This window comes from Notechis scutatus, chromosome 7 (assembly GCF_049901735.1).
Source record: "Notechis scutatus isolate UNSWTSFEM ecotype Mainland chromosome 7, rNotScu1.2, whole genome shotgun sequence".
NCBI classification, from domain to species: domain Eukaryota; kingdom Metazoa; phylum Chordata; class Lepidosauria; order Squamata; family Elapidae; genus Notechis; species Notechis scutatus.
The window spans coordinates 16,423,732-16,538,821 of NC_142015.1; the positions used below are offsets into that span (position 1 = coordinate 16,423,732).

A 115,090-nucleotide genomic window follows, 5' to 3' on the forward strand; every position below is an offset into this window, starting at 1 on the left:
ACCTTAATAGCTATTCCCAACACACTCTTCCATGTATTTCTTCATAATTTGCTTTATTTGGGGCATGAGGGACTTGGTGATAGGAACTCATACCCTCGTCACCACTCAATGAGACTACTATAATGCATTCTACTTGGGTCTCCCCTTAAAGAGTATTCGGAAACTGGTCCAACATATCACAGACCTTTTGACTAGTGACATGAGAGGCATATAACACTGTTTTTGCAGAACCTGTATTGTTTCCTGATTGGCTTCTATCTCTTTCCTGAGCCGTGGTGGTGCAGTGGTTAGAGTGCAGTACTGCAACTGGCAGTTCAAATCTCAACAGGCTCAAGGTTGACTCAGCCTTCCATCCTTCCGTGGTCATTAAAATGAGGACCCAGATTGTTGGGGGCAATATGCTGACTCTGTAAACTGCTTAGAGAGGGCTGTAAAACACTGTAAAGTGATATAAGTCTAAGTGCTATTGCTATTGGTTTGCAGGTCAGTTTAAGATGCTGGTTTAGACCTAAAAAAAAAAAAGGATTTTCAAAGATTGACACCTGGAGACAGGTAGGATCACCTTCTCCGGGCAGTATCAGCCCAACTGATTAGGTTTACCATGAAAAAATACCACAAATCCCATACTCAGGGGAGGTTCCAAGGGCTATTCAGGAAGCAGTATTTTTCTGCAATTGGGGCCAATGCTGTGAAATGGCCTCCCTGAGGAAAACGGGTTGATTCCCTCATTGTTGGTTTCTGGAAAACTTTTAAAGGCTGAGCTATTTGAAAAACCCTTTCTCTGATTTGATATCACCATTTTGTTTTTATTTTATTTATTTTTTTGTGGTTTTTACTGCAATACCACTATATTACCGTATTTTGCCATTTTATGTTGAATCTTTTCTGTGTACGTTGCCAAGAGGCCTTTGATTGGATCGGCACAGAAATATGTTTAAGAAACAGATATCATACAAATGGCAAACTCCCAATTAGTTTAGAGGAGTGAGTAATTCTCATGCAGAAGAAGAAAGAAAATGGACTACTGTGACAATAAATCCCCATTTCTCTGCTCCTCCCCCACCCTCTTAGATAAAACCACTTATTTCCTTGCTGGGAATGATGGTATCAACACCATTATGGGCCATATAATAGGTGTGAGGGAGAATCTCCACCTGCAGCTAATAAGTATCACATGGCATCATTATAGCTCTTTTAGTTGATCTGGAGCCCAATCCCCATCTCTTTGATCAGGCACAAACCAGCAAGATTCTTTGGCAGACTCCATGGATGCTTGCTTCAATAAAGTGTGATTTAGATGCTGAAGTGATGACAACCCTTTGAAAACATGCATGCAGTGGGAATGTTACAGGCAAGGTCTGTCTGCAAACATTCCTTGTTGCAAATAGAGAGCAGCTACATTTTGATTTGTTTTTACTGGTTAGGTTTATTCCAGTTTTAATAATCTGATGTTATCAGTTTTGGATTATTTTAGCCACATTGATTTGGAATTACGGGAATGACCACCTGATATATCTGAAGGGAACCTGTTTGGACAAGACTACAGTAGCAATTACAATAGCACTTAGACTTACATAGTGCTTCACAGTGTTTTACAGTCCCCTCTCAATAGCTTACAGGGTCAGCCTATTGCCCCCAACAATCTGGGTCCTCATTTTACTGACCTCGGAAGGATGGAAGGCTGAGTCAACCTTGAGCTGGTGAGGATCGAACTCCTGGCAGTGAGCAGAGTCAGCCTGCAATACTGCATTCTAACCACTATGCCACCAGGTATCTTTACTCCACTCTACTTTGAAGCTTCCATCCAGAACTACTCTTTTAAACATGGTGGTGGATGCTTCCATCAGTGATCTCAGCATCTCAACTTGGCCAATATTTTTTATTCTACTCTATTGCAGCAATATATTCCTCTTATTGCTCTGTTGCTAAAAGCCAGGAAATATAGATTGAGTCTTCAGCTGGGTTTTTCAGTTAACACAATCATGTCTTCTACCCAGCCCTTCGAAGAAATCCAGACAAAAAGCACCAACCATAAATACTAACAGTACCTTTATTTTAAGTTATGGTAACAGAATCTTGCTAGCTTAAAATGAAAGAGGCAGGGCCCCCATAGAATTGAGTCTATGACAATTTGCCACAACCAGCTGGCCGTGACCAACTCACCATGGTCAACTTGCCACAGCTAACTTGCTGCAGGACAACTCACCATGGTCATCTCACCATAGGACAACTCACTGCGGGACAAGAATTACACTAATATCAAAGAAATGGTGGAATAGAATTGTTAAAGAAAGGATGCAAAAGGAGGGACAGAATGAAATGTGAACTGAAAAATTTAAATATTTTATTTATTTATGTTAAATAATTAAATAGAATTGTTAAATTGTCCCACAACAAATTGTCTTGCAATGAGTTGGCCATGGCGAGTTTCCCTGCTGCAAGTTGGCTGTGGTGAGTTGACTGTGGTGAATTGGCCATGGCGAGTTGGCCATGGCGAGTTTGCCTCAGCAAATTGGCTGTGGCGAGTTGTCCCATTCCCCATAGAATTGTCCACACAGGAGTCAGATGGTGAGACTTTAATTTCCTGCACAGAGAAGGTGACTATGTATCAGAATGGTCAAACAAATGGCAACTTCAAATCTCAACAAATAAATGCTCTGTCTTACATATTGGCAAAAAAATCAGAAAATAAAATACAAGCTGAATAGTCAAGACCTTGTTGATGACCCAAGCTCTGTAAAGGACCTTGGAATACTCACCTCTAATGATCTAAGTGCTAGAGCCACTGCAACTACATAGCCAAAAGGCATTAAAAGTTGTTAACCTAATCCTACGTAGCTTTTTCTCTGGTAATATCACACTACTAACCAGAGCATACAAAACATTTGCTAGACCAATACTCGAATACAGTTCATCAGTCTGGAACCCACATTACATATCTGATATTAGCACAATTGAGAAAGTCCAGAAATATTTCACAAGAAGAGTTCTCCACTCCTCTACTCGTTGTAGAATACCTTATGCCACCAGACTTGAAATTCTAGAACTAGAAAACCTTGAATTACGCCGTCTTCGGTCTGATTTAAGCATGGTATATAAAATCATACATTGCAATGTCCTACCTGTCAGTGAATACTTCAGCTTCAACCATAACAACACAAGAGCACACAATAGATACAAACTCAAAGTAAACCGCACCAAACTTGATTGCAGGAAATACGACTTCAGCAATAGAGTGGTCAATGTCTGGAATACTCTACCCGACTCTGTAGTTTCTTCCCCAAACCCCAAAAACTTTAACCTTAGACTGTCTACTATTGACCTCACCCTTTCCTAAGAGGTCTGTAGGGGCGTGCATAAGTGCACCAACGTGCCTACCGTCCCTGTCCTATTGTTTCTCTTATTCTTTTATTTCTCTTATATGTACCCATTTCATGTATTCACAACTATGTATACACTTATACTTATTATCTTGTAAACAATTGGCAAATCAAATAAATAAATAAATAAGGTCAAGAAGCAGGAGAATGATGAAGAAGCTGTCTCACGGTTAGATTCAGCACCAAACTAGCCCTGTCGCCAATCTACTACTGCATTCTAGCTTGGAATTTCTGAAGGTGGCTTAAGGAACAGATGGGAGCAGCATGGGAGACAAGCAGCTTAGCAGATTTACTCTGAGAGTAATGACAAAGACTAATTTACTTATAACTTGCAACATTTCATTGATGAAAGCGAAAGCCTGCTTGTAAGCCCTCAGTTCTCACAACACATTCCCCAGTCTGGTATCCTAATTCCCCCAAATCTCAGCCTACCAGAGTTGCACACCCAAAACACTAAGCTGGTCTAAATCCTTCCTTAATTCTCCTTGAGAAGGCCGAAAGTTTTGCACCACGTTCATTCATCCCATGAAGTCAATTTTAAATACTTCTTGTTTCCTTCTTAAATCCATTCCATCTTATTTCCATGAAGTATCGGCTGACAATTGTGCAGGATGGAATTCGTAATCCAATATTCCTAATGGATATCAGGACTGGGGAAACTGTTGCATTTTGGCATTTGGCATTTTTCATCTGTGAGATCTTTCCTTCCTATCAAATTTCTTTCTATATTCTGGGAAATATTAATTTTCAGTAGTCACCCACTTTTCTGAAACAACGTTTTGTCACCTTTTTAGGTAGAGATCTGAGAAGTGCTTTTGTTGACACAATGCTACTTCCCACCTTGAATGGCACAGTTTGCCACCACCAATCCATCTGATTTTCAGCTTAGGTATTATTTAAAAAACAATCAGAAGGGAATTTCTCCTTGAGGCTAAGATACAAGATGACACCTGCATGGCAGATGATGCCTGCTGCTTTTTAAATCACACCATATGTTTTTAAATAGATAGTTTTCCTTAAAAAAAAACAACATACTAAGAGCAAAGCAAAAAGAACAACAACAGTTATTGGAAAGTCTGCTCCAGTGACGGAGACAATGTGGTCAATTAAAAAAAATTGCATACCATCCTCACAATCCTAAATGTTATTTTAAGAGGTAAGCACAGATTGAACTAGGAGAGCTTAGAGCTTTGCTGATTGTAAGTGGCAAAGATGATCCCTGTTTTAAACATGTTCACATCTCATTCCAGATAGCAGCTTATGAGATGTAGCCAGAAAAGATCAGGTGGGACTGCTTGTGCTTTCTGAGCTTGGTTGTTTTCTGGTGATGTTACCTTGTTTGAGTAATGAAATGTCTGCAAGAAAACAACCAAGCTCAAGGATTACCAAGGACCCCAAAGTCCTCCTCCTCCTCCTCCCCCCCCACTCCCTTCTAGCACTGATGATGTTACCTAGTTTGAATAATGAAACTTCTGCAAGAAAACAACCAAGCTCAAGGATTACCTGTTCTGACCCAAACCTTATTCCAAGGAAACAAACACAAAACAGAGGTAAGAGCAAATCTTTTAATTATTCTTTTTGAATCCCATTCCTTCATGGTTAAAAGGCCGTTTCAAACTCATTGTCTCTGATAAGAATGAACCTTGCCAAGGTTGTGCAAGGCTGCCAAGAACACTAGATAAAGTTGCCAAGAAATATTTCAAACACAAAGGGTCGCCAAACACAAACTAAGAGAGTCCGAATGTCCACAAGGCTTGAGTGCAAAAACTTCTTTGCTTCCTGCAGAGAACTCTGGTTTCTCAGCTGGCTTTTATCTCTTAAGGGAGGGGCCATTACTTTGCAGTCTTACTCCTGAGTCGCCTGTGCTGCTGCAGCTGCTCTTTCCTTCGAGCAGCCCTGCGTGCACACACACTGGGCACAGGCTCCTCAAGGACCTCTTCATCACTGCTGCCAGCCTCCACAATCTCCAAAGGCAGCACTCCACTCCCTGATGGTCCTGGCCCCATCCCTGCAATCACACGCAGGCCCCTCATCTGAATCCTGGCTCTCCGAGACCTCAGCTGCCTGCACCTGCTGCCGGGAACCACAACATCACCAAGGACCTCACAGTTACCCTCCTCTTCCTCCTCATCCCATTCTCCTTCTCCTCCACTAAACAAAGCCCTCTCCTTTCTAGTAGTGGTGATGTTACGTAGTCTGGGCAATGAAACATCTGCAAAAAAAATCACCAAGCTCAGGGAACACCATTTCAACCCTGAGCTCCAAATATTCTCCTCTAATAGAGTGAAGGAGGGCATGTAGTGAAGACAGACGAGAAATGCTTGAGGAAATCTGAAGATGACAAAAGACAGAACATGATCCACTGTCTGAAACCAAAGCTAGAGTGGTCAAGGTTTGCCTTACATAATATGAAAGTTGAGGTTAACTAACCATTGGAATAAATTCTCTGGTGGGGAAGTTCTGTAACTGGAATATATTTAAATTCAACATATCAGCTTGCAACAGAGTATATTTTAGCACAGCTGGGAACTCTGAAAATTGAGCAGGAACTATGGCTGTTAGACATGCCTGGTGGATAGCATAGAACTTTGCCGTATTCTCCTGGTATGAAGGGAGGAACAAGAGGTGGAAAAGAGAGTTATCAGCACAGACAGAATCATCTTCACACAGTATATCTGGTTTGTAAAGATGTCAATGCCTATTGTAATTGTTGGACCAAAGCGCAGTTTACAACACAGGGGTGAGTTTTGTCCCCCAAAGCTCCTGATTTTCACCTTTTTTATTTCAGTCTTTTATTTCAGACATTTGACATTCAATTCCAGCACTTTTTTCATCCTGCAACAACTTGGAAGATGGCAAGGAAATATGGTAGCCTCAGTGGTGGGATTCAATTTTTTTTTACTACCAGTTCTTGAGGGGGGTGGCTTGGTGGGCATAGCAGGGGGAGGATACTGTAAAATCTCCATTCCCTCCCCACCTCACTAACCTGCTTTCCAGCTCTGTTCTCCTGTGCAGGGCAACAAAAGAAGACCCAGCCAATCAGCTGGGACTCAATGGGAGGCAGGGAATAGAGGGGGTGGGGCCAGTCAGAGGTGGGATTTACCGGTTCTCTGAACTACTCAAAATTTCCGCTACCGGTTCTCCAGAACTGGTCAAAACATGCTGAATACCACCTCTGGATGGCCTGTTCTGATGGCATGATCTTGGGAACTTTTTTTTGGGGGGGGCGGTATATTGGAATAGCAAGGACATCAGCCTGGCAATCAAATGTAGGTTAGGGCATCCTATTTTGTTCCCTGTAGCTTCTTATAGTTGTGAAAATTGAGCCTTAAAAAAGCAAGACAGGAAGAAAATCAATTCGTTTGAGCCGTAGTGCTGCAGAAGTCTCCTTTGAGAGCAAAGGTGACTAACAAGCAAGTACCGGAGCATAAAACACCAGACCTATCACTGGAAGGAAGACCACAGAACTGCATCTTATTTTGGCCATGTCACGCAGGGAAATTCACCGAGGAAAGCAATTATGTTTGGAAGAGTTAGTGGTAAAAGGAAACCAGGCTGCCAAAGAACACAGTGGCTGGACATCTTCAAAGTTGACACCAGCCAGAGCATAGAACAACTCAAAGAAGAAGTAGAAGATTGGAAGACATGGAGACCCATAGTCCATAGAGTTGATAAGAGTTGGACACAACTGTATGAATATCATCATCATCATTGGGAAAGGATGAGAAGATGGTGTGATTCCCATTATTGTGCATAGTGTTAGCAGACCAGAGTTGGTTGTTTTTTTTTTCATTTGGGTTATGCACTTGAAAGGGAACAACGATGAGTGATAAAGCCCTTGCATAAATGTATAAATGTAACATTACAGGCTGGAAACAGCTGCTCTGCAAGGAAAAACTGCAGCAAATGGGACGTTTTAGAACAGAGTAATAGAGAGTAATTATTGATATGATAATCTGTTGTATGGCATGGCAAGGAAGAGAAAAAGTTCTTTCTCACATGCTATAACTAAACGTGTCTATTGGAACTAAATGCAGGGAGATTCAGGACCAACGGAAGAAGATACATCACAGTCTAGTTCAATTGTGAAAATCCATGCCACTGGCAATTGTTTTCAGAGTCAATGACTGCAAGAACCAACCTGTCAGCCGATACTTATACTAATGGATATTTACTAGTGGTGGGATTCAATTTTTTTTTTACTATCGGTTCTGTGGGTGTGGCTTGGCGGGCGTGGCAGGGGAAGGTTACTGCAAAATCCCCATTCCCTCCCCATCCCATTAACCTGCTTTCCAGCTCTGTTCTCCTGTGCAGGGCAACAAAAGAAGACCCAGCCAATCAGCTGGGACTCAGCAGGGAATAGAGGGGTGGGGCCAGGTGGGATTTACCGGGAACTACTCAAAATTTCCGCACCGGTTCTCCAGAACTGGTCAAAACATACTGAATACCACCTCTGGATGGCCTGTTCTGATGGCATGATCTTGGGAACTTTTTTTTTTGGGGGGCGGTATATTGGAATAGCAAGGACATCAGCCTGGCAATCAAATGTAGGTTAGGGCAATTTGTTCCCTGTAGCTTCCTATAGTTGTGAAAGTTGAGCCTTGGAAGAAAATCAATTCGTTTGAGCCGTAGTGCTGCAGAAGTCTCCTTTGAAGGTGACTAACAAGCAAGTACCGGAGCATAAAACACTGGACCTATCACTGGAAGGAAGACCACAGAACTGCATCTTATTTTGGCCATGTCACGCAGGGAAATTCACCGAGGAAAGCAATTATGTTTGGAAGAGTTAGTGGTAAAGGAAACCAGGCTGCCAAAGAACACAGTGGCTGGACATCTTCAAAGTTGACACCAGCCAAGCATAGAACAACTCAAAGAAGAAGTAGAAGATTGGAAGACATGGAGACCCATAGTCCATAGAGTTGATAAGAGTTGGACACAATTATTAAGAGCAATTGCGTTCTCTTCGCTGATGATGTAAAGCTGTTCAATACCACAGACAATACTGCTACCCTACAAAAAGATCTTGACTATGTATCTGAATGGTCAAACAAATGGCAACTTCAAATCTCAACAAATAAATGCTCTGTCTTACATATTGGCAAAAAAAATCAGAAAATAAAATACAAGCTGAATAGTCAAGATCTTGTTGATGACCCAAGCTCTGTAAAGGACCTTGGAATACTCACCTCTAATGATCTAAGTGCTAGAGCCCACTGCAACTACATAGCCAAAAAGGCATTAAGAGTTGTTAACCTAATCCTACGTAGCTTTTTCTCTGGTAATATCACACTACTAACCAGAGCATACAAAACATTTGCTAGACCAATACTCGAATACAGTTCATCAGTCTGGAACCCTCATTACGTATCTGATATTAGCACAATTGAGAAAGTCCAGAAATATTTCACAAGAAGAGTTCTCCACTCTTCTACTCGTTGTAGAATACCTTATGCCACCAGACTTGAAATTCTAGAACTAGAAAACCTTGAATTACGCCGTCTTAGGTCTGACTTAAGCATGGTATATAAAATCATACATTGCAATGTCCTACCTGTCAATGAATACTTCAGCTTCAACCATAACAACACAAGAGCACACAATAGATACAAACTCAAAGTAAACCGTACCAAACTTGATTGCAGGAAATACGACTTCAGCAATAGAGTGGTCAATGTCTGGAATACTCTACCCGACTCTGTAGTCTCTTCCCCAAACCCCAAAAACTTTAACCTTAGACTGTCTACTATTGACCTCACCCCTTTCCTAAGAGGTCTGTAGGGGCGTGCATAAGCGCACCAACGTGCCTACCGTCCCTGTCCTATTGTTTCTCTTATTCTTTTATTTTTCTTATATGTGCCCATTTCATGTATTCACAACTATGTATACACTTATACTTATTATCTTGTAAACAATTGGCAAATCAAATAAATAAATAAATAAATAAATAAACTGTATGAATATCATCATCATCATTGGGAAAGGATGAGAAGATGGTGTGATTCCCATTATTGTGCATAGTGTTAGCAGACCAGAGTTGGTTGTTTTTTTTTTTTTCATTTGGGTTATGCACTTGAAAGGGAACAACGATGAGTGATAAAGCCCTTGCATAAATGTATAAATGTAACATTACAGGCTGGAAACAGCTGCTCTGCAAGGAAAAACTGCAGCAAATGGGACGTTTTAGAACAGAGTAATAGAGAGTAATTATTGATATGATAATCTGTTGTATGGCATGGCAAGGAAGAGAAAAAGTTCTTTCTCACATGCTATAACTAAACGTGTCTATTGGAACTAAACGCAGGGAGATTCAGGACCAACGGAAGAAGATACATCACAGTCTAGTTCAATTGTGAAAATCCATGCCACTGGCAATTGTTTTCAGAGTCAATGACTGCAAGAACCAACCTGTCAGCCGATACTTATACTAATGGATATTTACTAGTGGTGGGATTCAATTTTTTTTTTTTACTATCGGTTCTGTGGATGTGGCTTGGCGGGCGTGGCAGGGGAAGGATATTGTAAAATCTCCATTCCCTCCTCACTCCTGGGGGAAGGTTACTGCAAAATCCCCATTCCCTCCCCATCCCATTAACCTGCTTTCCAGCTCCGTTCTCCTGTGCAAGGTAACCAAAGAAGACCCAGCCAATCAGCAGAGAATAGATGGGGTGGGGCCAGTCAGAGGTGGGATTTGCCGGTTCTCCAAACTACTCAAAATTTCCCCTACTGGTTCTCCAGAACTGGTCAGAACCTGCTGAATACCACCACTGATATTTACTATCTCCAGAATCCAAGGCTGTAGAAACCTTGACTAGTCTGCCTGGCTGGGGAATTTGGGAAGCTGAAGTCCACACCTTTTCTTTTTTCTTTTTTCTTTTTTTGGATGGGGTTCAGCACCATTTATTAAGAAAAAGAATTACAAGAACAGTCAAGGGAAGGAGGGTGGGAGAAGCAAAGAGAGATGAGCAAAAAGGGTCTCCAGGCTGCCTGCTCCAATCCTGGACACGCGCACTGCCTCAAAATGCCCAGGGCAACCAGACCCACATGAGAAGTGCGGGGCCCCGACTGAAGTAGAACCAAGCATCCCCAAGGCCTGAGGTGTTTGCTGGCCCCAGTGTGTGTGAGGGTTGGCTGGCAGGAAAGGACAAGGATGCCAGCGGTCAGCAATGCCAGCAGTCAGTTAGGCAAAACATCTTTTCTCCTTGGAAAGGAGAACCTCTTCTGGTTCTGACCCATATTTAAATGCTGGAATATTGCAATAGTGAATGGTGCTAGTACCTACCAGTCCAGTCCATATTGATGCCAAAGTAGAGGGGAACTAGCAACCTCACATCTGCTCTCCCTTACATGATTTTTTGAAGGAAGTTGTCTCTGACTAGAGGGCTAAAATGACTCACTAATTATAATAGAGCATTGGAATGAGATAGCTAATTGCATGTTTACATCTGATGCCTCTCAGCCAAGCTAATGCCAAGGAATTGTACTCTTCTGTATCTGCCTTAGATGATCTTCATTCTTTTCTAGCCATTCCGCAAAGGGACAGGGAAGGGAACTTATCCAGATGTTTGCATGTCTTCCAAGAGCTCATTTCGTAGGATGTGGACCACTGCAGAGGGCAAAGAGCTTCCACTTCCAAATTTCTTCAGGCGTAGCTGTGCTTTGTCAACAGTTTGGTCATGAAGCAATTTGGATTTTAGGATCCCTGGAGGTTAAAATACAACAACAAAATTCCCTTTCCGCAAACCAATGCTTGTATGCAGGGAAAACAGAAACTTCTGCTCCTCAACTAAACCAGCAAAACCGAGCACCAAAAAATTCAGGAATTCTGCAATGCACATAAAAAAACTGATCGTTGTATGGCCAATACCTTGGGTTTTTTTTTTAACCATACTCTGAAGCAGAGGTGGTATTCAGCAGGTTCTGACCAGTTCTGGAGAACCAGTAGCGGAAATTTTGAGCAGTTTGGAGAACTGGCAAGTACCACCTCTGACTGGAGATTTTACAGTATCTTTCCCCTGCCACACCCACCAAACCACGCCCACAGAACTGGTAGTAAAAAAATTTGAATCCCACCATTGCTGTGAAGATGCCCAATAAGTTAAAAACCTGCACCCAGTATTTGCCTCCCTAATATTTTGCTATTACTTTTCAAAATAGTCATGGGATTTCAAAAATATGTGCTAAAAGTAAGAGTAAATTAAGCAAACAACAAAAGGGAGCCTCAAAGTTGCTTCTTTCAAGAGGCAACTGGACTTCCTTTGTTTTTCCTTGAAGACATTTCACTTCTCATCCAAGAAGCTTCTTCAGTTTTGACTGAATGGTGGAGAATGGAAGGATTTATATTCCTTACAGTCACCTGTTGTTAGCAGTCTTTCTGAGAGTAGTTGAGGCTATTTGGAGGTTTATCTGTGCCCTGAGGTGACCCTGAGGGCACAGATAAACCTCCAAGAAACTCTGGGAGTTGAAGTCCATACATCTTCAAGTTCTCAAGATTGAAAAACACTGTAATAACCCATCTAATACTCTAATTCAAGCCCACAGCATTCATCTCCAACTTTTAATTGCCTCAGTAAACAATCAGGAAAGAAATCATGAAGATTTGATGCTTGTTTTCCATGAGGATTTTTTTCCAGAAAATTCATAAAAAGCTATGATAGCTAAGAGTGTATCTATTCATACACATTCATTGGTTGACAAGCTTATCACTAAGTTCTAATGAGAAAAAGAAAGAAAGGAAGAAAGGAAGGAAGAAAGGAAGGAAGGAAGGAAGGAAGATCCCTTTGAGCCGAGGCCACATCACCCCTGGGAATCACCCCAATTCCATCTTCTGCTTGATAACTTCAGTGTCAGAAATGTTGACCCTTGACCCAGAAGATTAAAGAGGATAACACCTGGTCTTTTGCAAAACCATGGGATAAATATATCCTTTGTACTTGGTCTATAGCAACAATCCATTCTTGAATCCTCGGGGTAACTCAAACCATCCAGGCAGACATTGAATAGGGAAGAAGAAGGATGACCAAACAGGCATAGTATTGACTTCCAGGTTGATACAAAGCTCCTGAGAAAGGATCCCATTTGATGGACATGGCTATTGGATGTGACATTTTAGGATAGGTTGAACCATGATCTCAACCATGAGCAATCCAAATTCAAACTATTGAATAATGTAATTATAAATCATATTAGCTAGTTTGATCTAGCAGGAATGGCATGAAGATAGAAACCAAGAGACTGTAAGTTCTAGTCCTGTCTTAGGCATGAAAGCCACCTCAGGGTTGTTGTTGGAAAATTAGGAGGATGAAAGAGTATTAGGTATGTTTACTACCTTGAGTTATTTATAAAAATAAAAAAAGATAAAAATAAAGTTATTTATAAAAATAATAAAGGATAAAAAAATCTAAAAAAATAAATAGGTGCTATATAAATCAGCAAATTAGGGTTTATTTGGAATCATAAAGGGATACCACCTCTTACAATACTAGACAACACAGTATCAACAGTAGAGACCCTTCTAGGTTCTATCACAAGACCTAAAATGGACACCTAACATCAAAAACGTCATCAAAAAAGCACAACAAAGAATGTTCTTTCTGTGCCAACTCAGAAAGTTCAAACTGCCCAAGGAGCTGCTGATACAGTTCTACAGAGAAATCATTGACTCTGTCATCTGCACCGCTATAACTGTCTGGTTTGGTTCTGCAACCCAACAGGACAGACACCGACTTCAGAGGAAAATTAGGACTGCAGGAAAAAAAATTACTACCTGCCTGCCTTCAATTGAGGACCTGTATACTGCACCAGTCATAAAGAGGGCTGTGAAAATATCTAAAGACCTCTCACATCCCAGACACAAACTGTTTCAACTCCTTCCCTCAAAACGATGCTATCGAGCACTGCACACCAGAACAACTAGACACAAGGACAGTTTTTTTTCCTGAATGCCATTACTCTGCTAAACAAATAATTCCCTCAACACTGTCCAACTATTTACAAAGTACCTTATGATTCTTGACTCTTGACGAATGTATCTTTTCTTTTATGTACACTGAGAGCATGTGCACCAAGACAAATTCCTTGTGTGTCCAATCACACTTAGCCAATAAAGAATTCTATTCTATTCTATTCTATTCTATTCTATTCTATTCTATTCTATTCTATTCTATTCTATTCTATTCTATTCTATTCTATTCTATTCTATTCTAAGAGAGATTTGTGTAGGACTGACTGAAAAATTTGAGACCCAGGTTTTGGTTCTGGTTAAACTTAAAATAAAATATGGGCTCATGAGCCATACGCCTGACATTTTGGGGAAGGTAAATGTTTTCATTCAAGAGACATTATTTTTATGTGTTATAATTTACTGGCATACTTTATAATTTTTCTTTCTTTTTGTGAAGCTTTTAAAAAGTACTCTCCATCCTGAATGTAAGGGAGTGATAGTATGTGTGAAAACACATACCAAAAAAGAAAAAAGAAAAGAAGAGAAAAAGAAAAAGGCAAAAGAGATTTAAATGAGGGAGAAAGAGGGTTCCAGAAAGGGAACCATTAGTTTCAGATGAAAGCCATCAGCAGCTATAAGGAAAGGTAGATGAGTGGATCAGTCTCACCAGTTCTCTCCTGGGACAAGTTAGCTTTTATAAAGACAGATCAACTTCTGCAGGCCTCACTTACTCATAGCAAACATTTCTTTTTGATTTAACCAAGGACTTTTTTTTTTGTTTCCAAGCATCAACAGACACGTAGTCCTCCCCCACTTTTTCCTCCCCCTCCCCATCACATCTGGCAAGCAAACAAGTCAGAACATCTCTTCTGGCCGGGAGCCAAAGAGCTGATGAAAAAATTGGGGAGCCATAACTTTGCAAAACTCAAGATGCATTTCCAGCCGTCTCCTCTTAGATGCCATGAGCAATGGGCTGGATCAAAGCGGCTCACCCTCCCTGTACTCCCTGGGAAACAAGTCTGGGAAAGCCATATTCGAGCCCAAATCACAAAGCGGCCCATTGTGTAGCAGAGTAGTTACCCTAATCAGCCCAAGTCAATTACAGATATAAAGAAAACATGGGCAGGAATTCAGAAATTCATTTCTGACAGGTAAGATGGGAGAGAGGACATTTAGCAATGACACTGCAAGAGCTCTCGCTTACCTGGCCGATGCCGTGTTACATTCCGAAGGTCTTCATTAAAGGCTGCCACCACTGCCCTTGTCTTGTTCCAGCAGCCAGGCAGGTTCATTCAGACTGAGTACAGGGAGTCCTCAACTTACAACAGTTCATTTAGTGACCGTTCAGTGTTACAATGGCATTGAAAAAAGTGACTTATGGCCATTTTTTCATAGTTACGAACTTTGCAGTTTGGCCACTGTCTCATATTTATGACCTTTGCTGTGTCTCAGGGATATGTGATCCCCTTTTGCGACCTTTTGACGAGCAAAGTCAACGGGGCATCCAGACTCACTTAACAACCAGGTTACTAACTTATCAATTGCATTGATTCACTCAACAAACTGTGGCAAAAATAAGGTCGTAAAATAGGGCAAAATTCACTTAGTGAATGTCTCACTTAACAGAAATTTTGGGCTCAATTTGATTGTAAGTCGAGGACCACCTGCATAGGAATCCTCCTTAGCTTTTATGCACGCCGGACTTCCTACTGTGTTATTACCTTCGCTTCCAGAGTCCATTCCCCACTGGAATATTGACGGTAGGATCCGTAATAAGCAAAAGTATATCTCAGCTCAGAATTAGATCTACAAAGATGATCCTGGAGAGAATAAACTGTGATGAATCCCCTTTTCCAGCAATGGGTCAATCTTTTGGTAGCTGAGGACCATAGATTACTTGGGCTGTAGAAAGTGGGACCTGGAGTGCTTGCAAGAACAAAAAATAATATATAAATGAAATCCTACAATATGAAATGAAGCAAAAGTCATTGCATTTTCAATCCCCTGCCGCTTGTGACTGTATGACTGTAACTTTGTCGCTTGTATCCTTAAGATTTATATTGACTGTTTTCTAGTATTATTTGATAGCTTATTGTACCCTATGACTATCATTAAGTGTCGTACCTTATGATTCTTTTTTTTTTTTGTAAATTTTATTTGAGTTTTCACAAAGAGAAAAAAAATACAAATAAAACATCTTTTTTGAAAGCAGCACAATCCCGGGTTACATTTCTTCATACAGACACAAATTCTGGTTCATGCTCATTTTTATATTCTATTCCATATTTTATTACTATTTTACATTTTCTACATAGCTTCTCCCCTCTTTTAATTTTCTCAATTTTATTTTAATTATCTCATCTCAATTCAAATCATTGTATTTATATTTTTTGTCTGTCCTGTTTCAATTATATATTATCTTTTCTCATTAACAAAATTTCTCCTGTAGTTACTGATTGGAGTATGACGCCTTTATATCTTTTCCCTAAAGTTGTAACATTCAATATAATACATAACTTCCATTCGGATTCTGCTTGGTACATTCTTAAAATACACACTGTATTCTTAAAAAATGAAAAAAATTATAAATATATATAATTAAAACAACATTCCATTCCAATTCAATTCTATCATTAATATTAATATTCATTAAAGTCTTAACAACTTTAACATTACTTTTCAATTAAATATCATACTTCTATGGGAACAATTATAAGCTTTCCATAGTTAATTCCCCCCCCCTCTTCACTTATATTTTATAAAACATTAACTAATTAAAATGTTTCCAAGTGTCGTACCTTATGATTCTTGACTCTTGACGAACGTATCTTTTCTTTTATGTATACTGGGAGTATTTGCACCAAGACAAATTCCTTGTGTGTCCAACCACACTTGGCCAATAAAGAATTCTATTCTATTCATGTGGGAACTCCTGCATGTCATTCTGATACCCTGTTGCCCACTTCTGGGTTTTGTTCTGATTCTTGCTTGTACTTAACTTCATTGGTAAATGATTGCACTTGTGATTGGACAGGTAGAAAGCCCTGTTTCTGAGAATCCAAGCTTTCTCTCTCTTGTTGGTTAAAATCAGCAGAACAACTGGTCTCTAGCTGCTTTTCATGAAGTCCAAAGCACCCTTCGAAATAATTCCCATACTAGAAAGAAAAGATGTTTATTTAAGTCTGTTTAGAACAGAAGGGAAGAAATAAACTTACCTTCCTATTAAACTTGCAGCCAATGTCCCAGAATTTAGCAGGACTACCTGGCCTTTCCTGTTCTTTGATCTGTAAAAACAGAGTAATGTAGGCTACATCCTTGCCAAAATGTGAACCAGCAGAGGAAAATGAGCGTTGAATCATACCAAATCAATGAGAGCAAGAATACAATTGAGATGAAGCTTAAAACATGAAAAAGGAACTGTTGAACATCATCACTATGAACAGATAGGGTTCCACTGTGTGTTAAATGTACAACCTGTAACTTGGGTATCTCAGCAAGGGTGTTTTGATATTAAAAACAAGTTCCCAAGAGAAGAAGAAGAACATGTTCTCCCATTACAATGAATGATCAATAATCAGAACTTGAACAACTAGTATTATATTTAAGATGGTTGGGTTTGCACGCCATGCTAAGTTACAAAAGTTGGTTTGTAAGCTATAGTATCAAAGTTTACACATTACACAATGCCAAAACTGAGTTTATATAAATCCACTCTTTGAATTAGGGCACTTGAAGAACATATATGATTCTGTTTCCAAAAGCATTATTGAAATAAAAATATGCCCAGAAAGAGAGAATGCTACAACAAGAAGTAGTCTGTACATCTATGCTAAGGCTTCCTGCCATTGACAAATCATCTCATCTTGATTAATGGGCTTTGGATTTCACTCCCAAGTTGAATTCTGGCTAAACTACCAGCTCTATCCGCATCAGGATTAATTCCCTGGCTGGGACATAGAAGGTCCCATAAGGAACAGCTGGGACAAAGAGGGCCATTGACCTGAGTAGCAAAGCTGTCAGTATGCAAATTAAGATGTTATTTGGATATATCAGAAGGTTGTTCCTGATTTCACCTATGAAACTATGGAGGGATTCTGTGTTCTCATCTAGAGGTGAGCCAATTTACTAACATGAATTTCTTTCAATTTCTTATAGTGGTGAAAATTGGTTTGGGCTCCTCTCAGTTCTTCATTTCCTGCTTTGACCCATTCCTGTGCTGAGCATTAAAAAAATGTTTGCAGAAAAATGGCCATGCATTTTTGGTCACAGCCCCTCCAGACCTTGCATTATGATATTCAGTTGGGTCTGATGTGCATTCCTCTGTAGGTAGCTTCCCCAGTATGACTTCTGTGCCTCATGAACAATCAATCAGTGGAATGAATTGCCTCCAGGAGTTGTGGATGCTCCAACACTAGAAGTTTTTAAGAAGAGATCGGACAACCGTTTGTCTGAAATGGTAGAGGGTTTCTGGCTTGAGCAGGAAGTTGGACTGAAAGACCTCCAAGGTCTCTTCCAACTCTGTTATTCTGTTATTTGCATGAAGGGTTACGTTTCTGTGCCTTTCTTTCTCACAATGTCATTGCTTTTGCTGAACTCATCAGTGTTCTAGCAACCTCCAGAAAGAGGTGAATATAAAAAGGCAACCAAGCTTTAGTTTGTGCTTTGCTGAGGAAAAAAAAATGGACAGGACTGTGCTTAGTTGCAAAGGAAATGAAATTTCTCTTGCATCTCTCTACTCGATTGAAATCTCTTCTGAAAAGTGTGCTGCTCATCCAGAAGCCATTGTTTCCTTTCTGTGGGTTTATTTTAGTCCTGATTGAGAGAGTTTTCTTGTCAGGTCTGCACTGCTCTCCCTAACTCTTTCCCTCCCACTCCCTAACTATCCACTCAGCTAAGCAAACAAACCCAGCACTTGGCCTGTTCACAAGCTGCTCACCCGCCAATCTCGCCCATCCTCCGTCTAGTCTAGCAACACTTCTAAAACAAACACCCCTTCCCTCCGTCCTCACTGCCATGGCATGCAGTTTGTGCACACCCGTGATGGCTGCCTCCTCCCCTTGTGCCCACGTGAGGATGTGCGAGATAGTCCGCAAGGGAGGTGACTCGCTGTTCTCTTTGAATAAACACAGGCTGAAAGTATTAGCCCTGGAATAATAAGGGCAAGAGAGTCCAGCCACCTCTCTCCCCTCCTCCCTTGCAAAAAAAAAGAGAGAGAGAGATTTGGAAGGGATGCGGGAGAGGAAAGCCTCCAGCCTTCTCGAACTGACAGAAGTCTCTCCAGAGAAAGAAAGGAATAACTATTCAGCGCAGAGCTGCATTTAGTTTGGCAGCCCAGCCAAGACAGACAACATCTCAAAGTGTGTTTTCTCTTCCAAGGGAGAACATTAACTCCCAAAGACAGAATGATGGAGTGACTCAGAATTCCATTTGTTACAAGCTTGCCAGATGACATTTTTCACTTTCTAATTCAAGCAACCACGAAGCAGATCTCTGGGACAGGGAAGAGGAAAGTGGGGTGCAAACGCCATGTGAAAACAATAATCCTGTTAGAGTTCAACTGTGACCCACAGCCAGAAATTCTCCTTGGACTGTTGACCCTTAAAAGCATGGGTAGAGAAATACAGTTTGCTACATGTTTGGGATTAATATTCCCATAGAGCACAACTGGGATGATCCATATTCACAGGGAAGGGGAGCTGTAACCCTAAACATATGAACTGGTTTGTGTTCCCTGTTGCTACCTTTAAACCATCTTGAAATGTCTCTAGTGATGTTGGCTATAGCAATAGCAATAGCGCTTACTCATATACCGCCCCATAGTGCTTTATAGCAGTCTCTGAGTGGTTTACAAAGTCAGCATATTGCCCCCAACAATATGAGTTCTTATTTTACCAACCTTGGAAGAATGGAAGGCTGAATCAACCTTAAGCTGGGCAGAATTGAACTTCTGGCTGTCAGCAGGGTTAACCTGCAATACTGCACTTTAACCACTGCACCTCCGGGGCTATTATGGCAATTTAAGGTAATTCTCATCTTGTCTTCTAGATAAATATATGACATGTTTGGAGTACTCAATGGCAGGATACCATTGTGGTTCAAGAGCTCATGAGCAATAGCACTTAGACTTATACACCACTTCATATTGCTTTACAGCACCCTCTAAGCAGTTTACACATTGCCCCCAACAATCTGGGTCCTCATTTTACCAACCTCAGAAGGATGACAGGCTGAGGCAACCTTGAGCCCCATCAGGATCAAACTCTAGGGCTGTGGGCAGAGTTAGCCTGAAATGCTGCATTCTAACCATTGCGCCACCAGGGCTATGCATTATTTCTGATCTTTGAATAGGAAACATGGCCTGTTTATTACTATGCTGAGAATGGGATGTAACCTTTCTTACTTCATACCATTGAAAAAAAGCTAAGCATCACCAACATTAGTGATAAACAGACGTCTGTGCAGTGGAGGAGCATTGATAGTGTTTGCTTTGTTTTAATCTAGGATCCATCATCTTAAGTTTCCTTCAGTTCCACCATGAACTCTGAACCACTCTGAAGCACCATTTTAATCTTTCCAGATTGTTGTACAGAAAGTACCATGAGGGTGTTACGAAATGTTGAGCCCTTTGGGGAGGGAGAGTGAAGCCTTTCTGGTTCATTCCTCTGTGATTTGCTGTTCTTACCATCTGTTATTTTTCACTTGTTGTTCATTTCTCTTGTTTTAGTTGTTGTGAGCTGCCCAGAATTGTTGTGAGTTGGGTGACATACAAATTTGATAAACAAATAAACAAACTATCCAGAGCCATGTTGCCACAATGGTTAGAGTACAGTATTACAGGCTATTCTGACAACTGCAAGCAGTTCGATCCTGACTGGCTCAAAATCGACTCAGTCTTCCATCCTTCCGAGGTTAATAAAATAAGGACCCATATTGTTGGGGGCATTATGCTGACATTTGCAAACTGCTCAGGGAGCGTTGTAAAGTACTGTGGTGTGGTATCTAAGTGCCATTGCTATTGCTATGATGAAAAAAGCCACTGGCCTCCACAGAAGGTAGAAGAAAGCTTCAGAACTTTTTCTCATGAAATTCCAACTTGTTTTGGCTTTTCAAAAAGAGAATATTGGTAGGGTTGATTTTTCAGTTTGTTTTTTTTAAAAAAAACTATACATAAGGGCTAAAAAAAACAACCCTTTCATCACTATCATTAACAATATGGGCCTTCCATTATCTGTGTTGTGAAAGAGAGGAACCAGTGGTAGGATGTGATGAAATATTGGTCTTCTGAATCAATATGCTTTCTCCCAAAAGGTCTTCTCTATTGCAGATACTCGTTGACTTAGAACTGGTCACTTAAAACCATTCCAAGTTAAAGTGGACCCTGAAAAGGGGATCCTGCAGTCATGTGACCATGATTTACAACACTTTTGCTGGAAACTGGCATTTATTTTCTGTTTCAGGGTTAAAAAAACATCCTATAACAAGCAATGGCTTCATTTAATGACTGCCAATTTGCTTAATGACTGCCACAGAAAAGATTGTAAAATCGGGTGCAGTCACATGGCGACCAGAACTTGCAGGCTCAGTTAAAGCCGTCAGTCAAGGACAATCTGTTTTTTATTTTTACTCTTTCTTCTTGAAAGAGAAATCATGAAAAGCCTAGTTCTTCCACTCGTCTTCAAGACCTACTTGGAAACTGAAGCATGGAGAGAAGAAGGGTCCACAATCTGACAAGTGTTTTTCCCTCCTGTCTGATCAGAACACGCCAAAGGGGACAAGAATGGGCAGGATGGGAAGAAAACAGCATTAGGGAAGCAGATTAACTTTCCTGTTTATTTGACATTAATCTTTAATGTAAACACACTTCCCCATTCCATAAGTCACTGTTGAATGCTGAAAATGGGAAGAAGGATGTCTGAGTGTATGGAGGCTTGATTGCAACACGGAATGTAGGCAATATTTTCTTGGCAAGGGAACCCCAGTCAAGAGTTTTATTTGAAGGGTATTCATTATTTTCTTTTCCTTTTTTTTAATAGAGCATTTTGAAAGGGGAAAAAAGCAGAAGCAAAAAGAAAAAAATAGTCAACAACTTCACAATGTGTTGATTTGTAATCATCCCTGCATGCAGAAAATTAACACATCTAGGACTTTTAAGCTGGGTTCACACATCACACAACATAGGGCCACTTTGGTCTATTAGTGAAGGCACCAGGCTAGAATTTAGGAGACAGTGAGTTTTAGTCCTGCTTTAGGCATGGAAGCTGACTCGGTAATTTTGGGCTTGTCATTCTTTCTCAGCTCAACCCACTTCGCAACATTATTGTTGTGGGAAAACATAAGAGGAAGAAGTATTGTGCATGTTAGCCAACTTGGATTGTTTATAAAAATAATAAAGGTGGGATAAAAGTAAACAAAAACCTTTCTTAAGACAAAACATGCTTACTGAATAACGTACATCTGCTTGCACTGATTCCCAAGCAAAGCAAAGACAATGCAACTTCCATCAATTTGAAATTGAAAATTTGGGTGACACATCCAAAGGTATCATCTAAAATGCATGGGACCAAAAATTGTGAAATCTTCAGGAATCTAAGAGGCCTAAAGCACTTTGCACGCATTAGATTTTGTCCCTTAAGCCCTCCCTCCAAACCCTCCCCCAAAGTCAAAAGGAGGAGACTAATTTGGGGGCTCTACTAATTCTAGAGGCCACAAGGAGGATGCTGGCATGGTTCTTCATGCCCACACCATAAGCCACAGTTATAAGCTGCAGCAGCTAAGTTCATGTATGGCACTAGACCAAAGTCCAACTGTAGCCCAGGATGATTCAGCATCTGCTATAAACCAGACCACAGAGTAATGATGATGGAAACATAGAAGGAGGAAAGGAGGAGGACTGGAGAACTTCAGACAGGTTGTGGGGAGAGGTTCTTGGGGGGGAAAAAAGGAAAAATGATTTCACAAATCTTTTAAAATACCAGAGCCTGGGGCTGCAACATCAACCACTATTTCATTAAATGGGGACATTAATTTTAACAGCTGTACAGCAGATGTGGGGCCAAAAACACAATCATGGTGCCTTCCCTTAGTCTCCCCCCCAGCCCACTTAAAAGTATTAAGCACAAGGCATCTCTCTCTCTCTCATTCAGTCCTCCTACCCATGGCCTACAGCTATAATATGGTTTTTGTGAGGATCAGAAAAAATAAACAGAGCATAACCAGGACAGTCCTAATGTGCTAAATTACCAAAAAAGACATAACAGATTAGCAGGCAGGCTGAGGCGTGGTGGACAAGGGCCAACCTCTCCATTTCAGGGAGTTATTTAGTTAAGGGTTGGTTTTGCTTTCCCTGCCTCTCAGGATGGATGTCAGCCTTCATCAAACCCAGTGGGGAGGGGAGGTGAGTCAGTGAAGTGCTTATAAGAAAGGCGCAGGGGGGGCTTTCCCTGAGCTTTCCCAAGTTTCAGCTGGGATCCTTTTTTGTTGGAGGGTGGAGAAAACATTGTTTTGCTTTGCGTATCAGGGCGCTTATTCTCCTTCAAGCTAATCATGGAAAAATGATAACAAATCAAGGAGAAAAGCAGCCTGAAATGAAGGAGTAACTTCCTAAGGGTGAGAACAATTAACCAGTGGAACAGCTGGCCTCTAGAAGTTGTGGGTGCTTCGTCACTGGAAGTTTTTAAGAAGAGACTGGACAGCCACTTGTCTCAAATTGTATGGGGTCTCCTGCTTGAGCAGGAGGGGGTTGGTCCCTTCCAGCTCTGTGATTCTATTATTGACTTATAGCAGCGGTTTTCAACCTTCCTAATGCCGCGACCCTTTAATACAGTTCCTCATGTTGTGGTGTCCCCCAACCATAAAATGATGGCTCAGTTCCTAAGACCATCAAAAATATGTGTTTTCCGATGGTCTTAGGCAACCCCTGTGAAAGGGTCGTTCGACCCCCAAAGGGGTCGCGACACACGGGTTGAGAACTACTGACTTATAGCAAAAGCACTTAGACTTAATATACCACTTTGCAGTGCTTTCCAGCCCTCTCAAAGCGGTTTACAGAGTCATCAATATTGCCCCCGACAATCTGGCTCCTCATTTTACCCACCTCGGAAGGATGGAAGGCTGCATCAACCCTGAGCCTGGTGAGATTCGAACTGCCAAATTGCAGGCAGCCGGCAGTCAGCAGAAATAGCCCGCAGTACTGCATTTTAACGACTGCATCACCACAGTTCTTATTATCATCTATACAGTGGATCAGTGGTGGGATTCAAAGTTTTTTACTACCAGTTCTGTGGGTGTGGCTTGGTGGGCATGGCGTGGCATGGCTTGGCAGGCTTGGCAGGGGAAGGATACTGCAAAATCCCATTCCCACCCCACTCTATTAACCTGCTTTCCAGCTCCGTTCTCCTGTGCAGGGCAACCAAAGAAGACTCAGCTGATCAGCTGGGACTCGGGAGGCAGAGAATAGATGGGGTTGGCGGGGGCCAGTCAGAGGTGGTATTTGCCAGTTCTCCGAACTACTCAAAATTTCCGCTACCAGTTCTCCAGAACTGGTCAGAACCTGCTGAATACCAACTCTGTAGTGGATGTACATGTGTTCGGTTCTGATTGAACCTTCTGGAGAAGTGAGACCTTCAGGTTGCTTGTTTTTTTTAAATCCAAAGGAAAAGAAAGTTGGGGAGAACATTTCCTCCTGTATGGGATGTAGGATCTTTGTGCTTATTTTAGGGGTAAATTTCGCTCTAGCAATTTTATGCCTTTAAAAAAAAAAAAATCAGGGCATAAGGTTTGCAACTGCTGAGGGAATGAGTGGAGTTGTACATCCTTCTCACACTTCTTTTGTCTGCTTGTGTGAAATTGGAAAGCTCTGTGTCATCAACAACCATACCAGGTTGTGAAATTGGCCTGGTCTTTGCAGTGGAATGATTCCTGTGACTGGGGGTTATTGTGATACTCCGCCAACAACATTAACAGAGGGATAGAATCAACATCACCTGTAGTGTTAGTACCACTTTATAAGAGTTTGGTAATACTACACTTGAAATGTTGCATCTAGTTTTGGTCCCCATGATACAAAAGAGATGTTGAGACTCTGAAAAGAGTGTGAGAAGAGCAACAAAGATGATTAAAGGGATGGAAGCTACAATATATGAAGAATAGTTGCAGAAATTGGGAATGAAAAGAAGACTAGGGATGATATTGACAATCAATATCTGAAGGGCTGCCACAAACAAGAAAGGGTCAACTTATTTCCCAAAGCATCAAAAAGCAAGACAAGAAGCAACGGATGGAAACTAACCAAGGAAAGAAGCAACCTAGAACTAAGGACGAATTTCCTGACAGTGAGGACAATCCATCAGTGGAACAGAAGTTGCCTCCAGAAGTTGTGGGGGCTTCATCACTGGAGGCTTTTAAAAAGAGACTGAACTGCCTCTTCTTTGAAATGATATAGGGTCTCCTGCTTAAGCAAGAGGTTAGACTTGAAGACCTCCAAGATCTCTTCCAACTCTGATGATGTTCTATGTTCAGCATGAAAATGTCTTAATAACTGTTTGTTTTTAATGCCACATCTACATGACTTCATCACCAGCCCACAGCTGAAGTCATGCTTAGCTGTTCCAAGTTCCAAGTAATGTTTTTTTCTCTTTGCCCAATGCAAATTTTGGCACTGGAGAAGACCTGACATGCCTCATAGACAATGTGTTGGCCACTTTCAGCTCCTTTGCACATGCTTCCCACTTTCTAGGAACTGCCCCCATGCCAATTTGCCGTACAGTGTGGAAAACATCAACCCCGTCTTCCACAGAGGCATCTGCTTGCATAATACCTCATCAGTGTTTCCAAAGCACTTCTCAGGTCATATATGGCTTTTTGAAAACATGGGTTAAATGCTTGTTTTGAAAGAAAGGGGATGGATGGATAGATGGATAGATGGATAGATGGATGGATAGGCAGGCAGGCAGGCAGGCAGAAAGAAAGAATAATTTTATTGTTACTTTGAATGTACACTAATCGGCATACAATAAAACAAAATTACATTGTATACAGCTCTCAAAAAGTCAGCACCTCCAATATATACTACATAAACAAGACAAAATAAATGAATACAAAATTATGCATATACCCACATATATTATATGACACAGAGAAACAACAGAATCTACTTCGGATGTATACAAGTACATGGCGAGAAAAATGAATGGGGGACTAATTATATGCCATCATGTAACTGTTGATTCTCTAGAAAGATTTGTCGCTAACCCTGTTGTGGTTAACCGGTAGCAGGTTCAGACGGCTGAGGAGAGCGAGGACTCAGATGAGGGGCCAGGACCATTAGGGAGTAGACTGCTGCCTTCAGAGATTGTGGGGGCTGGCAGCAGCAATGAGGAGGTTCCCGAGGAGCCTGTGCCAAGTGCGCTTGTGCGCAGGGTTGTTCATAAGAAAGAGCAGCTGCAGCAGCACAGGCAACTCAGGAGTAAGGCTGCAAGGTAATGGCCCCTCCTTCAAGAAGATAAAAGCCAGTTGTGAATCAGATGTTCTTTGCAGGAAGCAAAGACGTTTTGAAACTTGAGCCTTGTGGACATTGCAGTATCTTAGTTGGTATTTGAAGACTCTTGTGTTGTAAAATATTTCTAGGTAACCTTACCTGTTATTTCTGGCAGCCTCTGTGCTTATCAAAGTTAATTAGTTTGCAGCAGCCTTTTAACCAGGGATTCGTAAGAATCATTAAAAGGTTTCTGTTCCCTTTGGTTCATGTTTGTTTTATTGGACAAGGGTTTGGGTCAGAATAAACCCAATCTTTCAGGTCTGTTGTTCACTCATCGCCACTATAATTATTATTTATTTATTAATCAAATTTATATAGCTGCCCATCTCATGAGAATCCCAAAGGTGTTTTTTCAAAAGGCAACTGGATTTCTTTGTTCTTCCTTGAAGACGTTTCACTTTTCATCCAAGACGCTTCTTCAGTTGAACTGAAGAAGCGTCTTGGATGAGAAAACATCTTCAAGGGGAAAAAAAGTAAAGAAATCCAGTTGCTTCTTGAAAAAGCACCTTCCGGATAATCATGACTACCTGGATGACTAAGAATCTCCCTAGGCATCTCACAAGAAGGAACTCTGGTGAATGAACTGTTATTTGCTGCTGATAGTCATGTCCTTCTTGTTCTTTCTACATTTCCCAGCATTACAGCTTTCTTCAGAGAGCTAGGTCTTCACATAATATGGCCAAAGTAGGACAATTTGAGCTTGGTTATTTGTGCCTCCATGAGGCACAGCCAACTTGGTTTTCTCCTCCTCCTCTTCCTCTTCCTCCTCCTCCTCTTCTTTTCCTTTCTTCTTCTTCTTCTTCTTCTTCTTCTTCTTCTTCTTCTTCTTCTTCTTCTTCTTCTTCTTCTTCTTCTTCCTCCTCCTCCTCCTCCTCCTCTCCTCCTCCTCCCTCCTCCTCCTCCTCCTCCTCTCCTCCTCCTCTTCTTTTCCTTCTTCTTCTTCTTCTTCTTCTTCTTCTTCTTCTTCTTCTTCTTCTTCTTCTTCTTCTTCTTCTTCTTCTTCTTCTCCTCCTCCTCCTCCTCCTCCTCCTCCTCCTCCTCCTCCTCCTCCTCCTCCCTCCTCCTCCTCCTCCTCTTCTTCTTCTTCTTCTTCTTCTTCTTCTTCTTCTTCTTCTTCTTCTTCTTCTTCTTCTTCTTCTTCTTCTTCTTCTTCTTCTTCTTCTTCTTCTTTAACTTCTACTTCTACTTCTACTTCTTCTTCTTCGCCATCCATGGTACTCTCAGAGTCTTCTCCAACAACATTGTCCTAGTTGCTGAAAATAAATCTGGATTGTTTGTTTCCTTCCTTGAAATTTTCTTTTAAATGATATGCCAATGGGGTTTAACTCTATGCATCTGCTGATGACTGATTTGCTCAGATTCCAAGCTTCCAGGAATTTCCTAGCATTTTTGGATTTGGCTTGGTCTAGAATATCAAGTTCCAAAAAAGAAATGGTAGTTAGGTCTGTCTCTGTGTTGAGAGATTAAGGCCTGGATCTCAAACTGTTAGATGAGCTCTCAAGCTATATCCAACCAATTTTCCTTTTGGGGGACAAACAAAATAAAAGCCTTGAAAAATGGAACATCCCAAAGGATAAATATGAACAAAAAAAGATTAACCCACTGGAAGTGCACTATTTGAAAGTGGTTATCTTTGCATTAAACTTTTTAGTGAAAACATTCATATGCATCTCTATGGATGGCTGTATTACTTACTGCACTTGAGAAAAAAATTAAAAGCCATGTATGTAAGGGAAAGCATGATGTCACTGGTGCTAACCAATAGGTCCTTGTGACCATCATAAATTAACTGTTGCAATCCTGCTAGTTATGGATAAATGCTGCTGTTGGCTCTTTCCTAGATGCTGCTTGTAGTATTACAAAAGTGTTAACACAGAGAAAGTGAACAGGTGTGCCATACAAGCAATGACAGCAATATGATATCAAATTTCTGAATAGATTTCATCTATATACAATCTTCCACATTCATAAATCCACCAATCCAGCCAGGATTGCTTCAGATACTTCCCCACCCCCCTTTTTTTTTTTGCAGCCCCAATGAGTCTCCCAGATGGTCTGCATTAAACGGAACTTCCAATATTTCCATCATGGAGCTACAAACTTTAGCCAAGAATGTTCTGGCTCTTCCCGACTGAAATTTACCCTCCTCCCAGGGCTGTCAGTTTACAAATGACCCAGGTACCTCCTGGCACATGAGATTAAAATGCATCTGTTTGCCTGATAACCTTCCCAGACTCTGGTGAAATATATCCCAGACTGCCGTTCCCAGAAGTAGGAATGGGACATGGAGGAATCATCAACGGAAATTTAAAATCCCAGATAGTTTAAAAACCCTAAAAGGAACAATAAATTGAAGGAGGGGGGAAAATACCAGCTACACTTTCTCTAGAGTAGCGGCAGTGTGGTAGAACGTATATTGAGTTTCTAAGGGTCTTAAGGACATAAAGTATATGTAGTATTTATTTGTAGCCCACCTTTATTATTTTTACAAATAACTCAAGGTGGTAAACCTATCAACATTTCTTCTTCCTAACTATTTCCCAACAACCCTGTGAGGTGGATTGGACTGAGATTGACTGGTGTAAGCTCACCTTGCTAGCTACTGAACAACTAGACACAAGAACATTTTTCCCAAATGCCATCACTCTGCTAAACAAATCCCTCAACATTGTTCAACTATTTACAAAGTCTGCACTACTTTTACTATTAACCTTCTCATCACTCCTTATCACCCATCCTCTCCCACTTGTGACTGTATGACTGTAACCTTGTTGCTTGTATCCTTACGATTTATACTGACCGTTTCCTAGTATGATTCGATTGCTTATTGTACCTTATTACTATCATTAAGTGTCGTACCTTATGATTCTTAACTCTTGATGAATGTATCTTCTCTTTTATGTACACTGAGAGTATTTGCACCAAGACAATTCCTTGTGTGTCCAATCACACTTAGCCAATAAAGAATTCTATTCTATTCTATTCTATTCTATTCTATTCTATTCTATTCTATTCTATTCTATTCTATTCTATTCTATTCTATTCTATTCTATTCTATTCCATTCCATTCCATTCCATTCCATTCCATTCCATTCCATCCACTAGAAGAACTCATGCTTTCCTGCTTTCTAGCCTGGTGCCTTTAACTGGCTTAATGTAAAAGTACTAAGTAGCCACACAGAGATACTTTGAGCTGAACAGTGTGTTGTCACTCTGGTTCCATATTGGCTCACCTGTCTGGGCATAACTTCAAAAAGGTGCAATCTCTGCTCTCTCTGTTTCTGTCTCTTTGTCTCTGTCTCTGTCTCTCTTTCTCTTTCTCTTTCTGTCTCTCCTCCTCTCTCTCATCATTATGAAGGATCTATCTCAGGAATGGACTTAAGAAGAGATTGGATAACCATTTATTTGAAATGGTATAGGGTTTCCTGCCTAAGCAGGGAGTTGGACTAGAAGACCTCCAAGGTCCCTTTCCACTCTGTTCTGATTGAAAGTCATGGCTCAGAAGCCTCAGTTCTTGGACATTAGGGATCTGTCCCTGCCTTTGATTTTGTTTTGGTGGTCAACTAAGCAATGCAATCAACTGCGCATTGAGAAGACTACACAGCTTTTACTGGTCTTACCAGTAAGAAAGCACAATCTGTTTTCTATCAGCCAGACATCTGGCAGGGCTTTAGATCTGGGAGATGAAACAAGAAAAGTAAGGCAGCCTGTTTTGCAGATTAGGTGTTACTATAGGGATCTTTCCAGCAATGTGGGTTTCAAGCCCTGTGTAGACAAGGGTCCATTCAACCCGTAGATTTCTTTTTTTCTGAGGGGAGCTTCATTTTAAAGAATTCATTTGGGTAACCTGATACATATGTGCTTATCACCAGCAAAATGTGCGTACCACCAGTAAAAGTAAAAGTCATTGGGAAGAGATCATTGTAATTGCCCTATAAATATTCTTCTGGAACTTGGTACCCTAATGACGTCAGTAATGGTCCTGGCCGAGAAGCGAATGAAGGTCTCAAGGATGTGTGAGTAAATAGCTACTGCCTTTGAATTGTGGGGCCCAGGGCAAGGGAGGCACTACTATAGCAGAGGTATAACCGAGGGTCTGTTGAATTGTTGAATTGAAGGACTGTGCTTAAGTCGGCACATGTTATACCAGATGTGAGATATGCTTCCTCCTTTGCCATTGCTATCCTGTCTTTATGTTTTAAGTCACTCCAGTCAGCTCAGTAACCTCAGGTGGCACAATTTATACATGTTGTGGTTGTCCTTGGATGGTGGTGGAAGAATGGGGAGATGCTACTGTTAAGTATGGAGAATAACGGAGACCAGACATCTGACCAGTGACTTCAACTCTTTAATAAAGTGATAGAACATAACAGAGCAATGCTATGGGCAGCAGTAACCCTTTTATAGGGTTAGCTGCTGCCCTATTAACCAATGAAAATGTGCAACAAGTTCAAACTACTAACCAATAAGAACAGTCCCAAAAGTGGCCAATCAGGGACTGGTTCTGGCCCAATCCCAAGTTGTTGTATAAGGACCAATCAAGTGTGCAGGTTTTCAACCCCTAATTTGCATTTAGGTTATTCACTTTTATTGATTCACAACAGCTACTCTAACATTAGTTCTGTTAAGGATGATTTATAATCATTTCACTTATGGGCTGTTGATCAAATGAAGGAAAGCACAATGGGGATACAGTTGGAAAAGATGCTGCCACAATATATACGAGCAATGAAAGGATCCAGAGATTATTGAGATTTCACAACTGTGAAATCAAGTGGTCAGGAAGACTGCATCATTTAGTTATGGATATTCCAGTCCCAATTGCCATTGTTAAATGAGGACTGCTTGTATTTTATTATTCCTCTATTGCAGAGGTCTCCAAACTTGGCAACTTTAAGACTTGTGGACTTCAACTCCCAGAATTCTTCAGCCAGAATTCTGGGAGTTGAAGTCCACACAATGGATCTTCTTGGCTCTTGTTCAGCACAGTATCTGTATTTAGCTTCTTTCCCTATGTGCCAATGACTCTCTGGCTGAAGATTCAACCTGCTCACCAGGATGAACCATGAGATCCTCTTGGCCAGGGAGGACCCTAAACAGTTCCTCAAACTTGTGGACAACTTTCAATAGTGGCCATGTTGGTACAAAGTACTAAGAGCTGAAGTTCACATATTTAAAAGGAGCTGAGTTGGAGAAAGTCAGATCAGATATGGATGTCAGTTTGTCTGAAATGGCATAGGCTTTCCTGCCTAAGCAGGGGGTTGGACTAGAAGACCTCCAGGGTCCCTTCCAACTCTGTTATTCTATGCTATTCTCGCTCTAGAAGCTCTTCAAATGGTTGTCCAATCTCTTCTTAAAAACTTCCAGTGTTGGAGCTTTCACAACTTCGGTAGGCAAGTTGTTCCACTGATTAATTGTTTTCACTGTTAGGAAATTTCTGCTTAGTTCTAAGTTGCTTCTCTCCTTGATTAGTTTCCACCCATTGCTTCTTGTCCTGCCTTCAAGTGCTCTGGAGGATAGTTTGATTCCCTCTTCTTGGTGGCAGCCTCTGAGATATTGGAACACTGTTATCATGTCTCTCCTAGTCCTTCTTTTCATCAAACTAGAAATACCCAATTCCAGCAACCGTTCTTTATATGTTTTAGCCTCCAGTCCCTTAATCATCTTTGTTGCTCTTTTCTGCACTCTTTCTAGAGTCTCAACATCTTTTTTACATTGTGGTGACCAAAACTGGATGCCATATTCCAAGGCATTATAAAGTGGTATTAACACTTCATGTGATCTTGATTCTATCCCTCTGTTTATGCACCCTAGAACTGTGTTGGCTTTTTTTTGGTAGTTGCAGCCAGCAGTGGCTCTTATTTAAGTGATTGTCCACTAGGACTCCAACTTCAGTGAAGTTGAGAAGAACTTCAATGTTGTGTTTGTATCCTTGCTTGGTCTTTTATCTTTCCCTATCCCTTATTCCTTGCTTCTGTTTGCTGACTCTTGGTTTATGTGCCTTGTCTTTTAAACCATATCATTGGCTGTCTTATAGTTTCTTATCATCCCCTGGTTTGATAGGTTGCAATCCACAGGCTAATGTGAGTACACCTCTAATCTAGCCTTTCCAATTTAGCATTTTCCCAATATGCTGGATGGCATGTTGCCTGGGGATGATGGAAATCAAAGACATCTAGACAGCATCAAATGAGAGGCAGAGGCCAAATGCACCAAAACGCCACTGAACAACTTTAAAATATTATGTTGTTATTCAGTGATGATTAAATAAATTATTTACATAAGCATCTAACATTTGACATCCAGACTGATTATCGTTCTGTAGCAGCTAACTTTTGATAGTCTGTGACAGCTAACTTGCAGTACTGTTCTCTAATTTTTTTTTTAATTCTCTGCATTTATTTATCTGGGAAGAAATTTCTTCTGAACCAGTGAAATATTCTTAACAATTGAATATTCCCCCAGATTTCTCATCTGCCTCTCTAGATAGCCATCATTTTTTTAAAAAGTGTGTGCATGTGTGTGTTTGTATATGTGTATATGTGCATTTAATTATGGTGCTAAATAAAATAAATATGAATAAATATGAATAGAGAGTTATTAGGAACAGATGCCCTCTGAAGATCTCTCTTCAAGGATCATAAAATTGTTAAAATATAGCAGCCGAAACTGCTGAACCACAAAAGTTGGATCATTCTCTCTAAGTATAATTAACCCCAGTAAAAGATGGTACTAATTACAAATGCCAAGTTGTTGAAACTAGCGACAACACATGGCACAATACAGATAAGACAAGTCATTGTGATGAGATTTCTCAATCTACTGTAGAAAGAAATATTTAATTCTTAGAGCTATGCTAAATGTTTACCAGTTTTCATTTTCAGGAAGAAATAAGTGAATTCAATAGAAGCCCTCTTTTCAAAGCTATTGAGATGTTGTATCCAAAGAAAGATTCGACCCATTGAGATTGACACAATGAGACTAACATATTTTAAGACTAGACAGCCTTGGATTTGACTGAGGATGGCACCCTATGAACCAGAGAGGGCAATGTGAATAAATAACAGAATAACAAAATTGGAAGGGACCTTGGAGGTCTTCTAGTCCAACCCCTTGCTCAAGCAGGAAATCCTATATCATTTCAGACAAATGGCTGTCTGATCTCTTCTTACAAGCCTCCAGTGATGGAGCTCCCACATCTTCCAGGTAAGCTGTTCCACTGATTAATTGTTCTTACTGTCAGGAAATTTCTTTATAGTTCTAGGTTGTTTCTTTCCTTAATTAGTTTCCATTCATTGTTTCTTGTCCTGCCTTCAGGTGCTTTGGAGAATAGCTTGACTCCCTCTTCTTTGGGGCAGCCCCTTAGATATCATATCACCCCAGTCCTTCTTTTCATAAATGAATACAGGTACTCCTTGACTTGCAATCATTTGTGAGCCACAGTGGTTAGCTCTTTTTTTGTCTTGATTGGCTGGCAACATTGTGTTTCCTGTATTGGAGGCGTTTAGTGTGACTTGGCTCCGAGTAAACGGATGGCTATCATTTATTAGGAAGCTAGGTTTCATCTGGGTGCCTGGTAGGAGTGTGTTTGAGCTGGAGGTATCGGGGGGAATCTGTTTGTGCCCAGGTGTTTGCCTGGCTTGTGGTGTGGAGATTTTTTTGTTTGTGAGTGCAGGCTTCCAAATAATTGACAGTCTGGTGGAGTCGTCTCTTCTATTCATGCTTTCAGGTCTTTTTTCAATCTCTATGGCTTCTCTGATAATTCTGTAGCTGGGGTTTTCTATAGTGGCTAGGGTTTTGGTGCCATTGAAGTCGATGGTATGACCTGTGGCTTTCATGTGTTGGACTAGTGAGGAAGTATGTTCCAGCTTTTTTACTGCATTTTTGTGTTCATCCAGGCGGGTACTTATTCTTCTATTGGTCTCTCCTGTGGCTTTCATGTGGAATCTCCACACCACAAGCCAGGCAAACACCTGGGCACAAACAGACCCTCCCCCTGATACTTCCAGCTCAAACACACCCCAACCAGGCACCCAGATGAAACCTAGCTTCCTAATAAATGATAGCCATCCATTTACTCGGAGCCAAGCTGCACTAAAAGCCTCCAATACAGGAAACACAATGTTGTCAGCCAATCAAGACAAAAAAAAAAAAAAGCTACAAAACAGACAGAAGATATTAGAAACACCAATCAAGCATAACACAGCAAACTCCAAGACCAATAAACACAGACCAAGACTCCCAACCAATCAGGATGAAGAAAAAACCATTCTGGCACAGCAATAGGCTAGCACCAAATTTAAAATGGAAATGGCTGTGAAAGTCTGACTCGCAGACGAACACAATATAGAAGCCTGATGATGGCAGATGAGATTCTGCCGAAACGTTGCTACGACTATAATGACGTGGGAAAATACCCGAACAAAGCTGAATACCATACATGTAAGTACCGCTGAAAACTTAAGAAATATATATATATATATATATATGTTTTCTGAGGTTCTCATGGTATTTGTATGTGGATCTTTGGTTATTCGGGTTCTCTCCCGCGTAAGATTCAAAGTATCTAGGCAGCGTTTGGCGAGGTCCCACTCGCCATCTTCAGGCTGGTGCTTTCGGCTTAGTGCCAGTGCAAGCAGTGTGTGACCGGAGCTGCCATCTCTCTCTATATACAAGTGGTGGGGGATGGTGTGCTGGGCTGGTTGGCTGTGCTGCAGCCTCTTGATTGGTTGATGGAGTTGATGTTGGTATAATGGGCTGTGTAATGGCCTTTTGTTGTGGAGATATCCTGGATCTTGTGCTGTCATCTCCTGGGTCGTTAGCCTCTTGTGTTTTAACGGCTTGGGTAATGGGTTGTGTGATGGGCTTGTGAGTTCTTTTGTTGTGGTATCCTGGGTCTTGCGTTGTAATCTCCTGGGTCGTTTGTGTTTTGATCTCTTTTCCATTAGCCTCCTGTGTAGTAACAGCTTGGGTAATGGGTTGTGTGATGACCTTGTGAGATTTATTGCTGTGGTATCCTTGGTCTTGTGCTGTGATATCCTGGGTCATTTGCTGTGTTGTGACTTCTTGAGTTCTTGAGGTGTAATTTCTTGAGTTTTCTGATGTGATGTCCTGAGCAGGTGGCTGTGATGTAGCATTTTGGGTTTTTAATATGGCTTTGAGTTTGGGGTCTGGGTCTGTGTTCGTTTGGCTTGAGTTCGAGTGGTGCGTGCCACATCTTCATGGTGGGGGTCAGTTCGCTTCATGTATGGTTCAGAGGAGTTTGAAGTGGGTAGTGATGCAGCTGCAGTGCGGCTTCTGGTCTGTGGTCGTGTCTCATCTTCTGTGTGGGTGTGAGTCTGATTTTTACGTGGAAGTGTGGTGGTGGCATCTTGTGTGGCCCTCATGGGTGTGGGTCTGGTGTCATTTATCATGTTGGGTACTCGTCTGTTCATGAGGGCGGGTTTCCAAATGGCTGGTAAGCGGGAGGTGTCATCTCTTTTATTCATAAAAGGCACTACAGACAAAATCAGCAAGATCCTCCAAAAACACAACATTAAAACAGCATTCTGCACAAACAGAAAAATATCCACCATCCTAAGAAACCCTAAAGACAAAATCGAGTTAGAAAACCAAGGAGTATATGAAATCCCCTGCACTGCCTGCCTCACCACATACATTGGACAAACTAACAGAAGAATAAGTGCACGCGTTGAAGAACATAAGAACTCAATCAAAAAAGAAGAACCAACCTCTTCCCTGGTCCAACACCTCAAAGCCACAGGACATGAGATTGACCTTAAAAATACCAGAACTATCGCCAAAACTGAACACCACAGCAGCAGAATAATCAGAGAAGCCATAGAGATAGAAAAACGCCCACACAACATGAATAAAAGAGATGACACCTCCCGCTTACCAGCCATTTGGAAACCCGCCCTCATGAACAGACGAGTACCCAACATGATAAATGACACCAGACCCACACCCATGAGGGCCACACAAGATGCCACCACCACACTTCCACGTAAAAATCAGACTCACACCCACACAGAAGATGAGACACGACCACAGACCAGAAGCCGCACTGCAGCTGCATCACTACCCACTTCAAACTCCTCTGAACCATACATGAAGCGAACTGACCCCACCATGAAGATGTGGCACGACCACGAACTCGAAGCCAAACGAACACAGACCCAGACCCCAAACTCAAAGCCATATTAAAAACCCAAAATGCTACATCACAGCCACCTGCTCAGGACATCACATCAGAAAACTCAAGAAATTACACCTCAAGAACTCAAGAAGTCACAACACAGCAAATGACCCAGGATATCACAGCACAAGACCAAGGATACCACAGCAATAAATCTCACAAGGTCATCACACAACCCATTACCCAAGCTGTTACTACACAGGAGGCTAATGGAAAAGAGATCAAAACACAAACGACCCAGGAGATTACAACGCAAGACCCAGGATACCACAACAAAAGAACTCACAAGCCCATCACACAACCCATTACCCAAGCCGTTAAAACACAAGAGGCTAACGACCCAGGAGATGACAGCACAAGATCCAGGATATCTCCACAACAAAAGGCCATTACACAGCCCATTATACCAACATCAACTCCATCAACCAATCAAGAGGCTGCAGCACAGCCAACCAGCCCAGCACACCATCCCCCACCACTTGTATATAGAGAGATGGCAGCTCCGGTCACACACTGCTTGCACTGGCACTAAGCCGAAAGCACCAGCCTGAAGATGGCGAGTGGGACCTCGCCGAAACGTTGCCTAGATACTTTGAATCTTACGCGGGAGAACCCGAATAACCAAAGATCCATATATATATATATATATATATATATATATATATATATATATATATATATATATATATATATATATATATATATATATTTCTGAGGTTCTCGGGTATTTGTATGTGGATCTTTGTTATTGGGTTTTCCCATAAGATTCAAAGTATCTGGCTTTCTGAGGCTCGCAGTGCCATGCAAGCACTGGCACTAAGCCAAGCACCAGCCTGAAGATGGCGAGTGGGACCTCGCAAACGTTGCCTAGATACTTTGAATCTTACGCGGAGAAAACCCGAATAACAAAGATCCATATATATATATATATATATATATATATATATATATATATATATATATATATATATATATATATATATATATATATATATATATATTTTTCTTAAGTTTTTGGGGTACTTACATGTATGGTGTTCGGCTTGGTTCGGGTATTTTCCCAGTGGAAAATACCCGAACCAAGCCGAACACCATACATACATACATACATACATACATACATACATACATACATACATACATACATACATATATATATATATATATATAAACTTTTTTGTGGGGAGGAAGGTTAATACATTGGGAGGGAAACTTGCTTGGCAGGGCTGAATGTGAAATGCACTTATTTGCTGATCCACAGAAGTTAAAATAAATCATGCAAACAGGGGAGAGATCCAGTGGCTTAGATAAAACTTCATGTATAAATCAGAGGAGAACAGAGAAGATAAAATAGCCCTCAAATTCATGTTAAAAATGCAAGTCTCCTGCCAAATTACAGTGAAAGGGCTTGCCTCCATGTAAGGAGTTTGGAAAGTTTAACTTGTTTTTGAAGGAATACAGAACCATTTTCTGAACCCGGCTAACCTATACTTACATTAGACTTTTAAGGAGATTTTCAGAAATCACCAGTATGGTGATCTCTGAAGAAATCTGGCTAACCAAGTTGTCTTAGAATCATTTAAATGTTGTACATCAGTGTTTCTCACCCTTGGCAATATAAGATGTGTGGACTTCAACTCCCAGAATATTGGGAGTTGAAGTCCACGCATCTTAAAGTTACCAAGGTTGAAAAACACTGTTGTACATAATTAGTTCTGAATACAGAGCACATATAAAGAGGGTGTGTATGTGTATATACCTGCTTCACACAATGCATTAAGTCATGGTGTGTTTAACAGTGATTTGGTGAATTTATCACAGTTAGCTGGGTTTCCATAATACATTAAACCATGAATTTAGTTTGCAAACTACTCTGTCTAGATTTATATAACTCACTAACCCATAATGAAAGAGGGTTTCAGTAGTTTGTGGGGTGAACCCAGCTACTGTTTCCCTGCTTTGATCTATTTTCTAGACTATTGTGACATATTTTCTAGACTATTGTGACAGGCCATTATATCCATTTGGCTTAACAAGCGAATTTAGAAGGAGGACAGATAAAACATCCCACATACGCTTCGGCATTTCATATCTGAGATGCAACAAAACATGGATTCCCACTAGATGGCAGCAAAGAGAAACACAAAACATTACTCTTTTCTGCCATCTAATTATTGCCTGGAGTTTTGCAGTCCACATATGACAGGGGTCCCCAACCACCGGGCCCCGGACTGGTACTGGTCCGTGGATCATTTTCTACCGGGCCACCGGTTTGCTGGGTGCTGCCATCTTGTTTCGATGAGAAAGTGCTTCCGGGTGAGCTTTCCGGTTGGAAAGCGGCGTTTGGGTCCTGAAGGAATCCTCGCACCTTAGTTTCATCGAAGGGGGGCAGCTTCAACGAAGAGCCGTCCCGATGGCGGAGATTAAAAAGCACAAAAAGCACAAAAAGGTACAAAGGAGGAGTTGAAGGTGGCGGGAGAAGCGGGGACGGCTAGCTGGCCGGTCGCTCGCTCGCCTTGCCTTGTCATACGTGCTGATGCGGTGCCGGGCGCGGATCATTTTGTGATGCTGGTACCAGGCCGTGGCACAAAAAAGGTTGGGGGGCACTGACATATGATATCCTTAGGCAAGATGTTGTAGGTGCTAGAATGTGAGTTTGCATGTTTTCAGCTTTACACAAAATATGGACCCAATCACAGAGTTTTTAAGCATAGTTACTCAATCAACAAATAATTATTTAATATCTGTAATAGAGTCTGCACATTGTTTAAATGTTTAAATGTTGGATTCCGCTTCATAACGCTTTCAACTCCTACTCTCAAAACAACGCTATGGAGCATTGAACACCAGAACAACTAAACACAAGGACAGTTTTTCCCCAAACGCCATCACTCTGCTAAACAAATAATTCCCTCAACTATTTACAAAGTCTGCACTACTATTACTATTAACCTCATCGCTCCTTATCACCCATCCCCTCCCACTTGTGACTGTATGACTGTAACTTTGTCACTTGTATCCTTAGGATTTATATTGACTGTTTCCTAGAGTGATTTTATTGCTTATTTGTACCCTATGACTATTATTAAGTGTTGTGATTCTTGACTTTTGACGAATGTATCTTTTCTTTTATGTATACTGAGAGCATTTGCACCAAGACAAATTCCTTGTGTGTCCAACCACACTTGGCCAATAAAGAATTCTATTCTATTCTATAAACCAGCCATAGTTCAATGTGTTCAGACAGTAGTACTAAGGCTTATTCTAGAAATCATAATTAAACTATGACTTAGTTTAAAAAATGAAGTCCATTAGCATGCATAAAGAGCCATAATCCTAAATTTCTCAAAATATTATTATAAAAATTAACAAGTGATCTTCGTATGTAGTAAATGAAGAAATTGAACAGCAGGATTAAAAATATTTTAGGAAAGTTTTATTCAGTTTTTTTTTTCCTTTTGGGCAAGGATTTCAATAGTTTGGTAAATTCAGAATACTATATCCAAGATCCCTAGACAAATATGGCTATTGTCTTACTGGATCTCTGCTTGATACTTGTTGATTGCAGTATTTTCAACAGTTCCAGAGTTCCCAGCATTTATTCATCCTGCCCACAGATGAAGGCAAAAGATATGATTACAATGGAATTCCAGTCCGGCCCAATAAGCCTTGAAGACTTTAGCAGTAGGATTGAAATTTGAGGCTAACACAAGGTTTAGATTTCACAAAAGATGGATCAAGCAAAGTCCATGGGAGCTAAAATGGAAAGAGCCCTCAGCAGCCCTCTGTTAAAAACAAACAATGTAAGGGGGGTGGATTCTGTTCAGGAAACAGCTGTGCCCAGCTGGAGGAAAGCAAGTGGAATAATCTTCTCAAGTGTCTGATAAAAAGCAAGTGGGATTTTAAGAAATCCACATGTTCAGATCTCAAGTCAGTGGTATTCCATTTCAGAAAGTTACACTTTGGTGTTCTAAATCAACACGATGAAAAGAAAGGTATTAACCAGGACTAAAGAAGATGGACCAAAAGACTCTAGTCTGGATGAAGGATGCTGAGCCAAGCTTGGGTTGCCCAGCCCTGTAAATCTGGCAGGTCGATGTCCACAGGTGAATTTCCTTACGAGGCTTCCATTCCATGCAATATTGATTTATGCATCCCCTTGAAAGAATTGCTTGCTCGTCCAATGCTCCCATACTCAAAAATATAGTTTTCATTCCATGTAGATGACTGAATTTAGATTTCATTCATGTAAAAGTCAATTGAAATAGTTGTTTCAAAGTGATTGTCTCTTAGAAACTTTTGCAGAAGCTCCTGTTATGACATGTTCTTGGAACACCTGATGAGCGGCTTTGGTCCCTGTTGATTTATAGAAGAGATATGGTATGACCATAAATAATTCTTAGTTATATGAAATGAAAATTATATGAACAACTATCAAGGTCCTGGCAGAAAGAGACAGAGCTTTTGATTTTGTTTATTTTACTGTTTTAATGGTTGTTTTATAATTATTGGTTTCAATGTTGTTGTGAGCCACTCAGTACCCAGAGTTAAGGTGGACGGCCATATAAATCTATTAAATAAACAAATAAACACTTTGTGGTGATCCAATATTCTTGAAGTCTCACAATGCATCAGCTTCAGTTTATCTTTTACAGCCAGAACTTGTCCACTGTGCCAGAAAACCCCATCCATGCTTCCTAGACAGTTGGAATGAGGTGGAGCCTTCTGTTGACAAAACTGTAAAGCTGTCATTGCTACTATAATTTGTCAGATGTAGCTGATATTAAGTCACTCAGATTCAATCTATTCTGCTTAACTAGATCTTCCTTTTCCTTTTGAGCCCCGGGGTGTGTTCCTCCTCCTGGCTCATGCAATTAAGGAGTATGTTAAATCCTTCAACGATCTATCCCAACCTTTTCATTCTACCACCCATCAGGAGATGGCATTATCTGTCCCTTAGAGGAAATTTGGCAGAGAAGGAAGCACACATGCATTGGAAGAGATTGATTAGGTTTTGTCTGCAACATAAATTTGAGATGTCACTTGATTTTACAACAGGATCTGCTTCTAAAGAGTACAACACCACTTCAGAGCCTGCCCTGATTCCATAACATGATCACCTGCAGGTGGCAATCACATTGAGGCCACCACACAGTAGAAATCTGGAAACCAATCCGCTGATATAGTGTGAAAAAAGCAGGAATCAAACAACAAATAACAGAATGACAGAGTTGGAAGAGACCTTGGAGGTCTACTAGTCCAACTCCTTGCTCAAGCAGGAGACTCTATCCAGGGGTCTCCAACCTTGGCAACTTGAAGACTTTGCTGGCTGAGGAACTCTGGGAGTTGAAGTCCACAAGTCTTAAAGTTGCCAAGTTGCCAAGGTTGGAGGCCCCTGTGAGTCTATACCATTTCAGACAAATGGCTGTTGATTCTCCAGTGATGGAGTACCCACAACTTCTAAAGGCAATCTGTTTTCATTGACAGGAAAGTTCTCTTTAGTTCCATATTGGTTCTCTCCTCGATCAGTTTCCATCCATTGCTTCTTGTTCTGCCTTCAGATGCTTTGGAGAGTAGGTTGATCCCCTTTTGTCTGTGGCAGCTCCTGAGGTATTGGAACAATCTCTTAAGATTGAAACACAGTCAGGAACTTGGATGTAGTTCTCAGAATGCAGAATCAAAACCAAAGAATGTCCTGAAACATGTCTTTTCCTAGGAATTTTTTTGCTGTTCAAGCCAGGTCCTGACACAAGCAGAAGAAAAGCTTTGATTAGCCAGCCTTATTGGAAAGGTCAAATAACTAGGCTTTTGTGGGAGGACTATACTGGAACTGGTGTGAAAAGATCACAAGCAAACAGCCTAATATAAGAACAACTGGCTATCAAAATTCCATGCAGATGGAAACTGATGCCCCAAAAGAGAGAAATTTCCACCCTGTTGCATTGCACAGCCAAGAGAAAAAGATGCCAGAAATTAAACCTTGGTTTCACTTCAAATAAGGCTCAAATATATTACCCAGAAGTCACTTCCATAATGGCTTGTTTTCATTTTCTTCAATGCATCTACCTCTGAGGTTTCTATACCCTTAAATGCCTTCTCCCTAAGTCCTTTCTCTCATATGGAAAATGATTCCTCCTCCTCCTCTTCCCTCTTCTCCCTCCTCCTCCTCCTCCTCCTCCTCCTCCTCTCCCATTTCCTAGTGTTATTCCTGCACTATGGCAGGGCATGGTATGGAAAAGGATTAATAGTTTGAATTATTTATGGCCAAATAAATATTCCAAATTCTCACATGCTTGATGCTCAAAGGTGACGTTTAACCATCTGCTTGAAAAAAAGATATTTCCCCACAGATAAGCATTACCTAAGGTTAAGAAACCAATAGTTATATAGTGTAATAAACTGTCTGTTGGATTGTTGCACTGCAGGTGACCATCCAACAAACTGGACCCAATGCACCAGAAGACTGTAAGCAATAGTGACAGAATGTTGCATGTCTGTTGTGTTTCACACTCCTGTTCTATACACGTAGTCCTTGAATAAAAGATCCTGCCTGTTAGGGTCATAAAACATAACAGTCATCACTCACATGATCTACCCAATTTTACAATGTTCCTTTGTGGTGGTCATGAAGTGAACATGGCAGTCATTAAGCAAACACAGTGGTCATTAAGCGAACCCATTTGCCATTGTGCAGTTTCATCAAAAAACAAAAGCACTGATTTTCAGCAAAACCATCATAAATGTGGTAATTGATTGCAGGATGCTGCAAACAGACCGTCAATGCAGCTGTGTCACCTTCCAGGTAGGTGATAATTCCATGACTGCTTGTACCCCACTGAGTCAGAGAGAAGCTGATCTAAGACTCTTCCTAATGCTCTCTCCTTCCCAGGGTTAAGGAATTCTTCTGCTCTTGTTTCTTTAATGGCTTTTGAACGTGATCTATGACAGGGCTCTCCAAACTTGGCAACTTTAAGACTTTTGGCCTTCAACTCCCAGAATTCTCCAGCCAGCTGGCTGGAGAATTCTGGGAATTGAAGTCCACAAGTCTTAAAGTTGCCAAGTTTGGAGACCTCTGGTCTATAACATCATCTCCATGGCTCTTTACCACAAGTTGCTGCCACCAACCACCAGCTACAGATGGGGCTGAGGAAACACAAGAAAACATTTTCTAATCTAGTAAAAACCTACAGGAGGTTAGAAAGGAAGGAGGCCTGGAGGCAGAGTCTGCTGCTTTTTGCAATGTCAATGGTTATAAAAGGTTATTCAGCTGTGCACACCCAAAGGAAGGAAAGATGCCTTCTTGGAGCTAATAAACTGAAGTGTTTTATTTATGCACTTCATAACCGTGACCGTTCAGAAAGCAATATTTTTTGGGAGGGGGAAAAGTCTGAAATGTGTCTACATTTTCAGAACTCAGAAAATTACTTTTGCGGTTATGAAGTGCATAAATAAAATACTTCAGTTTATTAGCTCCAAGAAGGCGTCTTTTCCTTCCTTTGGGTGTGTGTGCACAGCTGAATAACCTTTTATAACCAAGATGTAACAGACATTGCAAAAAGCAGCAGACTTTGCCTGCAGGCCTCCTTCCTTTCTAACCTCCTGTAGGTTTTTACTAGATTAGAAAATGTTTTCTTGTGTTTCCTCAGCCCCATCTGTAGCCGGTGGTTGATGGCAGCAGCTTGTGGTAAAGACCCACGGAGATGACGTTGTAGACCACAGGTTTCCAAACTTGGCAACTTTAAGACTTGTGGACTTCAACTCCCAGAATTCTCCAGCCAGCTGTAGGTTGTCAGCTGCCTGCTTCTAACTGAAGGTACCAAATGGTGCCTTTGGACCACTGTCAACTGAATAAACTGTTTTTAGTAAAGAAACCACTTATCCAGACTGACTCTTCTGTCTGCTTTGCTCAAGAACACTTTTTTTTTTTTTACAGATATTAAAACAAAACTTTTAAAGTGTTTGGTGCAAGCTGGCGTTTAGTGCCAAAAAATGACCTCAGTCCATATTTCAAAGATGTTACTATGTAAGAATAGGTGTTTGAGTTGTATATAGCAACCACCTGGGTTTCTCTCTTCCCGGGGAACGAAAGAAAAATGCCCCCACGTCGCATCTGATGGGATCATCATTCAGTTAGGACTCCCACAGTCCTTAAAAAATCCTTTACTACATCAAGTTAGAAATAAGCAAGGAGAAAAAGAATTTACGCACACACACACCTACCCACCCTAGGGAAGGGGGGGCATATTAAGCAATTTACATTTCTATTAAGCCATTGCCCTGCAATAGAACCAAGTCAGCAGAAATGCTTCTGGGCCTCCATAAAAAGAGAAGCGTAGAAATGGGTGGAGGTTGAAGAGGCTTGAAAAGGAATTGGCTAAGTGCTAATTTTCACTTTCAGCAGTTGCTCCTTATGGGTGGGCTTCCACTTCACCTTGGATCTTGACCAAAGAAAGCATAAGCACTCAACGTGTTGCTCGTAGAACTATAGATCATAAAAGAAAGAAAGCTCTTTGCTTGGTATGGTTTCCATGAACCTGGCGGTGTGAGAGCAGCTGGTCGGCTGGCTGGCTGGCTAGCTGGCAGGCAGGCAGGCAGGCAGGCTGGCTCTTGCATTGCTTTGCTACCTTCTTCCATTTCAGATCCCAGCAACCATGCATGGACAACACGTTCTGGTCTGGTTGCCTCAAGGGAACAAGAACGAATGTATATGATAGTCACAAATTCTGTTCAACTGGACATTAGCCAACTTTGAGCCACTGGAGTGTCTGAATAGCTATTTATTTACTTTTATAATAAATTGTGAAAGTATGAGATGGTGGGGGGGAGTAGCTTGGATAAGGGATGCGTTGGATAAGGAATCTAAGCCAGGATGTTTGATGTCACAGGAAAACCTGTTGGCAGGCAAGAATATTGCAATTGGAATACACAAGTTGTTCTCAATTGAAGTGGGTGTTCCATTCCCGTGAATCGTAGGTAGGTAAAGCCACCATATACCCTCCAACCCCATTCTACGATGAAACAGATGAGCACTCTTGTAATGATTTATACGTGTTAGTTCTTTCCATGGCTTGTTAATAGCAGGTTGAAATTGTTGATCCTGAAATATTGATGTTTTTCACTGTAGGCATTATATTCCATTACTGGCTTGAGGAGAATATTGTCCTTGACAAATATGGTATTAAGGAAGGGAGGGAGGGAGGGAGGGAGGGAGAAAAAAAGAGAGAGAGAAAGAGAGAGAGAACTGGGCCACAACTATTTGGGTGACACCAGTATAGAAAAATCGATTTAGCTCTACCTGTTTGGAGAATAAGAAAGGCGAGCATCCCACTCCATTTTGCATCATCAACCCATCCATGTCCTAAAATGGTTAAACAAGGTCTGAAAAAAGATTCTCCATCCAAATCATACTGTTCCAACTTGGAACAGTAGGAAGCAAATTAGCAATTAACAGTACAAGTCATCTGAATTCAAGATCTCTAGACAACAAACGTTGTTTCATAACTGGAGATAAGTAGATTCTTTTATTAAGAATTGGGGATTGTTGTTGAGGAGAATTGTTGCTACATTCACTTTATGACCACATTTGCTGAACAACCACCACCAAGAAAAGGTTGTAAAATTGAGTGCAGCCACATGGTGACCCATTTAATCAGTCGCATGACTTATGACCGTAATTTCATAACAATTGTAAGTCAAGGACTACCTGTAATAGATTCTCCCCAACTTTCAGGTGTGAGGACCAAAAGTTATCTAAGATCCCTACATGTCAAGAGGTCAAGGAACACTTCCAAATGCAGCTGAGTTGCTCTAACTTTTCTCAGGTCTCTGACATCTGGCTTCCAGATGAGTTGCTTTGCAGCCGAGTTAGCTCCTGCCTTCCAGATGGGAGAAAGAATGAAGTGCTGAGATATTATATAGTATGTATGTATGTATGTATGTATGTATGTATGTATGTATTAAAAACCCTTAAAGGTCAAAGTTACATGACTCATGATCACAGGAAAAGAGGCAAGGAGCGGGAATCGACACATTTTTCCATGGTTCTTTTTTTTTTGGAGGTGTTCCATATAGTCTTAAGCAATATCACGCAGTTAGTTGTGATAACTGGGAAAGAAAAGGACTAATTTCTCAGTTGTAGGCCAGGTAAGAAAGAAAGCAAAGAAAGGGTAATGGTTGAGAACAATACCAATTTAAAAACATTGTGGTTTGTTCCTCTTAACAGATCATTGTTTATATGTGGCATGAAACAAGATGGATGAAACTGTGAAAGAGGGACAGAGAGAGGGAGGGAGGGAGAGAGAGAGAAGGAGAGAGAAATATAATAATTTTGAAATCTCAGCAATGCAGTTGATGTTAAAGCAAATTTGTGGAACCTGTAATATCACGTCAATCCTTTGAGGTGGACCAACTCTTTAGAAACCAAAATTAAGAGTACAAAAACTACTTGTATTATAGGGTTATAATCTCAATGTGCCTTCCTCATCCCTGCTTTTATTCTAAAATGAACCAGGAAAAGCCAAGTATTAGTAGAGAAGACTCAAACCCTAATCCCCAATAAAAGATTAATAAAAGTTCAGCTAAGATTTCAGCTTTAGGACAAGGCATTAGTGTTTTAGCTTGCTAAACTGCAACCCCAAGAGGATTATGGGAAAAGGCATAAATAGGAAAGGTTCCAATATATTGTAGCCAAAATGTTTTTCTGGAAAGAGAAATATGTTGTTAAAATAGGAAGTTCACACTGGAAGCTACGATATGGTACTGCTGAAATGATAGGAAAATGTTGTGGTTGACCTAGGTACAAGCTTGAAGAATAGTTATTTATCATAATACAGTAAAGACATTTCCAAAAAAGGACAGGGGCAACAACCTTGAGACTCTGTGACATTAAACACATTGAAAAGTATATATTACCTGTGGGTTTTAACTCTCTAGTCATCAATGACTTTAGGAGATGATGCTCATCTCTGTTTCTTAAGCCAAAGAACCTGTATTGTCCAGGGACATTTCTCCCGTCATATGGCCAGCATGACATCGTGGCGCAGCAGAGAGTATATGGTGAAATACAGAACGCTGCTACCTTCCCGCTTATATGCAATATACAGGGGTGGGATTCTACCAGTTCGCACCTATTCGCTGGAACCGGTTGTAAACATTCTAAGCAGTTCAGAGAACCAGTTGTTAGAAGAAATTACTGGCCTAATCCTGTAAGGAAGGCAGGAAGGAAACATTCTGGTGTTGCTTACAGAAACTGCCTCTCCGTTAACCCTTACTACATTCTTGGCAGGACTAGACTTCCTGTCTCAGGAACTTCTCTGGAATTTTTTCCCCTTCTTTACTGGTACTTTGCTTGTGTGGAGTGACCAAAGTTACAATGGCACTGAAAAAAGTGACTTATGACCATTTTTCACACTTATGACTGTTGCAGCATCCCCACAGTCATGAGAGGCCAGGCGAGGAGATGTGAGTGATGTTGAGTTGGCCACACCCAGCCAGTCACATGACCACCAAGCCACACCCACCACCTAAGCCATGCCTACAGAACCAGTTGTTAAAAAAAATTGAATCCCACTCCAAATATACCTATTCATCTATTTGGGTTTGCGTGCTTTTGAACTGTTAGGTTGGCAGGAGCTGGGGCAAGTGACAGTAGCTCACTCCATCTTGTGGCACTCAGGTGTCAGGTCTCAAACTGCTCATCTATAGCCCTTTAACAGTTCTAAGACTCAGCGCCCTAACCACTGAGCCACCATGTCCCCTACAACATGTTGAATCTTGTAAATGCTGGTATTGGAGGTAGGTTACATGAGCTTTGATAGAGATCTCTCTGTGTCCTTTCTTTCTCAGAATAAAGTTTATTTTATAATACCCATCCCAGTGGATCCAATTTTGGTGAAGGGTACACCAGGCAATGGACCCACTATTGAGAACAGCTGTCTAAGATACCTTTTTCAAATTATATTCCTATTTTAGACTCAGATTTCTCTTATCTGACTGTTCCCTTGTCTATGGCTTCTCTTCCTAGTCTTCAAGGTTATTCTCACAGCCTATCACACATAGTGAGCTAAATTTAGACATCCAGGTTCCCTCTTCAGACATCATAGCCCTCTCTTTGCATTCTCTCTGGCTCTACCCTTTATCTCACACAAGGATAAAGGAAATTTGCAAAATGGAGAAAGTAAATGTCTTTTTCCTCCCATGCTTTAGTCAGTGAAGCCTCACAACTGTACTGAACCTATAATTAGGTATGGCTGCAAAAAAGACAAACAAAATTGTAGGCTCCATCTGTGCAGGCACAACTTCCAAATTACAGGAAGTCAATTGCCTCATTCTGTTCAGGGTTCATTTGACCTCATCTTGAGTACTGTGACCAGTTTGGGGGTAGCCATTCAGTTCAAGGAAGGGAAACAAATTGAAACAGATTCAAATATGAAAAAAAAGATTTTAAACCTAAGTGGATAAACCTAAGTTGACTAACAACGAATGTGGGAGACTGATACACTAGGAAAAGGGTTTGTTTTCCTTTAATTCATAATTCAGGATAGTTTTAAGTTCTAGGAAGTCAGGATCTAGCTGAATGTTAGAACTTCAACTAATAGCAGAAGATGTTTAACCATGATGTTGAGACTCTAGAAAGAGTGCAGAGAAGAGCAATCAAGGTGATTAGGAGACTGGAGGCTAAAACATATAAAGAACTGTTGTAAACTTGTTACTGCTAAGCAAATAAAATAACCCAGACAACACAATGTTTATTAAGCACTAACAAAATGTAAACAATAGAAAATTATTCAGTTTTCATTTTTTTTTAAAAAAAAAGAACAGTTGCTGAAATTGGCTATGTCTAGTTTAATGAAAAGAAGGACTAGGGATGACATGATAGCAGTGTTCCAATATCTCAGGGGCTGCCCCAAAGAAGAGGGAGTCAAGCTATTCTCCAAAGCACCTGAGGGCAGGATGAGAAGCAATGGATGGAAACTAATCAAGGAGAGAAGCAACCTAGAACTAAGGAGAAATTTCCTGTGACAGTTACAACAATTAATCAGTGGAACAACTTGCCTCCAGAACTTGTAAATGCTCCAACACTGGAATTTTTAAAGAAGAGATTGGACAACCCTTTGTTTGGAATGGTATAGGGTTTCCTCCTAAGCAGGGGGTTGACTAGAAGGCCTCCAAGGTCCCTTCCAATTCTGTTATTCTATTCTATTCTATTCTATTCTATTCTATTCTATTCTATTCTATTCTATTCTATTCTACTCTACTCTACTCTACTCTACTCTACTCTACTCTACTCTACTCTACTCTACTCTACTCCATTCCATTCCATTCCTATTCCTATTCCTATTCCTATTCCTATTCCTATTCCTATTTCCTATTTCTACCAGAGAATAAAACAAGTATGAGTTTCCTTTTTACTGGATATGTTCTATCAAAGGCTAAGTGGTCAAATTTAATGGCCACGATATGATTATATAATTCCACCAGCCCCCTTTACTCCAGCTCCCAGTATGTTTCCACAAGAGGTAAATCAATTCTTAGCAGAACAAAGGAAGCAAATCATAATACATAATATTTCCTGAATATGGATGGCAGTGACTATTGGTCCCACAGCACAATTTGGCTGAGTTCATCCTGCAATACTCAGATTGATTTGATATTACAGAAGTTACATTTCTATTGGGCTGAGAGCCTGTCAGATTAAAGTGAGGATCACCACCTCCAACTTGCATCAGAACAAATGATTTCGGAGCAGCAAAGCTTCAACTAAAATATTCTCTTGATATTGTCCAAAACCACATTCCATCTGGGCAGGGCAAAGAATAAGCCTGAGGTTCAAAGCATTCTTCAGATAATCAAAGTCAGGTTGAACTTCTGGCCAAATTGCTGACTTTTTTTTTCTTTGCTTTCTTTTTTTTATCCTTAATTTTTCGCTTAATAGGAAACTTTTAACTACTCCCCAAGATTATCATTCTCTGTCTAGTAGCCCTATCTGAGTCTCTTAAGAAAGGAGAGAAGCAGAGTACAAAATTCTATCCATGCTAACTTCTCTCCCTCTCTCTCTCTCTCCTTCTCTCTCCCCCTCCCTTCCCCCCTTTCTCCACCCTCCCCTCCAAAAATGAATCTGAAGTACAATAATAAAAACTGTAAATGGCTTCAGGATATTTAGTCAAACCATCCCCCATGTTCTGCCTTTATATTTCCAATTAGTACTCAACGTTTTGTGACATTGACAATGTAACATAACAATGAGGACAATTGACCAGTGGAATAGCTAGCCTGCAGAAATTGTGGCTACTCCATCACTGGATGCTTTTGAGTCACATATCTAAAATGGTATAGTTTCTCCTGCTTGAGCAGGGGGCTGGACTAGAAGACCTCCAAGGTCCCTTCCAGCTTATCCTATGCTATCCTATCCTATGCTATGCTATGCTATACTATCCTATCCTATATAAAAACCTTGTGGAGCATTTTACAGAGATGAGGTTGCTCACTTTCTTTTCCTTAAACTACTTTTCATTTCTGCACAGCTTGGACTTCAATCTTATCAGGTTCATGTCTGTTTCTTTTTGGTTTCCACTTTGGCGCTGATTGTATCGCCACTCAAAATCTATTTTGATTTAGAATGAAATCATTCATAGAGGCATCATTAATTGGTTAGATAGATAGACAAAAACACTAAATTAGATCAATCTGAGCAAATAATATGTTTGCAAAGCTTAGCCAGAATTGTTCAAATGTATTTTAAACTGGAAGAGCAATCTCATTCTTATTCTTTTTTTTCCCTTTTCTGGTTGTATGCTTTGTGTATTTTCTGCTGCTTTGCAAAGATTAAATGGTTCATTTTCCACTTGGAAATTTCAATGTATTTTAAAGGGATGGCCAAGTAATGAAAAATGCTTTTTATGGCACAGCACTACGGAAAATATATGCCTAAGCAAGCAAGTTTTTTTTCCATTTAAATGTAGTCATTTCGGATATATTTCCCTTGAATCAGAAGACAATTCTGATGAGTGTTGTGTTTCTGGAAAGCTAATGTGGAACAGATTAAATAAAAATAATACTCCAGAAGAAAACAAAAAAAACAAAAAAAAACAACCCTTTATCCTTCTTTGTTTAGGGGAATTTGTTAGATTTCTCATGTTTCAGTTCTGCTGTCCATTAATGGACTACGAAAGAGAAACTGAAATTCTAACAAATGTAGTAGTGATAGTAGACAAAATACTGCCAATGAAATCCCTGGGTACATTGGTATTCTCTTAGTAAGTGGTAGTTCAAGAGAAAATCCCAATGAAAACATGTAGCCTGTTTAAATGTTGACTAAAACATTCAATATGTGGCCTATTGTTATTAAGGTACTCTTAACTAAGGAGAACCAAATTATAGGCTATAAAGTACATGACAATATAAGGTGCATCCATGCTTATTGTGATTATCTTGCATGTTGTGCTGTAGTCACAATGCCTGAAGTACAGTAACATTCCATTTGGAGTTTGAGACAGTATCTGCACTCACCCACGTTTATTTATTTATTTATTTATTTATTTATTTATTTATTTATTTGATTTGCCAATTGTTTACAAGATAATAAGTATAAGTGTATACATAGTTGTGAATACATGAAATGGGTACATATAAGAAAAATAAAAGAATAAGAGAAACAATAGGACAGGGACGGTAGGCACGATGGTGCGCTTATGCACGCCCCCTACAGACCTCTTAGGAAAGGGGTGAGGTCAATAGTAGACAGTCTAAGGTTAAAGTTTTGGGGTTTGGGGAAGAGACTACAGAGTCGGGTAGAGTATTCCAGACATTGACCACTCTATTGCTGAAGTCGTATTTCCTGCAATCAAGTTTGGTGCGGTTTACTTTGAGTTTGTATCTATTGTGTGCTCTTGTGTTGTTATGGTTGAAGCTGAAGTATTCATTGACAGGTAGGACATTGCAATGTATGATTTTATATACCATGCTTAAGTCAGACCGAAGACAGCGTAATTCAAGGTTTTCTAGTTTTAGAATTTCAAGTCTGGTTGCATAAGGTGTGTGTGTGTGTGTGTGTGTGTGTGTGTGTGTGTGAGAGAGAGAGAGAGAGAGAGAGAGAGAGAGAAGAGAGAGAGAGAGAGAGAGAGAGTGATTTCTCTCATGCTTTTCTCCCTCCCCAAAGGAAGTGACTTACCTCTCCCAGTTGAGAGCCACAAAAATTAGAGACTTCCCTTTGCCAAAGGCCTCCGTTTTCTTAGAAGCATCAGAGGGCTTGCTAAGCAGCTGCACCCTTATACAAGTCTCTGGAGAGAAAGTGTGAACAATGTGCATTTTTAAAAAGTAAGTATCTTTGTCCTATTAAATTATGCCCTTGGAGTAAAACCCTTTTATTTATTTATTTCCCATAAGCTTGCAATATAACACCACAAAGACAGGGAATTGGCACTCCAACCAGCAAGCTCTTTCTGAATTAGTGCGGTTCCAGCTGCCTCCTTGTACGTTCAGGGAAGCGAATTATGACACATCTGGAGGACTGCTGTGAGAAAGAGCCAACCATTCTGTGACTGAACAGGGGTTTAACAGGCTGAACCCATTTACACAAAGAATAACAGAGGGTTTGTCTCTACGCCAGGGAGATATCTACCAAGCTTCATGGCATTAATTAACCAATGTAGCATGTCTCAGACAAACACACACAGCCCTCTAGCGGCAACGTTTGCGTTAGTCTACTGGTCCAGAAAATACCTGTCATGTTATAGAACCCAGAATTCTTAGAGGCGGGAAATTAGGTCCCCTACTATGGCAAAATGAGGTTATAGATCTTTCAAGACTCATCAAGTCTTGGCAGCACTCTTCTTTTAGAGGATGTAAGTGTGCACAGACTACATCACACCACAGAGACCAGGAAGGAGTGGAACAAATAGGCAGGTTTCTCTTTAACTTACATAGTGAAAACACACAGGTTTTTCACTGCAATTGTCCTCATGGTGTGACATGTCTGTAATCTCTCTTTAAATTTCTGCATAGGGTAACTGTTCATCCAAAAGCAGATAAATTGGTGAAATTCTCTGGAACTGAGAAATGCAGATCCTACCGTAGTTTAGCAAAGCAGGCGGTGGGGTGGTCACACAAATGTCACAGATTCAATGTCTCGTCTTCAGAGGCACTCTTCTTCAGAATGAGAGAAATAGTACCAGTCAATATAAATGAAATATTTTTCTAAGGAGAAGTGTCTGCACTGCAGGCAGGATCAAAAAATTAAAATGGCAATTGGAACAACACAATCAAAATCCTGCCCTTTAGCTCTTTTTTAAATACAAGTAACAATTTATACTACCAACTGCTTAGCAAAGTATCTCCTAAAGGAAAAAAAAAAAACAAGGGAATGTGATATTCCTGGAGTGGTTATGATTAGGGGACTGGAGACTAAAACATATGATGAACAGTTGCAGGAACTGGGCCTGGCTAGTCTAGTGAAGAGAAGGACCAGGGGAGACAGGATAGCAGTCTTCCAATATTTGAGGGGCTGCCACAGAGAGGAGGAAGGGGTCAGCTGTTTCCCAAGGCACCCCAAGGCCAGACAAGGAATAATGGATGGAAACAGAACAAAAGATTCAACCAAGAAATAAGGAGAAACTTTCTGACAGTGAGAACAATCAACCCATGAAACAGAAGTTGCCCTCGGAAGTTGTGGGAGCGCCATCACTTGAGACTTTCAAGAAGAGATTGGACTGCCATTTGTCAGAAATGGTGTAGGATCTCCCACTTGGGCAGGGGGGTTGGACTAGATGACCTACAAGGTCCCCTCCAACTCTGATTATCTGTTATCTGTTATTAGTAAACAGAGAATTTCCTTATTCCTGGTAATAAGAAGCCGTTCAAAGAGTTCAACCTAGAATTGCAAATCTCTTGTCCTTGTGGCTATTTTCCCCCTTCCATGTTTCCATTTGCCCTGGGATATTTCTGCCTCTTATCACCAGCCTGCCAGAAAGGCATGTGTTTCATCTCAGACGTGCATGAACACTGTCTCACATCACAGCCAGAGCTGATCTATTAGCATAATATTCATGCCTTTTGGCTTTTCACTGGCAGCAGAGGCAGAAAAACTCAATCAGAACTGAACCATGTCATGGGGTGAGCTGTGAGAGAACAGCTTCCAATTCCCTCACCAAATCCCACTGTAACTCCAGATTGTAAATGAACTCAGATTTAATAAACTGAACCTTTCTGCTGCAGAAGTCTAATCTCCTTTAGATCAAGACCTCTGAAGTGCTGGATTGAATTTTAAAGAGATGAAATCTCTTTGAAATGTTGCGATATGCTTAATCTAGAATTATACTAAATTAGTTTAATGTGTAAGACAGATGAGCAACGGATTAACTACCTTTGCTAAGAAAAATAAATCAGAGTCTAAGCAAGAGATTCATGCACATCCCACAGCTATCAGGCAAACAACTTCTTCACCTTTTCATACAGCCTGTTAGTAAACCTCTGAAAAGTCCCCATTTTAACTTTAAGAGATAAGTTAGGCACTACAAGGACTGCAATGCAAATTGCTGAGATTTCTGAAACTTTATTCCATTCTTTTTCAATAAATCTTGATAAACTTTTGTTTTGAGTTTTGTTTTCAGTTATAGCTAGGTGATAAGATAAGCAAATTGTAATACTTTTCCTCAAAAATGCTTGCCACAGAACCTGATTTCAAACAAGTAGTATTTTAACTAAGAGATCCAGAACACATAAGGGTTTATCATAACCTTCACCAACTTTGTGCTGTGCAGTTGAGATGAAACTTAGGTTTTCTAGCCTGAACATGGAAATGCTTCAAATTGTTAATTCTGCAGGCTGACAGTACTAGGAACTGATGGTAATAATTCTGTATATTGTGGGAGAATTCCTGCATGAAACCATTTATAGGAAGGATCTGTATCAACTTTTCTCAGTGAGTTGCTCTATATGTGTGTTTGTTGAGCTCTTGTAACACCCAACCAATACGCCCAACCAATGTGCCCTTATAAGCTCAGTGAAATGAGCAGGTTAATTCAAGGCTTTGAAGGAGATGACCAGGCTGAGCCCAAGGGAGGGGTCAAACATATCTAAGTCACACAAGAAATCTAAGTCCAGCCCAGCTGAAATGCTTTCTTATTCCTGATCATTTCCCTTGACTGTTAGTGTTCTGTACGGTCATTACCATTCTTGTAGAACCGCGCAGTGATTGGTCAAGACGCACGGCGAGCTGATTGGTCGAGCGAGCTGCACTGATTGGCCCGCCGCGAATCTCCTGCGATTGGTGGAAACTAATCGCGGGAGATTCAAAGCGGTGCCATTGGCCGCGGCCAAAGAATAAAAGCCGCCGCTTTTCTTTCGGACCCGAGCCGATCTCGGGAATCAATAAATGAGCTGAACTAAAGTCACTGGCTCCGAGTCTCCTTCCTTGCGACGGACACAACAGTTAGTAGGTCAGATTTTTGTAGAGAAATGCTTGCAATAAATCTTTATACTCATTTGAGCTGCCTGAATCTCCTGATTTCCCCAGTGCTTGACAGGCTCCAGGATATGGCCGTTCATTGTAAATAGTCACCTCATCTCACACAGCTGCAGATTTCATTGCCTAACCTTTAAGCAACTGCTAAGCATCACAGCATTGTGTTGAAAACCATTAGTTTATGAAAGGGAATCCCAGCTGCAATTGGATACAGATTGTAAACTGAAGCATCAAAAAATTTTGTGAGCAAATGTGCCATTCATCCAAAAATGTATTACAGTATGGTGATACCACTAAGGTATCTTTTCTTCTAACCCTTTAAAAATCTATAGTTGCTTTTTATTTGGATAAGCTCTAGTGAATTACATCCGATACCTGTACAATCAGCACAGCCCCTCCTCCAAAGCTGTGTGCTTTCTCCACTTCTCTTCTCCCTATATACGAATGACTGCATCTCAAACGATCCATCTGTTAAAATACTGAAGTTTGCTGATGACACAACAGTGATTGGTCTCATTTGAGACAACAACAAATCCACATAAAGACAGGAGATTATACAACTTGCCTCATGGTGTAACCAGAACAATCTGGAACTGAACACACTCAAAACTGTAGAAATGGAGGTAGAAGAAACCCTCCCATACTACCACCTCTTACAATACTAGACAACACAGTATCAGCAGTAGAGAACTTCAAATTTCTAGGTTCTACTATATCACATGACCTAAAATGGACATCTAACATCAAAAACGTCATCAAAAAAGCACAACAAAGAATGTTCTTTCTGTACCAATTCAGAAAGCTCGAACTGCCCAAGGAGCTGCTGATCCAGTTCTACAGAGGAATTATTCAGTCTGTCCTCTGCACCTCAACAACTGTCTGGTTTGGTTCTGCAACCCAACAGTACAGATGCAGACTTCAGAGGATAATTAGGACTGCAGAAAAAACAATTACTACCCACCTGCCTTCAATCGAGGACCTGTATACTGCACAAGTCAAAAAGAGGGCAGTGAAAATATTTACAGACCCCTCACATCCCAGACATAAACTATTTCAACTCCTTCCCTCAAAACGACACTATAGAGCACTGCACACCAGAACAACTCGGCACAAGGACAGTTTTTCCCCCCGAAAGCCATCACTCTGCTAAACAAATAATTCCCTCAACACTGTTCAACTATTTACAAAGTCTGCACTACTATTACTGTTAATCTGCTCATCACTCCTTATCACCCATCCCTTCCCACTTGGGATTGTAGGACTGTAACTTTGTCGCTTGTATCCTTACGATTTATATTGACTGTTTCCTAGTATGATTTGATTGTTGATTGTACCCTATGACTACCATTAAGTATGGTACGTTATGATTCTTGATTCTTAATGAATGTACCTTTTCTTTATGTATACTGAGAGTATTTACATCAAGACAAATTCCTTGTGTGTCCAATCACACTTGGCCAATAAAGAATTCTATTCTATTCTATTCTATTCTATTCTATTCTATTAACACAGCCTGGATTTATAACAGACTTTTACCACATCACTAGTAAGACTGAAGAAAGTAGGAGAAATCTCTTTAGAATTCCTTTACCTTTCTGTAATCAATGCATTTATTCGGTGATTTATATGTGGTTTGTTGATGCAATTGCACAAACCATCTGTAAATGGATTTACTTTGAACCATTTATTTTGCTCGGTAATTTAAGTGACAGGGATAGTTCGGTTTACACAGATTTTGAGCAGTTAAATCCAGAGGCCTAAATCTACACATCCTAAAACAGGGGTCTCCAACCTTGGCCACTTTAAGACTTGTGGACTTCAACTCCCAGAGTTCCTCAGCCAGCAAGCTGGCTGAGGAACTCTGGGAGTTGAAGTCCACAAGTCTTAAAGTGGCCAAGGTTGGAGACCCCTGTCCTAAAAGTCAATGAAGACACTTCAGTTTGAATTCCAAACGTAAACCACTAGTGGCAGGTGGGGGAATCTTCCTATAGAAACTTTCTCTGCATTGCACAGAAATACCAACTGGTTACCAGCAGGGAGGCGTTTACATACATTTGGTTCTCATGGAGACCTTAGATCATCACATATTTCTCAAACAAAGCTTGAGGTTAACCAGAAGTCTAGCTGTAGCAGATACTGCTGGACTAGGCAACCAAGAAATTCTGAAGATGAATGTTGCAGTGTACCTCTATTAAAGTAATCTGGCAATCCCCAAAGGGGACAAGAGTTAGGATTTTCCAATCATCTGAACCTTAGGGACAGAGTGCAGAAAAGAGTCTAGGATTTAAGAAGCAGGGTTAAGCAGCACCAGGTGATCCTGTTACTGCAAAATCTCAAGGGTCTCCTTCATACTGATGTCTAATGCAGACTTACAGACCTTAACTCATTTCCATGTGTTTTCAAAATAGATTTATTATGTATGTTCTGATATTCTCTTCTCTGTGTACCTTACTGCAGAGAGGAAGTAATGGGATCCTTAAAATGAAGGAGAGTAGGGGATTGGCTTGAGAGAAAACAGCTCTCTCCAACGCTTTGGGCATCCTGTGATTAAAAATCTTCAGTTTTTAAATAAGGCTAAATCCTGAAACTCTGATCGGCCGGGTTACCTGGCTAAAGAAGAGAATCAGGTAGAGGAAATTAAGCTGATACTTGATGATGGCAGTTGAAGAGAAGAGTACTCTACCCCAGGCTGGGCAGACATGGTGATCTGACAGCCGAGTAAACAGTGTTGGGCTGAGTTTACACAGCACCAGAACAGAAGTAGCCCTTGAGTGTGTTTATCCTTTCCTTCTCACTCTCAATTTGTAGAGAGGCATTGAACAACGAGGTGAAAGGGAGGGAATCCCCTCCCCCACTCAGAGATAGAAATGTTCAGCTTTGGCTGGACTATTTCAGCATCCAACAATAGCATCTGTGTGGGGAGCTCAGGTGGAAAAATGCCCCCCCTTGATTTCACAAACAACACAAAGAAGAAAAACAAACTGTCTTTCATTTTTGTTTTTTAACCAGCTCCCAATCTATTTCCTTCACTCAAGGTTAGGTAGAGTCCTATATTTACCTATAGGTTGGCCCAGATGTATATACAAGTGTCTTTTCTTTTTCAGTGAGTGTTTATCTTTCCAACAGACTCCACTTTCTCTAAATTTCCACACTTCCCAAGGAATTCCAGAAGAAAACATCAAGGGAGAATACATTTTTCAGCCTTTTTCAGACTGGAAAGGAAGGGAATCCGGAGAGAGATGGAAAGGGAAGAAAAGGAAAACAGCAGCACAGGCATCCTCAAGCCTTCTTAGAAACCTCAAGAGAAACTTGAGAGAAATTCTCAAGCTCCCTGAGAAAGAGCAAGAAAACCAGGAACTTTTTTTTTCCTCAGAGGGAAAATCAGTTGAGGAAAGACCCATTCTGACACGACGTTTTCTCCTTGAGCAAATTCCTCCAACGCCAACCTTCCTTGTCATCGACTTGGGTTTAATCAACTCCCCAAAACAAGGGGCGGTTCAAAGGCCCCCTTGGTCCCCCACACTGGGTTTCCCCTTCCTTCGTTTCAGAGCCAAGGGACTGGAAAGGCATGGGGACTCGGGGGCGAGCGGGGACAGTGGAGCGGGGAGGGGGGAGAGGAACCCTACTCAATGAGCAACAAGAAAAGAAAAAAAAGAAAGACGTACTGGAGGGTTTTACTATGAATTTTTGATGAACAGAAGGAGAAACTGCCCCCTTCAAGTAGAGCTGGATGCAATGTCAATAGTGTTGGTTTAAGTAATTTTGCACGGTTCAGTGCGTTTCTGAGAGCGTCTTATAAGCAGGCTGGGCCTCCCTAACAAATCTCTTTTGCTCTGGGCTCTCTCCTGCCAAATCTCTTCACAATAGCTGCTTTCAAGGGTCTCTCCTCTATGGAGCACTTGTCTTTCTGTCTCCTAATCTGACTGTCGGCCAAAGCAAGAGTTCAGTGCGCCCTAGTCCCTTTTCTTTTCCTTGGCTGCTTGGCAGTGGCAAAAACTAATGGCCCTTTTAAGAGAGGACAGGTCAAGTTTACTCCCAGACAGGGCTCTCTCGACCCTTACTACCCACCCCCTGCCTCCATTGCATTCACGCACCATGCCAGTCCTGACTTAATTATTCCTGGAAATGAATTTGCAGCCATTCTGCACCAGGGTGGCCTGAGGAGGGAGGGAGGGAGGGAGGGAGGGAGAGAGAGAGGGAGAGAGAGAGAGAGAGAGAGAGAGGAGAGAGAGAATGCATTGGCTGGCCTTGGCAATGAGTGAAAACATGGAGTACGCCTTTGCCATATTCAGGCTCTTCACATCAAAGAGGCAAATGGGATGGAATACGCCAAAGTTTACTCAGAGTCTGCCTCTTTTCCAGAGAAACACACCAAATCTTTGAAACCAGAAGCAGAAAAATATCAGGAGCCCCAATCCTTGTCCATTACTCTCAAGAGTCACCAAGAACCTTGAGTCTTACAAATAAAATCTGAATAATCTATTCCTATCAATTCCTAATACAGCTAGTCTTCGATTTATGACCCCAATTGAGCCCTAAATTTCTGTGGTTAAGTAAGTCAGTTGTTAAGTGAATTTTGTCCCACTTTAGGACTTTCTTACTACAGTAGTTAAGTGAATCACTGCAGTTGTTAAAGACAGGAACACAGTTGGGACATGAATCTGGCTTCTCCATTGACTTTGCTTGTCGGAAGGTCGTAAAAGGTGATCACAGGACCCCAGGGAAAATGCAACCGTCATAAATACAAGTCAGTTGACAAGCATCTGAATTTTGATCACGTGACCATGGGGATGCTGCAACGGTTGCAAGTGTGAAAAATGGTCATAAGTCACTTTTTCAGGGCCATTGTAACTTTGGGTGGTCACTAAACGAATGGTTGTAAGTCAAGCTGCATGTAATATTCAGAGACATGCTACCTGAACATATTAAGTAGCATAGCTAGCTACTGAGGGCTTCAAAATGACATCTGAAATGTATAATTTTTAGCACTTGAATGCATTACAGACATTAATTGAGAAGTTAATTGTAATCTGTCTCACAAGCAGCCTCGTTTATCTAAGTTATCCCCTCACCCCAGTTTAAACTGTACATCAATTTAGCTACCCTAGGCATCTGGTAGTTCATGACATCAATTTATACAGATGCCCATATCGCAGTTATGATGCTGGTGGCACACACAGAACTAAAACCAATAGAATAAAAAATAAATAAATAAACTAATATAATTACAGTGCAAAGCATTTGAAGACAATCTAACTAAAAAAACATAAGCCCAGCCACGTCAGAGAAAACCACAATGGTGGACTCACCCAACCTATGCCCAGAGCAACATCCAAGTTTCCAAAGATTTACAAATTGACAACAGAATTGGGGGGCAAACAAATCCGGGGAATATACCTTTTAATCAAATTTGCCAGTTGGAAAAAGTGTTGCCAGACTGCTTTTTGTTGTTGTTGTTGTTGCTATTGTTATTGTTGTTGTAGACCAATGTAATTGTCTTTCTACAATGCCTCCAAGGTCAAAAAAGCTGGTTTCAGTACATGAAGTTGCTTGATACAATTTAAACATTAGAGGAAGTTAGGAGGAAGAAGGTGCTTGTTGGATATGCTCACCACCTTGAGCTATCTGTAAAACCAATAAAAGGATATGGACAAATACATGGTAAGGTGGCAAAAGTCAAGATGCCAGTCTACGACGATGTGATCAAAGTCAAGATGGTGGCCATGGTGATGCGATCAAAGCTCACAGCAGCTCATGGGAAATACATAAGAAACAGCTTCAGGATCCAATCTGGGTTGCTCACTGGGATCAAAGGTTTAAGTCTTCTGAGCTTTCTGTCTCCTGCTGAGTGCATTCTCAGGGAACTTCTCTCTAGCAGCGTGTGTACATAAAATGAAGTTACTCTAACACATGCTGCTAGAGGAAGTTCCCTGAAGATGGGCTGCAGCACAAGTCTGAAAGCTTGGAAGACTAAACTTCTGGCTCCAGTGACTGACTCAGATTGGATCCTGCAACATTATCCTGGGATATGATTCACCTTCATTTGTCAAATGGAGCTTCAATTGCATCTTGTGGCCACCATTTTGACTTTCCTTTTTTGCCATTCATTGTAGAGAATTCTGACTTGTCCCAAATTGGGGTGTGTGTGTGTGAAATGGATTGGATCTTAAATGCATGAGATTGAAGGGACTGTTCCGTCTTGCATTTCTAAGCTATCAAAAATACCCTGTTTGCTCTGATTAATGCATAGCTTATCACAGATAACTTTTGGATTCTCCAATGCTACATATCATAAAGGATGGACAAGAAAGAAATTATGTTGTAAACAAATTAGCATGGAACATTTTAGAATAAGTTATTATTTGGGAAGGGGGAAATGGGCCTTTAAATTAATGAGAGATTTTCTCCCTTCTTTTGGCAGTCAGCAAGACTGCTTGGGAAGTGACCCTTTGACTCTGGGAGGTCCTGATGACCTTTCCCTTGAGATGATAAGCAATTTGGCTTGAAATCATTAGGAAAAATGTCCAACTCTGTCAAGGAACACCTGCCAACAATTATAGCCTATTTCTGTTCAATTTCTCTCCCTCTAGCTCTTTCTTCATTTTTTAAAAAGACTGGCTCTCATCCTTAAAGCTGAAAGATGTCTTGGACACCACACTCCCTTTTATTTATCAAGTAATGCTAAATCTTTTAATAATTCTATATGAAAGATTTATTATGCCACTTCTATCACCTGGATGACCTCCAGTGTATTGACTTCAGATTAGACGAATCCCAAACCAGCCCAATAATTGTTAGAACTGAGGCATATGGAGACTGCCAATGATGAGAAAGTCTGATTCACTAGCTCAGTGATAGAAGACATTCCCAGATACGTTGCGATGACTACTCCCATGGTTGAATACATGGTCAATAGCTTTGTTGGCTGGAATCTTAGGGAGGAGAAGTCCCAACGGTTCCAGAAAGCACTAGCGTGGAGATAGTAGGCTATGGATACTGGCAAAAGTCCATCTATCATATCGTATATATAACACCATGAAGTTGTACAATTTTATTGGTGCCTTCTTCTCAAAGCTAAGGTCCCATGGAATGTCTGCATGAGATGTAAGGAAGGGAGGGAGAGAGGGAGGGAGGGAAGCAGTGGTGAGATACAAATAATTTAACAACTGGTTCTCTGCCCTAATGATTTCTTCCAACAACAAGTTCATCAAACTGCTCAGAAAGTTAACAACCGGTTCTCCCGAAGTGGTGCAAGCTGGCTGAATCCCACCATTGAAGGACTCACCTCCAAATAACAATATAAATAGTTCCATTAAGCAGTAATTTGCAAATCATCAAAAGTCTGATATTTGGGTTTGTTGAGAAAAGCAGCTGGGGAACAGGTAAGAATAGAATTTATCTTCGTCAGGGAAGCCTTAATGTGAGGAGGAGAAATGCAGGAAGAGAAATTATCTGAAGAAAGTTCCTGATGTCTGGCCTGACCTTTGGAGCTTTTCAGCTCTTTCAGATACAGGTGAATATCAGAATGGCTTAATTCAAATCTTTTCTTCCCAATCTGAAAAGGATGTGGGAGGAGCTTACTTCATGAGATCATTGCCTGGGATGGAGATTGAGCTTGGAAAGCAACCAAAGCTAACACTTTTGGATTCTCCAATGCTGCATATCATAAAGCCTAGTTGAGGAAGCCATTATATTGTAAACCAGTGCTTCTCAACCGTGACCACTTGATGTTGGGTGCAAGGCTGGCTAGGGAATTCTGGGGGTTGAAGTCCACTCTTCTTCATATAGTCAAGGTTGAGAAACAATGTTGGCATGGAACAGTTTGGAATACGGTTACACAGTGAAAGTTAAACCATTTTGGAAAGGCCAGAAAAACCACACTCCTTGTCTGATATGGCACCCAAACATTCTTCTCCTTGGAAAGAAAGTTCAAAACAAAAATCTCTTTCACCAAATGGAAGGAAAACAGGCGAGGAGCAAAACATAATAATAATGCAGAATTGTTCCAGATGGGGTTTTTTAAAAAAAAAAAAAAATCTAAAAAATGTCACAGATTAAAACATAGATTTGGGGTGTTGGGGACAAGGAGTGTAGAGAAGAAGAAGGAATAGTCAAGTCCCTTGCCTCCCCTTAATAAATCAGCATCAACTAGATGAGAAAGCCTTTTGATGGGACATTGCTTAAGGAGTCTGCTACCTCCAAGGCAGATTGCATTAGCGCCAGTCTTTGTGGAGAAAAGGCCTACCCATTCCTCTGCTTTTCAAAGCTACTTCCAAAAAGAAAGTCTCCGTCTCCGTCTCCTTCCTTATCCCATTTTCCTCCACATTGGATTTAGAAGGAGCTCCCCATGGTTGGCAGCTCCTCTTAATTGAAACCAAATGTGTGTGTCTCTTTTTGTGAACAAACATGGCACAGAAGAAAAAGAAAATGTTTTCTGTTGGCTGCCAAGGATTTAAGTGCCTACAGGTGTCTAAGGAATGCTAATGGCTGGCAAAAAAAAATGGAGGAGGGGGAGGAAAAAGGGCAGGGGCGGGGGCCCACAAGTCCTCCATCTGCATTTGGTTCCCATTAAAGTCCCCTTTCACTGCTCTCCATGTGCCTCCAGCCTCTTCCTGAACCCGCCAGCAAAGGTGACTTTTATGAGCCGATCGCTTGTCCCCTCTCTTTCTGTCTCCCCCAGTGAGCCGTGGCATGGTTAACCAAGAGCAGATGTGAACGGAGCAGAGAACCACCGGCCCCCACCCTGGTCAAGGCTGATGGAACCCGATGGATTCTCACCCTCAAACCCCAGAACCCAAGAAACCATGGAGCTCGGCAACCTTGCCATGGAATTAAAAAGCGGGCATCTTGATTGAGAAGAAGTATGCTTTTGTTTTGGTTTACCTTTTTATTTGCTTGTAATATAAAATACAAAACAAATAGTAGGAAAAATGGGGGAGGGAAGAGTGCAGAAAAGAAGGGGAAAAGAGTATCTATGGAGATTCTTAGTCATCCAGGGTCATGGTTGTCCCAAAGGTGCTTTTTTTTTCAGGAGGCAACTGGACTTTCTGGTTTTTGTTTTGAAGACATTTCACTTCTCATCCAAGAAGCTTCTTCAGATCTGATTGGATGGTGGGGAATGGAAGGATTTATATTCCTGGCAGACAGCTGGTCATTTGCATCCTTTGAGAGGGTCGTTGAGGCCACTTGGAGAGGCTTATCTGTGTCCTCAGGGTCACCTGAGTGGCGCAAACAAGGGTGGAGCCTTCTTGGAAGTGCTGAAAGGACTAAAAGTCTGTAGAGATTCTCAGTCATCCAGGTCATGTTGTCCCAAAGGTGCTTTTTTCAAGAGGCAACTGGACTTTCTTGGTTTCTCTTTTGAAGATGTTTCGCTTCTCTTCAGAGGTCAAGAAGCTTCTTGGATGAGAAGCAAAACACCTTCAAAGAAAAACCAGAAAGTGCCTTGAAGAAAAAAAAAGCACCTTTGGGACAAGGGAAAAAGAAAGAAAAGAACTTGACCTCAGACCCCCTTTTGTGCAGTAAAATAAGTAACATCCAACGTCAACTTTTTACTTTTACATAGTAATATAAACTATATTAACAAATCTATCTAATTGGTAAACCCCAAAAAACCAAAGTTTCATTTTTTTCACCTCAAACACAAAGTTCAGAAGTAGAAACAAAAGTACTTATGCTTTTTCTTATCAAAACAGTCAATTTAACCCTCTCTGCTACCTCCATCAACTATTGCAGCCATTCTCCATATATATATTACTGATTTTGTCTGTAGTACCTCTTATGTAGGGCAGGATAGCTGTTCCATAGGTCTGTTCATCTTCTATGTCTCCATTATGTCTCAGTTTTTGTGGATCAAGCCGGTGATTTTGCTTTTGTGGAAGCCGTTAGCTGTCAGTACTTTAGTCAGGGTGCATAGTTCAGTCTTTATGTGTGTCTTGTCTGCCAGGCGTTTGGTTCTGGCGATTAGTGTTTTGGCCACGGAGTTTATCTGTGCTGGGTGGTGATGGGATTGGGCGTTGAGTTTGCAGTTGGTGTGTGTTTTCTTCTGGTATATGGTGTGTCCTAGTGTGCCATCTGTTTTTTTGTAGAGTAGTACATCTAGGAATGGTAGTTGTTTGTTTGTTTCCATTTCCATGGTGAATTTGGTTTGGGTGTGTTCTGTTTAGGTGTGTTAGGAAATTGTTTAGGTTCTCTTTTCCATGAGGCCAAATCACAAATGTGTCATCGATGTATCTTAACCATAGTTTAGGTTTGTGGGTGGCATTAGCTTGGGCTCTGGATTCGAATTCTTCCATGTACAGGTTTGCAATGATGGGTGACAGTGGTGATCCTATAGGGGCTCCTTCAATTTACTTGTACATAAGAGGTACTACAGACAAAATCAGTAAGATACTACACAGGCATCACATCAAGACTGCCTTCAAAACAGACAGAAAATTAGCAGCCATCCTAAGAAACCCCAAAGATAAAATTGACCTGGAAAACCAAGGCATATATGAAGTCCCCTGTGCATCATGCCCTGCCACATACATTGGACAGACCAATAGAAGAATAAGTACCCACCTAGATGAACACAAAAATGCAGTAAAAAAGCTGGAACACACTTCCTCACTAGTCCAACACATGAAAGCAACAGGTCATAGCATCGACTACAATGGCACCAAAACCCTAGCCACTATAGAAAACCCCAGCCACAGAATTATCAGAGAAGCCATAGAGATTGAAAAAAGACCTGAAAGCATGAATAGAAGAGATGATTCCACCAGGCTGTCAATTATTTGGAAGCCTGCACTCTCAAACAAAAAAAATCTCCACACCACAAGCCAGGCAAACACCTGGGCACAAACAGATCCCCCCTGATACCTCCAGCTCAAACACACCCCAACCAGGCACCCAGATGAAACCCAGCTTCCTAATAAATGATAGTTTTCTGTTTACTCGGAGCCAAGCCGCACTAAAAGCCTCCAATACAGGAAACACAATGTTGCCAGCCAATCAAGACAAAAAAAAGCTACAAAACAGACAGAAGATATTAGAAACACCAATCAAGCAGAACACAGCAAACTCCAAGACCAATAAACACAGACCAAGACTCCCAACCAATCAGGATGAAGAAAAAACCATTCTGGCACAGCAGTAGGCTAGCCCCAAATTTAAAACAGAAACGGCTGTGAAAATCTGACTCACAGACGAACACAATACAGAAGCCTGATGATGGCAGATGAGATTCTGCCGAAACGTTGCTACAACTTTAAAAGCACAACTATAATGATGTGGGAAAATACCCAAACAAAGCTGAATACCATACACACACACACACACACACACACACACACACACACACACACACACAGTATATTAATGCTTTACTGATAAACACATGATTAACAAGAAGAGATCCAGTTTAGTATAGTGCAGGGGTGTCCAACTTTAAGACTTGTGGACTTCAACTCCCAGAATTCTGACAGTTGAAGTCCACCGATCTTAATGTTGCCAAGGCTGGACACCCCCTTGTATAATGGTTGAAGGCACTGGCTTAGACACTTGGAGATGATGAATTCTAGTGCTGCCTTAGACTTGAAGTCAGGTGGATGATTTTGGGCTCTCTTAGCTCCGGAGAAAAGGCAAATGTTTATTTCTAAAAATCTTGCCAAAAATACCCCTGGTAGGGGCTAGTCCAGGCTAGGAGTCAAGACTGACTTGAAAAAAGCATTTAAAAAGCAGCACACAGACATTTTTATAAAGAAAATAAATAAACAATATCCCCATATACGTGTCTGGCATACAGCCTATTAATTACTAACGTTGAGGAGGAGGAATTGTTTATACATTGCTGGCTTTATTTTATATTAATATTAATCATGCTGTATGTTGATTGTGACTGACCTCTTCTTAATCCTAGCCTTCAACCTAGCTGTAGTCAAGGTTAAAACATCTCTGTTTAATTTATATGGCAATCCTAGATGGCTTTTGGATGTATTTTGGATGTTTATCCTAGACGTTTGTTAATTTATGTTGATTTATTGTTTTCTTTAACATTTGTTTTACTTTTGTACCTTGAGGATATTATTAAAAGAAAGTTGGCCATTTTTTTCCTCCATGATTCTCGGGGAGGAGGGGAAAGGGCTGTGTGGAGGCGGATAAAGGAACCAAATGGAGACTGCCTTGCAAAATTTTTCATTTTCCACCCCGAACTTGCAGAAAAAGGTTATTCATTTTCTTTGAACTCAACATGACATTTTTTTTTTTTAAAAAGACAACATGTGTCTTTGATAAACACATCCAGGATTAACAAACTTTCCTTTTTCCTTACCAAATCTTTGTAGGCTTCAGTAGAATGCCTACTCTTCTGGTTGATTTATGTTTCTGTCTGCTTTATTCAGTCATTTTAGTTTTAAAAAAGTTTTGTCCATAATTATTAAGAATCACAGTGGTTCCTAAGCTGCTGATGAAGGTTGAAATTTCTGTACCCTTCCTAGGATCATTCAGATACACACTGCCTGGCCTCTGGGCTCATGTAAGCACATAATTAAAACAAGACAATGGTGAATTAACCCACAGAGTTGCGCTTTAAGACCACAAAGGCGGAAAAGCGGGGGGGGAATCAGAAGACCCTTTCTAGGATTTGAAGTCATTAAAATGTAGCACCTGCCAAGGAATCTGGTTTGTGTTGATGTGAGAGTAAAGCCCTTTGCAGATGTCAGAAAAGAAGGAAGAGAGCTAATTTTAGTTCCTAAAAAGGAGAGGGAAATTGACCCAGGATTATAAATTATGGCTTTTTTTTTTTTAATGCCAGCTTTCGGCTCAAAACAAACCCCCAGATGGTGTATGAAGGTTTCTGCAAATTCAACATTAGGACAACAGGAACTGAAGGTTCGAATTTGAAACCTGCAATCTTTCAATTTGTTCTAGCCGAGAGAGAGAGAGAGAGAGAGAGAGAGAGAGAGAGAGAGAGATAGCCTTCTAAAAGCTTATTTAAAAGTCAAAGTTGGAAATAATATTCACTTTCCCAACACGTTCTCCAAACAAATCTTGTGTGGCAGGTTAAAATGACCAGCAATGTGTTACCCAATGAATTGTCCTATAGAGCAAAATTTGTTTTGCGGGAAAAATTCCTTTCTCAGCATCAATTTCAGGCCAGCATGTGGTAAACTGGGTTAGGCCCTGAAGATCCAGATAAACGAAAGCTGCAATCTTCTCAGAAATGCTCTTCATTTCATCATCGTCATAAAATTATGCTTAATTACCATGTATCTAAATTGGTTATAAATGGGGGCAATAGCTCAGTGGTGAAAGATGCTGAGCTTATCAGCTGGAGAGTTGGTAGCTTGGGTTTGAGACCCGGACACCACATAATGGGGTGAGCTCCCATTACTTACCCCAGCTCTTGCCAACCTAGCAATTTGAAAGCATTAAAATGCAAGTAGATAAATAGGTACCACTTTGGTGGGAAGGTAACTGTGTTCTTTGTGCCTTCAGCATATAGCCATGCTGCCACATGTCCACGGAAATTGTTTTCAGACAATGCTGGCTCCTTCAGCCCAGAAGCGAAAATGAGCACCATGTCCTAGAGTCAGACACAACTGATGGAGAAACCTTTACTTTTTAAAAACTGGTTATACCAACAATAGCCTAACTTTAAAATACTGTCAGTCTACTATTGGAATCTTTTCAATCCAGTTTTACACAGGGATGGGATGCTACTGGTTCTGCCCGGTTCTATAGAGCCAATAGCTCTGAAGAGCATCAGACACTGAACCAGTTCTGTGTTTGTTGCTGTTTGGCCCACCCACCTGCCTGCCTGTCCTTTATTTTCTGCTTTTTCAACCTCAGCAGTTTTGCTCAGTACAGCTGAGATTGAAAAAGCAGGGAAAAAGAGGCTTTTCAAATGCTGTGTACCTGCACGCAGTGCTTTTCAGCTGTCCGGGCGGCACAGCCTAAGGTTGTGTTACATGTGCGTGCAAATCATAGCCCCAAACAGGTAGTAATGCCGGTTGAATACCATCCCTGGTTTTACACCAATTTTGATCATAATTGGAATGGGTGCCCTTCTGTTTCACCTTAGCAAGTGGTGTTTTTGACCATTAAGGCCTATGTAGTGGGGAGCTAATGTATCCTCAGGGCCACTTTTTCTTCTTCTGTCTCCAACAAACGAAAATGTCTAAATTAAAACTTTGTCATTATAATCATGACTACGTCAGAGGCCATTCAAGAATCTCTGAGATGAATGTCATTTGCTTCAGAAGAATTCCAGATATTTTACAAGCTTTTCCAGGTATACAGATTTGATTGAGCTGGCCTGAGAAATATTTTTTTCAGTAAATTTTATTAAGTATAATCTTTAAAAAGATTATGAACATGGTGGTCTTCTTTGACATACATTTCTGTCATTACATATTACACTCAGAGAGAAATTATGTACATTTATATACATATATACACATATATACCTTTAATCTTTATATTTTTTAATTCTTTCTCATTACCTCTCAGGTAGGTCTTATAGTCTCTCACATCCTTCCTATTTTACCTTTAGTCCTTATTCCATTTTGCAAACTCCCTTTCCTATCCCTCCAGTGGTAAAATTTATTCCATATTTTGTGGTATCCTGACTCATCTTTATCCTTCAGTTCTAATGTCAACCTATCCATTTTGGCACATTGTAATATGTTATCTAACACCTCATCTTCCCTCAGAATTTCTCTAGCCTTCCAATTTTGAGCAAATATCATTCTTGCTGCCGTGATTACATGTATTGTTAGGTAGGTATCAGCTTTGCTAAACTTCTCTGCCATTATTCCCAGTAAGAACATCTCAGGTTTGTAAAGTATTTTTAACCCCATCATTTCCTCTAAACACAGCTCTATACCAGAACTATACCAGAACTCCTGAGCCTTTTTACAGGACCACCATACATGGTAATAAGTGCCCTGTTCTTTCAGACATTTCCAACAATTAGATGATTGGTGTCAATATATTTTGGCTAGTCTTGCCAGTGGGAGGTGCCACCTATAGAACATCTTGTACCTGAGAAAGATTTTTGATGGCACGGCAGATATGTGTTAGTAGTACATATCTCTCGCAGTAGGTCAAACTATGTCTAAGAACTACTATCAAGTTAAATGTAAGGAAGAAAATCCTTGCAAATGCTACAGAACTGTGTTATTTCCAACTGTTTGGTGGGAAATGGGCAGGGGTGGGATTCTACTGGTTCTGTCCACTTCTGTAGAACCGGTTGCTCTGAAAAGCAGCAAACAGAGAGCATACATAGAACCAGTTCTGTGTCTGCTGCTGTTTTGGCCCACCTGCCCGCCCGGGCTCTTACCTGACCTTTATCTCCTGCTTTTTCAACCGCAGCTGCTTTATGTGACACAGCTGTGGTTGAAAAAGCAGGAAAAAGGGGCTTTTCCAACTGCTGCGCACTTGCACACAGTACTGCTCAGCTGTCCAGGCAGCTCAGCAGATCGTAAATTGCACTCGAGCGACTTGCAACGCAGAGCAACAGAACCGGTAGTTATACCGGTCGGATCCCATCCCTGGAAATGGGCCCCAGAATGAGGTATTTGTGCGTGTATGTGAACTAGGGAAAGAAACCAAAAGGACTCTTTATCTTTTCCTTTGAAATCTTGGCTTCAGTTCCTTGGTTTCCTAACAATCTAGAGTGCAGACAAGTACTTTATTTTTTAAAAAATATATTTTGTTAACATTTTTAAGAAATGGAAAAGAAAATGAATGCACCCAAAAAAGAGGGAAAGGAGACAAAACAGGAAAAGTGATTCTAATTTACGAGCTTCATAGAATTCAGTTAAAATGTCCAACAATTCATATATTGGTTTTAAATAATAGAATATACAATATCATGTTTTAAAACAACACATTCAGGTAATATATGAATTTCAACAGCAGTAATAGGCACAGAGAAAATTATAACATGAGATTAAGAATTACAACAATTTTTGTTGGAGGAAATAAAGGTTTTGTGTTAAAAGGAACCCAATTTTCAGATGTGGTACAAGTTCATATATAGAGTTATAATCCATGCAAGTATTTTAAGGAGAGGAGCAAGTCAGTTTGTAGAAACAGGGAATATAAAACAACCAGACTTTGCTCTTTGACCTTAGTAATGATTTGTTTATTGTTGGAACAGCAGTATGGTGTATAAGAAAATTTTAGAGTGGTGCTAACTGCGAGAAGTCCAGTAAATAGCACCATGTAAATGTTACGCTCCTACATCACAGTTTGATGTTATCTAAAGAGAAATATCCAAACCCATGTGACAGACAGGATTGTGCAATGATGGAAGACATGGGTATGTGTCCTGCAGAGTGTCTCTATCAAGCTCATTCCTTTCAGGAAAAGATGCTCAGACTGAAATTCTCAGATGCAAAAATATGAGACCCCCATATTTTCCTTGTAAGTCAAGCAGTGGAATGATTGGCCTCCAGAGAACAATGCTAGAGGTTTTTAAGAAGAGATTGGACAACCATTTATCTGAAATGGTATCAGGCTTCCTGCCTGACCAGGGGATTAGACTAGAAGACCTCCAAGGTCCCTTCCAATTCTGTTATTCTGTTGTTTTGTTATATGCTTTCCAACTTACTTGCCTTGCTGTTGGTTGTCTCATTGTTCTCTAACCTCAGCTTCTGCTAGGAATGGAAAAGATTTTGTTTGTATTTTGGTTCTATACAATTCGGTGTCTTTCACATTTCCTTGCTGATAAGCAGGTCACCAGTTTCAGTCCCTACAAAAAAAACGGAGTGTTACAAAATCAGCTGCCTTCAAAAATGGGATTCCAATATCAACTTCATTGCATGAGAACAGATCAAATGCTGTAGATGTAATATAAAGGGAATAAGGAACCTGCTGATTGAGTTTTGTTTCCTCCTCTTTGTCTTCTTTATCTTTGTTTGTTTGTGTTAAATAGCTAAAGCAAATGTAATTTTGAACTCCCCAAAGAGTTTCCAGCTGTGTCTCTGGAACGGTAGCCAAAGAAATCTCCCATTTGAGATGTCTTTGGGGTAGAAATGTTTAGACTGAATTATAATTACAGACAACATGGGGATGAGAACAAAGGAAAACTGAGGCCACAGAAAAGTCACCCTATACTACCTTGGTTGTCCTCTGTTGACCCATTGTCACAGGAAGGACAGCTTGCAGCCTTCTCTCATTTTGGTTTTGTTGAAATGGAACTAAACATCTCTTGCAGCTTTTCACGGGAGCAAGACAGAAACCTCACTGAGTCATAACAAAGTAAGGCAGCCTGTAAAACTAATCCATCCATAAATGACAATCCACAGGGCAAAAGACTTCATCAAGGCAGAGTATGTGAGATCCAGTGGTGGGCTTCAATTTTTTTTTACTACCGGTTCTGTGGGAGTGGCTTGGTGGGCGTAGCAGGGGAAGGAAAATTCCTACCCCACTCCAGGGGGAAGGATACTATAAAATCCCCATTCCCTCCCCACTGTCAAGATTCTGGCAGTTACCCCCATTTAAATCATGAGTCTTGAGCCAAACTTCCAAAACTTAAAAAGGATTTTATGGGAGTTAAAATGTCTGGCACTGCCTGGGTGTAGCCAACTCTGAGACACATCATTCATTGTCACCCTTGACCCTGGTTTTCCTTCACCCCTTGGGTGTATCGTAATTCATATTCTCCAATGGGACAAATCCATAGCCAAGAGTCATCCATCATGCTCTCAATTAGAATTTTGCATGGCAGAAACTTCACCTAGTTACTATCATTTATGGAATGCAGTTTTGGTTCAGCTGTACTGCTCGCCCCTCCCTTTCTGTTGGCAACTCTAAAAAGAACATAGGAATATTTTATGAGTTGACACCCACCCCACTAACCTGCTTTCCAGCTCTGTTCTCCTGTGCAGGGCAACCAAAGATGACCCAGCCAATCAGCTGGGACTTGGGAGGCAGAGAATAGACAGGGGCGGGGCCAGTCAGAGGTGGGATTTGCCTGTTCTCCAAATTACTCAAAATTTCCGCTACCGGTTCTCCAGAACTGGTCAGAACCTGCTGAATACCATCTCTGGTGAGATCCACAAATCTCTAACATAGCTTGGTTAGTCAACAGCTGCTTGGCATATAGGAACCATCCATCATACAGGTATAATTTGACTTACAATAGTTGATATAGTGACCGTTCAAAGCTGCAACAGCCCTGAAAAAATGTCTCATGGCCGTTTTTCACACTTATGACCGTTGCAGCATCCCCATGGTTACATGATAAAAATTCAGATGCTTGGCAATATTTATGATGGTTGCAGTGTCCTGGGGGGTCTCACGATCCCCTTTTGCGACCTTCTGACAAGCAAAGTCAATGGGGAAGCCAGATGCATTTAACAATCAGTTACTAACTTAACAACTGCAGTGATTCACTTAACAACTGTGGCAAAAAAGGGGCAAAATTCACTTAACAAAGGTCTCACTTAGCAACAGAGGTTTGGGGCTGAACTGTGGTTAAGTCGAGGATTACCCATATTAAAAAAAAAACAAATACGAAGGAAAATCATAGAGCAACTGCCATCGTTCTAAGCTTAGGAGGGCAGGATGAGAAGGAAATTAGATGTGAATGTGAATATTTGTGAACTGCTGGGTTTGTTCAGCAGCTGGTTTTGATATATTTCCCATCAAAGAACAACAACTATCAACACCTCTTTTTGCAAAATCTGATCTTTACTTTGGAAAGCAAGCAAGCACTGGTCACTTCCTTAATACAAGATGCCTTTGGGAGGAGTTGATACAACTGAGGCAGACCCCAAAGTGGGAAGGAATCTGTCACAATGTTTTAAAATGTCACATTAAATGGGGATTTCTTGTCATCTTATTCCCCCCTTCCCCCTAACTCCCTGATGCTGTCAAAACAGGAGGCCTGATTATTTTTTTGCTCCATACAATCAGCTTCTCTGAAGACTGGTTTGCAATCAAGATCCACTTCTGAGTCAAGTCAAGAGTTGGAAGTGATTGCTCTAACTAGGTCTGGCATATAATGAGGAAACAGACACTGTTGGGGAGCCCAAGCTAGTCTTAAGTCCAGATTAATGAGATTTCACATAGAGAAGTCTGTCTTTCCGGAAGCTAAGACTGGAATCCTGCAGTTATGGAGTCTGCTTATTAGGAGACAAAGGCAAAGAAATTTGGGGTTTGGGAGAAGAAAGAGGAAAAAAAGAAAAAAGAGAAGTCCACTTTGGTCCAAATTCTAGGTATCCACAGGGGGACAAGGAATATATATGAAACAAAGAACAATAGTTCAACTGAAGTTTTTCTCTCCGACTGGAAAGCAGTCTTGCCCAATGTCCAGCAATATTAAGGATTTCCATTTCTTCCACCCTCACTGGTCAGTCTGAATTAATCCCCTTACCGGGTTTTTATCCTCCTTAAAGCTCTACCAGTTCAAACTTAGATCCCAGTATAAATCTTGCAGAGCAGAATTTTCCAATATTTCAAATCAAGCTCATTAACAGATCCCTGTTCTGTGGCCCATGGTCTTCTCTGACATCATCAATCATTCTAAATCTCTTGGCTGAGCATTTGGAGGCCTTCAGGAAACAGAGCTTCTTAATTGCTTCATCAGCATGGGCTGGATTGAACGCTCTGCGAAGTATACCCAGCGGGAAATAATCTCATTGTTGCAACTGATTGCACACAATCCTTATCACACTATCTGTTGGCACAGCTGCCCATCTCATGAGGTTGGATGAACATGATGGTGGTAGAAACACTTTGGAGGAAAAAGATGAGAAAGAGAGAGAAAGAGATAGCTATTACAGCTAGTACCTTTATTACTAAGATCTCCATGTAATTAGTCAAGCCATTTAAACCCATAAAAGCTACCATCCTGCACCAGTGAATGCCATCAATGGAGAATGTTTGTTGGTTTTCTTGCACCCAAACATAAGTGGAGGTTATGACCCAAACATAAGTGGAGGTTAGCAGCCACTCCCTTTGATGGGACTAAACTGTTTGGGTCAGCCTTGGACCCTGTCCTGGTAGAGACACAGGACAAACTCAAGATATGACCTTCACAGCCCTGGAGATCAAATTACCACCTTTCAGTCCTTTCGGAGGAATTCCTTTTGAGCCCCTTATCAAGGGAACTGCTTCCAAAGAATCCAAAGGTCCTTTGACTTCAGACAGGGAGATCAGACTGATAGATCAGGGTTCAGAGATAGGAACAGGCATGGAGCCAAATCCAAGAGACCATTTGGCAAAACTGGCAATAGACCATTCCGCTGCTCCAAATGAACACCTAACCAATTGCCCCATTGGAGGCCGGCTGGCTTTTTTTGCTGATAGCTGGGACAACATTACCTCAGGTGCCTGGGTCTGAGAGACAATAAGATCAGGTCTCTCCCTCTCGACCCCCGAATTTTTTTATGCCATGCCCTATCTCAAGGGCTCCCACAAAGAGAGGCATCATGGAGACTGCGATCCAGCATTTGATGGAGATCCATGCTATTCATCCAGTCCCAACACATCAGCAAGGGCAGGGGTTCTATTCCCTCCTTTTTGTAGTTCCTCGTGATGTTACCTAATCTGGGTAATGAAGCATGAAAGTGCATGGTTTGAAGAAATACTGCTGTGTTTTCAAATATCTATGGGCAGACAACAAGGCAGGGACTCTATTTAATTGAGGGCCACATCAGGGTTGTGTTTGACCTCGGGGGCGTGGCCAGCTTGACATCACCCATGTTGGGGGGCACCTGCAAAAGGGGAAACATTTCTCCTTTTGTTTTGTTTTGCTTTTAGTTTGTTTTGCTAGCCCTCTGCCAGTGAAAATGGAGCTCAGGTGGTCCAGGTCCTGTTATCAGCTGTGATGGCCTCCTGCAGCCCTCTGCCAGCAAAACAATGGAACTCAGGAAGCCCTTTCCAAGCCTGTTTTCCTGGTGATCTTCCCGATCTCCATTTTCGCAGGCAGAGCCAATCTGCGGGCTGGTCCTTCCCTATTTCCAGGGCAGCCCCTCAGGCCAGATCTAAGCACCCCATGTGCTGGATCCAGCCCGCAGGTCTTGAATTTGACACCCCTGCATTAAGGGCACATCTATCAGATTCTCTCCTTCAAATCTCAACCTACAATTCTAAAGTTTTGATTAATAGGATCAAGCATAGCTTATAAAACTCATTATCATAAGGTTACATTGTGCACCACCCAAAGCTCTTCCCTGAGGGAGTTCGGTGGTTAAGAAATACAAAATATAAATCAATTAAAAAGTAAAAATAAAGTCAACTTCTGTGGGACACTGGAAAGCTATAACAGTGGGTGCACCCTACTGATTTAAATGGATGGGAATTTGTAGGAGAAGGCAAGTGACATCATGTATGCAAATATATCATTATGTACCTGACATGACAGTGGAATGTTAGGGATGCCTATGGCTATTAAAAAAATTAATAAGGAGCAAGACTTTTTGCCATGTTTCTTTAATATTTAGCTATGACTGCTATAACTGGTTGTTAGTTTATTCCTATATCCTGTTGCCTTGCAATATTACCCTGTCCCAACCTGACACTTTCTAGAAATTGGTCTTCTTCACTCCCCATTATTCCTTGTTCATTAGTCCAGCACATTTAAAGGAGACCAAAGCTGAGACAGCTGGCATGATAGACAAAGAAAATGCGTAAATGACATTACAACGAAAAGGTGGTTTATGGAAGAGGGCTGGGGTGCCTGCTTGGCACCCAGAAAATCCCAATTTCCATCTAACATCTCAAGACAACTCCTAGTCTGACTCCCATCTTGAAATGAAACTCCTCCTAATCCAGGATAGCAACATTGCCTTGATGATTTGATCTAAATGGAAGCATTTTCATACGTTTCTACGGATCAGCACAAAAAACACCCACATATTGTTCCAATTGCAAAGAGACAACAAGTCGCCAGAACATAAGAAGATAGGGAGGTGGATGGAATATTAAGAGTTTATTGAATGTGTCAACTTCAGCCTTGTTCTAAAGGAAGAAGAGTGAACTGGGAATAGAATGGTATTTATGCATTGCTTTAAATGAAATTAAATGGCAGGGTTATGGAAATGTATTCCTTGCAGCTGAACATCAAGCTTTGAACCTTTTCAAAGCAGCATCCAGGACATGAGGAAGGGGTGTCAAGATCTGTTTTAAGTTCTACTCAAACTATTCTTGTCTCTAGGGTGATATGCACTGATCTGGAATTCCCATTTTTTTAAAAAAAAATTGAGTTGGGGTAGAGAGAGTCAATAGAAAATGAATAGAATAGAACAGAACAGAACAGAACATGAGAAAGATGAGAAATGAGACACTGTTGTAGGACTTAAGAGTTCAGCAGAGTGATAGCCCAGGGGAAAAATCCTTTATGCTTAGTAGTTTTGGCATACAATGCTCTATAGCAGTCCCTGAGGGGAGAAGTTAAAATAGATTATGTCCAGGATGGAGTTAGATATTATGTCCACTTCAACCAATGAGTTCAGGGATCATAATCTGAAAGCCCTTTTTTTCAGATGCCAGAGAGCAATAATGCCCAAGAACAGCTATAATATAAAAACAGGAAAGGAAAGGAAAGGGGTGCCTGGAATCTGCAGTCATGCTTAAATGGAGCTAGAAAGAGCCAAGCAGCAGGATCTTCTAATCTTCCTTGATCCATTGTGCAGTTTTAAAGAAGACTCCATTTTATCCCCATAAGACATCAGTGTAGAGGGGAAAAAATCCATAAAGAATCTTGATTTGAAATAATCTCCCTGCAGAGAAAAAGAAGAGAAAATGCTTCCTTCTAGAAAAGTGGTTTTTGAAACCCTGTAGAATTTCCTTTTTCATTGTGCTGATTGAAATATCACATTGATCTAAGTGGTGTGCAACAGATCAAGCCATGCTAGTTGATCCCCTTTAAATGTGACAACAAGCAAAAAAACAACAACCCACCAACCTGGTAGCTTTTATGTGCAAAGAATTTATTCCAACATACAAACTTTGCAGCATGATTCCAATACATTACCAATCATACAATTACTCAAGATTAATATATCTCCATGACATTTTCTACCTACTGTACCTGAATATAATGGGCTCTTTAGTTATGCAAAAAGGGAAAAACAATTATTTTTTTATAATTTCATTCATTCCGTTCCTATTTTTTTCAATGCACTTGTTCCATTTTCCAGTCATTATTGCTTTGCCGTTGATTTGATTATGTGTGTAATATAATCAGTGTGATTATATTGCCTCCATACTTACTGTAAAAACGGCATGAAAGTTTCAGATATTCTTTAATTTAGGTATGAAACCTGTTGAATTCAGAAGAATGGATAGTCAGTCCTATTGCCCCTTTTAAGATATTCTGTATTATTGATATCTACTGATTGTATGGGAAAATCTGCAAAAACCTACAGGTTTAATTTTTACGATGGCACTGATCTTTTCAAACCCTTTTCTGCTGCTCATCCCTTGAAAGTGTCAAACTTCAAGGAGATTATAAGATTCCAGTCAACAGAAACAGTTTATTCTCTGTGTCTCTCTGGAGCAAATTGCACCTGCTTGAATGACCTGCAAAGCTGGCTGGGGAATTCTGGGAGTTGAAGTCCACTTGGTTTAAAGTTGCCAAGGTTGGAGACCCCTGCCCTATATAATTTCAGGCAACTGGTTGTCTAATCTCTTCTTAAAAACCTCCAGTGTTGGAGCATCCACAACTTCTGGAGGCAAGTTGTTCCACTGGTTAATTGTTCTCATTTTCAGCAAATTTCTCCTTAGTTCTAGGTTACTTCTCTCCTTGATTAGTTTCCATCCATTGCTTCCTGTCCTGCCTTCAGGTGCTTTGGAGAATAAGTTGATCCCCTATTTGCGGCAGCCCATTAGATATTGGAACACCTCTAGAAGGAACAATGGAGTCCAAATCTTTTCCTGATTTGAGGTCATGGCTTCTACAGCAAGTAGAATCTTGCAATTGTGACATTCAGGTTAAAACATAGATGAGATCAGCCAATGGAGCAGCACAACATCTGCTCTGTTCCTGGAATGTCTATTGATGAGACCGTGTTCAATAGGTGGTGGCAAGAAAAGGAAAAGAAAGGGAAAAGAGCAGCTACTGTTGCTATCTGTGCAATTCAAGTAAACCACAGAACAGCAGTGTTTCATTACCATCTCTGTACTTCTACACAAACAGCATCTGGGAAGCAAAGCATGGAGAATTGTAGTAAATAAAACCCTGAATTCAGTGTCTCTTCCAGTAAATACCACAGTTATGGCTCCAGGCTGACAACGTGGTAAGCTGTCTTCCCATCAAGGCAGAGCAAGGGGGCACGATGAGGACAAGCAGCGCAAGACGTTGGAGATGGAGAGGAGTTCAGAGGTAGGACATTTTGGGAGAAAGGAAAAGGTTGGGGTTGGGAAAACAACGCAGTTCTGAACAACTTTCACTGGAAAGTCAGCTGATATTTTCAAAGAGTTTTGGGTTGCACTTTTCCTGTCATTTTTCCCCCCTGAAATGCCTGATGCAAGCTATCTCACAAGCAGTCTTGGAACTGAAAGTCAATTGTGTGTTAGTGTTTCACTCTTCACCCTGTGCCTCTTTCATTTAAACAATAATAGTAATGAGGTGCAGCAGGGAGACAAGTGAAAAGGGAGATGGCTGTGAACACATTAGTGCTCATGCACACTCTCTGGCCGGAATGGGACTTTTAGGCTCCTACCATTGACCGCGCCTGCTTCTCCTCCAGGGTTTCACCTCTGTGCATTATCCTCCAGCTTTTCTCCTCGGCTGGCCCCCGCCCTTTACATATGTTGAGAACATTGTGGTTCTGTATTCTTGCACTGAGCAAAAGCATTTCTACAAGAACATCTCCAGGATTATGATTCTATGGTTGTAGCCCACATGGATTTCTTTTATCATTGGAGCCCACCAGTCCATCCAAGAATATTTCAGCCTTTTTTTTTCTGAAATGCTACCGGTAGCTCTACTAAAAATAAACAAACACCTTCTCCACCACAAAAAAAACCCCAATGTGTAGACTACATTGTACTGGTTGATCACTAAAATACAAATTTGCTTTTGGCATTTCAGTCCTAGAAATTTCAGCCTCAAAACTGCAAAGGTCTCACCAACCCCCCAAAGGTTGTATTTATGCTCTGTAAATAATTTTTTCATGGCATCAGGTACTTCTGTACAGGATCAAAGGATTCCTTGTGAGCTGTGGTGCTTTCTTTTTTTTTGCAATTTATTTTTATTTTTAAATATACATCAACATCAATACACGAACAGTGTGGCATCTGGGTATCATTCATTTTCATACAAATAACAATAATAATATTAATAATATTTGTTACATTAGTCAAACTTATGTAAACCTGGTATTAATATACATATTTGTTTAAAAGTAATCATTCAATATTTCAATGTTCCATTTTAATGCCAATCACAATATTATTTAAGCATACATAGTAATACCATCTTTCAGCCTCTAATCTTTCCATCTTTTTTTTGCAAATGAGCATGGATGTGGGTCGGGGTGGGCTTCAAAATTTTTAGCAAAGGGTTCTCTGCCCGGTTGCTGGGTGGGAGTAGCCATGGTGGGTGTGGCCTAGTTGGCCTTCTGCACCATGGCAGAGGTGGGGGGGCGTTTTTGCCTTCCCCAGGCTCTGGAGGCTTTCTTTGAGCCTTTGGGAGGGCAAAAATGGCCTCCCTGGGCTCCGGAGGCTCTCTGGAAATTGGAAATGGGCCCATTTCCAGCCTTCCAGAACTTCTCGGAGGCCGGTTTTTCACCCTCCCCAAGCCTCTGTGTGCGCCCTGCACTTACCCCCATCCAAAACAGGCCGTGTGGGGCCATGTGGGGATTCCTGAGAGGATCCCCTGAACCTCTTCAAACCCCCAGCAGCCCACCCCTGATGTGGGTAGAAGTTCCTTCATTTTAGTTTATCTTCTGAGAAGGCCACCAAGAGGGCAGTGGTCCTGCAAACCATTCCTTGAGATGAAAATTGGGTACTGTTCACAAAAGTCCACCAAGAACAAATGAGATGTGGCAGATTTGTATCTGAAAGGCTTAAACGGCTTGAGTGGTGAAAAGGGAGTCTTGGATATGAGGTTAAGAGTGCAAGGATCTGCTGGGAAATTGGAGCTTCCTCAGGCCAACCCTCTGGCTTTGAAAGAGTCCAGAGGTAAGAAGCCATTAAAACAGAATGGAAGGAAAAGCAGAAACTGTGGTAAAGAAAACACACTGTTTTCTATGAAGCTGCTCTGCTAGCCAGAGATCCAAGCAAGCCTCCAAAGACACAATGCAAGTAGTCCCCAACATACAGTCATTCAATTTAGCAACCATATGAAGTTACAACAGCATTAAGAAAAGTGATTTATCCTCGTCCTCACCATTATGATCCCCATGGTCACATGATCAAAATTTGGGTGCTTGGCAACTGGCATGTATTTATAATGGTTGCTACATCCCAAGTTCATGGGATCACCATATACAACCTTCCCAGCTGTTTTCTGACAATCCAAGGCAGTGAGGGAAGTCGGATTCACTCAACAGTCACACAAGTCACTTAACTGTGGTGATTCACTTAACAACTGTGGCAAAAAAAAAAAAAGCCTTCTATCCATCCCATTTGATCCTACTGGAAGGGACATTCCAGGCCTTCTCAGTTAAAGAATGTCATCTATATAGGACCAAGGAAACATCGCTTTTCTGTCACACCACCTGCCCTCCAGAACACCCAGAGGTGGTATTCAGCAGGTTCTGACCAGTTCTGGAGAACCGGTAGTAGAAATTTTGAGTAGTTTGGAGAACCAGCACCTCTGACTGGAGATTTTTCAGTATCCTTCCCCTGCCACGCCCACCAAGTCAGGCCCACAGAACCGGTAGTAAAGAAATTTGAATCCCACCACTGGGAACACTGTACCCCCTGAGATTATATTGGCCCTGACCTTGCCAGCATTTCACACAGTGTTGAAGACTTGGATGTGCTCCAGAGACAGAAGGTCAGGAGGTGAGATGGCCTGTTGAGAGATGTTTGTGATTGTTTGGTTTGATTTTGCCCTGTGCGACCACTGTAGACCCTACCCTTTGTTGCTATTCTTTTTCCTGCAGTTTGTGACATGTCGTTGGCTGCCCCAATTCATATTTGCAAGATGGATGGCCATGTAAATCGATGAGATCAATACATAAGTCCAAAGCCTAGTGAGAAAGAGACGACAGATCACATACACCAAAACCCCATGTGATTCCAGCAAGGTTCAAATCCCAATGGCACAGGAAGAGTTCTAATTTCACAAATGTGTTCAAGAACAAGAGATCCTTAGCTTCATGGTCTGAAAATTGGGTCTTGCTTGACTAGAGAGTGAATAATAATGCTACCTATTACATGAGAAGAAAAGAAACCCTGAGACATGAAGAGTGCCAAGCTACATTAATGTTATTTACGGAACTCTGTCACCGATGGAGACTGTTGCATTCCATTGAAACCATACTTGCTCTTTTGATGTTGGGTTTCCAGCTGCTAAGCATTGCTTGAGCGTCTTGTTTCTGGTGAGCAGGTTATGCCTTGTCATCAGCATGACTAATGGTTGCAAAGATATTACACCTCTCAATTTTTATATCCACGAAGACAACATATGGCATGACTTTAAAGGCTGACATTTAGCACGAGTGAGACGCGAAAGAGGGGAGAAGAAGCATAATGGAGCATGATGTCTCTCTACCATGTTACACCTGAAAGTAAAACCGCACAGTGAGAGAGAGACACACACACACACACACACTCACTTATGTTAACTAGCAAAGTATTCATCACAGCATTCCAATTGTTCCCTGATCTCATTCGAGGTAATTAAAGAAACTGTTCATTGGGCTCCAGACATTTGGGAAATTCTCCAGCTCATGTTGTTTGGCATACAAATCCACCAAAATGCACATATTGAAGTAAATCAAATCATAGGAGGAAAGATAGTTTGACAGATATGTTCATACATATGCAATGGCAGTGCATTATGAGCAAGGTCATGGCTAAAGAGCCTGGCTTTGGGTGAATGCTGAATTGGTAAATTCAGAGTAGCTTTCACTTAAGACTCTTTCTCATTTAACTGACCAGCTTTGTTTTATGATCTATAAGTGCACGTTTCAAGATTGGGCATCAAGATTGAAGCTTTTATTTTGAGGGGAGTAATTTGGCATGGGGTGAAAGTGAGGAAATCAGCAAGAAGGTGAGAGCAAATACAGAGAAAGTATTGGGAAAAGAGGGGAATAAAAGCAGGTTGATCAGGTTCTCCTGAGTAGGAGATGTTGCAAATTAATATATGAAGGCCAGTTGCCCGCATCACGATCACATGACCATTGGGATGGTACAACAATCACAACTTTGAGGATGGGCCGTAAATACTTTTTTCCCAACATTGTTGTAATTTTGAACCATTGTTAAACAAATGGTCATAAGCAGAGCACTATCTGCATATACATTGAAATCGTTCATCAATAATATATCAGCATTCTAGTTCTCCAAAAATGATCCAAAAGAGTTTTTCCTATAAACTACATAACAATGTCACACACCGAAGACTCCCACTTGCAGGTTATATTCTCTGCATAGAAAACAATCATACCCCCAAGATGGCAATGAATGGATCACAACCAACCAACCAACCGCACCCACCCACACATACACCGATGCCAAACAACCAAAAGGATGCCCTTAAAACACGTGGCAAAGAACATTCATGGAAGACTTAAAGACTCTAAACATGACATGGAAACGCTGAAGCCCTCACCCAAGACCGAAAATGCTGGTGATTCCTTGCTACTTGATAAGCTAGATAGCATGGGAGGATCTAATGATAAAATATTTCTACTTCTGAGTAGGCTCAACCCTAGAATATCTTGTATATATTGTGCAGCCTATTCATAGTCATTTCCCAGACCCAGATACTTGGGGGCAATATGCTGACTTTCTAAACTGCTTAGAGAGGGCTGTAAACCAGGGGTCTCCAACTTTGGCCACTTTAAGACTTGTGGACTTCAACTCCCAGAGTTCCTCAGCCAGTGAAGCTGTGGGAGTTGAAGTCCACAAGTCTTAAAGTGGCCAAGGTTGGAGACCCCTGCTGTAAAGCACTATGAAGTGGTATATAGGTTGACTCAGCTTTTCATCCTTCCAAGGTGGATAAAATGAGGACCCAAATTGTTGGGGGCAAGAGGCTGACTCTGTAAACCACTTAGAGAGGGCTGTAAAGCACTATAAAGCGATATATACGTCTAAGTGCTATTACTATATAAGTCTATTGCTATTGCCAATGAGATGTAATCCTTCTAAGACGGGGTCCCCAAACTTGGCAACTTTAAAGCTTGTGGACTTCAACACCCTCAATTCAGGGAGTTGAAGTCCACAAGCCTTAAAGTTGCCAGATTTGGGACCTCTGTTTTTAGACATGATCCATGGAGAAGTTTCTCCAGACCATACGTGTGGGTTCGAATTGAATATACAGAACCACATGCCTACTCTCTCTTCTTAGTCAGAAACAAAGTTCACCCCAAGTGAAATCGATCCAGAGATGCACAACTCCCAAGAGAAACTTGATAGAAGGAAAACCAAACAAGTTTGTGTTACATGTCCATGCAGGGAGGGGACTGCACTGGGAAATGAGGGGGAGAAGTGGAGGGCAAAAGGAGCACCGGCAAAATTCAGACTAATTATCCTCAAGGCTAGCATCTATGAGCTTTGGAAGCAATGAAAGATCCTTAATCCAGAATGAAAAGCAAACACGACCTCGGCCATTGTCTCCCTGCTTCCCCTAATCAAGGCTAGAGGTCCTGCTCCTGTTTATAATACAAATATTCAATTAAAAATCCCCAAAGACTCCCGTAATTGGTTCTCAAGAAAGGGGAAGGGAGGTGATGCCTCCTAGCCCCTTTCCTCCCTCTCCCCACCCCTACGAGGAAGGATGAAAAGAGCTTTGTTGTTTTCCTCTTAGCACTCCTGCCACTGCAAAAGTAACCTCATGTTTCAATGCTGGGAAATCTGCCCGGCCAGAAGGAGCATTGAGATGCTCCGTAAGGCATGACAGTTGCAACCTGCTTGTGGATCTGAAAAGGCTCGCTGGGTCTTGCAAAGCAAGAGGAATTTCATCCCTCGAAAATTTTGCAGGCCGTAACTCAACTCCGTTTTCCTTCCAATTGAGATGAGACGCGGAAGGCAAGTACAGCGTTAAGGCGGAGGACCCAAAGCTGTTAAAAATCTGGGGGAGGGGGAACAGACGTACTGCATTCCCCCCTCCCCAGATTAATGGTATCTTCTGAAATGGGGGAGCTCATCAGCAAAGTAGTCCCCCCGTAGTTATTTCTCAAGGGGAATTCATAATTACATTGCTGAATCTAGCTGCCTATCTGTCAATTAATCCCATATGAACTTGCCAGTTAGGATTCAGAACTGTTGGTAGATTCCACTCTTTTTTAGAAACATCCTGCATGCCATTTTCGGGTATGTCACTTTTCCACAAAGCTGAAAAAGCGAGAAAAAAACAATCAAATGAATCAGGGACAAGCAGGTCTTTAAAACTGGAAATCCTGAGCTTTCTTAATAAATCAACTAACTGACCTAGGCTCTTGCGGTTCGTTGCTGATGTTTCTTGGCAGTTACTTGTTCATTAACCTCAGAAACAACAATTAAAAATCAGGCTGAGTGGATTCCCCTATCCCACTCCATGAACTTATTAACGTAGGCACTGACCTGATTCAAAAAGAGTGACCTCAATATGAGAACTCAGGGCTAGACTTAGAAATGAAGGTGGAAGTTGTTTGTGGTGAACTGAATTCATGGATTCTTCAGGGAGGAAATGCCCCATTTGACAACGCAAACTATTGGTCATGCTAGAAAGACTAAGCCAATTAGGCTCCACATTAGACCTGAAGTCAAAGCCAGGAACCTTGGAAGGCTGAAATGGTGGCAGTGCTCATCAGTTGGTGCGTTTGGATGAATTGTTTTTAATCATCAGCTCTGGCCACTGCTGCCAATTGCAGTGGCTCATCCTCCTCCTCCTCCCCTCCAGATCTAGTTGTCTAGTTGTAAAATATCATGCCATGGATTCAGTGTAAATGAATGGACGACCACTTCTGCTTCTTCAGCTCTCTTACTGTTCTGTCCTCACTACAAGTTAATCTGTCTGCAGCTCGACATGAAGCTAAACCCACCTATCCTCCAATAAAACAGATCATGTACATGGATTTAGATCCTTTATTGAAAGAATAGGATATGGTGAAACTGGGGAAAATAGGGATACATACAATGAGAACCAAATACAAAATAGGCAGTATTGAGTTGCTGCTGCACATAACAATTAATAAATACAACTAAACTAAATCTCACCAGCAATGCTCTCTGTGTGGCACGTGGGTTTGTCCTTGGATGAACATGTGCCACAGATTAAGATGGATTCCTCTTTGTGCTTCTGTGTCCTCCAAATGCTAAAAGAAAATTGAGACTGGCTTCCCAGCATGCACTTGCTTTGAGAGTGCAGGCTGATGGGTAAAGGGATTGCTTCAGCTTCAAAAAATATAATTGGTATTTGTCCCTCTGGCCACTAGATGGGGCGAGAGAGCTACAACAGTATATATCAAACGTTATATGCTGGGGCATGACACTTACCATTTTGATTCCTGGACATATGGAATATCCCATACAAAACTGGATCATACACAGATCAATGGGATTTCCATAATGTTACTGAGGGCAAGAGAGAGCACCTGAGAGGAAGAGCATTTATGCAAATAAGGATACATGTTCGGACAGCAATCTAAATAGCAATCAAAAACTCCTTCAATTTCATAACTTGGATATTTTTATGTCCAAGGAATGTTGACAAAAGTTTTATGTGTTGGGATATTTTTCCCCCAACCCTCCCATTCTGTGTTTTTCAATTACTTTCACAAGCTTGTTCCCATCTTCTCTTTTCATTCAGGTAATTGACTTAGAAAGGTTTAAGGAATTACCATTAAAAAAAATAGCAAGTTGGATCTGAGACTGGAGACCCACATTCAGATCCATAATAAGCCATGGAAAGTCTCTGGATGATATTGGGAGAGTCTCTCTCTTTCTCCAGCTAACCAGCCTCAAATTATTGTCACTATGACAACGAACAGGGGAGAGACCTGTGAGTATGCTGTCTTGAACTCTCAGAGGAAAAGAGGGAACTACACATTGTAATAACACGCTAATGTACACAATGATTAAACCAAAACCAGCAATAATATAGTGACAATAGACACTTCTCATCCAGTGGTGGGATTCAATTTTTTTTTTCTACTGGTTCTGTGGGCGTGGCTTGGTGGGCATGGCAGGGGAAGGTTACTGCAAAATCCCCATTCCCTCCCCACCCCACAACCTGCTTTCCAGCTCCGTTCTCCTGTGCTGGGCAACAAAAGAAGACCCAACCAATCAGCTGGGACATGGGAGGCGGAGAATAGATGGGGGTGGGGCCAGTCAGAGGTGGTATTTGCTGGTTCTCTGAACTACTCAAAATTTCCGCTACCGGTTCTCCAGAACTGGTCAGAACCTGCTGAATACCACCTCTATTCTCATCCTATTCTTTTCTCACAGATTCAGGTCTAGAATTTGTGGGAAACTCTACAATAGAAATATGAAGATGGAAACCAGAAAAGGAATAGCATGGAGGGGCTACAGCAAAATGTCAAACTTTTCTGCTGCATCTTTTTGAACAAATCTCAGATGGGAACAATCAGGCTTTAAACTTAGAACTGAACTGTAGAAACTGCAGTAAGCTTTGGGGAAGTGCAAATGACAGGGTATATAAATGGGATTCTGACTAGGGCTGTGTGTATGTGTTTGCGTGAATGAGAAAGAGACTCTTTTCCCATTACATAGAAACAGCTGAAACAACACCTGCATTTTGGTATGTGTGGATTCCTTAAAGCAATGTTTCTCATCCTCAGCAACTTTAAGATGCATGGGCTCCCACTCTCTTGTGGCTGGGGAATGCTGGGAATTGAAGTCCATACTTCTTTAAAGCTCCTGAGATTGAAAACCGCTGTCTTATAGCAGTGCCCTCACCAGCCACCTTAAGAGAGAAATCTATAAATGTAAGAAAAATAAAATAAATAACAAACGTATTGTCATTGTTTAAGGGTATTAATGTTCATGTGACTTTTAAAACAGAAGTAATTATTTTTTCTGCTTGCAAGGAGTGTTGACAAAGTTGGGCTGCTTCCTTGTATAGCAGAGAGATATTATGCTCACAAAAGATCTGGAGAACCTCTTCCCAATCATTTTTGAAGTCTTCGTAGCCTACACGTATGCATGAATAAAGTATTTGTACGTGCATGAGCGAATGTGGTGGCTGCATTGGTATGGTCACCTTTGAAATATCATCGCAGAAGGACTCTGGGTATATTAAATAAAGCTTTGCAGCATTAATGTATTCACTTTCCCTCATTTTAGCTGGGACAGGAAAGAATGTAGCTGTTTGGTTAATGTACTAGTAAGTATCCGGAACCAAATTTCTGATTCAGGTTAAATGAGTTGTATATCTGCTGAGATCATCTTCTGGATGCAACACACCTCTAAATTCATAGGCAAGGTTTGAAACAGAAACCAAACAAGACCTCCAGCCTTCCTTGTAAGAACTTCCAAAGATGCTTCCAGATTCAGACAGGGGAAACTTAACCCCTTTATCTTTGCTTTTGCAGCATCTGTCAGATTAAAAAAACAACTGGAAGAAATCCCATCTTACCTTGATAGTCCATTCCACAAGGGTATAAAATGTTGCCTGGGGTTAGGACTACACAAAGCATTCAAAAGAAATTCTTTGCACCACGCAGGAGTCAAAATGAAACACTTTTCAAATTGCTAAAGCAATGATACGTTTTGCAAGATTCACACCGCTGTTTTAGAAGCAGTTTCCATTTCTCTCAAACTGATTTTTGGTCTTCAATGTCAAATCAGTGAGTTGTGTTTTTTTTTCTTTTCTTCTGCTGTCATCTCAATCTTCTTGAGAGTTTCATTCCTCATGAAAAAAAAAATCTGGATATCCTGAAAGCTTGCATACTTTGTGACCTTCGAATTGTCCTGGAACAAGAAATATTGCTTTAAGATTGATTTAAAGAACAAGCCTATCCTCTCCTTTCTCACAACATATTAACAGTTTAAGAGAACCCAAGTGCTTTATTTTGAACTGAGTATCATCACTGTGAAGTCTTAAGTCATGATGTTCCAAAATCATTGACCATTTACTGATCACCAGAGATAATATATTACCCCAAACAGCAATATTTATAATGAGAGGGGCACCAGGCAGAAATGATGAAATGCACGTCATGCAAAACTCTACTCTGTTCATACTTGCATCATAACATCATAGCTATGGCTGAGATAAATTTCTTCACATCGACTTACAGGTATGCACATTTCCCACAGAAGTCCATTGTGGCTTTTCCTTATTGTCTCTAGCCCTGTCCCAGAGTATCTCCAGCTTTGCTGCATTGGGTAGGAAAATAAGTAGTTTTCCAGCATTAGGGAGAATATTATCCTGGACGCCGTTGCAGTAGCCATGCCAAAGTTAGGCCTGGCAGGAAGCTCACGTACATTTACTGGGCTTTCTTCATAGTTGGAATCTGAAACCAAGTCAGAGTGTCTTTGGTTAGAGCTTCTTATTGCTGTCATGGTGCTACACAGGAAAGAAACCTCCAATCAAGACTTTCTTGTCAGTTTGAATGAATACAGATATTCAGCCAGCATGGCTGTATTTTATCAGACTTCTCCTGTGGTTAATTTCAACAGGAGTAAGAGGAAAGGTAGCATAAATTTTGGGTTTATGCATTGTTTCTGTCCTTGCATTTGTCTGTCAGTTAGTAAATTACACCAACAAGGGGTCCTCAGTGCTGTCTGAGCTTGGTTGTTTTCCTGCAGACATTTCATCGCCCAAACTAAGTAACATCATCAGGATGATTTTACCAAATTTAGGTAAGTTGGGTAATGAAACATTTGCAAGAAAACAACCTGGAAATAAGGAGAAACTTTCTGACAGTGAGAACCATCAACCAATGGAACAGAAGTTGCCCTCAGAAGTTGTGGGAGCATCATCACTTGAGACTTTCAAGAAGAGATTGGACTGCCATCTGTCAGAAATGGTGTAGGGTCTCCTGCTTGGGTAGGGGGTTGGACTAGATGACCTACAAGGTCCCTTCCAACTCTGATTATCTGTATCTGTATGAAACCAAGCTCAGAGAGTACCAAGGGCCCTTCATTTCAACCCTGAACTACAGATATTGCTTTGTTGATAATGATGGAAGGTCCACACCCAACCTTATTCTTCAGTTTGCAAGGTTGTCACTTGGTGGTGTTAAACAGGTCTCTGCCATCTGATTAAAAGAGATTGAGAAATAGTGTAAGCATTAATGAAAAGAGCACAGCAGAAGACACAAATCTGCATGGCTATTCATTTAGAAATAAAGGCAATCCCTTAAGTAGAACAGCAACGCTAATCTCTTCACTCAAATGATGGCCATCCTCAGCCCATTGTTCAAGTATTAGCTGTTGATCTAATTGGCTCCCATCCTCTCCACATTTATTATTTAATTTACACTTAGGCAGGCTTTCAAATAGAGAATTAACTCATAATCAGCCTTACATAGGAACTACCATTTCTCACTACAGGTTCCTTTTTCAGCTGTAAAGGACTAGCATTCAAAACAGTGGCTTTCATCCCAACATTCAGTCCTTATTTATATTCCTTCCTTCCATTTATTCATTTCTATTCTTTTCTTTCCTCCAAAAATTCACAAGGGTATATTTGTCATTACAGACACAACCCAAACTCTTGTGATTAATGGTAATTTGATTCCTGGTCTCCACAGACCTAATCCAACACTATCACTATCACCCCCAAGCTCTGCACTTTTTTTAACAGATTAACAGAGTTGGAAGGGACCTTGTAGGTCATCTAGTCGAAACCCCCACCCAAGCAAAAGACCCTATACCATTTCTGACAGATAGCAGTCCAGTCTCTTCTTGAAAGCTTCCAGTGATGAAGCTCCCACAACTTCTGAAGGCAAGCTGTTCCATTGGTTGATTGCTCTCATTGTCAGAATTTTTTCCCCTTATTTCCAGGTTGAATCTCTCTTTGTTCAGTTTCTATCCATTATTACTTGTCTGGCCTTCAGGTGGCTTGGAAAATAGCTTGACCCCCTCTCCTCTCTGTGGCAGCCCCTCAAATATTGGAAGACTGCTATCATGTCTCCCCTGGTCCTTCTCTTCACTAGACTAGCCATGCCCAGTTCCTGCAACCATTCATCGTATCTTTTAGCCTCCAGTCCCCCCCCCCAATCCTCTTGGTTGCTCTTCTCTGCACTCTTAAATACTTAAATGCACTCTTAAATACAGGGACACAATCAGCATTCATCTCATTGCTGAAATAGTCTAGCTTTTAGATAGCTTAAAGCAAATGGCAGCAAGCCACAATCAGGCTATCCGGCCAATCCCTTACACCTCTTCCAAATTGCAGGCACATTACTGCATATGTCAAATTGGGTGAATCACGGGGTTTCAAGAAACTAACGTGGTCTTGGTTCAAATTCAGCATCATGTTTTGGATTTGTTGATCTTCATAGCTTTCCAACCCCACCCCAGTTTTGGAATAGAATAGGATGAAATGCAAAGCAATCAAGCAAGTAAACAGATAAATAAATAATGTGAAACAGATGGAGAGGAGTCTGAGTAAACGTTTGGTAGCAGCAGTCTGTTTTCTTTGAGTTTCCACCTCAAAGGCAATCATAAGCCTTTGTCATACCCTCAGCTGAATTCCTTGAAGACTTACAAAATTCTTCATAAATCAGCTTCTGACAAACCTCAGGCCATCTGATCTTTCCCTCTTGCTAATCCTCATCTGCCAGGGAAGGTTTTAGATCTCAAAGACCAAAGCTGAGAGAATCATTATGTGACAAGAAAACACTGCATGTTCCAATGGGTGGTATATATTAAAAAAAAAAACTTGTCATTCTTTTCTTCTCTTTCCCAGTTTGTTCTGGAGGAGGATTGCTATCGTTTTAGTGGAAATCACAGATTTCTGCCAGTAACAATATCTTTAAAAACACTCCATGCTGTTTCGTTCCCATTTTCCTTCAGTTTGAGGTGGTAAAGACATATGGACAGCTAGATATAGGAAATCCATACCTCATCAAAACAAAACATTTCTCTGAAACAGGGAAGAGGAGAAGAATGCTTTTAGGGGTGTTAATTTACAGACACACATTTTGAAACAACAACTGCCACTTAAATAGGATAAAAAAGATGGAGAACAATCGCTAAGTGCTCCAATTTCAAATTTTTCCATTTTTAGCAACCTCCATAGGCTTGGACTTGTGTTGCAAACAGAGAGCAGGTCATGAACACAGGACTAGCCTACAGTTATTCGTATCTAATTTATTGGATATTTATGAGCCTTTTTTTTTTTACAGTTTGTAGCTGGAAGAAAGAATTGCTGTAACTATTGCGATGATATCAAATTTAACTGAATAAACAGGAATCCCGCTTCCCTTTTATTATCTCATGCCTTATTTTTCTCCTCCACCATGTTCAATCATCCCTTGCCATTGGATTAATGAAGACTGGAACAACAGTTTTAGGGAATCTATTGTCTGGTAAGAATATTTCCCTGAGCTTCATGTCTGACAAAAGATTTGGGGACTCTTAGGGCTTCTCAACCTTAGCAACTTGAAGAGGTGTGGACTTCAATTCCCAGAATTCCTCAGCTGGCTCAGGGATTCTGGGAGTTGACGTTCACACCTCTTCAAGTTGCCAAGGTTGAGAAACACTGTCTTACAGGGTAATTATTTGTTTGTTGCCAAGATCACCAATTTGCACAACTTCCCTGACTGAAAAAGTTTGTAGAACAAAAAGCAGCACAGAACTGGTAAGCTGTCTTACTTTAAGTATCCGTTTCAACTTTCTCTCTATTTTGTGGAAAAAAAGTCCCCTTGGCCTCCTCCCAGTTCCAAAATCCAACGGCATCTTTCTTTTGGTGTTCATGGTTATTCTAGTAATCTGGCAAGTCTCGAAGACTCAAGACAAAGCCAAGCTTGGTCCCTCAGATGCTGAAACCTCAGCCTGAGCCTTTGCCAGAATGAAAAAGAAAGCTCAGGAAGTGATGCACAAAATTAGTGATGCCTGCCAAGTCTCACTGGTAGAGTGCTCAGGTTGGCTTGCTTCCCTTTGGATCATCTTCTAGGTCAGACTAGGAAGTGAGCCAATGTGGTACACTCACCCTTCCTCCAATACTCTTCATCACTGCTCTCCTTTTAAAACTATTGGATTGTTTTAATCCATCCTGCCTGCTCAGAGCACTGTTAACCCTGGTTCCTCTATCTTCAAAGAGAATGAAACAAGACCTACGGGTCTACAGGCCAGTCAGCAAGGAATAATTGATTCCATCTTAGGACACAGCTATGGAAGTCATCAAATCACAGCCCATGTTTCCTCTTTTCAGCTCATAAACTACTGACCTAGGAAGGATGGAAGGCTGAGTGAACCTTGAGAATATTCTTGCATCACGGAAGGCCTTGCCCAATTATCAACCAGCCTTTCTTGGCATCTTCTAAAAGTGTGGATGGTTGGAAATCAGACTCAGCACATCTGGAAGGCACCAAGATAGGGAAGACAGATGTCTCCTGGATCTGGGAACATCGAATAGGTAACATCTGGGACTTGCATGTTCCTTCAATGATCTTGTAGCATTCCAACTCAGAATTCCTGAACCATTGAAAAAAGGTATGTTTACTTATCCACTGAGATAAAAGAATTTTGGAATTCTGTTAGAATGTGGCCATCAACAGAAGTGGGAAGGACAGTGTTGGGAAATCCATACAGTCCTATCTCCTTTGAGAAAGATGATAATTTACTTGGTTTAACATAATGTTCCTTCACTTATCAACATTTCATGACTTCTTTTCTCCCTTTCTTTCATTTTTTCTTTTCCAAAATATGTTCTTTCTTGGTACATTAAAAGTTCATTCAGTCTCCGGAAATGAAGCGTTTCTGCCAAGACCTCCGGCTGAGAAAATAGGAACAAGCTGCTTCTTACTTGCAAGAGATTTTTCTGCTGAATTGTCTAGTAGTATCTTAGGATGAAGAACTCTGAAAGCTCAAAGAGCACCACTGGCAGATTTTAAAGCCATCACAGAAACACGTGGGATGAAAACAGCAGAAAAAACTTCCATTGCAAAAGAAAAGATGTTCCTCCATTGTACTGTAAGAGACCAAACATAGATCAAACAACATCTGATGGCCAGATCATAAGGGAACAGGTGATCTTCCATCATGTTACTTGTCTATGGAGATTCTCAGCCATCCAGGACATGGTTGTTCCAAAGGTGTTTTTTCAAGAAGCAATTGGACTTTCTTGTTTTTCTCTGAAGATGTTTTGCTTCTCATCCAAGAAGCTTCTTCAACTCTTCAAAGAAAAACAAGAAAGTCCACTTGCCTCTTGAAAAAACACCTTTGGGACATCATGTTACTTGATGACAGCAGGCTAGCCTAAGTAATGCAAAATAATCAATGTGGAGCTCACAGATCACAATCTCACAGCTAAAGCCTCTGCTGCAAATAGTAGAGTTAATTGGAATTTTCTGATAAAGCTTAGGTATGGCTGAGGAGACATCAAAGCTCCATGGTGAAGGGTGGATGCTTCGAAGGCAGATGTTCAAACCCTAATTCAGAAGAATCGGGAAATAGGAAAGATCTCTGACACAGATCCTGGAAAGATATCAACCAATCAAACTGAACAACATTGAACCAGAGACAAGTGGAAGCAACGATAGGAGACGTCCTTATGCAGGAACTGACAAGAGAGATCTTGTGCACATATGCCTACCTGGTGTTGTTGGATGAAATGTCAAATAGTGATTTGCAATGCCTTAAATGGCTGTCACTGGTGCAGTGCTGTGGACATAAGTGCGCATCATTTCAGGGTTTCCAATAAAATCAGCTGCTTAGCAAGGGTTGTGCTTAGTAATGAACTCTTGAGAACTCATTTAGATAAAAGAAATAAATGGGAATTATCACAGTGGGGCTGTGTTTCCATCACCTAAAACAGGGGTGTCAAACTCAAGGCCCGGGGGCCACATCCGGCCCATGGGGTGCTTAGATCTGGCCCTTGGGGCCATCCTGGAAATAGCGAAGGACTGGCCCATGGTGCCTCTGCCAGCAAAAATGGAACTTGCGAATTTCACACATGCTCTGTCACCCACGCTCCATTTTCGCTGGCAGAGAGTTGCAGGAGGTCATCACAACTGAAAATGGAGCTCAGGAGCCTGTTTTCACTGGCAGAACGCTTGGCCACCACAAGCGCCCCTGACACTGGTGATGTCATGCTGGCCACACCCACCCTGGTCACACCCACCCCAGCCCCCCCAGGTCAGACACAACCCTGATGTGGCCCTTAATGAAATCAAGTTTGACACCCCTGACCTAAAACCTCGGTTTTGTTAACATTAACACTATTGTCTATATTTTACTTTGGCCAACAAGTTTCAAGGTATTCTATTGTGCTTTAGGATTGCAATTTGCCTTTATATGTGGTAAACTGGAAATAAAAACCAATCCTATTCACAATTGCTCGGAAGGACATTCTGTTGCAGTTGCTCAGAGGAAGGGAAGGGAAGGGAAGGAGAGGAATCTGGGGAAGGAGAGGGGAGAAAGCATGGAAGAGGGAAGAGGGAAAAGGAAGGGGAGAGGAGGAGGAATCTGAGGAGGGGGAGGGGAGGAATCTGGGGAAGAGGAGGGACAGTGAGGGAATGTGGGGGGAAAGGAAGGGAAGGGAAGGGAAGGTAGTTTTATGGACATTCTGGGACCATCAAAACTTTGAGATCAAAATGAGTGCGCTAGACATTATGGACATCTAATCTGAAACAAAGGACTGTTAGGAGCTGACTAGGCCCAGCAGTTTCTCTCCAAAAATCATTTCAAGAGGCCTTAGAGGTAAAGGTTGTATATTTTTCTAAATGAAGAGGCTGGATGGTGTGGCTCATAAGGTGAGCTGTGCTCTCCAGTTACACATAGGCAGCCAGAATGGCCTAACCACTTTGTGCATTTGTCTGTGAATCTCAAGTCAGTGACAAGCAGGCTACGATACTGTGAGCCAGATGGGAAATGTGGAAAACCCATTGCTGGATTTTGTTGGTTCATCTATTTCCAAGTTGTCAACATCCAGTTCTTCATCGCTCCTTCTCTCTCTGTTCCCCAGTTCCAAGTGTAATTTGAGACAAGTTCCTGCCAGAGGGAACAGCTAGTGGTGTAGACTTCTCCTTCTAAGAATATTATAAAGAAATGAATTTTGTGCAGAACTTCTTGCCCTCAGAATGTTAAATGAAGATATAACCACTGACAGGGCTTGCTGTGTTCAGGTAGACTGAACAGATTTTGTGCATTTTAATGAAGAGGTAGCAAGCTCCCAATTTTTAAGATGCCCATGAATTTTGATGAGAAAGACATGTATCAGATAGTTGTCTATGGAGTTTCTCAGTCATCCAGGTCATAGTTGTCTCAAAGGTGCTTTTTCAAAAGGCAACTGGATTGTTTTTTCCTTGAGGGAGATGTTTGGCTTCTCATAGGCAAAAGTTTCTTGGGGTTCATCGTTATGTCATTAAAAAGGGATGAAAAGCTGTCAATCGATATACACCAGCCTTTCATGTATACCATAAAGCCCATCACCCCAATTGGTGATTGGAAATTTAGGTGCAGCAGTCCATTCACAATGGAAGTCCACCAGGAGACTGAAGAAGACCAGACTGAACCAAATAGATCAATAGTTTAATTAGTCCGTTCCCTGTAGTTCAAACACAAGGCCATTCGACTGTCCCTTTCATACACCATTAGCCTGTAAATCTGTTATATTTGCATACTGGAACTACTGTTAGTACAAGAGCTTTGGTTCAAGGCCTTTTTTTCTTGAGAATGTCATAAAATTATTCAACCCTCATAAATCAAACCTTTTAAAAGTGGAGAACTCAAAGACATGAGCCTTGCAGTTATTTTATTTTATCCCCCCAGAAATTCCAAGTCTGACTATATCTCATCATCAATTCCAGACATATGACCTTTTGACCCAAAAGTAGCAAGCCAAGGAGATATCTCACTGTCTTCCATGGAGGGAGGGAGAATTTTTCAGGGAAATGGGGAAAGAATAATCCATGCAAACTGATGTCAGCCTGCAGCCATGAACCTACGGACCCAGCTATAAATCAAGAGAGGGATAATAAGCACATCCATCAAATCATTGTTCGTGGTTTCAAGACAGAGATAAGGTTGATGTGTGCAGCCAAGGCTTATGTTTTCACAACAGTTGAAGAGTCACACATAGCCAGGCAATTAGGATTAACCCCATTTCCAGAGCTGCTGCAGTGCCCTGCCATTTTCCTTGAAGGAAAATGTTCCAGTCCTTTGACAAAGCCCACTGCTTCTCTGCAGAATCTTTTCTTAATTTTGTGAACAATGTCTTCCCAATCCTGTCTACGGAGATTCTCAATCATCCAGGTCACGGTTGTCCCAAAGGCAACAAAAGGCAACAGGACTTTCTTGGTTTTCATCTTTGAAAACATTTTGCTTCTCATCCAAGAAGTTTCTTCAATTTTTTAGAATTTTTCTTCGATGAAAAGCAAAACTTTTTTCAAAGAAAAACCCCCCAAAGTCCAGTTGCCTTTTGGAAAAGCACTTTTGGAACTTTCCCCATCCTTCACCATCACTAGGCTGTCCATCAGATGGACAACTTCTTGCTAAAGATCTTAGAATGATGTTCCTTAAAGAACCATACGCTCAGTATTGTTTATACATTGTGAACCAAAGTAGAATCATTTAAAAAATTCTCTGATAATGTAGGATAAGTAGATGTATACAAGGCTTTGGATACATTCATTCAGAACCTTGTCAGATCAGAATCCTACTTATTGTAGCATTATTGACTTCCATTGATGATTCTGCAGTTTGGTGGTTAAGTAAGACTCCTTCTAGGGGTTCATATCAAAGGAAACCACAGAAACCTCAGATGAGATGGAAAAGCATGATGATCACACTGCCTGAACATAATAACTGCCACTAACTTAACGATACTGCTGAGTCCATGTAAAATAAACATAGCTGAGGACAGCTTTCAGATTCCCTGCAGGCAAAAAAATGGGCATTTGATTGACTCTATACTCTCTCTTGTTCTGGTCTCCCAGGACCGTAAGCTTTGATCCCAATTTTTTTTTCTTTCTTGGAACATTTTTGGAAAAACACTTTGAGGTACTTTGCAGTAAATAAACCCTCTTTCTCTCCAAGTGCTTGCAAAGAATAATTGAAATAAGATTGCTGTCTTCAGTTATAAAAGGAGCAAAGTCGATTTTGAACTGCCAAGTATAGTTGCAATTGTCTGGCAGGAAATCACCCTCAGCATCAAGCCCTGGCTGTGAATATTTTTGTATTTGGCTCAATTGCCAGTCATTTCTTGTGGAGTCTAAATTACTGATTTAGTTTATATCAAATTTGAGAGATAATCCCTGAAATTATGGGCGTCTTTTCTGTTAAGGTTTCTGACTCCATCAGATCAACAGCTCGGTTTTCAAATCCCTTTAGATCCTAAGCTGATCAGTGGTGATCTGGCAATATAAACCACTTGAGTTGACACAATTCTGAACTTGAGACTTGGCAAATGCAAATCAAGATTTAGGCTGCTGTAAAAATCACTTGGCTAAAAAAAACCCAAAACCCTGAAACTCTTTTGAACCCTTGAAAATTCTTCTCCTTCTTCAACTCCTCCCCCCCTCCTCCTCCCTCCCCTTCTTGGTACAAACTTTAAAACAAACCACTTTAGGGTTAACGAATTTCAGTTTATACTTCAGTTATGTAACCTGTATATGTGTGGTGGGGGAAGGGGAAGGATTTTCTCCATAGAACCCTGTGGCCTCCAGCCACAGAAGAGAGAGATAAGTGGAATAATTATTTGTTGGCAGTGTATTCTTGCTCTCCTCATGCCTATCTTCTTATTTTGAAACCCAGTTACACCCTTAATGGGGCCGGTACCCAGTACCACCACCTAATATTCTTGCAGTTCAGCCAGACTCAAAATTTCCTCAGATTTTCTCATGTCACTGCAACCTAGGCGATGGGTTGGAGAAGAGGGAGTGGGGAGGAGAAAGATAGATAGAGACAGGAGGGATGAGGAGGGGAAAGGGAAGTCTGGTGGCTTTCCCAGATTTCGATGTCTTTTGGACGCTTGTGAATTCTTTCACATATCCCTCCCCTGCTGCTGGAAGCTTCAATCACAGGGCCTTCTGACAGTTGAGAAAAGCTCAACTCCTCCCTGGGGCCTGGCCCATTGTGGGAACAAACATATCATGCCTGTTGGTTTCATTAAAGGGCATCTGTGAATGCATGAAACCACTTAACTCCTTGGGTGCCTCAGGGCTCCTAAAGCACCACTCCAAATTGAGCGGTTAAAATAGACACACCAGTCAGCTACAGAACTGGGCAGGACCAGAGAGATTGAAAAACACCAGCAACACATTTCGCACGACAGGTAGTCCTCGACATACAACAGGCTGTTTAAAATGACAACGGCACTGGAAAAAAGTGATGTATGACCATTTCCCCATACTTATGACCATGCTCACGTGGTTTACATTTGGATGCTCGGCAACTGGTTCACATTTATGACGGTTGCAGTGTCCCAGAGTCATGCGATCCCCTTTTCCAACCCTCTGATGAGCAAAGACAATGAGGAAGTCAGATTCACTTAACAACCGGAGTGATCCACTTAACGAACGCGGCAAGAAAATTCGTAAAATGGGGTGAAGGTCACTTAATACATTTCTTAGCAATTAATAAATTCTGGGCTCAATTGTGATGGTAAGTCGAGAATCAACTGTATTTGTATTTAACCTGAGAAGCAGGGCGTTGTTCTGGAACAATTGCAGGGAGAACCTAAAGCCCCAAATTGGTTCCAGTTTGGCTGCCTGAGTACAGCTACTGACTTCCACCTAGTCATTTTCATCAAATAATGTTTTGAGAGGAGGGGATGAAAAACATTCCTTCCAATAATGGAAGAATGCTTAGACAGAATTTCTTTCAACTCTCCTCTTTCTTCATAGAGAGGCAAGTTACCGACTGTACAAAGGCTGCATAACTGCACACTGCTTGATGTCTTACACCAACAGCTGAAATTTTCAACCCCATAAATATACTATCTATGTTTATATAATACATTATACCTTACCACCATCCCACAAGGGCCTGGCTGATATCACTTGCTAAGGCAGTGTCTCAATTTCTGTTCTGACCCATACCTGGTTCCAAAGAGGCAAACATGAGACAAAGGTAACAGCACAACCTTTTAATGTTTCTTTACAAATCCTTCATGGGTAAAAGCCTGCTTCAAACCAATTAGTTCCAATAAGAAAGAGTCTTGCCAAGGTTTTGCAAGGCTGCCAAGAACACCAGATAAAGTTACTAAGCAATAATTCAAATACAACTCAGATATTCCTAACGTCCACCAGGCTCGAGAGTAAAATTTGCCTTCTGCAAAGAACTCCGGTTTCTCAGCTGGCTTTTATCTCCTCAGGGAGGGGCCATTACCTTGCAGCCTTACTCCCGAGTCCCCCATGCTGCTGAAGCTGTCTTTCCTTCGAGCAGCCCCGTGTGCATGTGTGGTGGGTATGGGCTCCTCGGGGATCTCTTCATCACTGCTGCCAGCCTCCACAATCTCCAAAGGCAGCAGTCCACTGCCTGATGGTCCTGGCTCCATTCCTGCATCACACACAGGCTCCTCATCTGAGTCTTCACTCTCCGAGCCCTCAGCCATCCACACCTGCTGCCAGAGAACCACAACAATTTCTCATAAAACCCTGAACCACTAACTACCCAACTCCATTTTAGACTGGTTTAGCGAGTTGCACCAACTGCTCTTCAGCTTCTGAAGTCCAGTAGAATTCAGTAGTCAATTTCTTGAGCATGTAGGCATCTCTTTTCCAAGTATCAACTCATGTCTGATGCTTTAGCATTCCTTAAAATATAACTACGTAAATCCTCGACTTATGACCATAACTGAGCCTAAAATTAGGACGTAAGTCCTGCCAGTCATTAACTATGTCACCAGTAATCCTACCTGATTTTATGACCTTTTTGCAGTGGTTGTTAAGCAAATTGTGCTATTAGGAGAATACAAGAATTTCAGACTTGAAGGCACGGCAAAATTCACACAGTTGGGGAGATGCCAGGAACACAGATAAGCCACAACAACACAGGATAAAGTCATGTTTGCTCCCAGCAACCTGCCACATGCAGCCTGCCTTTCTTATCAACTGTCTTCCCAGGGAAGTCAAATCAAGCCAAACTGAGGTAGGTAGTTTGGCAGGGCAGGAGCAAGAATTCCAGAGATGAAAGCATGGCAAAACTCATTTGGTTGGGAAGACACCAGGAACACAGATAAGGAAAGACAACACAGGATAAAGTCACTTTTGCTCCCAGCAGCTGCCACAGTCAGCATCCAGTTCTTTGAAACTTTCATTCCCAGGTGTGGCTAATGAAGGGCATCAGGGCCCTTTCCTCCCCCATAAGCCACACAACCACATTGCTCTCTTCTCCGTTCCTCCCTGCGTTCCCTAGGATGAAGAGGGGTTAGGCCTGATTCTTCCTCTGAACTCACCCTCCCTTGTTCTATCTCTTCCCTGCTCTGGCCAGCCAGACTTTGCCCTTCCCCAGTTTTCTCCACAGCCAACGGAGCCACACTCCCACTCCCTGTCAGCTGTTTGACTTCCTCCTCGGATGCCGACAGGAGCATGACAGTGATTGTTTATAAGAGAAGACCTACCTGTATGCAGTATTGTTTCTAGATTGTAATTAAGGGAAGTGACTCTATATCTTGGACCAGTCCAGGGCATTTTACTGCCCCCAGGCCAGATCTGGCCCTTTGGCTGTTCATCTCCAGTCCTTTTAGATTGCTTTTATTTTGAAGATGACTATGTATTTTCTTCAATTTACATATATGCATGCAGGTATGCCTACACACTTTTACAGCCCTATTGGTTGAGCCCTCCACAACAGTCCCAGTTTCTCTTGTGGCCTCTTGGGAAAATGAATTGCTCACCCCTGTCCTAAAGAGCTATTGTAATGCAGTAGTTAGAATGCAGTATTGCCGGCTAATTCTGCCAGCTGCCAGCAGTTCAATCCTGACCTAGAGGGTTGACTCAGCCTTCCATCCTCCCGAGGTTGGTAAAATGAGGACCCAGATTGTTGGGGCAATAGGCTGGCTCTGCAAACTGCCTAAAGAGTGCTTTAAAGAAGTGGTATATAAGTCTAAGTCAGTGTTGGCTAACCTTTTCAGCACTGAGTGTCAAAACAGGAGTGTGCGTGCATGGCGGAATGCCAGAAACCAGAAGAGCAGCTCCCCGGTGCACACAGGCAGGAGCACCGGAAACCGGAAGAGCAGCTCAGCTTCCTGTTTCCTATGTGTATCTTTGGTTTCTGGTACACATGCGCCGCAAAGACCAGCTAGCTGACATGCATGCGTGTACTGAAAACTGGAAGAGCAACAGGTGATGGCTGGCATGCCCAGAGAGATGGCTCTGTATGCCACTCCCGACACGTGTGTCGTAGGTTTGCCATCACAGGCCTAAGTGCTTTTGCTATTGCTATAAATAAGTTAGGAGCAAGTCATGTGAACAAGCAAGCAAGCAATAAATAAATAATTTTAGTTAGTTAATTAGTTAGTTTAGAAGCAAGTCAGGCTCTAATACAGAAACAGGCTAGAAGAAATTGTTCCATTGTCCACATCCTGCTTTAGTTTCTCCTTTTTTTCTCTCCTTCTCTGTAACTGAGATGGTTTGTTTTCTTGGGCTTCTCACAAGAGCTCCTGTGTTTCTCCTTCACCCCCTTCCCTTTTAAATCCAATTGTGGCGCTCGAAGCTGTGGTGGGTCTTTATGCAGCTCATAAAACTCTTGGATAAAAGCTGAGATGGACAGCCAGGGTCAGAGTTCATACAATATACCCCGCCCTGTTTCATTTACAACTGGAAGTCACCTCATTAAATACAACACTTCTCTTCCCCACTTCCACCCCTTGGCCGAGTCTCCCTGCTCTTATTCAGGGAGGGGCCATGAAATTTCAGGTATAAGGCTGTTACCCTGCTGACTTCACACCCTTCCTATGGGCTGCGTGATGTTCATTTTTCATGCTTTAAGCCAGGCAGTGCTCACAATCACAAATATATTCTCGACTCTTCCAAGTCTCTGCCTTACTTGACTTTATTATTTTTAAAGAATATTTTAATGCAAATAAATGAATGGGAAGCTGATAGGTTGTGAAATCTCCAAATATGACTTCGGATTTTAAGTAGGTGCTTTAGAAAATAAAAATGGCAATGGGCTAGAACTCAGTGCTTTGTAAAAATGTAAAACTATTATAAGGATAGTGTTATGTATTAGCATACTTACCTGCAATTGGTGGGTCCGTGGCAGCGGGAATTTTGAAGAGCCGTCACTGGCCACAGCCATGAGCAGCCCGACTATAACAAGGGCTGCCACGGTTTCTTCGGCGCTCAGTCCTGTACAGGAGTAAAACAGATTGGAATCATGCTGGTGTCCTGAGTCTTATTCCCACGACTTAACACTGGCAACAAAGGTGGGATACTGAGACAACGGGAACCAGCCAGCAACGCATCAAAGCGACATGGTTGGGAACAACACGCCACCCGTGCCATTCGACCCGGCAACTGAAGACTGGGAATCGTACATCGACCGATTCCTCAAGTTCCTCGAAGGAAGCAACCTCCATAATGTATCCAAAAACAGGAAGAGAGCCGTCTTCCTCACCCACTGCAGTCCCACGGTATTCAAGATGGCCAAAGCGTTAGCAGCACCCTCCGATGTGAAAACGATGGCCTGGCTGGACCTGGAAAAATTACTGAGGGCTCACTACATACCAACCATTTCTTGCTTAATCAAAAGACAGGAATTTTATCGACATGACCAAAAAGAAGGCGAGAGCATCGGTGATTTAGTTGCAATGCTGCGGGACATTGCCGGAGCATGTGAATTCCTAAACTTGGATGAAGCCATGAGGGACCGAGTGGCCCTGGGACTGAGAGACCTTACACTCCAGGGCCGATTATTAACAAAACCCAAAATAACGCTAAAAGAAGCAATAAGGGAAGCTACCACAGCAGAAGCAACGCAGAAATCAGCGGCCACCATGTGGAAGATGAACAAAGTGACACCGGAGACCCCCCAAAATACCACCACAACCCACCATGAGGACATCGAGTCCCCATCGAAAGATGACGAGGAAGAAGAAGGGGTAAATCAACTCAGGGCAGAAAGGACCAGAACGGAAAAAGGAGAGAATCTCGTTGTGCCGGTTGCGAGGGGAACCATCCACATTCTGAGTGCCGTTTCCTAGATGCCATCTGCCAACACTGTGAACGGTGGGGACATATTGCTAGGACATGCTGACTAAGAGAGAACTATGGCCCTAGACAAAGATGGAACAGCCCCCCCCCGCCAGAGAGAGAAAGACAAACAGGGAGCCCAAGACAACATAAACAGGTAAGGGAAAGAAACAAGCAATGGAAAGGAAGAAACACACTAGACAGTGACCATCAGATACTCCAACACGACAAATGTCAAGAAAGTATGTCCAGGTCACCATAGAAGGCCAGTCGTGCCAGATGGAAGTAGATTCAGGCTCATACTTGTCAATGGTATCATGGGACACCATAAAAAGACTGATACCAGACATGAGCCGGGAAGAACTTGAAAAACAAACACTAACACTGAAAGACTACCAGGGGAACAAAATCCCTGTAGCAGGTACCAGAAAATTCAAGGTAACATTCAAAAAATACACCAAAATTCTTCCCAGCCTATTGGGCCTCGAATGGTTTGCACCATTAGGAATCGAGGTTACAGGGATAAACAGCATAACTGAAACAGAGTGGGAAGATGACCTGATGGAAGAATTCCGAGATGTATTCAACGGAGAACTGCACAAGTACCAGGGGTCCCCAATTTCCTTTAGTCTAAACCCAAATATAGCCCCCATAAGACTAAAAGCGAGGCAGGTTCCTTTTGCACTAAAACCAAAAACCGATGAGCAATTGGATAAACTCATCGTACAAGGGGTTTTAGAACCAATTGACCACGCTAAGTGGGAAACCCCAATTGTTACACCAATTAAACTGGATGGGTCGGTGTGCATCTGCGGGGACTACAAAGCAACCCTTAACCACGCACTCCAACAAAGTGCATACCCGGTTCCAGTGGTACAGCATCTATTACATTCCCTTGGGGGGGGGAAATCTTTGCAAAACTAGACCTCGCACAGGCGTACCAACAGTTGCCTGTTGACCCCGAAACAGTGGAAGACCAGACAATTGTGACGCACAGACTACAAATGTAACAGACTACAATTTGGTGTCAGCGTCGCCCCAGGGGTGTTCCAAAGCTTAATGGAACGCCTATTGCAAGGGATAAAAGGGGTGGTACCATACTTTGATGATGTCCTGGTATCCACCAGGAACAAAGAACAACTACATGACTGCCTAAGGGAAGTTCTGGCAAATTCAAGGAGGCGGGACTAAAAGTAAAAAAGGAGAAGTGCCAATTAGCTGCCAACAAAGTTGAATTCCTAAGATATCTTATAGACAGCGAAGGAATCCACCCCACTGAAAATAAAGTCAGAGCAATCAAGGAAGCCCCCAGACCCACAAATAAAACCAATCTACAAGCTTTCTTAGGACTCATTAACTTTTATAATATATTCCTACCGCAGAAAGCAACCATTGTGGAACCACTACACAGGTTGCTTGACCAGAAAGCAACCTGGTCCTGGGGGCAATGAGAAGAAACAGCATTCCAGGAGATAAAAAACTTGATCACACAGACTGTGTACTAATACAATACAACAAGACACTTCCAATAACACTAACCTGCGATGCATCACCTTTCGGCGTTGGCGCTGTACTCAGCCACGTACTACCCAATGGGAAGGAAGCACCCATAGCCTTCTATTCAAAGACTCTGTCAAAGCCGGAGCAGAACTACAGTCAACTAGATAAAGAGGCATTGGCCGCTGTCACCAGAATAAAACGTTTCCATGAATATATCTACGGGAGAACCTTCACACTAATCACAGACCACAAGCCACTCCTGGGCATAATTGCAGGAAGCAAAGCTACACCTAATTTATTATCACCACGAATGACAAGGTGGTCAGAATTTCTGGCTGCCTATAACTACAAACTGACCTACCGACCCGGAAAAGACATAAGACATGCTGACGTGCTTAGCCGTTGCCCTCTACCTGACATAGGAGACGATCCAGCACCAACCACATCTACACTACAAATACAGACATTAGAAAACCTACCTGTGATGGCAGCAGACATTGCTAGGGAAACAGCTAGAGACAAAACCCTGGCGGGGATTTTAAATTGGGTAGGAAAAGGATGACCAGAAACTGAGAGCAACGAGACCACCAAACCATTCCGGAATAGACAAACAGAACTCTCAATGCTAAAGGGGTGCATACTATGGGGGGATCAGGTGGTCATACCAAACGTTTTAAGGAAATGCATACTTGAATTGTTACATGAGGGACACCCGGGTATTGTAAAAATGAAATCCCTGGCAAGAAGTTATGTATGGTGGCCAGGGATGGATAAGGAAATAGGGGACTGGGTGGCAACATGTAAACACTGCCAGGAATCTAGGCCAACACCCCCCACAGCACCAAAACACAAATGGGAAACACCAAGGGGACCATGGTCAAGACTACACATTGATTTTGCAGGCCCAACCAAAGGACATACATTTTTAATAGTCGTAGATGCTTACTCCAAATGGCTAGAGGTAAGCATCATGCACCCCACCACAACAGAAGCCATCATTAGACAGCTCAGGAAACTTTTTGCAACACATGGCTTGCCAGATCTAATTGTATCTGACAACGGGCCACAATTCACAGCAACAACATTTGAGGAGTTTTTAGCACAACATGGGATAAGGCACGCATTGACAGCGCCGGTACACCCAGCCACAAACGGACAGGTGGAACGTATAGTACGTTACACAAAGGAAACATTACAAAAGCTGGGGCCTGGGGACACACAAGAAAAGATAGATAAGCTACTAAGCATTCAGCACATGACACCCAGTGCCACAACAAGTAAAAGTCCAGCAGAATTACTAATGGGGAGGAAACTAAGATCACACCTAGACAGACTACACCCCACATATAGCCCAGAAAAACCAGCAGACTCCTCCAGTAATTGCCACACATTTCAAACAGGGGACCCAGTATATACAAAAAAATCTCATGGGGGAACCATTGTGGAAACCAGCAAAAGTGACCCAGATACCCGGACCCTGTTCATACAGGGTAGACACCGAGGACGGGAGGAGCTGGAGGAGACACATAGACCAGCTCAGAACTAGAACCATGAAGGGAAACCTAAACAGACCCACGGAAGAGGGGGGAGACCCCTCAAGCAAACAAAACACAACCAGAGAAGAGGGGGGAGACCCCTCAAACAGACAAAACACAAGTAGAAAGGGAGGGAGAGACCCTCCACGAACAAGAGAAATAACAGAACAAACCCTGACAATTACACAACAACCACTACTAACACTAGCCCCGTTTGGGAAACGCAAACATGTACCTGAGGCCAGGGAAGAAGGCAGGTCGGGGAGACAGGAACAGGTCCAGAAGGATAACAGAAAAGCAGTCCCTAGCGGGAGTGGCCAAGCCAACTCAACCAGCCAGGAAATTCCTGGTAAGAGCGGCATGGCCGACTCAACCTTCCAGGAGGTTCCAAGAAGATGGATGGAAGGAACAACAGATCCGTCCGAACAGTCCAGAGGCCAACCTGCAACTGAGCTGGGTCCAGTCGAACCCATAAAACCCCGCCTACCTACGTGATTACATATGATAGGCGAAGCTCAGATTGATTGTACCGGACCAGGTGGGGAGGAGTGTTATGTATTAGCAATTGGTCGGTCCATGGTGGCGGGAATTTTGAAGAGCCGTCACTGGCCACAGCCACGAGCAGCCCGACTATAACAAGAGCTGCCGCGGTTTCTTCGGCGGTCAGTCCTATACAGAAGTTTTACTTGGAATCATGCTGGTGTCCTGAGTCTCATTCCTGCGACTTAACAGATAGGGTGACTTGGTAGATACCTTTAATTCTGAGATGGGGAGAGGAGGTTGTAACATAAAAATCTCACTTTCAAGTTTTAACAATGGGCTGGTAGTTTCTCCTTTGACATGCAATAACAGAATCTAATATACAGTATAATAGAGTCTAATATTTTGAAACTAATCAAGGAGAGAAGAGCCTAGAACTAAGAAGAAATTTCCTGACAGTTAGAACAATGAATCAGTGGAACAACTCCAGAAGTTGTGAATTCTCCAACGCTGGAAGTTTTTAAGAAGAGATTGGACAACCATTTGTCTGAAATGATATAGGATCACCTGCTGAGCAGGGGGTTGGACTAAAAGACCTCTAAGTTCCCTTCCAACTCTATTATTCTATTCTATAGTGTCCCAAAGGTTTGCAGGCTGAGCGCTTGGGTGTCTGCACAATAGGGAAGACATCACCTTCAGAAGACGCACTCATCCTATTTCCCCAGCCAGCAGGAATTACATCATTCTTCTCAGAATCAGAATCAGGGATGGCATCACAACCAATGCAATGGTTTCTGAACCAATCCTTAATAATCCTTGTATTATTTTTATACCTTACAGGCTGCCTTTTTCAATCTGATGTGCAACACATGTGCCTAAAGGGAGAAGAGAGGCCAACAATGTTTGACAGGCAATCAAATCTGGTTCTGATGTAGAGTCTTGTTTGCATACTGGGCAAGTCTCCAGCCTGAATTACATTTGGAGTTGACTTGACATAGAGCCCTTGCTTTCAATCTGAGTTCTTATATTTTATTTGGAACTTTCAAGCCCAAATAACATTATATTTGTACAGATAATCAGTTATGCTCTCTTTTGATGGTGGGGAAAGGGCTGGAGCCACTTATGAATAAATAAATTTTGTAATATCTGGATGCTCTTCAGCAACTAAATATAGATTTTTGAAGGAAGCAGATCAAGACCACGAAGAGCGTTAAGATGATCTTCAAAGGAAAAGATAGTTTTTTTTTGAGTATCAGCTGCTGGAGAACATGAGAAGAAGGAGGTATTGTAACTAAGCAGTAGCAATTACACTTAGATTTATATACTACTTCATAGTGGTTTACAGCCTTCTCTAAGTGGTTCACAGAGTCAATATATTGCCCCCAACAATCTGGGTCCTCATTTTACTGATCTAGGAAAGCTGGAAGGCTGAGTCCACCTTGAGCTGGTCAGAATCGAACTTCTGGCAGTGAGTAGAGTTAGCCTGCAATACTGTGTTCTAACCACCTCCTAAGCTTAGCTTCTTGGCCTTCTTTAGACAGAGTGGCCACTGGGCAAGGTTAAGAAAAAGCAGATCACACTTCTACTTCCTATGCCATTATGTTCTTCTGCTGAAGTGAGTTACTGTATAATATTTGAATAAGTTGAACAAGGGTCTCAAAACTGATGTCAATTCTCCCAGAGATCTGAGACATTAATTGTGATGTTTAGCTTACATACGCTGGCCAAATTTGCATAACCCAGCCAACTCTATGTCTCCCAGGCACCTAGCTCATCTTCATCCACTGGCAGAACAGAACATGGGATGGCTGGGACTTTTGTGTTCCAGCCATTTGTTACACTTCCCCAGCCAGTGCAAATGGGACCAGGATGCTATTGCTTTTTTTCCCCTGGCCCATTTTTTCTCCTTCTGCTCTTAATCTTTTTTCTCTTTCTTCTTGTTCTTTTAGTCGATGGAACCTTCCGTGCCTTCATCTTGGCCACCTAGGTCAGAAGGTGAGGAGTTTTTGGTGCTGATATTTCATAGTCTAGCTCCTGCTATTTAGTTTTGATTATGCTTCTTTCACAAACTGATGTCCTACAGGAATGGGTGGTGGGCTTTGCATATTAAAAGAACTAAATTGTTATCACAGAGACCCTTGATGTCACTGATTTTTGGGTAGGAAGCAAAAGATGAAGGAATAAGGATGTCTCCTACACCATTATGAGACAAAAAAAGCAGGTACGGGAGGCTGGTGATGTTAACCCACTTGACAAAACCCAAGTGCTCAAGATCTACCACATTAAATTTCTAAGAGGTGAACTACATTGTTCCATCATGTAGTGGCAGCGAGGTCATTAAGGAGAAAGAATGGTTGTTGAGAAGACAAATGCTTCTCCCAGTCATCAAGTTGGAGAAAGCTAATATCAGGATTCTGGCAGTTACCCCCATTTACTGTAAATCATGAGTCTCGAGCCAAACTTCCAAAACTTAAAAAGGATTTATTGGGAGTTAACATGTCTGGCAATGCCTGGGTGATGCCAACTCTGAGACACATAATTCATTGTCACCCTTGACCCTGGTTTTCCCCACCCCCTGGGGAATGTATCATAATTCATATTCTCCAATGGGACACATCCATAGCCAAGAGTCATCAATCATGTTCTCCAGTTAGAATTTTGCTCGGCAGAAACTTCAGTCACCTAGTTACTATCTTTTAAAACATTTATGGAATGCACTTTCGATTTGCAAGCTCGTTGCACTGCTCCCCCCTCCCTTTCTGTTGGCAACTCTAAAAAGAGCATAGAAATATTTTATGAGTTGACAGCAGAACTGTTTAGGATACTCCTAGTGGGTCAGTTCTGAACAATGACAGAATGTCCCTTGAATATAGCATATCTGAGGAAGAGATTTATCTAAGCATCAAGTTTTCCTGGAAATAACTATGTTTATCTATATTGCAGGTAGCATGTGGACCAGGATCGAACAAAGGTGTAAGCAGGTCTGACTTCAGTGTTCATCCAGATCTTCTTTCATGTCTATTAAAGCTGCAAGTAATCCAGAGGATTAGAGTATTGTACTCTGATATTTGGGGTGAACCATTCTCCTCTGGAATTCTGCTTCCTGCCTAAACCTTCTTTTATTGGCATCTTCAGCCAATGTCTTCCTGCCTTTCCAACACAACCCATTTGGTGCTTCCTTCCCGCTCCCCCAACTAAACACAATAGTGTCAACCAAAAGTGTGGATCTGTGATGAGATTCTCTCAAAAGTCAAACGGTGGTGTGTCTGTCTGAGAATTGTGCTGCCCTCTGCAGTGCATGGCATTAGTTCAGAAAACAGAAGGCCTCTTTTAACTTTAGATCCCTTATTTAAAGAGAAATGTACAATTTGCTTGCATTAATGAGCTAAGTAAGGTTATTGGGGGTAATGGCATTCCTCAGCATATTGCCTGCAGAACATATTTAAGAAACAGATGCGTTGCTTGAGGGTTTTTAAAAAAATTGTTAGTATTCCATTGTGCATTATTGCAGGTAGTCCTTGAATTATCACCACAATTGGGACCAGAATTTCTATTGGTAAACAAGGTGATTGTTAAAGTGAGTCATGCCCAATTTTACCACGTTTTTTGCCCATGGGTTGTTAAATGAATCAATGCAGTTGTTAAATGAATTACACAGAAAATTCAATTGCTCCCATTGAGTTTGATTGGCAGAAACCAGCTAGAAGCTTGCAAATGGCACTTACAGTACATGACCTCAGGATATCGCAAGCATGATAAATGCAGGTAGTCCTCAACGTACAACCAGAATTGAGAGCAACATTTCTGTTGCTAAGTGAAACATTTGTTAAGTGAATTTTGCCCCATTTTATGACCTTTTTTGCCACCGTTGTTAAGTGAATCCCTGCAGTTGTTAAATCAGTAACTCGGTTGTTAAGTGAATCTGGCTTCCCCCTTGACTTTCCGTGTCAGAAGGTCACAAAAGTGGATCACAGGATCCCGGGACACTGCGACCGTCATAAATATGAGTCAGTTGCCAAGCATCCAATTTCTGACCATGTGATCCTGGGGAAGCTGCAATGGTTGTAAGTGTGAAAAACGATCTTCAGTCACTTTTCTCAGGGCCTTTCTAACTTTATGACCTGTTAATCTAACATGCTAAATGACCTGTTGTAAGACGAGGACTACCTGTACACCTGTTCTGACCCAACCAGGTTCCCAAAGAGCAAACATAGACAAAGGCAGTAGCCCCCACCTTTTAAGGTTTAATAACGAATTCTGTTCTGAAGGCTGATTTCCACTAATTAGCTCCAACAAGAAAGAGCCTTGCCAAGTTGTTTGTCAAGGCTGCCAAAAACCCAGAGATAAGAACTAATTTACAAAATTCTCCAAACACGAACTAAGATATCTACCAGTTGAGCTTAAAAGCTTCTTTGCTTTCTGCAAAGAAAGTTTTTTCAAACCTGGCTTTTATCCTCTTGAGGGAGGGGGCCATTACCTTGCAGCCTTACTCCCGAGTCGCCTGTGCTGCTGTAATTGTTCTTTCCTCCGAGTAATCCTTGTGCATGTGCACTTGGCACAGGCTTCTCGGGAACCTCCTCGTCATTGCTGCCAGCCCCCGCAATCTCTGAAGGCAGCAGTCCACTCCCTGATGGTCCTGGTCCCTCATCAGAGTCATCGTTTTCCTCAGCCATCTTCACCTGCTGCCGGCTAACCACAGCAACACCAGTGGTGGGATTCAAAAAAATTACTACTGGTTCTGTGGGTGGGGCTTGGTGGGCGTGGCATGGCTTGGTGGGTGTGGGTTGGTGGGCATGGCAGGGAAAGGATACTGTAAAATCCCCATTCCCTCCCCACCCCATTAACCTGCTTTCCAGCTCTGTTCTCCTGTGCAGGACAACCAAAGAAGACCCAGCCGATCAGCTGGAACTCGGGAGGTAGAGAATAGACACAGGTGGGGCCAGTCAGAGGTGGGATTTGCTGGTTCTCCAAACAACTCAACATTTCCACTACCGGTTTTCCAGAACTGGTCAGAACCGGCTGAATACCATCTCTAATCTACACCCTAGTTGCCAAGCATCCTGATTTTGAACCGTTGATTGTGCAGATGCCACAATGTTCATAAAGTCAAGGAGAGGGTCGTAAGTCACTTCTTTTTAGCGCTGTTGCAACTTCGAACGATTGATAAACGAACAGTTGTAAGTCAAGGACTAGCTGTACATAGAATTCACCTATGGATTCTCCATCCCATTTCCTTCTTCAAAAGACACACTCATGTGTCTTTTGGAGATGTTCACTACCTGGAGATGTTCCGTCCACTGATACTGTGAGAAGACGATGCCACTCATTTTCAGTAAATGCGCGTCAGCAGAAACAGAATTCTGGGGGCTCTTCAATCTCGACTCTTATATAATAGCAATCCCTGGGTGTGTTTGACGCAACTCTCAACGTTGCCTCTTCTACCTTTATTGTTCTCCAAGGTCTGGCCACACAGTAATGGGACCTATCTGAGGCAGCAACGCTGTCCTGACTCAGAATCTCCTTTGTTTAAAAGAGAAAAACTTCCTGAAGTTTTAACAGTCTTTGTTTTTTCTTCTTTTTAAAAAAAATCCTCTTGACCCTAGTCACATAAGAGAGGTCAGGGGCGTGAAAGGTTAATACCTTTTCACATGTAGGGGTCAAGAAGTTGCTACTGTTGTATAATTTGCTCCTCTTGTTTTCCCAGAGCCCTGTTCCTCCTTGGTCCACAAGGGCGGGGGAAAAAAATCCAAACAAATCTGGTTGATAGCAGAAGACTTCAGTTGGGGGCAGGGGGCACGGAGAAGTACTTGATTGGGGCATCATCTTTTTGCCTTTTGCCTTTGTGATGGTCTTTATTTATTTATTTTATTTTTTATTTATTTATTTGATTTGCCAATTGTTTACAAGATAATAAGTATAAATGTATACATAGTTGTGAATACATGAAATGGTTACATATAAGAAAAATAAAAGAATAAGAGAAACAATAGGACAGGGACGGTAGGCACGTTGGTGCGCTTATGCCAGGCTGGTGCCCTCCAGATGTGTTCATCCATGGTACGCACACTTATCAGCAGGAGTAGACAGCTGCATTCCTTCCTCCAAAATTGGCGTGGGCTATCTGTCCTTCCCTGCCCCATTAATGTTGCAGTGGGCAGTTGAAATCCTGGTCTTTTGCACTAGGGAATGCCCCCCACCCCTTATTTCCTTTTTTAAATATATTTTATGAACTTTTATTATCAGATAAAATTATAGAAGGAGAAAAAGTTAGAAAAATGAGGAAAAGAAAGAGAGAAGTGCAAAGAAGGAGCAGAAAGGAATGACTTCTGACTTCGGTTGTAGCAATGACAATCTACTTTGTCGCAATAGATTGCAAAAACAACACAACTTCAACTTTTTGCTTTTATATTTTATGACATTTCAGGCCATTTTGATGAAAACAGAATCATCCTAATCATCAAAACCTAAAATCAAAGTTTCAATTTTTTTTCAGCTGCAAGCAAAAAGTCTAGAAGTGGTTTTTAGGTAGAAACACAATTAGATTTTTTTTTTTCTTTTAGCAATCCCCCCCTTTTTTTTTTAATTTTTTAAAATTGCTTTTCTGTAATCCCTTGCATGGGGTGAAGTCAGGGTGACTGAATGGAGCTGAGCGTTTACTGGCCAGATGCCCTTCCTGACACCTATGCAGTGTTCACA

The 115,090-nt window shown here is 41.5% G+C and overlaps 1 long non-coding RNA gene across 1 annotated transcript; it reads left to right on the forward strand.

The window, feature by feature from the left end:
• Nucleotides 1–17,275: 17,275 nt before the first annotated feature.
• On the forward strand, nt 17,276–41,634 carry LOC148130039 (uncharacterized). Its single transcript, XR_015750323.1, has 3 exons — nt 17,276–17,432; nt 33,001–33,061; nt 40,894–41,634. It is a non-coding gene; the product is annotated as an uncharacterized LOC148130039 (long non-coding RNA).
• The last annotated feature ends 73,456 nt before the right edge of the window (nt 41,635–115,090 follow it).